The sequence below is a fragment of the Piliocolobus tephrosceles genome, chromosome 20 (assembly GCF_002776525.5).
Source record: "Piliocolobus tephrosceles isolate RC106 chromosome 20, ASM277652v3, whole genome shotgun sequence".
Classification (NCBI taxonomy): Eukaryota; Metazoa; Chordata; class Mammalia; order Primates; family Cercopithecidae; genus Piliocolobus; species Piliocolobus tephrosceles.
Window position 1 is genome coordinate 2,051,350 of NC_045453.1, and position 144,179 is coordinate 2,195,528.

The 144,179-nt window shown below is 45.0% G+C and overlaps 2 protein-coding genes and 1 long non-coding RNA gene across 10 annotated transcripts in view; 1 reads left to right on the plus strand and 2 right to left on the minus strand.

Annotated features, from left to right (window-relative positions):
* Window positions 1–59,917: 59,917 nt before the first annotated feature.
* LOC111548240 lies at window positions 59,918–120,965 on the minus strand. Its single transcript, XR_003309644.1, has 4 exons — window positions 120,523–120,965; window positions 116,559–116,628; window positions 101,528–102,265; window positions 59,918–60,499 (listed from the first exon to the last, which is right to left on the minus strand). It is a non-coding gene; the product is annotated as an uncharacterized LOC111548240 (long non-coding RNA).
* Window positions 73,049–89,044, plus strand: PDYN (prodynorphin). 5 transcript variants are annotated; one of them, XM_023220604.2, is made up of 4 exons: window positions 74,065–74,126; window positions 75,200–75,259; window positions 84,691–84,838; window positions 86,850–89,044. In XM_023220604.2, exons 3-4 carry the CDS (start codon window positions 84,710–84,712, stop codon window positions 87,483–87,485), a joined length of 765 nt encoding a protein of 254 aa, XP_023076372.1. In that variant the 5' UTR covers window positions 74,065–74,126; window positions 75,200–75,259; window positions 84,691–84,709; the 3' UTR covers window positions 87,486–89,044. The 5 variants fall into 5 exon arrangements, with proteins under 5 accessions (XP_023076373.1, XP_023076372.1, XP_023076371.1 ...); XM_023220605.2 differs by lacking the exons at window positions 74,065–74,126; window positions 75,200–75,259 and adding an exon at window positions 73,049–73,894; XM_023220603.2 differs by lacking the exon at window positions 74,065–74,126 and having other exon boundaries at window positions 75,037–75,259.
* Window positions 120,966–128,370: 7,405 nt separating the features above from the next.
* The window catches only part of SIRPA (signal regulatory protein alpha), a 46,243-nt gene continuing 30,434 nt past the window's right edge, over window positions 128,371–144,179 (minus strand). For 3 of the 4 annotated variants that reach the window (XM_023220318.3, XM_023220320.2, XM_023220319.2), the window contains exons 6-9: window positions 143,309–143,422; window positions 140,301–140,325; window positions 133,348–133,399; window positions 128,371–130,810 (exon numbers count right to left, since the gene is read on the minus strand). In XM_023220318.3, the coding sequence (XP_023076086.2) occupies window positions 130,562–130,810; window positions 133,348–133,399; window positions 140,301–140,325; window positions 143,309–143,422 (440 nt within the window). In that variant the 3' untranslated portion in view covers window positions 128,371–130,561. The remainder of the gene's footprint in view (window positions 130,811–133,347; window positions 133,400–140,300; window positions 140,326–143,308; window positions 143,423–144,179) is intronic. The other variant, XM_023220321.3, reaches the window with a different exon arrangement.

The following is a 144,179-nucleotide window of genomic DNA, read 5'->3' on the forward strand; positions in this document are numbered from 1 at the left end:
GACAATTTCTTGTTCTGTTGTCCAGGCTGGAGTGCAGTGGTAAGATCTCAGCTCACTGCAACCCCCGGCTCCCAGGTTCAAGCAATTCTCCTGCCTCGGCCTCCCAAGTAGCTGGGATTACAGGTGCCCGCCACCATGCCAGGCTAATTTTTTTTGTATTTTTAGTAGAGACAGGGTTTCACCATGTTGGCCAGGCTGGTCTTGAACTCCTAACCTCGTGATCCACCCACCTCAGCCTCCCAAAGTGCTGGGATTACAGGCGTGAGCCACCACGCCCGGCCAAGGATTATTTGATCTTGGCCAAAATTGATCTTTTCAAATAACCAATTTTTTGTTTTGTTTATTTTCCCTATTGACTTCCTGTTTTTAATTTCATTGTTTTGTGTTTTTTTAAAAAAATTATTTCTTTTCTTCTGCTTACTTAGGTTTAATTTGCTTTTTTTAAAAATTTCCTAAGATAGAAGCTTAGATTATTGATGTTAGTTATTTCTTTTTTTCTTTCTTTTTTAGAGACAGCGTCTTGCTCTGTCACCGAGTCTGCAATGTAGTGGTACAATCTCGGCTCACTGCAACCTCTGCCTCCTGGGTTCAAGCGATTCTACTGCCTCAGTCTTCTGAGTAGCTGAAACTACAGGTATGTGTCATCACACCTAGCTAATTTTTGTATTTTTAATAGAGACGAGGTTTTGCCATGTTGGCCATGCTGGTCTCGAGCTCCTGACCTCAAGTGATCCACCCGCCTCAGCCTCCCAAAGTGCTGGGATTACAGGCGTGTGCCGCTGTGCCCGGCCTCTTTTCCCTAATGCATGTATTTGATGCTATTAATTTCCCTCTAAGTATTGCTTTTGCTGCATTTCACAAATTTTGATAAATTATATTTTCATTTTTACTTATATCAAAATAGTATTATATTTCTCTCAAGATTTCTTCTTTGACCTGTTATTCAGAAAAGTGTTGTTTACTCTCCAAGTAGTTTGAAAATTTCTAGCTGTCTTTCTGTTATTGATTTCTTGTTTAATTTCATTGCGGCCTAAGAGTAGACATTGTATGACTTCCATTCCTTCTATTCTATTTTTTTTTTTTTTAAACAGAGTTTTGCTCTTGTTGCCCAGGTTCTCATGCAATGGCACGATCTCAGTTCACCATAACCTCTGCCTCTCAGGTTCAAGAGATTCTCCTGCCTCAGCCTCCCAAGTAGCTAGAATTACAGGCATGCACCACCATACCCAGCTAATTTTGTATTTTTAGTAGAGATGGGGTTCCTCCATGTTGGCCAGGCTGGTCTTGAACTCGTGACCTCAAGTGATTTGCCTGCCTCGGCCTCACAAAGTGCTGGCATTACAGGCGTGAGCCACTGAGCCCGGCCGACTTCTATTCTTTTAAATGTGTTTAGGTGTGTTTTATGGACCAGAATGTAGTCTATCATAGTGATATTCATCTGAAATTGAGAAGAATGGGTATTCTATTGTTGTTAGATGAAGTAGTCTGTATTTGTTAATTATTTCTTGTTGATAAATGGTGCTATTGAGTTCAACTATATCCTTACTGATTTTTTTGCCTGCTGAATTTGTCCATTTCTGATAGAGGAGTATTGAAGTCTCTACATATAATAGTGGATTCATCCATTTCTCCTTGCTTTTTTTTTTTTTTTTTTTTTTGAGATAGCATCTCTCTCTGTCAACCACGATGAGTGCAGTGGCGCATACACAACTCACTGCAGCCTCAAACTCTGGGGCTCAAGCGATTCTCCCTCTTCAGCCACCTGAGTAGCTGGGACCACATGCATGAGCCACCATGCTGGGCTACTTTTTTATTTTTTGTGGAGATGGGATTTCATTACATTTCCCAGTCTGGTCTTAAACTCCTGGACTCAAGTGATCCACCTGCCTTGGCCTCCCAAAGTGCTGGGATTGCAGGCATGAGCCGCTGTGCCTGGCCTCTCCTTGCATTTCTGTCAGTTTTTGCCTCGTGTATTTTGATGCTCTGTTGTTAAGTGCGTAGACATTAAAGATTGTTATATCTTCTTGGAGACATAATTGTTATGTCTATTCTTGGAGAATTGACCATTTTATCATTATGTAATGCTCTTCTTTTTCCTGATAATTTTCTTGCTCTGAAGTCTGCTCTGTTTTTGTTTGTCTGTTTGTTTGTTTGTTTTGAGATGGAGTCTTGCTCTGTTGTCCAGGCTGGAGTGCAGTGGCACAATCTCGGTTCACTGCAACCTCTGCCTGCTGGGTTCAATCGATTCTCCTGCCTCAGCCTCCAGAGTAGATGGGACTACAGGCACGTGCCACCATGCCTAGCTAATTTTTGTATTCTTAGTAGAGACAGGGTTTCACCATGTTGGCCAGGATGGTCTCGATCTCTTAACCTTGTAATCCTCCCGCCTCGGCCTCCCAAAGTACTGGGATTATAGGTGTGAGCCACCGCACCCGGCCTCTATTTGAAATTAGTATAGATGCTTCAGCTTTCTTTTCATTGGCGTTGTCATGGCATATTGTTCTCTACCCCTTTACTTTTAATCTATATGTGTCTTTATATTTAAAGAGGATTTTTTTTGTAGACAATTTATGACCCAAATACTTGGGTCTTTTTTTTTTTTTTTTTTTTTTTTTGAGATAGAGTCTTGCCCTGTCACTCAGGCTAGAGTGCAGTGGCACAATCTCGGCTCACTGCAACCTCCACCTCCCGGGTTCAAGTGGTTCTCTTGCCTCAGCCTCCCAAGTAGCTGGGATTACAGGTGCCCGCCACAATGCCTGGCTAATTTTTGTATTTTTAGTAGTGACAGGGTTTCACTATGTTGGCCAGGCTGGTCTGGAATTCCTGACCTCATGATCCACCCACCTCAGCCTCCCAAAGTGCTGGGATTACAGGCATGAGCCACCGCACCTAGCCAGGTCTTATTTTTCAATCCACTCTGATAATCTGTCTTTTAATTGATGTATTTAGATCACTGACATTTACATGATTATTGATATAGTTGGATTCATATCTACAATATTTGCTACAGTTTTCTATTCATTGCCGTTTTTCTTTGTTCCTATTTTTGTCTCACTCTTTTTGTGCCTTTTGCAGTTTTAATTGAGCACTTTATATTATTCTATTGTGTCTCCAATATCATTTGGATATTTGCCCCCATCAAATTTCATTTTGAAATGTAATCCCCGGTGTTGAACGTGGGGCCTAGAGGGAGGTGATTGGATCATGGGGGTGGATTTCTCATGAGTGGTTTAGCACCATTCCCCTTGGTGCTGTTCTCACCATAGTGAATGATTTCTCATGAGATCTGGTTGTTTAAAAGGGGCATCGCCCTCCGCTTGCTCCCGTTTTCGCCATCTGATGTGCCTGCTCCCACTTTGCCTTCTGCCTTGAGTAAAAGCTTCTTGAGGGCCTCACCAGACATCCAGCAGGTGTTGGTGGCATGTTTGTACAGCCTGTAGAACTGACAGCCAATAAACCTGTTTTCTTTATAAATTACCCAGCCTCCAGCATTTCTTTACAGCAATGCAATGAATGGTCTAATATACTCTCCTTTCTGGGTATATCGTACTTCTATTTTTTATACTTTTGTTAGTGGCTGCCCTGGAACTCACTTACTCTCTCACCCTCTCTATACATATATATAATGTGTATACAGCTATATATAACACATATGCATTCTAGTGGTTGCCCTAGAATTGTGTCTATATATAAAATACATATGCAATGAATACAAGTCACTTTCATATAACACTATACCACTTCACAGGTAGTGCAAGTACCTCATAATAACAAAGTATTCCTAATTCCTCCTTCCCATCTCTTATGTCATCGCTGTCACTCATTTTATTTATACACAAGTGTGTGTGTATATATACACACACACACATAATCATACATAATTGAATACATCTTTGCTATTATTTTTAACCAACTGTCATCTGTTAGATCAATTAAGAATAAGAGAAATAAAAGTTATATTTTACCTTCACTTATTCCTCGTTCAATGTTCTTTTCTTTACGTAGATCTGAGTGTCTGACCTATATAGTTTTTCTTCTTTCTGAAGAAATTTGCTTAACATTTCTTGCAAGGCAGGTCTACTGGCAACAGATTCCTTCCATCTTTGCTTTTCTGAAAAAGTCTTTATTTTTCATTTTGATGGATACTTCCACAGAGCACAGAATTCTCGGTTGCTTTTTTCTGTTTTCTTCTCTCAACACTTTAAATATGTGACTCTACTATCTTCTTGCCTGCATGGCTTCTGAAGAGAAGACACAAGCAATTTTTTTCCTTGCTTCTCTGTAAGTAAGCTGTTTTCTTCCTCCAGCTTCTTTCAAAATTTTTTCTTTATCTTTGATTTTCTGCAGTTCAAATATGATATGGTTCAAATGTCTTTTTTTTTTTTTTTTTTTTTTTTGTTGTTAGTTTTTTGGCAGTTATTTTGCTTGATGTTCTCTGAGCTTCCTGGGTCTGTGGTTTGATGTCTGCCATTATTTGTGGGGGAATTATCAATGATTATTGCATCAAATATTTCTTCTGTTCCTTTCTCTCTGTATTTCTCTTCTGGTATTCCCTATATGCACATGTTATACCTTTTGTAATTGTCCCACAGTTCTTGGATATTCTTGTCTTTGCTTTGTTTTGTTTTCGGTCTTTTTTTTATTTTCAGTTTTAGAAGTTTCTACTGACGTATCTTCAAAGTCAGAAATTCTTTCTTTAGCCACATCCAATCTACTACTGAGCCCACCAGAGACGTTCTTTATTTCTGTTACAGTGTTTTTAATCTCTAGTATTTCTTTTTAACTTTGTCTTGGACCTTCCATCTCTCTGCTCACATGCTCTGTGTGTTCTCTTGCATGTTGTCTATTTTTCTCATTAGAGCCCTTGGCATATTAATCACAGTGGTCTTAAATTTCCAACATCCCTCCCTGCTATATCTAAATCCAGTTCTGGTGCTTCGTCTCTCTGCAAATTGTTTTTGCCTTTTAGTATGCCTTATAATTTTATGTCGAAAGCCAAGCATGATATACTGCATAAAAAGAACTTCAATAGATAGGTCTTTAGCGTTGTGGTAAAAGGTGTAGGGTGAGGGGAAACATTCTGTAGTCCTATGATTAGGTCTCAGTCTTTTAGTGAGTCTGTGTCTATGAGCTATGAACTTCACATGTGCTTCTTAGTCCCCTCTGCCCCCTTAAGTGGGACAAGATGGCTAGAATTGGGGAAGTTGGGTATTTCCCTTCCCCTAGGTTGGTTTGGTTCTGTTAAAACTCCAATAGGTCAGACTCTGGCAAAATAGTTTTTCCGGAGGGCAGACTTGTTCACGAACAGAATGCTCTGGTGTATTTCATAATGGTTCCTTTCCCCACTCCACCTGCAAGAAGCCTTTATTTTTCTTTAATATTCACTGTGAGAACCCCATAGAGCTCCTGAAGGTAAAAAGGTAAGAAGTATGGGGGCCTCCCTATGACTGGATCCTTCTGACATTTTTATCTGTCAGACTTTTCCTCACTGAGCCTCCAGTGGTTTGTCAATGGCAGGTCAGGTTTTCCTATCTTGTACTGAATCCTGCACAACTTTCTACTGGAGGATTTTTGCCCTGGTAAATTGTGATTCTATGTGATTCTGTGTATCTGCCTGTCTTTCTCCAATTTAGAGGGCAGCAGTTTGTCCTGTGATCTCAGTTCTCTGACAAATCTAAGAAGAGTTGTTGATTTTTCAGTTTGTTCAGTTTTTGACTTGTTAGCATGAAATGGCAACTTCCAACATCTCACATGCTAAACTGGAAACTGGAAGTCTGTGATTAAAAAAAATTTTTTTCCATTGTAGTAAAATAGATAATTTACCACTTTAATCATCCTTAAGAGTTGAATTCAGTGGCAATAAATACATTCATATTGTTGTACAATCATCACCGCCATTCATCTCCAGGACTTTTCTATCATCCCAACCTGAAACTCTGGACCCATTAAACACTAACTCCCCATTAAGTAACTGTGAGCTTTTATATGATTGCTGATGCTGTCCCTACTATGCAGCAAGCAACTGCAGCTCTTCTACTAGAACACTGCGCATCGTTCTCAAGAACATGTGTGGGGTGGGGCATCATGACGTACTTTTGAAAAGGGAGCTAATGAGGTCAATGTGCGTGTTTTAGGGAAAAAAATCACTAATAGAGAGAAACTGTGGGTGGAGCATGGTAGTGACGCTCCTTCAAGTCAGAGCTAAGCAAGCTGCCCTGAAAATTGGTCCTAAATGGAAACATTTATCAAAGTAAATGTCTTGGCTCCACATTGACTTCATTTCACTGGTTTTGTTTTATTGTTTCATCTGCCCAGGAATGGAACCTTGAAACTTTTAGAGAGATGAATGGGAAGATTCCTTATACTAATCTCATTTCCAAATGTAATTGGTGTCTGAATTATGAAGCTCTCTGCTTCCAAAGGCTACTTTAACAGAACCATCTATCCTCCTCTTCATGTAAGAGGGCCAGGGTGCCCTTGCGATGCATGTTCGTTATTCCAGCAATGGAGAAGCAATGGAGCTGGTACAATCTTTCCAGAGGGCAATTTGGCAATATGTATCAAAATTTAAAATTTGCAGAACTTTCAGTTCAGCATTTCATTTCAAGGTAGGGGTGATGGCTGTGAGAAATGTGTCTTTACTTTTCAAAAACACACAGGGAAAGAGGGTCTTTTTTTACCCCAGACATATTCCTTACTATATGTAATGTCTGGCTCTTACAGCTGCCATCTTATGATTAAGACAAAGTCCACACACTGAAGCTGTCACAGTGAAAATATAAAAAGAATTGGGTCCTCTTTGGTGGCATATTTTTAAACCAGAGGTATAACTTTCACACAATAAAGTGCACACATCTTAAGTGTACAGCTTGGGGAAGATTTTATGTGTATACACTCTTGTAACCATGAGCCCGATCAAGATACAGCACACTTCTGGCTCTCCAAGGGCTGCCTCATGCCCCTTCCCAGGCCATTTCCAATCCTCAGTGTTCCAATGCCTTAACAACTTTTTGTTGTTGTTGTTTTTAATTGTGGTTATGAACACATAACATTAAATTTATACTCGAACATTTTTATGTGTACAGTTCAGTAGTGTTAATTATATTCACATCGTTGTGTAACAGATCTCCGGAATTTTTTCATTTTGTAAAACCCAAACTCTATGTCCATTAAACACTAATTCCTTTCCCACCTCCTCCTGGCCCCTGGCAATCACCATTCTATTTTCTGTTTCTATGATTTTGACTAATTCAGATGCCTCGTATGAGTGAAAACATACAGTATTTGTCATTTTGTGACTACTTTAGTTCACTGAGCAAAATATCCTTGAGGTTCGTCCATGTTACAGCATGCGGCAGGATATCCGTCTTTTTACATTTTTTAAATTTTACTTTAACTTTTGGAATACATGTGCAGAACATGCAGGTTTGTTACATAGATATACATGTGGCATGGTGGTTTGCTATACCTATCAACCTGTCATCTAGGTTTTAAGCCCCACCTGCATTAGGTATTTGTCTTAATGTTCTCCCTCCCCTTTCGCCCACCCCCCGACAGGCCCTGGTGTGTGATGTTTCCCTCCCTGTGTCCATGTGTTCTCATTGTTCAGCTCTCACTTATGAGTGAGAACATGCGGTGTTTGATTTTCTGTTCCTGTGTTAGTTTGCTGAGAATGATAGTTTCCAGATTCATCCATGTCCCTGCAAACGACATGAACTCATTCTTTTTTTATGGCTGCGTAGTATTCCCTGATATATATGTGCCACATTATCTTTATCCATTCTATCATTGATGGACGTTTGGGTTGGTTCCAAGTCTTTGCTATTGTGAATAGTGCTGCAATAAACATACATGTGCATGTGTCTTTATAGTAGAATGATTTATAATCCTTTGGGTATATACCCAGTAATGGGATTGCTGGGTCAAATGGTATTTCTGGTTCTAGATCCTCGATGAATCACCACACTGTCTTCCACAATGGTTGAACTAATTTACACTCCCACCAACAAGTCCTTCTTTTAAAAGACTGCGTACTATTCCCGTATATGCACAAATAACATTTTCTTTATCCATTCATCTGTCGTTGGAAATTTGGGTTGTGTCCACATCTTGGCTAATATGAATAATGCTGCAGTGAACATGGGAGTCCAAATATCTCTGAGATCCTGCTTTGAATTTTTTTGGATATAAACCTGGAAGTGTGATCACTGGGCCATATGGTAATTCTATTTTTAATTTTTTGAGGAACTTCCATACGGTTTTCCATAGCTGCTGCACCGTTTTATATGCCCCCCAACAGTGCACAAGCGTTCTTATTTCTCTGCATTCTTGCCAATACTTGTTGTTTTCTGTTCTTTTCATGATGGCCATCCTAACTGGTGTGAGATGATATCACATTGTGGTTTTGATTGGCATTTCTCAAAAGATTAGTGATGCTGAGCATCTTGTCATGTGCTTTTTGGCCATTTTCTTTGGGGAATTATCTATTCAAGTCCTTTGCCCATTTTAAATCCACTGTCCTAATTCCTGTCTCCATGGTTTTACTTGTTCTTGAACTTTATATGAATTGAATAATATAGTATAAACTCTTTTGCACTTGACTTCTTTTGCTCAACATGTTTTTGAGGTTCTTTAATGTAATTATGTAACACTGGTAGTATTTATTTACTTATTTATTTATTTTTGAGATAGGATCTGGTTCTGTCCCCTAGGCTGGAGTGCAGTGGCACGATCATAACTCACTGCAGCTTCAAACTCCCGAGCTCAAGCAATCCTCCTGCCTCAGCCTCCCACGTAGCTGGGACTATAGGTGCATACCACTATGCCCTGGTAATTAAAAAAAAATTTTTTTTATGGAGACAGGGTCTCTCTGTGTTGCCCAGGCTGATCTTCATAAAGACCTGGGATTACAGGCATGAGCCACCATGCCCAGGCTAGTTTATCTGTCTAAAAAGAGCACTGTGTAATGTTCCATTCATTTTTTCATATCGATTATTTTCTATGTTAACATAAATTTCTCCCAAACTACTGAATTTAGGTAGTACCTTTGTTGTAAATCAAGTGACCATACATGTTTGGGTCCACCTCTGGAGTCTAAATTCTATTCCATTGGTCTATTTGTCCCTCCTTGCACCAATATCACACTGCCTTAATTACTATAGCTTTACAGTAAGCATTAATATCTGGCAGTGTGTATCCTTCTTTAAGATTGCCTAGTTTGTTTCTAGGTCCATTGCATTTCTGCATAAATTTTAGAATTAGCTTGATAATTTCTATACTTTATAAGGTTTTGGTTGGAATTGCATTAAATCTATAAATCAATTTCAAGGAAACTAATTACCAATATTGAGTCTTCTAATCCATGGTATATCACTCCATTTATTTTGACTTCATCTTGATGACATTATTAAGCATTTGATTTAATTTAATCAATCCTGGAGTTACCTTACTTCGGTCTTCATATTATTACATAATGCATTTTACTAATTAAGACTTTTTAAAGTTATTTACAGCCATAAACATCTCAACTGATACAATAAACTTGTCCTCTAGTGTGATAGATGAAGCAGAAGGCTTCAGTTCGTGCTATTCACTGTATGACCATGGGTAAGTCACCTTGCCTCTCTGGGCCTATTTCCTTTCCATGAAAATCCCCTTTTCACAAACTGGTGAATGTCAATTCATCTCTTGTGTCTCAATTTAAGTATCACTTTTGTTAGAAAGGCTTCCCTGATTCTTCCAGAAAAATACAGATTTTCTTTTTCAATACATGCCTCTCAAAGCAATCATCACACTGTAACGCCATTGTTTGCCGATTGGTCTCCATCAATGCCTTGGATCAGTCAGGAACTTGTAGGAAACAGAAAGCACAGTTATGGGGTTCATTGTAGAGAGGATTAGACAGGATTAAGGGAACCCATACCGGACGATGAAGCGCCCAGGGCCTAGCCATAAGCAGAAGCCATTACTAGTCTTGGGCTTGAAGGATTAAGATGAAAGAATTATTACTGGAACTTAGTGATACCTATAGCCGTGGAACAGGACTGCCCAACAGGTGGACAGGTGGGGAGAGAAGAACAAATGCCTACAACCTCTCTTTTTTCTCCCCCTCTGATTTCCTTCCACTGCTCCCATAGGCTGAAACCAACCACAGGTCAGAGGGTGATGGAGCTTGGGTGATAGATAGATTGTATAAAGTTCTGTCTCCTGGAACAGACAGCAAGGCAGAGAGAGGCAGATATGGATACAGGAGAAGGAGTGGGTAATGCTTAGGGTACTTACCTTCAGTGTGAGCTTTTGAGGATAGACACCAAGTCTTTGAAAAGTAATGTTGCCACAGTGCTTTTTACACCTATTACAACAATAAACAGTAGAGAAAATAAAAGACTGCCTATCAGCCCCAGAAATGACCATAGCTAACTATCTGTTATGTAATATTTCAGATTTGTATATATACACACTGAATATATGGGTCTGTGGAAGATCACAATTCAAAAAATGACCACAGCAATATTTCTGGTCTCATGTGCTTTTCTAGACATTGCCATTCCCCATCACAAGATAAGTATGTTTTCCCTCCTCTTGAAACTGGGGAGGGCTTTGTGATTGCCTTGGCAGATAAAATGTGTCACACATGATACTTCATGACTTCCAAGTCATAAAGACACTATGGCTTCCACCTGGAAGTCTCTTTCTTGGGATGCTCACCCTGGGAACTCAGCCACCATGTTGTGAGGAAGCAAGTGTTCTGGCTGATTTCCCAGCTGAGATCCCAGCTGACAGCATCAATTGTCAGAATGAGCTTCTGGATGATTCCATCTTTCAGTGTTCAAGCCACCTCAGCTGATGCTAGTTGGAACAGAGGCAATCTATTCCCCTAAAGCCCTATCCACATTGAAGATATGCAAGCAAAATAAGTGTAGTTGTTTTCTTAAGTCACTGAGGTTTTGAGTAATTTGTTACATAGTCATAATAACCAGCAAAGAGGCAATATGAGGGGGTTAAGCTCTCAGACTCTGCAGCCAGACTGCATGGGTTTGAATGTGGTCTCTGAAACTTATTCCCTGTGCAATATTTGGCAAGTTGTTCAAGTTCTTATTTTAAGTTCAGGGGTACATGTGTAGGATGTTCAGTTTTGTTACATAGGTAAATGTGTGCCATGGTGGTTTACCACACAGATTGTCCTATCACGCGAGTATTAAATCCAGCATCTGTTAGTCATTCTTCCCCATGCTCTTCCATCCCCCACCTCCCTAGCCCCCAGGTGCCCGGTGTGTATTGTTCCTCCACCATGTGTGTCCGTGTGTTCCCATCAATCAGCTCCCACTTATAGGTGAGAAAACGTGGTATTTGGTTTTCTGTTTCTGTGTTAGTTGGCTGAGAATAATGGCTTCCAACTCCAACCATGTCCCTGCAAAGGACATTATCTTATTCTTTTTTATGGTTGCATAGTATTCCATTGTGTATATGTACCACGTTTCCTTTATCCAGTGTATCACTGATGGGCATTTAAGTTGATTCCATGATTTTTCTGTTGTAAACAGTGCTGCAATGAACATACATGTGTATGTATCTTTGTCATGCAATGATTTAGATTTGTTTGGGTATACACCCAGTAATGGGATTACTGGGTCAAATGGTATTTCTTCCTCTAGGTCCTTGAGGAATTGCCACACTGTCTTCCACAATGGTTGAACTAATTGACAGCTCCTACCGACAGGGTAAAAGTGTTCCTTTTTCTCCACAACCTTGCCAGCATCTGTTGTTTTTTTGGACTTTTTAATAATAGCCAGGCTATTTTTTTCCTTCTTTTTTTCTTTTTCCCTTTTTTTTTTATTTCTGAGATGCAATCTCACTCTGTTATCCAGGCTGCAGTGCAGTTGCACGATCTCGGCTCACTGCAACCTCTGTCTCTCAGGCTCAAGCAATCTTATCACTACAGCCTCCCAAGTAACTGGGACTACAGTCATGTACCACTATACTGGGATATTTTTTTTTTTTTTTTTTTTTTTGTATTTTGGTAAAGATGGGGTTTCACCATACTGCCTGGACTGGTCTGCAACTTCTGGACTCACATGATCTGCCCACCTGAGCTTCCCAAGGTGTTGGGATTACAGGCATGAGTCACCATGCCTGGCCAGTAATAGCCATTCTGATTGGCATGAGATGGTACCTCACTGTGGTTTTGATTTGGACTTCTCTAATGATCAGTGATATCAGCTTTTTTTCATATGTTTGTTGACTGCATGTATGTCTTCTTTTGAGACATGTCTGTTCATGTCCTTAAGTTGTTCAAATTCTAATCCTCACTTTCTTCATCTGTAAAATGGGACTGACATTAAAAATCTCACAGAGTGGGATTAGTGTATGAAACACTCGGCCTAATGCTCGGCACGTATTAAATGACTCTTTTTGATGATTGATTCCCTGAAAGCCCACCAGGAAAAACTGTTGATCGAACAAAGCTAAGCATATTCAGTTAACTGTAGTAAGGGAGAACAACACCTTAAGAAGTTCTTCCAGTATTTCAAAATGAAGAAATTACGGAAAGGACACTTACAGGGTTTAGGCTGCTCTGGGTAATTTTTAGGTAAGTAATATAGACAGGCTGGGCTTGGGCAGAATTTATGACATAATTGCTTTGAATTGGTGAGCCCAGAGAGGAAAGAGCCTTGAAGTAATTCTTGATGAGCAAATTATCTATTTTGATAAGTAAGATTTTAGTTGGTTCGGTCTTATCTTCCAAGAGCAGGCATTTCCTGGAGCAAATAGCTAAATTACTATTACTTGGCCCCAGTATTGCTTAAGGCAGGGGCAGAAAAATGTGTTGCTCACGGTTCTCATTATTATATGTATCTTTTCATGGAAAGAAAGATCATAGCCCACCCATTGTATTAAAACTTACCTTTTCATCTAACTAAATGTCTTGAGCACCTTTCCTTATCAACACATGTCAATTAATTGTATCCTTTTCAATAGCTTCCCGGTATTAACTTGCATAGGTGCATGATGATTTGTTTGCCTTTTCCCGTATCAGCAGGTACCTGGTGTGTATCTGAAGTGAGCTGGGGCACTCAGACCCCTAGTACAGTGCCTGGCACAGAGTAGGCACCCAGAAAGGGTTTGTTATTTCAAACAGAGTGGACATGACATGTGTAAGATGCCATATACATGTAATGTACGGGTGGAGGGTTGAGATCCTCCGATTTCTGCATCTTATCCCATCCCAGTTTGTCTCCTGTACTAGGAACCGTGTCATGGATGTGCATGGCCTGGGAAAGATCCAGAAGTCCCTGTGAATCTGGGATGGGGGAGATTGCTGAGGGATTTGAAAACCAGGGAGCCAAGGGAACTGTGGGGTGACCAGCTGAGGCAAGGCTGGATGGAGGATGCAGCTGGGGCTCAGGTGCCCAGGAGAGTGGTGGTGGCAAGAACAGACTGTGAGTTTCAGCGGGTGTGGGCTTTAGCAGCTGGTGCCATCAGGACACCCCTGGCTAGGTAAAGCAAGGGGCATCTCGTGAAACCAGCCAGTAGTCAAAGGACTGTACAAGGGCCACCTCTCCCCATTGTCATGAGAACATTTCCCTACATCCAGATGTCATCTTGAGGAGAAGGAAGCAGAGGAGAAAACATTTGAAGAAAAATAAAGCAGTCCGTGTAGAGATTTTAACCTGATAATCAGATGCAATATTTATGAAAAAGGGGATGAGATGCAATGAGGCATGGGTTTTCAACCTGGTGTGACATCACACTAGCAGGGGGCATTTGGAAATAGGTGGGGCATTTTCCACCCACTACAGAAAAGTGGAAAGAATCATGGAACAAATACATGTATATCTATCACATGAATTTCTCAGTTATGTGGGGGATTTGGCTGTAATCGTTTTATCTATTTTTTTCTGAAGCAGTTTAAAGCAAATTACAACTATTGTGACATTTCAACCCCTGAATGCATCTCTGAAAAATAAGAACATTTTTCTGCATCATGTGGAGATGCTCTTGGTTGACACTAGGAGTGCTACTGACATTTAAGTGGGCAGAGGGCAGAGAGGCTAAATGTCCTGCAATGTGTGATTTACTTCAAGATAGGAAGAATTGTCAGGCCTAAAGCTCTAATAGCACCATCTTGTAGAAAGCCTGTTCTACAGAGGAATGAACTTGTGTGGGAGTGTGTGGGTGTAGGTGGAAGGGGTGCTGTCACATATTTATTCATTGTATATATATGTGTGTGTGTGTTTATTATAAAAGTAACACAAAAACTGGTAAGATGTAGAGACATACCAGAAAAGTCTAAAGAAGCAATAGGATAAAATCACCTGTCATACCATCATCCTCTGAGAGTCAACCACTGTTAACGTTTTGGCACATTTCCTTCTAGTTCCTATCTTTTTACATAGTTGCAATCATGCTAAATATATATACAGCTTCCCATCTTAGAAAGGCATACTTTTTTTTTTTTTTTGAGACAGAGTCTCACTTTGTCACCCAGACTGGAGTGCAGTGGCCGGATCTCAGCTCACTGCAAGCTGCACCTCCCGAGTTTATGCCATTCTCCTGCCTCAGCCTCCCAAGTAGCTGGGACTACAGGCGCCCGCCACCTCCCCCGGCTAGTTTTTTGTATTTTAAGTAGAGACGGGGTTTCACCATGTTAGCCAGTATGGTCTCGATCTCCTGACCTCGTGATCTGCCCGTCTCGGCCTCCCAAAGTGCTGGGATTACAAGCTTGAGCCACCGCACCCAGCCAAAAGGCATACTTTTAATTGCTTATTTAAAGTTCCTTTTTCTCTGCCCACTCACCACAACTAATCGGGTAGGGAGCTGAAGTGCAAGAGGAGATGTGTTTCTAAAACAAAAAATAATGCCACGTTTTCCAGAAATGCATTTGATTTGTTGCCTGTTAATTTGTTTTCACCCTACCTGCTTGTGACCTCAGTTAATCTTCAGAATTACTTTATGATGTAGAGATTATCTTTCTTGTTTCCCAGATGAGATACCTAAGGGACAGTGAGTTTAGGAAGCCCACCCAACTCTGTGCTCTTCTTCATTCTGACCTGTAGCCCCTGAATACACTGTCTCCTCCCTGACCAGTTCCAGGAACTGAGAAGCCAGGATATGGGAGTGCAGAGGGAGTGCTTAACTCAGGGATCTTGGGAGATGGGAGATTCTGATTATCTTCTACTGAATCTTAAATGAAAAGTAGGACTTACCTCAGTTGTGAGGAGTCACTTCTCCATTCCCCATTTGATCACCTGCTTCTAGGTTGGAACATAGTTTGGGGAAGAAGAACTTACTGGTCTGTGTCTGAGCATAGTTATCTGGGGCCAGTACCTGGAGTGAGAATGCAAACTATCTGTGGTAGATTAAAGATGTCTGCAAATTCTTCGACACTGTTTTCATTCAAGAAGAGGGGTCTGTGTTTCTCCCCTTTAATCTGAGCAGACTCAGTGAATGTTGACTAATAAAACATTGCAGAAGTGAAGTTGTACCCATTTTCTGGCCCAGAATTTAAGAGGCTGGAGTCTTCCAGATTGTGTTTCTTGGAACGCTTGCTATTAGAACTTGGCTGCCATGTTGTAAGGAAGCCCAAGCAGCCCTGCAGGGAGGCCCATGCAGAGATAATGGAGGCCACTGGTACATAGCCCCAGTCAAGCTCTTAGCCATTAGCTAGCACTCACCCATGTGAGTGAGCCAGCTTGAAAGCAAATCCTCCAGCCCCACTCACACCTCCCCAGCTGACGTTGCATGAAACAGAGATGAGCCAACCCTGCTAAGCCCTGCCCAAATTGCAGATTTATGAGCAAAGTTAATGACTGTTGTTATTTTAAGCCACTGAGCTTTGGAATGGCTTGTGATGCAGCATTAGATACCAGAATGCCATCATTTTCTGAGCTGAGCCTCTAGGCCAAATTATATGTCAAACCTTCCACACATACTATCTCCTTTAATCCTCATACTCCACTCTAAGGTAATAAAACCAAAAACTAACATTTATTGAGTGCTTACAGTATGCCTGGTGCAGTTCAAAATCCTTTTTCTATGTCAACTCATGTAATTGTCCCAATTGCCCTGTTTCACAAGTACTCTTATTCTTCTTTTACAGATGTGGAAACAGGCACAGAGAAATTGGAGAACTTGCTCAAATTTACACAGTAAGTGGCAGAGTCAAGGACTCCTTGTCTGATTTGAAAGCCAGCAATCCTAAATGCTCCATTGTGCTGCTTCAGGCAGAGCAGGTCATTGTCCCTAGTTTTCAGATGAGAAGGCTGAGTATCAGAGAGGTGGACTGACTTTCTCTAGGTGGCACAGCTAATGAGCAACTTTGGGGCACTCATTCTCTGGGCAGCTTAGGACTTCCTCCATGGAAGCTGCCATGGCCCTGATGGAGGTGACTGTTCTTTTGGGTCTGTCTCTGTATAGCTATGGCTGGTTCTCGATCTCTAATGGTGTCCCTGAGCTTGCTTACTTTCCCTGCAACTGTGGCTCCTTTCCTAGTGACCTTTGGCTGTCCCCACACATTCAATTCCATCCTCAAAGCACAGGACTTTTCTAATTAAGAAAGTTCTTCAGAAGAATGTGCCCCAGGCTCAGAAGGACTTTCCAAATACCTTTCCAACATTCCAAGGACAGTTAGTGCTTTGAACTCCAGGCAGTCCTCCCTGCCTTTCCTGCCCCATCTGCCAACTCTGCCTTGCAGATGAGGGCTGGAGGCAAGTAGGACAGGATATAAGGGATAAAACTGAACATGAGCTTGCCAATCACACAGACCTGTGGCTTAAGGCAATTATTTAAACACCCAGAACTCTACTTACTCACCTGTAAAATGGGATTATGAATAGTCTCTTCTTCATAGGGTTGTTGAATAAAATAATGTGTGTGTTTCTCAGAGTTCCTCTAAGACTCGTTGCTCCAGATGCTGGGAGGGTGTCAGCTGCAGAGAGTCTTCTCATCCAAGGTTTTAATCTCCCCATGGTGGCTCGTATCCGAAGACTGACTGACATAGGAGCATAAGGGCGTGGCCATCATGGCCCAATTTGGGACAAGATTGAAGGGCCATTCTAGCTTCAGAGCTGTCCGTGGGTTTGGCCAGTGCTGTTATTGGACCTGCATCATAGCTTGACTTCTTCTTCTGCCCAATTCTATTTTGGTTCACTCTCTGCCATCAAGTGTTGATCCAAGGGCCTTTTAAAATAAGTGCCCTGCACACTAAACTCTGTCTCAGCTGTGACAGCACATACTCAGTGCCTGGCAAGTAGTACTTATGCTCTAGAGTTATGAATACCATTGTATCTGTATGGAGGAATGCTTTGAAATAGTATGCTAGCACACGCCTATCCTTAACTCCATTTTCAGTGACATCACATTAGTATCTTGAAATCAGCCATACATGGGAATCACCAGATGCTACAATCAGGGCCTCCAGTCACCCTGGTGAACCTGGTTGTTAAACATTTACCAGCACAGCATTGGAACTTAGTCATGTGGCCACACCTAACTGAAAGGGAGGTTGGGAAATGTAGTCTAGCTGCATCTCCAGAGGAAAGGAAAATGGATGTGGTGAATAGCTAGCCAAAAATACCAGGACCTATTTCTGGAACTGGGGCAATTCCAAACACCACAGACTTTCCACATGTAGGATTGAATGGAAGGGATGTTGAGGAGTCAGCCACAATGTCCATCACACATTTATTCCCAGAGCCCAGTCAGGACCTGGCCTGAGGCCTGCACTTCATGAAGGTTGAATAATCTCCTCTGCACGGGTACCCAGATTTGGATATCCCAGGAGCCCTGGAGAGAAAGGTTAGCAGTCACAGATTGGACCTCCCAAGGCAGAAAGACAAAAGTGGGCACAACGTTCATTTCTTTTGGGCTTAGCTAAACCAGTTTGACAGAACAAAGGGCCCTGCCTTGCCACTTGTCTTTGCAAACCTAGAGGCAGAGATTCAAAATTAACTCCCCCAAGGATGGTGCTTAAGATGCCAAAATTAATTCCTCAAAAGCCGGTGCTACAACATGCCTGTGGGGCATATGTGGGCAGAAGAGGCCAAAGCCTCAGGCAGTTTGAAATAAGACTTTCTCCCACCCACCTGAGCTATCTTGGAGGGACACCAATTAAGCAGGCAGAGAAGCAGTAGAAGACATGTCAGTTCCTGGCCACAGCTTCTCCCCAAGCTGATCTGGGTCATGTCTGACAAGGGACGATGCTGATCAAGGCATTTGGCACCTGACCTCCGAACTAAGCACAGTTGGGCAGTGTGTCAGAATCAGCCCTGGCCACTCAGTGCACAGCAGAGGCTAAGAGTAAGGGCTCTGCGGTCACATAGACATGGCTCTGATGTGCTGCGTGACCTGGCAAAAGTTGCTGAAACTCCTTGAGCCTCTTTTCCTCAAAGATGGCTAGTATCTCAGGTGTGGGTAACATCGAGTACAGTACTTGGCACAGAGTAAATGATGCGATTGTTAAAATAAAAAGAAAAAGGAATACTCATATCAAGGACTTACTGACATATAGTTCTCTCTCTACACTACCTCCTTTAGTTTTCACAGCTACTCAGGGCCTCCAAGGTATGAACAGTAACCCCTGGAATTTGCAATGCGGCAGTATAGCAGCAACCCTGTAAGGTAGGAATTCTCTTCCTTATTTTATAGAGGAGGGAACTTCAGTGTCACAGACACTTTCAGGTCCTCACTCATATCTTCCTGCCTCAACCAACTTACTGAACACTAAGAACTAGCACCTGCATTTCTTTGCCCAACAGTTTCCTCTTGCTGTTGACCCAGCAGGCTGGAAGAATTTATAACCCCTTCACCAGCAGCTTTCAAACATTGACTGATGGGAGTTTGTGCATTGATACCCTAGCTCCCTTGACCTTCGGGGGTAACCCTGAGGTGTGTGTTCTATACCATCTCCCAGAAATCCCCAGTGGGGTTGAGCCCCAGTTGCCCACGGCGGCAGCTGCCTTAATCACATTCCCTCTGTTGGCTCTTTCCTTCTGTCCCTCACCTCTCTATTCTCCTGTCAGTTTTCCCTTCACTTCTTGAATAAACTACTTGCACTTGAATTTTTATCTTAGGGTATGAAGGACCCCAAATTAAGACATGAGACTTAGAGAGGTCAGGAGATTTGGCCCAGGTTGCTCAGTTCTGGCAGAGTGGTTCACTCTGGTTATCAGGAACTCTGTGTGGGGTCAGGCGCAGTGGCTCACACCTGTAATCCTAGCACTTTGGGAGGCCAACGTGGGTGGATCACCTGAGGTCAGGAGTTCGAGACCAGCCTGGTCAACGTGGTGAAACCCTATCTCTACTAAAAATACAAAAATTAGCCAGGTGTGGTGGTGGGTGCCTATAATCCCAGCTACTTGAGAGGCTGAGGCAGGAGAATCACTTGAACCCAGCGGGCAGAGGTTGCAGTGAGCTGAGATCACACCACTGCACTCCAGCCTGGGTGAAAGAGCAAAATTCCATCTAAAAAAAAAAAGAACCCTGTGGGCTGGGCACGGCGGCTCATGCCTATAATCCCAGTCCTTTGGGAGGTGAGGTAGGAGAATTACTTGAGCCCAGGAGTTTGAGACCAGCCTGGGCAACAAAGCAACACCCTGTCTGTACAAAAAATAAAAAATAAAAAACATAGCGTGGTGGCATGTGCCTGCAGTCCCAGCTACTCAGGAGGCTGAGGCAGGAGGATCACTTGAGCCTAAGAGGTTGAGGCTGCAGTGAACTATGATGGTGCCATTGCACTGCACTCTAGTCTGGGTGACAAAGGGAGACCTTGTCTCAAAAAAGAACCTTGCATGCTTAGGTCTAGAGACAGAGGTGGAGCTGGTTTGGAAGACGTTCTCTACCTTATTTCCTGGGGGTCTGGGGGAGAAGTTCCTTTAGTTCCCAGCTACCCAGGGGCACCTGATCAGCTGGTTTTTTGTTTGTTTTGGCGGAGAGGGTGCTTTTGTCCTCCCCTCCCCACCGCACCCCCTGTTCCCCGCCACTTTAAAGTATAACTTAAGGAATACAGGAATCGTAGAGTATAAGGAGGAGGCACTGCCCTTAGGGCTGAGATAGCGTGCCCAAGAAAGAGGTGCTCTTCCCCTATAGGCTGAGATCCAGACCTTGTTGGAGAGGGCAAGGCTGTGGCAGAGATGTGGCTGACCTGCAGTGCCACCAGGACTTTGGGGAATCTGTCCTCTGGGATATGGGTGAAGCCACCCATGAAGAAATGCCATGCCTTAGTGCTCACTGCAAAGCTGTCTGAGAGGTTGCCTGAGGAGGTACTCACAGGGAGGTACCTTGGCAGTGGCACTCTGCTGCAAAGTTGTCCAAGAGGTGTGGGAGAAAGCTGATGGCCACTGCATGCTATAGGGCACTGGAGAAGTCATATGCTGCTGAGGCCAAGTGCTGGAAAAGCCATGTAGGCCACTGGTGCTGGGTCCTGCAAGAGCCTCGTACACCACAGGAGGCAAGCACTGGAGAAGCTGTGTATGCTATGGGGGAGCAGCACTAGGGAAGCCACCTGCACTGGAGGAGCTGCACTAGTAAAGCCACACCCAGTGCTGGAAAAGCATGCAGTGCTTCAGAAACCTGCCTGGAGGAGTACGTAGGAGCCAGGAAGAGGATTTCTTCCTCCTCCAGTGTCCCACAGCATTCCTTACTGACAAAGCTCTAGAAGGAGATATATTTACAGAGCCCAAGCCCAGCTCCATTATTATAGAGAGAGAATGAAGGGTAACGTTAGAGCTTGGAGGCAATATGTTGATAACTGATTGCGTCTACCTTTTGGTTACTCTGTTAGTTTTCTTTCTATGTAACAAATTACCATAAACTTGGAGGCTGCAAGCAAAACACGTTACTATAAAGCTACCAGTAATCAGAACAGTGGGGTATTGTCATAAGGATAGACATATATGTTGATGGAATAGAATTGAGACTCCAGAAATAAGCCTATACATCTATAGTGAATTGATTTTTTGACATGATGCCAAAACTATTCAGTGAGAAAAGAGTAACAAACAGTCTTTTCAACAAATGGTGCTGGGACAACTAGATATCCACAGGCAAAAAAGTTGCTTTGGATTCTCACTTCACACTATATACAAAAATTAACTCAAAATGTATGAAAGACCTAAATATGTGAGCTCAAACTATAAAACTGTTAGAAGGAAACACAGGCATACCTCTCTGTGACCTTGAATTAGACAACGGTTTCTCAAATGTGGTATCGAAAGCACAAGATGCAAAATTAAAAATGGATACATTGAACTTTATCAAAATTAAAAACTGTTGTGCATCCAAGGATACTATTAAGAAAGTGAAATGACAACCAACAGAATGAGGGAACATACTTACAAATCATGTAGTTGATAAAAGCCTGGTATCAGAATATAGAAATAAACCTTGGCCGGGCACAGTGGCTCACACCTGTGGTCCCAGCACTTTGGGAGGCTGACGTAGGTGGATCACCTGAGGTCAGGAGTTCAAGACCAGCCTGACCAACATAGTAAAACCCCATCTTTACTAAAAATACAAAATTAGCCGGGCATGGTGGCACGTGGCTGTAATCCCAGCAACTTGGGAAGCTGAGGCAGGAGAATTGCTTGAATCCAGGAGGTAAAGGTTGCAGGGAGCCGAGATTGCGCCATTGCACTCCAGACTGGGCAACAAGAGTGAAACTCTGTCTCAAAAACAACAACAGCAACAACAACAACAAAAACCAACTAACCAAACAAAAAAAAAACCTTTTACCACTCAACAATAAAGAAACAAATAACTCAATTTAAAAATGGGCAAAGTCAGTTGTTAAACATCATTAGACAGGGAGATTTTCAAATTTCAAAATTACAATGAGATATCACTTTGCATTCACTAGGGTGGTTGCAATGAAAAACACAGATGACAAGTGCTGAGCATGTGGAGAAATTGGAACCCTCACATATTGTTGGTGGAAATGTAAAATGATGCAGCCAGTTTGGAAAACTATCTGTCAGTTCCCCAAAATGTTAAACAGAGAGTTGTCGTGTGATCTAGCAATTACACTCCCGGGTATATACCCAAGAGAATTAAAAACATGTATCCACAGAAAAATTTGTACATGAGTGGTCAAATGATTGAATGTTCCATCAAAAAGTGGAAGCAACCTAAATGTTCATCAATTGATGAATGAATAAACAAAATGTGGCATGCTCATACAGTGGCCTATTATTCAGTCATTAACATGAGTGAAATGCTAACACGTGCTGCAACATGGATAAACCTTGAAAACCTCATGTTAAGTGAAGGAAACCAGCCACAACAGCCCATGTATGGCATGATTCCATTTATATAAAATGTCCAGCATAGTCAAATCTATACAGACAAAAAGTAAATTAGTGGTTACCGGGAGAAGGGTGCAGGGAAAAATTGAGAGGTATGGTGTTGTTTGGTGGGAAGTGATGAAAATATTCTGGGATTAAATAGTGTGATAGTTGCACATCATTGTGAATATACTAAAAACCACTGAATTGTACATTTAAAAACAAACAAAAAAATCCAAGCCAAACCGAAACGAAAAACCAAGCGTACACATATGACCTTAGTTTTCATGGGTTAGGAGTCTGGGCTTGGCTTAGCTGGGTTTCTTGCTCAGGCTCTCATCAGGTTGCAGTCTGGGTGTCTTCTAGGTTGTGGTCCTTTCTGGAGCTTGGAATCCTCTTCCAAGCTCATGTAGTTGGGAGCAGAATTCAGTTCCCTGTGGTTGTAGATCTGAGGTCCCCATTTTCTTGCGGGTTTTTGACTGGGGATCACTCTCAGGTCCTAGAGGTCACTCGCAGTACCTTGCCACGTGGCCCTTTCACAGGTCTCATAACCCTCCGACCATGACATGGCAGCTTCTTAAAAGCCAGCACAGGACCCTCTGGCTTAAATCTGCTAAAATGCAGACTTATATCACATAATGTAATCATGGGGGTTACATCTTATCACCTTTGTTGTTTTCTACTGGCTAGAAGTAAGTCACAGGTTTTGCCTAAATTTAAGGGGGAATTGATGATATACAAAGCCCTTACTTATTGGGGATTGCCTTAGCATGTGTCACCACAGCTACTCGGCTTACATGTGCACCCTCTACACACATTTAGAGTCCTGTATAATAAAACAGTTCATCTTCCCATCTAACAAGATATAGTTATCCTCCTTACATTAGTAAGCAGTTCTTACCTTCTCCCCAAAATGAGTTACTGCACCATCCTGACAGTCATTATATCCATTGCTGGATATATTAATTGCCTTTCAATCTGTTATAGTACCACTGAATATTCTGTTATCTAAAGGCTAAATTATAAAATTTAGCTTCAAAAATTTGTAAAATATAGAACAAAAATAAGAAGAAAAAGAATAAAGCAGTTAGCACATTCTTACAACAAGCAAAGAGAACATATGCAGAGCTGCTACAGGCGTTGATTCTGTAATAGGTCATGAGGGCATAGTTGATATCCATGGCTTCCTTCTTCCATTACCCCCCACCCTTAAAAAAAAAAAAAAAAACAGACAGAGCCTTGCTCTGTTTCCCAGGCTGGAGTGCACAGTGGTGCAATCACAGCTACTGCAGCCTCGACCTCCCAGACTCAAGCGATCTTTCACCTCAGCATCCCAAGTAGCTAGGACTACAAGCATGTGCCACCATACCAGCTAATTTTTTATTTTTTGTAGAGATTGGGCCTCACCATGTTGCCCAGACTGGTCTCAAACTCCTGAGCTCAAGCAATGCACTCACCTCAGCCTCCTAAAATGCTGGGATTGCGAGTGTGAATCACCACGCCCAGCCTCCACTACCCAATTTGTGTTTCCTTTGCTCTCCAACAGAGCCTCAGTTAGTTGGGATTCCTTATTTGATGGGGCAATCCAAACCTTCCTTCTCAAATGGCCTGAGCCCTCAATTATTCTGCCTTTTTTGAAGTTGCTATAGTTTTATCTTAATGTTTACTATTGGGCATGGACACACTAAGAGGCGATCCATAGAATCCACTGCATTCCAGGCGTAGATCTTCTTGTCCCCACTTTGTGGCAGCAATCCAATTTTCTCTTGTTAATCAGGATCAATCATTCCAACCCACAGAGTAACCCCCTTTTCTGCTTATTGATTCAGTGGTGTAAAGAGTCCCCAAATGACCAAGTGACAGCCTCACCTTCCAATTCAATGGAATCGTTTTTGCGTTCTCTGATTGAAGTATTTCCACCCTGGGAAATAATCAAAGCTAGTATTTCTCATTGTCTTAGTCAAGTGAGTGTCTGCTGGGCCTTCTTATGAAGAAAATTGGCAGGTGAGTGGGCAGGTTGCACATGATACATACAGGCAAACCTTCTGGTCTCTCTAAGCCTTTGAATTTCCTCCTCTGTGTAATTTTAGGGAAGTTCTGGCACCTCAATATCATTAAATGTAAGTCACCGTTGAGCCCAAGTTTTAGTCAACAACCAAGTAAGCAGCTAGAGACGCTTCCAGGAACATGAGGTCCATACAAGGTGGAGCGATCCTCCTTAAAAGTATGACGTTCTCATGCTCTCCCCCAAATCCAGTCACTAGTAAGTTCACTTGCATCAGTGAATTTGCTCAGTATAGTGTTATAATCTACCCTTCTTGGTCTAACACCTTTCAACTCCATACTCACACGTTACCCAGGTTAATGCTGATATGCATTAACAAATTTATGTAATTCTTTTGGTGTTTAAGCTATTTTCTCCAAGGTCATAATGTGTACCTGTCTCCCTGGAGCCTGCTGTTATTTGACCCTAGTTATGGGTCTAGGGGCAACAAAAGGTGGTTGTGGTGAGTTTGGAAAAGAATGACCATACCTTTTCAAGGCATTTGCCTCAGATGGGGTTGTCACAGGGCTATCAAGCAAAGAAATGCTAGTGTCCTAATACACCAGAGGGCAAGCTACTTCCACTGGTAAGAGAAGCTCACGGTGATTTTGGGATTCAAGATTATCAGCTTCATCTAGGTCCAACCAGATGTCCCTGTTTCCAGTTTTAGGATTCCATTTTTTTCCAATCAACTTTCATTTGAGCAACTTAGTAAGCTTGTGAATCTGGCTGACACTATAATTCGGCAATCTGCACATTTAAATTTCTGTTATCTTTTTCAGCAGTATCAGCCTTGTATCTTTAAGAAATAAAATATTCATTTAACCTCTCTGGTTTTCAGGTCATGATTTGAGCTGAGTTTGGCATTTTCTCCCTGTAAGCATTCAAGTCCACTCAAAAGAATATATTCCACACTGCAATCATTATAGTCATCATTACTGCTGTAACAATCAAGTGGAGCATCCTCCTGGGCTCCCTGGGCACTTGCTTCGGTTGGTTGTAGCTTGTTTAATTGGCACTGCATGCAGTGAATTGCTAGCATCCCATTTCCCATTGGTAAGGAGCTCATTACTGTGCTCAAGCCCAAGGGCATGACCAAACCAGTGCCCAAGTCCCATCTTTACAGATCTATTTCCTAAGACTACTCCTATGTCAGCCAGAGTCTACTCAGGAGATAAAAACCACACAGTAATTTGAACAGAGAAAGTTTAATATAAACATTACTAACTATAGGAGAGTATTAGAGTAATAAGGGATTGGCTGGTAAGAAGTGAAGAACTGCAAAGAATGCAGGAATAGCAGGTATAAGGAGTACCCACTACCCTTAGGATTGAGATGGAGTGCTCAAGGAAGATCCCCTAGCTCCAGACTGTTATCCAGACCTTGTTGGAGAAGGCATGGCTATGACTCGCTGACTAGTGGAGCAGTGTCCAAGCTACCGCCCCAGCGGGACTTGCTGAAATCTGCCTTCCTGTATCCCAATGAGGAGCATCCATGCAGAGATGCTGTGCCTTGAAACTTGCTGGAAAGCTGCCCAAAGGGGTTCCACCAGAGGCAGTTCACATGGAGGTACCTCATCTGTGGCATTCCACTCTGAGGTTACCTAAGTTGGTTATGGGGAAATCTGCTTGCCTTTGGGTGCTGCTGGCTGCTGCCCCCTGTAGGAACTGGTGCCTGCCCTTTAGGAGTTGGAAGTTGAAGCCAAGACTGGAGTCAGGTGCTGCAGAAGCCAGGCACTGGAGAAGCTGCTGTGCTACTGGAGCTGGGACCTGCAAAAGCAGTCTGCACTTCCAGAACAAGGTGATACGTAAACCACAAAAACCTGCAGAGAGAAATGCACTGGGAAAAGCAAGAGAAACACCTTTCTCCTTCAGTGTCTCTTCTGTGTCCCCTAATGTCAAAGCTTAACATTATGCTGTCTGGCAAAGGAAAAATCTTCACAAGGCCCACCTCTATTATTGCAGACCAGGCAATAAAGGGAGAATTTGGAGCTGAGAAGCAGTAAATTTATAATTGGCACATGGAACAAACATTGTAAGTTATCTAACACTGCATTGTCCAATATAACAGTCCAGTAGCCACATGTGGCTACTCCAATTTACATTAATTAAAATTAAGTAAGAATGTAAAATTCCAGTCCTCAGCCATACCAGCCACATTTCAAGTGCTCAATAACCACATGTGGGTAGTGGTGGCTACAGTAGAACACTGCAGCTGTAGGACATTTCCTCCATTGAAGAAATTTCTATTGAACAGCTCTAACAACCCTTGGCCATCTCTTTGCTTTGGCTGCTAGAAAGCTTGGACATAAATTTCATCTTCAGAGTTAAGGATAAGGTACATTTCTAGCAAACTGTAAGTCTGTATTCTTACCCTGGCCTCCTCTTACTTCATCTTCATCTCAATTTCGTAATCTATTTATTTTATCCTGCTCTTTTCCTTTCAGTAAACTTTTAAAATTTACATACATTGCAGGATTAGGATGGCTAAAATAAACATCCTTCAAGTAGAATACCCTTATTTTTAAAGCCGGATGAGTCCTTAGAGATCAACTTGTTCATTTTTCAAATGAAGAAGTCAAAGCCTAGAAAGTGAAAATAAGTCACCCAAACTCACAGAGTCAGAACCAGGATGATGACTCAGGTCTTATGACTCCCATTCTAGGTCTCACTGCACAGAATTCAATCTCTGTCTCCAAGATTTGAAGGTGACATCACCGGAGGAAGTAATTAGACCTGAAATTTAACCCGTGATTCATGGCTCTCCTCTGAGGTCCTAAAGTCGGGGCTCAAAGCCTCAGATGAGAAGGAAAATTCAAGCAGATTCAGGGAGGGGTCATGGCAATCCCCTAAAAGCCTGCCAGAGTCACTTGCCACCTTTACCTTGGTCTCCTTATTCATGGATGGGGGCTGGTTGACTCTCTGCAGCCATCACCTGAGATCCTGTTCATACCTCAGGCATGTCTTAATTCCAGTCTGTCCTGCTGTAATATGAATTTCTGTTCCACTGGGTCTCCAGTGGTTCCCCTGTCCACTCGCCTGACTATTGTCCCTGTCTCCTTCCCCTTCTGAAATTATAAGGCCACAGCATGCTTTGATTGGCAGAAGTTGCAGATATCTATTGGGAAGTTGTCTAGGATACAAATGGCTCATATAACTGACAGAGAAAGCAACTGAGAGTGAGCCTACTAGGTGCCAGCCCTATGCTGCATGGCATTTTGTGTATTATGCTTACCTTCTAAATAGCTCTTGGATCTGCCTACTTCTCTATCCTCACTGCCACATCCTGGTACAGACACATCATCTCATCTCTTATCTGCAAAGCTCTTCTAATTGTTCTCCAACCAAATCAGTTCTCCTCTCTGCAGCAAAGGTGTTTTTTTTTTTAAAAAAGTGCAATTCATATAGAGTAAAATTCACCTTTTTTGAGGTATAGTTCTATGAATTTTGACAAGCACATGCAGTCACATAACCACCGTCACAATCAAAATCTAGAACAATTCCAAGATTTTAAAAATTAGAATTTTAAAATTAAAAAATAAATAGTATAGTTCTGTCACCCAGAGAAGTTTCCCTGAGGCTCCTTGCAGGCAACTCCTTCCTCCACCCCCAGCCCCTTGCAAGCATTGTTCTGTTTCCTATCCATATAGTTTTGGCTTTTAAAAGATACCATATAAATAAAGTAACATAGTAGGATTCTTTCGAGTCTGACTTCTTTCATGCAGCTTAATTCTTACGTGATTCATCTGTGTTGTTGTGTGTTTCAGTAGTTTGTCCCTTTTTGTGGCTCAATAGTAGTATTTCATTGAATAGATGTATATAGTTTGTTTATCCCTTCACCAGTCAATGGACATCTGAATTGTTTCCAGATTTCTGGTGATTCTCTACAAAGCTGCTATTTAATACAAACATTTACCTCCAGTTTGTGCTTGTGTGTGAATGGAACTGAAATGCTGGTTCAGTTGCTTACCGCTTGCAGAGTCCAATTTACAGTGAGGTCTTGTATAAAGTGATTTTTTGTTCCAAAGCTAGCTTAGGGGAAGAAATACAGGCTTCCTGCTTTAAGGGTACCACTTACTTTTAGAGCAGAAAGTGAGCACTTTTAAAGAGGGCCTAACATGAACAGCTTGAGGAGGGGTAGGGGAAATAAGCAGGTAGGTGGTCTTCTGTTAGCTTAGTGCCTTATCTACCAGGCTGTCGAGCTGGTGACTGCTGGTGTTTTGTGCGCAGGCATACCTTGGGTTGTGATTGACTGTTATCTCTCGAGGTAACCTCCTAGCGGGTGAGAGTTCCTTTCTGGAGCTCCTAAGAACATAGTTGTAGATGCACTTGCCTTGTAGGGAGTGTCTGGTGAAGGGGAAGGAAGGCTGTATTTTCATTTCTAAACGGCTAAGTAGGAAGTGGGGAAAAGGAGAAAAGAAGAGAGAGAGAAAAAATTATTAAATTATCTCTTAGAAAAATGAGGGTACTCAGTTACATGAACATACATTTAAATTTCAGTTGAGTGAATGCTTAGAAGTGGGATTGCTGGTTTGAGGGTATTTCTAACTTTGTAGAAAACTGCCAAACTATTCATCAAAGTAGCTGTGCCATTTTGTGTTTCCATCAGCAGCATATGAGAATTTCAGTTGCTCCATATCCTCACCAACACTTTATATGGTTGATTCTTTTTAAAAATAGGAATGTTCTTTTTTTTTTAAATTTTGAGACAGAGTCTTGCTCTGTCACCCAGACTGGAGTGCAGTGGTGTGATCTTGGCTCACTGCAGACTCTGCCTCCCAGGTTCAAGCGATTTCCTGCCTCAGCCTATTGAGTAGCTGGGACTACAGGCACTCACCACCACACCTGGCTAATTTTTGTATTTTTAGTACAGATGGGGTTTCGCCATGTTGGCCAGACTTGTCTCAAACTCCCGACCTCAGATGATCCACCCACCTCAGCCTCCCAAAGTTCTGGGATTACAGGTGTGAGCCACTGCACCCGTCCCAGGAATGTTTTTTTAACAAATCAAATTTAGTGATGCCACTCCCCTATTGAAAATCCTCTGATTGTTTCTTATTGCTCAAAATTCTCAAGGTGGCCTTGAAGATTCAGCAATTGTCAGCCGGGTGTAGTGGCTCAGGCTTGTAATCCCAACATTTGGGGAAGCTGAGGCAGGCGAATCACTTGAGGTCTGGAGTTTCAGACCAGCCTGGCCAACATGGCAAAACCCCGTCTCCACTAAAAATACAAATATTAGCCAGACATGGTAGTATATGCCTGTAATTCCAGCTACTCAGGTGGCTGAGGCACTAGAATCCCTTGAACCTGGGTAGCGGAGGTTGCAGTGAGCCATACTGGAGCACTGGACTCCAGCCTGGGCAATAGAGCATGACTCTGTTTCAAAAAAAGAAAAAAAAAAAAAAAAAAAATCCTGCAATTGCCGATACTTCTTTCCATCTTTTGTATGTGCTATTGCTTCTGACTGAGTATCACCCCTGACCTTCCAACTCTGCCTACTGAATTCTTGCTCTCGACCATCATGCCTTCACCCTTCCTTAACCTCCCATTTTAGGTGGGTCCCTCTTAGGTTACCATGTATCTATCACAATTGTACCATAATTAATTTTATAATGAGATATTGAATATGTATCTGCCTCATTACAGCGTCAGCTCTACCATGGCAGGGAGCATGTCTTGTTCACTACTGTACCTTCAGGGCCAGAATAGAGCCTGCACCGGCAGCCACTTAATAACGTTCTCCTGGGCAAGAGATTTCATTTAGTTGTCTTAACAACCCTGAATGGAACTATGATTGTTTTCATTTTACAGAAAGTCTCAGGGAGGTGAAGTAAATTGCCTCTGTTGCTCTGCCAAAGCCAAGATTTAAGTCCTGGTCATCCCTACCTGTTCTCCCTCCCTTAGTCACCAGCTCCGAAGCCCCCTGCCCCCACGTTTACAGACGGCTGGGCCAGTTGTTGATTCTGCTGGGGCCTGCCTCTCATCCTAGGGACATTTTCCTAAGGTCTTCTGAGAAGATAAAACAGAGATGGGATGGGATATTCAGTTTGTCATATCCCCTATTTCATTGACTCCTAACAACAGCCTTGTATTTTTACCCCATTTTACAGTGGAAAAAGTGAGGCACAGGTAAAGAAAAAGATCCATCGTATGTCTCACAGCCAGTGCTGCCGTCTTTCTTCCTCTGAGGGAAATGGCCCATGAGGAATGGTTTAGGAGGTATGGAGGGGCGCCTCTGGCATCACATTACCCAGAGGGCTCGTTAAAATGCAGATTTATGGCTCTCACCCCCAGAGATTCTAATTCAGTGGGGCTGGATGGGATCTGAGAATATGCATTTCTAGTAAGTTCCCTGGTGAACCTGTGGACCACAATTTGAGAACTACTACCTTATGGTATGCTTACTTCTTCAGGTCAGTGGGGCCTCTCACTGCCCCTAAAGTCCTAATAATAATAGCAGCCAACATCTTATTGAACATTTACTCTGTGCTTGATGCTGTTCTAATGATGTCACACACAACGCCTCACTCAAACGCACAATATCCCCATTTTCCAGATGGGGAAACTGAAGCACTGAGATGTTAAATAGTTTGCCCAAGGTTGCAGCTCCCATAAGGATTGGAGCTGGACTTTGAACCCAGGCAGTCTGGCTTTAAAATCCACACCTACAAATACCACACTATATTGCCCACTGCTCACAAGACTGCCTGCCCTTCCATCAACACTGACAGGAGCAGTCCAACCTGAACACTTTTCAGGACAGGGCTGGAGGTCGTGTTCCCCATTTTGTTTATAATTAGTCTCCCCTCTCCCCAGTTTAGTTCTCAGGCCACATTTAAATGGAATGCAAACCTTCCCCTGTGTCTCCAGCAAGTGGCAGTTGACACTTTTGCTGGTGTTTCAAGAGCCAACCTTCAGCATCATGCTACTTGTTGTCAACCCCTCAGCTACACACAGTCAGTGATTATACACTGTCAGGGGCTTATAAATAGCTTCCCCCTTGGAGTTGTGGCTCTGGAAGGCAAAGGTGTCTTGAAGAGGATTCTGCAGAGACAAACTGATGATGACACCTGAGGGCTGGGAGAACGAAAGCTTTATATTGAACAGTGGCCAAAAATAACTCTTTTATATTGGGAGGAAAAGCCATCGAAAATTCATGGTAGTGAAAAAAAAAATGCAGATGTCAACTTTCCTGAGGCTAAGTGGCTAAAAGTGGTACATTTAGCCACACAGTCCCAGAGAACATCAGAGGGAAGCTATAATATCAGAGCTGGAGAGATTCTTAAGGATGTGTGAGCCCAGTCTCTTCTTATTTCACCTAAGAAAGCTGAGGCCCAGCGAGGGTCAGGTCCTGCTTAAGATCACACAGCAGATCTTGGCCTCCCATTTAGTGAATGGGATCCAGAGCCTGGAAGGAGGGTTGCAGGCTATCTGGGCAAAGGCAGGCTTGCAGAAGAGGCCAAAGGGGGGCTTACAAAAGACACCAGCCTTGTCTTCCTCTGTCCAGCTTCCAGAGTCATCAGAGAGGATACTTCTAATAGCACACACTTTATCAGATTATTCCTGATTCAAAGATTTTGATGGCTTCCCACTAGGCAGAATGAATCCAAACCCTTGTGGAATGGACAAAGTTCAAGCTGACATAGGGCAGTACAGCTTGGTAGTTAAGAGCATGGAGCATGGAGTCAGAGACCTGGGCTCATGTCGTGGCTTTGTCTGTGTGACATTCAGCAAGGTACAGAATCTTTTGGAGGATCAGTGTCCTCAGCTGCAAAATGGGTTCACAGTAGCAACTATTCTCAGATAGTTGAGAGAATTAGATGAGATAATACAGGTAAAGGGACTTGGCAGCATTCTCGACTCACAATATTGTTATTAATTGTTCTATATGTGGCACTCAAGGGCCTCCATGATTTGCTCCCAGCCTACCTGTCCAGCCTTGTCTTTATTTCTGCCCCATTCTTACATGTCTTGGTGCCAGGCTCTCTGTTCTTTCTGCCTTGAAAGCCCTTTCTTCTGTTGGCATTTAAGACTTGGCTCAGGTGTCTTCTTCCCTGGGAAATATTTCCTGATTCCTGATTTGTATTATGAACTGCTGGGAAGAAGAAGGTCAATCACTGCTATTTGGCACAGACGTTAAGAGCAGTTTGAGTTTCCAGCAGTTTGAGTCTGAGCACTGAATCTGCCAACTACTTGCCAAGCAGCTTGGAGACTTGCCTCCTTAAGCTCCAGTTCCCTTATGGGTATAATAATAATGACCTTGAGATTTTTCTGAGGATTGTAGGAGATGACCTCTGTAAAGAGCTTAGCACAGGCTCTGTCACATAAGTACTGATTATAGTACTTATTGAATAGTATTAAGTAGCTGTTATTTTAACAAGGGATAACTGGGCTCTTAAGTACCTGACTATATGTGGCTGCTTCTTCATTCCCACTTTACTTTGGTCTACTGTCCATCCAATTTTGTGCCTTTGACCATCTACCTACCATCCAACCATCACCCCACCATCCACTCATCTCTCAACTATCCATCCACCTACAATTCATCCACCAACCATTCATTATACATCTATCCACCGTCCATCCATTCATCTACTATCCACCTATCCACCCACTCTCCTACTGCTCATTCACCATCAGTTAGTTTCTCCACTGTTTCTTCACCAAACATCATCTACTCATCCTTCCATCTGCTCCACCAGTATGGAGTGGACACCTATTATACTTCAGAATTTGTAGAGATTTAGAAATAAATCAATGAAGGCAACAGGATATCATTGAAAGATTGGGAGTTTGATGTCAGGCAGACCTGGATTCTAGACGAGGCCAGCTCTGTGACTCTCTAACATTACTTCGCTGTGAGAATGTGGCAAGACACTTCTCAAACCACATGTGTCTTTTAACACATTTTCCTATTCTAAACACTTAAACATTTGTATAGCTATTCACCTGAGCATCTCCTTGGGCTTCATTCTATGCTGATGCCCAGCCACAGAGATGAACTTGTTGCTGTCCTTGCCTTGAGGATCTCACCCACATGCCTCTACTGTGTGTCTAACTATTGGAGTCACCTCAAACATACCTTACAGAGGACTCTTTTCTAACTGCTGTGATTTTTGTTTTGTTTACCACTGCATTTTGTCTCTTTCCTCAAGTTAGTTGTGATAGCCTTGAGAGCAGGGACAATTTTCTTTGGATCTGCCTCGATCTAGCACTGTGTCTAGCTGTGTCTAGCGCTGTGCTTCTACCTAGCAGCTCTTCGTAATTGTCTACATTTCACCCCTGGACTGTCTATAATAATAATAAAGCTGATACTTATGGAGCACTTACTATGAGTCAGGTCTTGCACTGCATTCATTATTTTATCCCAGTCTTACCACAACACTATGCAGTAGGTCCTTTTTACCCCCATTTTACAGATGAGGGAACTGAAGCCTAGAGATGCAGAGTCACTGGTTACAAAGCTGCTCATTGACAGAGCCAAGAGGGAATGCAGGCAGTCTGATGCCAGAGACTGCTCTCCTCTGTGAACTGAACCACCCTCTGCTATTAGAGAGATGGATGTGACTGTATTCATCCTATTTGCGTCAAAGGATGGCTCTAAACACAATAAAATGAAATAACTGGAGAGTGCTTAAAAAAGGAAGAGGAAGAAGTTAGGAGTTGAAAGCAACAGCACTGTCATTAAACCTTGGGGATTTCCAGAAGTTATTTAATGGTGCCAGTTCCCTGACATTATCATCCAGTACTATCTCCCCTCTATTAATGGCCCCCGGGGGAATGGTGTTGACGGGAAACCAGTGATAATTGGAAGAAAATTGCTCCTCCAGGTGTTTCAGAGTGAACCTTAAATCTCTGCCCTTGCAGATAAAGCAAGTTTCTGAGAAGTTCAATTTTGGTGCCTCATTTGAAGGTGACAGAGAGGTGTGAAAGCATTAATCCTTTTGGAGTACTTTTGGGATTTGGAGTCCTGGGGAGCTGGATCTGCATATTGTCTGTCTCCCCTTTCTAGGCCCATGGATTCCCTGGGACCAGGGCTGGGCTTCGTCTACTTGTGTATTTCTTGTTCATCGTGGGTATTCCAGATTGTGCTGACAAATATCTCCCAGAGATGACTCTGTCTGAGATGATGCTTATCCTTAAAGTAACCACTAAGGCCAGGCAAAAAGAGAACTTTGTCCAGGTCTGGGTAAGTGGCTACCACTGTGGTGGTGAACCACATTTAATGCGTTCCATACACAGAGAAGGGGGTTCTATTTCCCTAGGGAGGTAGGGAAAGGGGCTCTGAACCACAGGTGTCTACAGTCAGGCATCCAAAGTCAACAGTCAGAGCAAGACCTCATTCTGCTCCAAGCAGTAGCAGACAGCACAAATTGTGACCACCTTGTCTTGCACTGACAAGATAACCACAGAGCTCATTAGCTGGGTGATGACTTTTGCTGCCAAATGAAGAGAAACTGAAGACAATGGAATTATGCATCCATTAAAGAGAGGGAGGCAGATGATAATGACAGTTAACATTTACTAGGAACTATGATACGCACTTTGCAAGCATTATCTCATTTAAGTCAACAGCCTCATGAGGTAGGTTCTATTATTATCTCCCTTTGACAGAGGAGGAAATGACACTTGAAGAAGTTGAGTCACCTGCCCAAGTGGTTTGGGTGGAGCACATTCCAGAGGCCAACTCTCTTCTTTCCTAGCTTTTCATTTTTTAAAAAAAATCTCAAATCTACAGAAAAATTCAAAACAAGTTCAATGAATACCCATACATCCTTCACCTAGATTCACCAGTCCTTCAACATTTTGTCACATTTGCACCATACTCAGGAAATTCAAGGTTAATACGATACATTCGCTACATTCTATATTTGAATCCACATTCTATATTCAAATTTTCCCAATTGTCTCCCAAATGTCCTTTTCAGCTAGTTTCTTTCCCATCTAGGATTCAACCCAGGACCATGCCCTACAATGAGATGTCATGTCTCTGTAGTTGCCTTCAACCTAGGACAGTTCCCTAGCCTTTTCCCAGTGACCCCCGTCCCCATAACACTAACATATTTGAAGAGTCAAGGAGAATATCTCCTGCTTTGGATCCATCTGATTGCTTCTTCCTGGTTAGATTCAGGACATGCATTTTTGGTGGCAATGCCTCCGAAATGATGTCATGTCCTTATTAGTGCCTCACACAGAAAGGCATGTCGTATCAGTTTGTCCCTTGTCCCTCACTGGTGATGCTAAATTCAATCCCTTGGCTAAGCAGTGGTTATCAGATCCGGACCCTCACACCTCTGTAAATAAATAACCCTTAGGATGACACTTGGAGATAGTGTGAAAATCCTATTCTTCAGACATATAACTCCACCGCACCTAATGACTGATGTGGATAGATATGGATGTGCCCATAGCACATAATTAAATTTAAAAAGCAAGTGGCAGAACCGTGTGTGCAGTTACAACCTTCCTTCCTTTTGAGCTACTGTACATATTAATAAACACGTAGGAGAAAGGTATTGGTTGAGAAAGACCTGATCTGTAATAGCTGGGCTGTTTGCTCAGGGTAAGCCCCAGCTGTGAGTATCTCTGGGTCTTCTCTCCTGAACGGCTCATTTTCCCCTAAGTGGAATCTTCCCGACTGGTGGAGTAAAAGCCTGAGTCTGTCACAGTAGAGAGGAGAATGAGGCCTCAGCCTTTAAGCGATACCTTTCGCATAACTCAGCCCTTTCCCTGTTTTGGGATGGAACACCTCAAGGCCAGAACCTCTTGCTTCAACTGTACCTTTTTTTAAGAGGCATATCACCTTGCCAGTTCCTCAACTTTGTGGGGATCCATAGCATAAATTAGATGCATTTTTCTGGTTCTATACTGCCTGCATAGGTTTCAGCTTTCTTAGATCTGCTAAGTCAGCTTCCATTGGTCCATTTGCTGCATAGCATCACTAAGGTTTCATTGCTATTGTCTTCTCCCCCTTCTCCTTATCTTGTGGGTCATCTCTTTGATCTCTGAAATTATAGTGAGAGTGTGGAGGGGCACAGAGGTAACTATGTGTTTCACTGGTTATGCTTAACTATTAATCTATAGCATAGACAGTTTTACATGGTTTCAGTTTTAAAAATGAACCTATCTTTTGTAAAACAAATTAAAATGCGATTAAAAACATTTTTGTTTTGTTTTTAAACATGCCACATCTAAGAGGCATAAAGCCTTATGATTGCATATGAGAGAAATTTGCCACAAATTGGTTTAAGGAAAGGAGGAAATTTATTGGTTCACGTAACTGAGGCATCCACAGAGACGCCTTGGGAACGCCACGGACACCAATAATGTCCTTAGGAATCTCTCTTTCCATCCTTGACTCTCTCTTCCCCATCTTTGGTTTTTTATACAGGCCTTCTCCATTGCTCTCCATCTGCACATTTACACCTGCAAAATGGGGCTGTCAGGAAAAATGAGTGATGGAAAGAGCTGAGAATTAATGCACTCAGCAAACAGAGAAGATTTCTGAAATCCTAACCAGTAATAAGCATAATTGCTCTTCAGAAACCTACCCAAAGCCCCCGCCTCCAAGAGCAGGCACACAATGAGGCAGAGGAGAATTTTCAGCTTTGCATTAGGAGCTGCCTGAGCTGAGAAAATGGAAACGTGTCTGGGTAAATGAGTCAGTCATCAGCCTTGGTACAAGCTGATCTCTACCCATGGCCCAGGTAGCTGTATCTCACTCCAGAGCTTCCCCAGGTCTCCGTGTTCTCAAGACTGAGTGCTAGGGGTGCTGGAGGGTGAGGTCTTAAGGTCGCAACTGCCTTATATTCCATGATGACAATGTGTGTGTGTGTGTGTGTGTGTGTGTATGTGTGTGTGTGTGACTGACCTCTCCAATCCTTATATGCTGAGCTCTGTTTCCTGGGTTGAAGGATGAGGATATGGTCTTTTTGTGCAACAGACATTGAGATAATGGGAGACTGTGATGCAGTCAGTGAGCAGCAGGGAAACAGTGGGAGAGAAGGCGGGGGGCAAGAAGATGAACTGCACGTTTAGGACAAGTTCTTGTTGCCAGGGCAGCATCCCTTAGAAGTTCTTAGGACCTTGGATAAATTGTCTTATTTCTGCCAGCCTCAGTTTTCTCATCTACCAAATGGAACAGCATTAGCACCCTACCTTATTTATAGGTGTTAAAAGCCAGAGAGAACATTTTGTTTTCTCTTTTTTTCCCTGTGTTTGGAAAACATACTTTGATAAGCTTGTGGAGGGTGAGAGACATGCACCCACCCCTTTCAGAGAATAAAACCACCAAAGGTGATTCCCATGCTGCTGTGCAGATGGTGAGGGGGAATGTCTGTTGCTCCTGAGAGGGAGGGAGGCAACGGGGAAGAATGAAGTTGGTCAGACAGTGTTGTAAGCCTCTTGCCTACTTACTGCAGTTCCCAAGAGTTTAATCAAGTTGACAAAACTCACAAAATGCTCGGTGGGAGTGGAGTTCCTGGACAGATAAGGGAAGAGGCTGAGTAGATCGGGAGGTAACAGAGACATTCCTGCAAAGGGCACAGTAAAGAAAATCCCTTTGCAGAAATCATGGGGAGGACTTTATAGCCATAAAGCTAAGGTTAAGCAATGCTCTCCATCTGCAACAGGAAACCTTAATGGATGGCATCCAAGGAAGTTAAACACAATGATGAGTGGATGGGAATGGACACAATGCTTGATACAGTAGATGCTCTATAAGTGGCAACTACTATTATTTAAATAATCACTATAATTAGAACACTTGTTACTGTTGTCTCTCAGGACTGGGGCTGTAAGCCTTGAGCCAGTTCACTCTAACCAGTGTTTTGCTTCTCTATTAGGAAATACAATTTGTACAGAAGGAACTGAAATTCATTGAGCCTCACTAGCAATAAAAGAAAAGTGGTCGAGCACGGTGGCTCATGCTTGTAATCCTAGCATTTTGGGAGGCCAAGGCAGGCAGATCACGAGGTCAGGAGATTGAGACCATCCTGGCTAACATGGTGAAACCCCATCTCTACTAAATATACAGAAAATTAGCCCAGAGTGGTAGCATGCACCTGTAGTCCCAGCTACTCGGGAGGCTGAGGCAGGAGAATCGCTTGAACCCAGGAGGCAGAAGTGGCAGGGAGCCAAGATCATGCCACTGCATTCTAGCCTGGGTGACAGAGTGAGACTTAGTCTCAAAAAAAAAAAAAAAAAAAGCAAATCAAAACCACATAATATGATTTAGTTTGTTTGGCACATATTTTGTTTTTCAAGTGTTAGTACCTAGTATAGATATGGACAAGGGGAGATCAGCAATCTTAAATCACGTAGGTGGGAGTATAAATTGTTACAACTTTTCTTGAAGACAGCTTGACAAACAGCATTATGAGCATTAAAAACACGCATGTCTTTTGACTTTAAAATTCCATGTCTAGAAATAATATGTAGTGGATGTTGGCAAAGGTTTAGTTGAAAGGCATACTGTGCTGATTGTTGCAGTGAAAAACTGGAACTAGCTAACTGTTCAACAGTAGGTATTTAATTAAATGAATAATGATACATCCACACATAGGACTAAAAAGCAATCATTCTAAATGATATTGTTGGAAGCATATCTACTTGCCTAAATATAAAGTTAATTGAAAAAAAGCAAGGAACAAAACTCTGTGTATGGATATGAGCTTTTCATCCCTTCAAGATATTCTTGGGCAAGCCATGTCATGAGTGTACCCCCCGGGCTCATGCCTCAAGCTAGGTCAATGAACGATCCTAGGATGATGATAAACCTCTCAGGAGGGAAGCACCTCTCTTTCCTCAGGCATAAGTTCTAAAGACCATGTATGCTAAGAGCTGTTGGATCCCTCTTTGCCACCATGTGGGAGAACCTGCTTCAGATGAAACAAACCAAGGGAAAGCAAAGCCAAGAGGGAGAGTGGGACAGATCCATGATGATATTATTGAGCTCCTGGATCCACCTGTTCCTGAAGACAGCCTCTTGAGATTTTCAGTTCTATGAGCCAATATATTTCCTTTATTGCTTACATTAGTTTGAATTGGGTTTCTCTCACTTTCGAGTAAAAGAGTCTCCACTAAAACTATTTCAGCTTTATAAAAATCAACGACAAAGCAGTATCCAGAAAAGCATATACGAAGATGTTGATTGTGATGATCTCTGGGTGGGCAGGGTTGCATTGTTGCTTATTGTCTTCTTTTTGCTGGAATCTTGGGGTATTTCAAAATAGGCCTGCAAGTTGATCTTTGATGCTCCTTCCAGCAAAAGATGGGGTGTCCGTTCTCTCCCACTGAGTCTGGAATGACCTTAGTGACTAAATGTCCACGGGAGTGCTGTAAAAGTGATGCTATGTGACTTCGAATGCTAGGACATCAAAGGCCAGGAGGCTTTAGCTAGTTATTTTGTTGTACAAGCCTTGGAGCCTTGAGCTTCCTTGCAAGGAGTCTGAGGTAGCCATGCCATAAGCAAGCCCAGGCCACATGGACAGGTCATATGTGGGTATTACAGCCGATGGCCCAGGCTGAGGTCCTGGATGACTGCCAGCAACAATAGCCAGACATGTGAGTGAGGACATCTCCAGATGATCCTGCCCCCAGCAATCAAGTCAACCCCAGCCTTTGGTCATCTTAGTTGAGTTTCCCTGGCGGAGCAAATACATTCCATTGCCCACCCTCCTCATTCCCTTTCCAAATTCTTGACTCACAGAATGTGGGAGCATAATAAAATTGTTATTTTAAGCTGCTGCCAAATTTTGGAATGGTTTTGTTACACAAAAATAGATAGTTGAAACATAGATTTATTTTTATTTTTCTGTAATGAACAAGAGTTGTTTCATATTTTTAAAACTAGCAAAAATTACTCTTAAAGTTTTCAGACATAAAAAAATTTCACAGCACCATCTGGGAAGATTTACTTGGTCCTTTAGGTAGTGGGGGTGAGGGTGACAGACATTGCTCCACTTCCCATTCCATAGCTCATTGAAGGTCCAAACTGAATGAGTCAACATCCTAGAGTCGTTGTGACCCCTGATATGCTGAATTACTGAATTCTCAGAAGCAACTCTCTCATCTAATAGGTTCAAAATAATTTCTGCCTAATTGCAAATGTTGACAACTCTTGAAAAACAATTTGGCAGCGTGTTGTACATGAGCTAGGATGCTTATATTTGAAAGTAAAAGCAAAAATGCCACTTAAAATGACTTATCCAAGAAAAGGAATTTATTGACTCACATAATTAAAAAGCTGAGGATGAATCCAGCAGCAATGTGACCATGATGTCTCCCTTTAAGTATTTCTCTCCTGTGTTCCCTCAGTGCAGAGGGGGCTAATCCTCAGTGAGCAGTAGGATCTCCCTTTGTGGCCACCAAATTGTAATCACTGGCACCAGGGCTCTATGTCTTCTGGCTCCATTCAGAACAGTGTGTTTTCCTGATAGTAAAAAACAAAGCAAAACAAAAATTAAAACCACTACTGGGTATATATCCAAACAAGATTAAATTAATATGCCAAAGGGATACCTACCTGCACTCACACATCCACTGCAGCATTATTCGCAATAGCCAAGATATGGAATCAACCTGTGTCCAGCAATGAATGAATGGATAAAGAAAATGTAGTATGTACACACGATAGAATAGCATGCAGCTTTCAAAAAGAAAGAAATCTTGTTATTTTTGACAACATGGATGAATTTGGAAGATACGCTAAGTGAAATAAGCCAGACACAGAAAGTCTAATACTATGTGATCTCACTTACATGTGGAGTCTAAAAAAGTTGAATTCACAGAGAGAAGAATGGTGGTTAGCAGGGACTGACAGTAGGAAATGGAAGATGCTGGTCAAAGGATACAAAGTTTCAATTAGATAGGAGAAGTAGGTTCAAGAGATCTATTGTACAACATGGCGTCCATAGTTAATAACAATGTACTGTATTCTTGAAAACTGCTAAGAGAGTAGATATTGTGTTCTCACGAACACTTAGCGTAAAAAAATGATGAGTACTGTATATGAGGTAATATGTATGTTGCATAGCTTGATTTAGCCATTCTGCAGTGTACAGTCATCCCTCCCTGTCTTCAGGGTATTGGTTCCAGGATTCCTGAGAACACCATAGTCTAGGGTTGCTCAAATCCTTTATATAAAATGACAGTATAGTCAGTCTTCCATATCTGCAGGCTCTGTGGATCCACAGATTCAACCAACTACAGATAAAAAATATTCAAAAAAAGAACAGTCAATAACAATACAACAATAAAAAGTGATACAAATAAAAATACAGTATAACAACTATTTTTCATAGCATTTACATTTGTATTAGGTATTATAAGTAATCCAGAGATGATTTAAAGTATATGGGAGGATGTTCATAAATCATATGCAAATACTGCACCATTTTATATAAGGGACTTGAGCAACCTTGGATTTTGGTATCTGAAGTGGGTCCTGGAACCAGTAACCAGAGAATACTGAGGGACAACTATATTTGCATATTACTTATGATGGCAGTGGCAACCCATCTGGGGTGGCCACTGCCATGACACCAGCTGCAGGGTGGGAGGCGTGGCTGGGGCTGCACACTGCATGGAGCTGGTGGGAGCCAGGAACAGGTGGGAGCCCTGCTCCCATCCAAGTTAAAGGGGTGGGAGCTCTGCCCTCCCAGGCACAGCTGCAGCTGCCCAGACATGGCTGTGGACCCAGGAATCTCTGCATTCTCTGGGCCTGGGAACCCCTCCTACCCCCACAGGCTCAGAAGTGCCTGCTCCCACTGCCTGGCCTCTTCCTGCTTCTGGTGCCCACTCCAATTTTGGAGCAAAGTTGTGGCCAAGTCTGGGCACTGTCACGACCTGGCCAGGTGTGTATGTGCTTGGGAGCAGCACTGACACACCAGCCTCCTGCTGCCTCAGCCCCCTCTGGGCTTTGAGTGCTGACAAGTATGGAAGGGAGGCAGAGGGGCAGTTAGGGCAGCTCAACACAGGTCTGCAGGCACCCCTTGGCATGAACAGCCTGGGCACTATGGGCACTGTGCATGGCATGCTAATAGTGGCAGGAGGTGGACAGGCTCCTGAGTGGAAAGGGGTGGGTCCCTGGTGTAACCCCACCTTCAGCCTAGGGACAGCCTGAGGCCTGGGGACTGGGCTGCCAGTTCTGCAGACCAGAGTAAGAACTTATGGCCCTTTTCCTGGGCCACCCAGGTCCGGCCATGGACCAATCAGCATGCACTTCCTCTCCTCTGAAGCCCATAAAAACCCCAGACTCAGCCAGCTTTGGGCAGATGCCAGGGTGACCTGCCTGCGGAGAGGAGCTACCCACTGCAGGTCTCCTGTCTGCTGACAGCTGAGCAGATGTCGGGATGACCTGCCTGCGGAGAGGAGCTATCCACTGTGGGCTCCTCTGAGCTGTTAGGTCACTCAGTAAAGCACCTCTTCACCTTGCTCACGTGGTCAGCAGATGGGCCAGGCAAAGCCCCATGGAAGTCACAGGAATTTGGGGACAGCTATGGAGTGGGAGATCCCAGGCTCTTTGAGGGAATAACAGGCAGCTCCCAAAGGTGCCAGACTCTCTTTCCTGGCAGAATCAAGGGCAGGATTTTGGTTCTGCTGGGAAAGAGTCTGGCATCTTTAGGTACGGCCTATTATTCAGTTTGGCTCAGGTAATGTGAGGGGGAGTGGTGAGTGACAAGGTGGGAGACATTGCTGGCCAGATCTTTTAGGGCCTGGTAAACTTTATTAAAGCCCTCGGACTTAATCCTAAGGGCAAGGAGAAGCCAATGAACCTGACTGGGAAAGTGGACTGATCAGAAAAATCCTGCTGGCTGCTGTGTGGAGAACACATGGCAGACCCGGTCTTGATCTTAGGGCACTGCCACTTACAAGTCAGAGCACTTGGGTGAGTGGCTTTCCTCCCTGAGCATCAGCATGCTCATGTGTACAATGGCAATGATACTATTTACCCACTGTGGGTGGATGGGCGGATGCAATGTGATAGGGCGCATGAGATTGGACAGGGTCATGTTTAAGAAGACTGAGCATGGGGCTAGACTGCTTGGTTTGAATCTTGGCTCTGCCTTTGACCAGCTGTCTGACCTTAGGCAAGTTGTCTGACCTCTTTCTGTATCAATTTTCCCTTCCACGGAATGGGGATATACCAAGTTCCCATCTGATAGGATTACTATGAAACTTAATATTAGCCACATGCTCAGAAGAATGACCAGAGAAGTGTTTATTAAATAAGCAAAGCGCTGAGAGTAGCTGAAAGGGCATTGGAGAGGACTTGATTTGCCCAAAGTCAGATAGCAGGTAGATGGTATCAGAAGCTGACCTGAGCTAAAGCCTTTCCCCTGTACAATGCCTTTTAAGTTAGATTGTTCATCTTTTTACTACTGTTTCTAATTTTTTCTTTAACTTGGGATAAGAACATAGATTCAAACCATAAAAACTACACAACACTGCTTCTCATATATATGAAATACCTGGCAGGTAACAATAATTAATGATCAAAGAAGCAATTTCCCCTCTGTCTTCGAGGCACCGGCCCAGAGGATCATCACAGTTTCGAAAAGGATGCCAAAAGGGTGCTAAAGAAACCCTGGGGTGGACTTGTAACCATCTGGACCCAGGTTGGTATTCTGAGTTCAAAGCCTGGTTCCACCAATTAGGAGGGGTGTGACCTTGGACAAATCATTTAACCTCTTTGTGTAATACTTTTTCATCTGAGAAAATGGGGGGGGGGGGGGTGGGGAATAATATCACTCTCCAAGGGTTGTTGTGAGGATTAAGTGGGTTAATACCTACAAGTGCTTTTTGTACCTGGCACGTCCTAAACACTGAAAAAGATTAGCTATGATGATTCTTGAGTGTTTCCTCTGTGCCAGGCTTCACATTTGCTGTCTTATTCCAGGCTCACAAAACTCTAGGAGGTAGATACTATCTATATATCTATATAATATCTGTATCTATTACCCATGGAGGTGAGAGCTTGGGCTCGGGGACCTTGAATAACTTGGCAAGGTCACACAGCAAGTTTGTGGTGAAGCTGGGAGTTGAATCCCCACCTATTTGATTTTAAAGTCTAAATCCTTAACCACCCACTATCCTTCCGTGTGTCAGTCAGCAACCCCACCAGACTTTGAATAACATGGGGGCGAAAAGCATGTTATTAATTTTCGTACCCTTCACCACCCCACTAACACTTCTAAGTGCTTGCCCCAGAGTAAGCATCAGGAAATGTTTGCTGAATGAATTGTTGATCTTTCCTTCCACTCCAGGCACCCCCAAGTCCTTCAAGGACTTCCCTCTCTGTAGCCTTGAACCAGCTTTTACTGAGCATAAAAGGAGGTGTTATAAAAAAAAAGTCTTTCTCTCCAAGGATACAATTAATCAGAAAGCTTCAGTTGCGCACATACCTCTGTCTGTATAAATACATGTATTTGTATCTATATAAATAGTAGCACTCACAGAGGTTGCTAGCTCAGTGATGTAGTTGAATGGGAAACTGACAGCGTGATTCATGCTCAGGTCAAATTTAACTCTAACCTGTTTGTGCAAGACAGATTTACTTCAAGAGCCCTTTCTGTTGCATAATTGCTATGGGCCCACCTTCTCTCCAGGAGAGGATATTTCCACATCAGCCCACAATCTCCTGCTGCTGCATACCCAAGTCAGATTTGGAGTCTCTTGGCCACTTTCCCAGCAGTGTGGGCCCAGGTAAGATCCAACCAGGCTGTCTTTGTCAGCACAGGAAGGAGTAATAAAAACTGCAGCAGGGGGCTGCCAGCCAGGAAACTTGGGAATATGAGATAGAGAAACCTCTGGCATAGGTGATCTAGAGAAAGCCGTTAACCCATCCATCTATCCATTTATCCTTCTACCCATACATAGCATCTATCTATTCATCTATAGCGTCCATCTATCCATGTGTTTAGCTGTTTGTCCATCCATCCATTATGGACATCCATCTGTCCATCCATCCATTATGGACATCCATCTGCCCATCCATCCATTATATCCACCCATCCATCACATTCATTTCTCCATTCATCAGGCATGCATAAGATACCTGCTGAGCAGCCACTAGCCACCAGCACTGTGCTGAACACTGGGGTTATAGTGAACAAGTCAAACAGAGCCCTTGCATTTATGGAGCTTACATTCTAGCATGAGTTCAGTCAATAGACACATAATCACACCAGTAACTTATTAATCAGAGGCTCCAAGAAGTGCTACAGAAAAGAGTGCCATGTCGCCTGGGCGCGGCAGCTCACGCCTGTAATCCCAGCTCTTTGGGAGCCTGAGGCGGGCATATCACGAGGTCAGGAGATCAAGACCATCCTGGCTAACACGGTGAAGCACCATCTCTATTAAAAATACAAAAAATTAGCCAGGCATGGTGGCGGGCACCTGTAGTCCAAGCTACTTGGGAGGCTGAGACAGGAGAATGGCGTGAACCCCAGAGGCGGAGCTTGCAGTGAGCTGAGATTGCGCCACTGCACTCCAGCCTGGGAGACAGAGCAAGACTCCATCTCAAACAAACAAACAAACAAACAAAATAAAAGAAAAAAAGAAAAGAAAAGAGTTCCATGGGGTTAAGAGACCCTGTACCTAGGGAACTTGGCCTAGTCTTGGGGCCAGGAAAGGCTTCTGAGAGTTATGGCTAAGAAGGAACCATCCATCCAACCAGGAGCTGGGTGGAGCTTTCAGGGCAGAGAAGAGAGCCTGCGGGCAACTTTGAGGCTGGGAAGACCTCGGTGTGAGCAAGAAGCAAAGTGGCTTTAATGCAATAAGGAGGAGAGAGAGAGGAGACTGGATTGGGAAGGCACTGGGAGGCGAGATCACCCAGGACTTTGGAGGCTGTGGAAGGATTTGGTGTCTGGAAGGATTCTAACTTCCTTGTGGTTCCATTTTCTCTGATGGAGTGGGAGCTTTATGTCTTCAACGGGAAGGTGGTAAATCATGGTGAAGTACACAGTTGAGCTAAACTCTGAGCTCCTCCATTCTACAGATGTCCAGGCTTAGTGAGGCAACCAATTTAACTTCTCTGACTCTCAGATTTTTTCACCTATAAAATGATGATAATCCTTTCTTCCTTTAGTCCTTCATTTAATATTCATAGAGCACCTACTATATGTTGGGTGCTGTTCTGGGCACTGGTGGAATTCCAATGACCAAAATAGATTAAATGAACTGAGTTGTGATAAGGACTAAATGAGATAATGCATATAAAGCATTTGGTAACATGCCTAGCTCATTGTAAGGGCTTATTAGATGGGAGCTGTTTTGATTATTATTTTAAAAATTAAGGAAAACTTTTCTAATATTGTTCAATATACCAGGAGCCCCAAGAAAATAGCAGGTGGCATTTCCCTTCTCCAATCCTAGCATCCCTATTCACATATTCTACCAACACAGGAATCTGGTACACATTCTTCATTCATCTCTCTTCCTTACATCTGACAGCCAATCATTTACCAAGTTCTGCCTATCTTGCCTCCTAAATATCTCAAATGTACCCACTCGTCTGTAGCTCCCATTCACTGACATAGTTTGGAGTTGTTAATCTTATGCCTGTCTAGCAGAAATTGTTAATTGCTTAGTCAAAATATATGCATTCCCTTCTTCCTTACTAAAAGAATCATGATTCTGGGTATCTGCAATGTTCATATCTTCAGGTTAAATACTCATATTCCCAGACTCTTTTGCACTTAGGAGTGATCATTCTGGTCAGAGAGTTAGAAGCAAAGTCTCCTGGAAGAGACTTTACCCAAGAGTTACTATTTCCTAATATTGCTCCAAAAAATTTACTAAGGAGATAGGACAACGAAATGCAATGTAGGATCCTGGATTGGATTCTAGGCCAGAAAAAAGACATCAGTGGGAGATTTGGCAATATTTTAATAAGATCTGTAGTTTAGTTAATGATATTTTGTCAGTGTTGATTTCCTGGTTCTAATAATTTTACTATGGTCATGTAAATTGTTAACATTCGGGGAAGTGATGAAAGGCATACTGAATTCTTTGTACTACGTTTTCAACTTTCTGTAATTCTTCAACTATTCTAAGTTATTTCAAAATAAAAACTTTTTCAAAAGATCCTTTTAAGCTTAAGGAAAAAAATTATAAAACACAAGAGATTGGCATAGTTTTTAATTATATTTTTATTCTAGAGAGTATATATTTTAATTATAGTTTTATTCTAGAGAGTATTCCTCTAGAATATTTTTATTCTAGACGAGTCATTCCCTGTTAAGAGATATGATGATATTAGCACCCTTGTGATTATTTTTATTCTCTCTTCCCCAACTTGTCAATTTCTGTTAATTGTTATTATTATTACTATTAGACAGTAGATATAGATACTCTTGCTCTGTCACCCAGGCTGGAGTGCAGTGGTGTGTGATCATGGCTCACTGCAGCCTTGACCTCCTGGGCTCAAGTGATCCTCTTACCTCAGCCTTCCAAATAGGTGGCTGGGACCACAGGTGCACGCCACCACACCCAGCTTTTTCTCTTCATCTTTTTTCTTGTAGAGACAAGGTCTCACTATGTTGTCCAAGCTGGTAGTTATTATTATATCGTCAACATTTTTTGGCAATTATAATTATTACTGGAGCTGTTTAATCTTAATTACATATTTAAGTACATTCAGTGCACACCACCAGGCCTTTTGTTTCCTGAAATCTTTGTTTTGACTTATCTCTTTATTGTCTGAATTTCCTAAATAGGAACTTTTTGTTCAAGAATGGCTCATTGCTGCTATGTTCCCTGAGCTCATACATGCTTGAGGATGTCTCTGATTTGCTATTATATACAAACGAAAACTTGGCTAGATACACAATTCTGGGATTTGCGTTCAGAACTTTGTAAACATTCCTCTACCATTTTCTGTCATTGGGTTTTAAAAAAATTTACATAGTGTGACGTTGACTTGTTGGTATACTATTTTATAAATTTTAATATATCAGATAGTCACATAAGCATAACAAGAATCAGAATACAAAATGGTACCATGATCCTCTGAACACTTTTTATGCTACCCCTTCAGAGACAAACCTTCCCTAATCCCTAGTCCTTGGAAACCAGTAATCTATTCTCTGCCCCTATAGTTTTGCCATATTGATGTCATATAAATGAATTTATACAGTATGCAACCTTTTAATGCTGATATGTTTTGTTCAGCATAATGACTCTGAAATACATCCATACTGTTGTGTGTATCAGCAGTTTGTTCTATTTTAGTGCACTGTGTCGATAATCCACAATTTGCTCATCAATTATTAAAGGACAGAGTGACTGTACCATTTTCCTTCCTACCAGCAATATATGAGAGTTCCAGTTACTTTCCATCCTCATCAGAACATGACATTAGATTTTCCCTTCTTGATTTTAGTCATTCTAATAGGCGTGTGATGGTTTCATCTTGGCTTTAATTGGCGTTTCCATAACCGCTTATGATGTTGAACATTTCTTCATGTGCTTATTTGTTAACTCATGTATCTTCTTTGGTAAAGCGGCTACTTAAATTTTTTTCCTTCTTCTTGATTTTTGAGAGTTCTTTAAATATTCTGAAGACAAGTCGTTTGTAAAATATGTGGCTTGCAAATATTTTGTCCCCACAGGTAGCTTGTGTTTTCACTCTGTTAGCAGAGCAAACATTTTAAATTTTGATAAAGCCCAATTTATAAAAAAATTTTAATGGATTATGCTTTTGGTGTCATATCTATGAACTCTGTGCCTAACCAAAGGACATGAAGATTTCTCTTGTTTTTAGATATTTTGTCTCAAATGTTCCATCTATGATAATTTTGAGTTAATTTTATGTAAGGCATGATGTATAAGTTGAGGTTCAGCTTTTTTTTGCCATAGATGTTCAATTGTTCCAACACTATTTGTTGAAGAGACTTTTTTCCATCGAATTGCTTTTGCAACTTTGTCAAAAAACAGTTGACCATGTTTATGTGTCTCTTTCTGTAGTCTCTGTTCTGTCCCACTGTTATTTGTCTTTTTGTTAATACCTCATTGATTTTATTACTGTACCTTTGTAGCAAATGTTAAAATTGGGTAATGTAAGCCCTCTAACATTATTTTAATCATCAAAATTATTTAGGCTCTTCTAATTCCTTTGCTTATACATATAAATTTTAGAATCAGTTTGTCTACATCTACTGAAAAATTCCTGCTGTGATTATGATTGGAATTGCATTAGTTTGGGAGAATTGACATGTTAACTATGTTGAGTCTTTCAATCAATGAGTCTGGTATGTCTCTGTTTGTTTAGGTCTTTTATCAGTGTTTTGTAGTTTTCAGCATACAGATTCCATATATGTTTTATTAGTTTTATACCAAAATATTTTACAATTTGGGGGTTTGTTGTAAATGGTACTGTTTTTAAATTTTCCATTTCTAATTGTTCATAGATGGTATACAAAAATATGATTAATTTTTATGCATTAACCTTGTATTCTGTGACCTTGCCAAACTTACCTATTAGTTGCTTTTATGTTTTTATATACCTTGGAATTTCCGATTGTCTGGAACAATCATATTGTCTGGGAATAGGGACAGTTTTACTTCTTACTTTCCTATCTGTATGCCTTTTATTTCTTTTCTTGACTTATTGTAGTGGCTAAGACCTGCAGTACAATGTGGAATAGGAGTGGTGATGGTGGACCTCCTTGCCTGGGTCCCAATCTCAGAGGAAAAGCTCCCTCTGGCACCATTAAGCATTATGTTAGTTGTAGGCTTTTTGTAGATGCCCTTTATTAGGTTAAGGAAGCTGCCTTTTAATCCTAGTTTGCTGAGAGACATTAAAAAAAAAGAATGAATATTGAGTGTGGTTAAATGCATTTTCTGCATCAATTAATATGATTATTTGGTTTCCTTCCTTACTGTGTTAATGTGTTAGATTACGTTGATTTTCAAGTGTTGAACTGTCATTGGACTCCCAAGATAAACTTCACTTGGCCAAAACATACATATATATATATATATATATTTGTGTGTATGTATGCAAGTGTGGGTGTGTGCATGTGTGTGTGTGTGATTTGCATATCCATATATACACAGTTTTGTATCACTTACCAATGAGGATACGTTCTGAGAAATGTGTTGTCAGGTGATTTCATCACTGTGTGAACATCATAGAGTGTACTTAAATATATCTTGGTAGTATAGCCTACTGTACACTGCTATGTATGGTACAGTTTATTGCTCCGAGGCCACAAACCTGTATAATAGGTTACTGTAATGAATGCTGCAGGCAGTTTTAACACAATGGTGTTTGTGTATCTAAATATTTCTAAACATAAAAAAGGTACTGTAAAAATATAGTATAAGAGGTAAAAAAAAAAAAAAAGTACACCTGTATAGGGCACTTCTCATGAATGGAGTTTGCGGGACTATAAGTTGCTCTGGGTGAGTCAGTGAGTGTTGAGTGAATGTGAATGACATTACTGCACATGACTGTGAACTTTATAAACACTATATACTTAGGCTACAAAATTTATAAAAATCATTTTTCTTTCTTCCATAATAAATTAACCCTTAGCTTACTGTAACTTTATAGACTTTTTGTTTTTATTTATTTTTTATTTTTGAGATGGACTTTCACTCTTGTTGCCCAGGCTGGAGTGCAATGGTGCGATCTCGGCTCACTGCAACCTCAGCCTCCTGGGTTTAAGCGATTCTCCCGCCTCAGCCTCAGGAGTAGCTGGGATTACAGGCATGTGCCACCACGCGTGGCTAATTTTTTGCATTTTTAGTAGAGACAGGGTTTCTCCATGTTGGTCAGGCTGGTCTCGAACTCCCTATCTCAGGTGATCCGTCTGCCTCACCCTCCCAAAGATTACAGGCATGAGCCACTGCGTCTGGACTATAGCCTTTTTAATTTAAAAAATGTTTTGACTCTTTTGAAAGAACAGCCTAAAACACATTGCACATTTGCACAAAAATATTTTATTTCTTTATATTTTTATTCTATTCACTTTTTAAAAATTTTTATTTTTTAAAACTTTTTTGATAAAAATTAAAACATAGCACCTATATTAGCCTAGGGCTACACATGGTCATGATCATCAGCATCACCGTCTTTCACTTCCACATCTTGTCGCAGGGGGAGGTGTTCAGGGGCAATAACACACGTGAAGCTGCCATCTCCTACGATAACAGTGCCTTCTTCTATAATACTTCCTGAAAGATTTGCCTGAGGCTGTTTTCAAGTTAACTTTTTTAAAAAAAAATTATTTTATTTAATTTTTATTGTATTTATTTATTTTTGAGATGGAGTCTTGCTCTGTTGCCCTGGCTGGAGTGCAGTGGTGCAATCTCAGCTCACTGCAAGCTCCGCCTTCTGGGTTCACGCCATTCTGCTGCCTCAGCCTCCCGAGTAGCTGGGACTACAGACGCCTGCCACCACGCCCGGCTCATTTTTTGTATTTTTAGTAGAGAGGGGGTTTCACTTTGTTGGGCAGGATGGTCTCAATCTCCTGACCTTGTGATTCGCCCGCCTTGGCCTCCCAAAGTGCTGGGATTACAGGCATGAGCCACCACGACTGGCCTAAAGTTAATTTTTTAAAAATAAGTAGTAGTGCACTTTAAAATAAGGATTAAAGATATAGCATAATAAACACATAAACCAATAACACAGTCTTTTATTATCATTGCCACATCTTATGTACTGTACATAATTGTATTCCTATACTTTAATATGATTGGCAGTGCTGTAGGCTTGTTTATGACAGCATCCACACAAACATGCTAGTAAGGTGTTTCACTATGACATTAGGATGGCTATAACATCACTAGGTATTAGGAACTTTTCGTCTCTATAATCTTATGAGACCACCGTTGTATACTTGGTCCATTATTGACCAAAAAGTTGTTACATGATGGATGACTGTACATGATTTGCTGATATTTTGTTGAAACCATATGTATGAGTTTGGAGTTATACTGTTGAATGTTTTTAACTATTAACATTAATTTGATTTTGTAATGGACATGGGAATATTTAGGTCATCTATTTCTTCTTGGGTGAGTCTTGATAGTTTGTGGCTTTCAAGAAATTGGCCCATTTCAGCTAAGTTGTCCCATTGCAGCTAAGTTGTCAAATTTAAGTGGATAGAGTTGTTCATAGTATTTTTTATTATCCACTTGTGTCTGTGCGGTCTGTAGTAATATTCCAATACTTTTACTCTAGAGATTGGTAATTTGTGTCTTCTCTCCATTTTTCTTAGTCTGGCTAGAGGTTTATCAATTTTATTGATCTTTTCACAGAAACAGCTTTTGGTTTGATTGATTTTCTCTATTATTTTTCTGTTTTCAATTTCATTGATTTCTGGCCTTATCTTTATTATTTCCTTTCTTCTAATTGCTTTGGGTTTATTTTGCTCCTTTTTCTAGTTCTTTAAAGTGGAATCTTAGATTGTTGATTTGACACTTTCCTTCTTTTCAAATATAATTACTTAATGATATATGTTTTTCTTCTGAACACTGCTTTAGCAGCATCCCACAAACTTTGAGATGTATTTTCATCTGCTTTCAGTTAAAAATTTTGTAATTTCCCTCAAGACTTCCACACTGACATTGATTATTTAGAAAGGTCTTTTTAAAAAATTTCTAAGTGTTAGGGGAATTTTCCAGATAACTTTCCTATGTTAATTTTTAATTTAAGTCCATTGTGTTCAGAGACATTCTTAGGATGATTTAAACTCTTTTAAACTGTTAGCGTTTGTTTTATGGCACAGAATATGATCTATTTTGGTGACTGTTCCTTCAACATTTGAAAAGAATGTGAATTCTCCTGTTCTTGAATGGAGTATTCTGCAAATGTCAATTAGATGAGTTTACTGATGGTGTTGTTTGGTTCTTCTCTGTTCTTGCTGATTCTCTGTGTACTTGTCCTATCAGCTCCTGAGTGAGTAGTGTTCACTTCTTCAACTCTAATTGTGGGCTTGTTCATTTCTCTTTTCAGTTCTAGCAGTTTTTGCATCACATATTTTGAAACTCTGTTGTTAGATACATACATCTTTAAGAGTGTTATGACTTCTTTCTGATTGATGCTTTTTCATTATTTAAAACCCTCTTCATCTCTGGTAATTTTCTCTTCTCTGAAGTCTACTTTGTCTGATATTAACAGAGCTACTCCAGTGACTTTCCTTTTTATTAATATTTCCATTGTATATTATTTTTCATCCTTTTACTTTTAAACGCCTATGTCCTTATATTAAAAATGGAATTCTTGTAGACACTTATAGTTGAATCTTGTTTTTTTTTTTTTTGGTCCAAATCTGGCAATCTCTGTCCTTTACCTGGTGTGTGGTGTGTTTAGACAATTTTCCTTTACTGTAATTATTGACACATTTGAATTTAGGTCTACTATTTTATGGGTTGGTTTTTTTTTTTTTTTTTTTGGTTTTCAACTCTGTTTTTCTTTGCTGTATTTTCTCTTTCCTGGCTTCTTTTGGAGTATTTGAATACTTTTTAGTATTTCATTAAAATTTTTCTATTGTTATTTTACTATATCTATTTGTATATAGTTCTTAATGGTTGCTCTAGGGATTATAATATACATACATGCCTTTACAGTTTATTAGAATCAGTGTTTTACCACTTCTGGTCTTACATGTAACCTTATCATAAATGGATCCCTGGGCCCTCCTATTATGTTGTATTTCTCACACATACTACATCTGTATGTAACCCAACCAAACAATGTTATAACTTTTTGCTTTCAACTGCTCGCCTTTCCTTCCTTCCTTTCTTCCTTCCTTCCTTCCTTCCTTCCTTCCTTCCTTCCTTCCTTCCTTCCTTCCTTCCTTCCTTCCTTCCTTTTCTCTCTCTCCCTCTTTCTTTCTTTTTTTGAGACAGAGTCTCGCTCTGTTGCCAAACTGGGGGGCAGTGCCATGATCTTGGCTCACTGCAACCTCCGCCTCCTGGGTTCAAGAGATTCTTGAGCCTCAGCCTCCTGAGTAGCTGGGATTACAGGCATGCACCACCACACCTGGCTAATTTTTGTATTTTATTTTTAGTAGAGACAGAGTTTCTCCATGTTGCCAGGCTGATCTCTAACTCCTGGCCTCAAACCATCTGCCTGCCTTGGCCTCCCAAAGTGCTGGGATTGCAGGCGTAAGCCACTGTGTCGGTCTGTTTTAAAGTTAAGAGGAGACAGACAATCTATTTATCCAGATATTAACCATTCTTATTGCTCCTTCTTCAGTGCTCATGTTCCAAGTTTCCTTCTGGTATTATCTCCTTTCCTTCTGAAGAGCTTCTAATAGTTCTTTTAGAACAGGTATTCTGGTGACAAAATCTTAGTTTGCCTTCATGCTTTTATTTTGTTGTCACTCCTGAGGGATATTTTTGCTGGCTCTAGCATTCTGGGTTGACAATCCTTTTATCTCTTTAAAATGTTGTTATACCTTCTCTTGGCCTCTGTGATTCCTAATGAGAAATCTGCAGTCATTTGGATAATTGTTTCTCTGTATGTCATACATTATTTTCTCTGGCTGCTTTTGAGATGATTTATTTTTTAGACTGAGCTTCTTGCTCTGTTGCCCTGGCTAGGCATGATCATAGCTCACTGTAGTCTTGACCTCCTGGGCTCAAATGATCTTCCCCTCTCAGCCTCCCAAGTAGCTAGGGCTACAGGCATACGTCACCACGCTGAGCTAATTTTTAACTTTTCTATAGAAGCAGAGTATCCCCATATTACCCAGTCTGGGCTCAAACTCCTGGCCTCAAGTGATTCTCCTGCCTCAGCCTCCCAAAGTGCTGGGATTACAGGCATGAGCCACTGTATCCAGCCAAGATTTTTTTTATTTGTCTTAAACATTCAGCAATTTTTATTATAATATGCTTGAGCATGGATTTCTTAATTTATTCTGTTTAGGATTTGCTTATTTTCTTGAATCAAGTTTATGTGTTACACAAACTATGGGAATTTTCCAGCCATTATATTTTTAATACTTCTTTTTTCTGTACCACATGCTTTTCTCTCTCCTTCTGGGACACCAGTAACATGAAAGTAGGCCTTTCTGTGTTGCCCTGTAGGTTCCTGAGGCTCTCTTCAATTTTTCAATTTTTTTTGATTGGATAATTTCCATTAATCTGTTTTCAAGTTCACTGACTCCCCTCTGTTATTTTCATTGTTCTGTTGAGTTTATCAAGTAGTCACATTTTAAAATTTTGGTTATTTTATTTCTCAATTCTCAAATTTAATTTGGTTATTTTGTATAGCTTCTATGTTTCTACTGAGACTTCTCAGCTTTTCATTCATTTCAACAGTGTTTGCTTTCTTGGATTATAATACCTTAAAGTCTTTGTCTAATCATTTCGATATCTAGACCCTCTTGCCATTGGCATCTGTTGTGTTTTTTACCTGAAATTGTTACAGTTTTTCTTGATTCTTTATATGTGGAGTACTTTTTGTATTGTATCCTGGCCATTGGAATATCATGGTATGAGAGTCTGGGTCTCATATTTGTATAAATCCTATATAGAATACTGATTGTTATTATTATTTTTAGCCAGGAAATTGACCCACTTAGTTTTGGGCTATAAGTTTTGATCCACTTTCTGTGGGCTCTAGTTTCATTATCAGTTTAGTTTTCAACAGATTTCTAGTGCTAGTCAGATGTATTCTGCATATATTTATTGTCCATTGGCCAGCCTGGGATCTTGGTGGTGGTCTGTTCTCTAGTTCAGTTCTCAAAGTCTTTGGTGTATGTTTAGGATTGGATGCATATATGCTTATTTCAGAGATAAGACCAGGAATACATAGACTACTTTATTAGATCCCTTTCTTCGGCTGCCTTCTGAGGGTAAATGGCAGAGAGAAAGATAGAGAGAGAGAGCACCATACATCAGCAGGTGAGCACCCAGAGCTGAGGATGATGGGAATCCCTAGCCAGTCTAGGGGATATTGTTTGAGCCCATGGTCAATCTGTACTTGGTCTCCAGACTTCTCAATCACTTGTGCCAATAATTTTTTTATTTCCTAAACTAGGTGAGATCAAGTCTAGTAAAAGAGTTTTGAGTGATATGTATGTCTCTTGTGAGTATGGAAGCAATGGTGGCGAATGAGATTGTGGAACAAGAATGTGTCAAGAGAGAAGAAAAGAGAAGCCCGTTTTAAAAGACAGGTAGGAAGAGGAGCCGTGGAAGAGAATGAGAGGAGTACTTAGAGACACAGGTGAGTTCTTTGTCACGAAAGCCCCAGAAAGAGAATGAGTCAAGAAATACAGAGTAATTAACAGCGTAAAATACTTGTAGGGAATCAGTCAAGATAAGAACTGAGAAGGGCCCTTGGGATCTATCAACATGAGGCTGTTGAAAAAACAGTTGTAGTTATCACACTAGAAGAGTCCTTTGAAATCATACTCTACACCCTCTTCTGCAGATGAGGCAAGTGAGATAATGAGCTACTTAGTTTTTTAGTTTTGTTTTTCTAGGTGGCAAATAGAGAATTACAATAAGTAGAGGTCAAGGCTCTAAGGGTATTTAAAGGTCACCTGCTCTGATTCCTTATCCAGTACTTGAGTCTCCTGTACAACAGCTCTCTGAAGCCTGTGCTTAAATGCATCTACTGGGAGAGAACTCAGTTTCCAGTTCTAATGAGAGCCCTTAGTGTCTGATTCTTTACACCGTGTTCTCTTATACCACAGGGCAGGCACATGCCAGGAGATTGTTTGCATCCTGAGCTGATCCCAGAGGAAGCTGATTGGATTTGAGAACTCAGGAGATTCGGTCAGGTTTTGAGTTTTAAGAAGACTCTTGGCCAAAATGAAACCCTCTCCTCATAACTCTGGCCACTCCCTAAATAAAGACAAATCCTTAGGGAATTCCAGGACCAGGCTGTTCCAGGACCAGCATAGCATTTCCACATGGGTGTTCACAGGCACCTCCAGCCCGAAACACGAAAAGGTGAGCGCATCACCTTCCACTGCCAAAACCTGTTTTTATTCTTGAGACTCTGACTCCTCTTTCATCCAGGCGCTCAAGACAGAACTCTGGTGGTCTCCTTGACTCCTCTCTCCTCTATTCCTCATTTTAAAACGAATCATTGTTATTCTTCCCAGGCATCCCTGGAACTTGCCAATTTCTTCTTACTCCATCGTGCCTCTCAGGTACAGGCCACCATTACCTCCTGTGTGGACAATGATCAGCCTTCCAACTGGTTTCCTGCTTCCAGTGTCTTCCTGTATAACCTGTTTTCTACATTGAAGCCTGTGACCTCCATGCTCAAAATCCTTCAGTGCCTTCCCATCGCTCTCAGGATAAAATACAAGCTCCCTAACATGACCAAGAATTTGTCCTTAATTCTAGGGCCTCTGCCTGCTCTGTAGCCTCATCCTGTGCCACTCTTTCTCACTCACTTTTTGCACTTCCTTGACAAAGCCATGCTATTTTTCTCCTTTAGTGCTTTTCGCTATTCCCATTCCTGGAGCTCCTTTTTGTCACCTTCTCTGATACTGCCTATGCATTCTTAAGATCTTTGTTTGGATATCACCTTTTCAATAAAGCTTTCCTCAACTACCCCCTCTCCCCCACCATCCTAGGGAGGATGGTTGCCATCCCTGTCCTCTCACAGGTCATTGGGATGCCTGTGTTATGTAACTTTTACTGTTCTCTAGTTATCTGCTTTGAATCTTTCTCCCCATTTGACTCTAAGGCCCAGGAGAACAGGGGATATGTCTGCCTTCATTCTCCCGGTATTTTTACTGCCTGGCACAGTGCCTAGCACACAGAGTGTGTTAAGTGTGTACAATTCTATGGTTTAATTATTTGTTTAATGCTTTTGGTGTTGTTGGCACCACTTGGATGAAAAGAAGCTGAGCTCAGATGAATTAGTACACCAAAATTCTTGCTGCACCTTACAGAGTTCAGATAGACATCCTCTATATTCTCTGCTGTCCCAGGGAGTACTGAGTGTAACAACTGAGATGGAAGCTATTGCGGCCTCTCCAGAAGACCAACCCTCAAAAGTGTACCCCAGGAGGTCTCATTTCAATACCAAAATCTTCTCCCTGGAATACCAGTAAGCCCTATGGTGACATCAAAGCCAACCAGGTCTCTGATTAATTTGAGCTAATTACTGTTAGTAAAGGTGATTCCAGCCCAAACATAAAGCTTTGGTGGCCTAATCATCCATTCACTCTTTATTCAGCAAATATTTAATGAGCACCTACTCTGTGCCATTCTCTGTGCTAGGTGCTGAGAACACAAGACAGACAGGGGCCCCTGTCTGTTAGTTAACATGATGGTGGTCAGGTAGAGCATGGGGCAAGGGAGGGCTGTTAGTTAAATAATTATATAGTGATTGTGATTAGTGCTATGATGTAAAAGTATTGGGTTCTCTAACAGCATATAAAGGGGGTCCTGATGTAGGTCTGGAGAATTGGAAAGGATTTCCCTGAAGCAGTGGCCTAGGTATACATAATTTTTGCCAGGCCATGAAATGAGCAAGAAGTGTTCCAGGCAGAGGGAGCAGCAGAGCAAAGGGACTTGCAGTTGGGAAGGAGCATGATGCCTTTTAGTTGCTGAAGGAAGGCACATGGCAAAGCATTTGAGAGATGAGATGGGCAGAAAGAAGCTAGGGAAGAAATCAGGCCCAGAGCATGCCAGGCCTTGTAGGCCATGGTAAGAATGTATAGATTTTATCTAAGAATGATGAAAAGCTCTCACCAAGAACTGTTTGATCCTCTGAGGGAACGGGAGTAGTAGCTGCTGTCAAGTACTTGGCATTTAATTATTGTAATACCCATGCATGGTAGGTGTGGTAGTTTTCAAACTTGGCTGTAAATTGGCACTCCTCCCACTTAGAGATAGGGTCTATGTCCCCTCCTCTTAATCTGAGTGGGCTTGTGATGGTTTTGACCAACAGAGTGCAAAGGAGGTGACATTATGTGACTTGCAAAGCTAGGTCATAAAAGGTCATGCGACTTCCGCCTGTTCACTGGAACACTAGCTTTTAGAATCCTGCTGGAGAGGCCACAGGTAAGTCATTGTTCCAGCTGAACCCAGCCTTTGAGGCAACCCTGCCTGGGACTATGTGAAAAAGCCTCATGTTATTCCAACCCCCAGCCATTTGAGTTTCCTCGTCTGAGACCCCAGACATCATGCTGCAGACAAAAGCCATACCTGTTATGTCCTGTCTAAATTTCTGATCTAAGACTCTGTGAGCACAATCGAGTGATTGCTTTGTTATTCCACAAAGTGTTAATGTGGTTTAATCTGCAAGGATAGAGAGCTGAGACAGTTGATATATTATTAGTATTCTCCCATCTTACAAATGAGGAAGCTGAGTTTCAGAAAGATGAAGCAACTCGATCCAGGCCTTGCAGACAGTCAATGGTAGAGCCACGATTGAATCAAGGACTGGTTAATTGCAGAGCCTGCTCCCGTCTGATGGTCCCAGGTGACTCCTATACTGAGTAAGGCTCCCTGACAAACATTTCCCAAGCTCCCCCATTGCTGCTCTTCAATCTGGAGACCCACTTTGGTCAATCTAGATTTCAATGACTAGGATTTGGTTACAGAAACAGCCTTCATGACACATTTGATTTGCATTCTTTTCAAAGAATTGAAAGACATTCACTCTGCAATCGCTTCTTTTCTGACTTTATTTTCCCCTCCACACCCACAGGCTACAGATATTTTTGCCAAGCCTAACGAATCTGCTCCTCTCCCTATATTGCCCCCAGTGCACCAATGCCCACTAGTCTCCTATTAAGTCCCAATCAGGGTTGTGAGAGGGCTGATTCAGCTCCCTCTCCCCACCCCCTGGGAAGAGTTAGGGATGAGCAAGTCACTTATTGGAGTAATTCTGGGAGCTGAGGCAGAGCCATGGCTGGAAGCCACCCACTAACAAGAAACCCAGGACATCAATCAGCCAAACTGATTTTTCCGCTGCTGCAGCCATTTAAACAGTTATCTTTGCTCGAGGCTTTATCCAAAGTTACTCAATCAGTGGGTTCCTGGGCGATAAGTCACCGCAGCCTCACTGCACTGTCTCTGTGTCCTAGGGCTGCCTCTTTACTCACTTCTCGAGAGGGGTTGAAGTTCATTTGTTGCACTCTAAAAAGAAGAGCGCCTGCACTGCTTGCGCACATATTCTGGTTATAGCGGGAAGATGAAAAAGAATATTGAGGTCTGCTGGGATATCAATACACTTCTCATTTGACGCCCTGCGGAGGCAAGGGAAGGATGTTTTAAATTCATTTTGTAGCGCCCCCTGCTGGTCGCGTTGTCCAGCTGCAACAGATGCAAGATCCAAGCCTTCGAGGAAGCAGCTTACAAACCATTTGTGGAGTGGGGAGAGGACCCATTAGCCACACAATCTCCTTTTCCATTTTACATATGGAGAAGTTGAGGCCAGAAAGAAAAACATGATTCCCTCAAGGTTGAATAGTGAGTCAGTGCTATTGTTAGAATCAGCCTCTCCCAAGCTAGCGCCTTTTCTAGGCTCCGAGAGTGCCCAGCGCATAGTTAAGTGGCTCTGCTTGACAGCACAGCATGAAATTGGGAGGTCCTGGATTCAAACCTGAGCTCTGCCACATAATAGCTGTCATGAGAAGGGAGTTCTCAGAGACTCCGTTTTCTCATCTATGAAATAGGGGTAAAATTAATCGGGGTAAAATTAAAATGGGTAAAATAGGATTTTGTGAGGATTCATTCATCCACACATTTATTAAAAACCTATTGAGTGTCTACTGTGGGCCATGCATCATGCTGGGTACTTGCGGTATAATGATGAATAGAACATTGCAGTACCTGTTTTTTGCTTTTCTGTTTGTTTTTAGGGTGTCAGTCTAATGAGAGTGTTAGATAATATATGCAAATACACAGCATAAATTCATTTGAGAAGGGCAACATTTTCCCTTTGATTCTCCACTTTCCAAATATCAGGAGGCTTAGGGCCTTGCCCCAGCTGTATCAATTTAGGAATATTGATGACTCGAAGAGATTAAGTTATTTAAAGGTCAAGACCACATAAATCTCTGTATTCTTCAGTATGCCTGCCCCCAGGATGTGCTCAATAAACATTTGTTTGGTTGCATCAGAGTCCCACGTTCTGGCTTCCTCGCCTCCCCGGCGGCAAGCCAATCGCTGTCCGTGGTGCTGATAACCAAATTCCTGCTCCCGAGCATGAGGTGGCGCAGGTGCTGAGGCAGAAAATGGAGCCCAGGGGAAGTGAATAAAGAGAGGAAGAATGAGCCAGCTTTTCACTGACTATTAGTGACATCTTCATTCTGCCGTCTCTTGGAATCCAAAGCTGGTATTTCGTTTTCCAGATGTCCCCACTTGGCATTTCTTGCTAACTGGAAACACTGGGCAGATAGGTGATGCAGGATGATCATCTCTACAATGGTGGGAGGGAGTGGGTACTGGGAGTCCATAGCCTCATAAAGTCCTATTTTAAAGTGTTCTGAAAAAGTGGTGGATTCTTTCTCCAGATTCTTCCTGGGCAAGGAAAAGGCAGCAGTCATCGATGCCTTCTCCAGCTGCTTTCATCCATGTCTGTCACCCAAGAATGTAGGCAGCTCTGAGTCAGAACTGGCTGTGGAAGTTCTGACTCAGATACTCAGATATATATGGTAGAGTCATATATGTGGTATACAGTAGCCCAAGAGAGATAGGTCTGGGATTAACAGGCTGAAGCTGAGTGAGTGTTTCATTTTGACCCATATTTAATGTGATACTATTTTTACTTATTCATGCATTCTGTAAATATTTATTGAGTGCTTCCCATGGCCTGGAGCTGTTATAGGAGCTACAGCTATACAGTCAAGTACAAGAAAGACAAGATTTCTGGCTTCCTGAAACTTACATTCTAGTGGATGCGAGGAAGAATAAACAAGTACACAAATGTGTAGAATAATTCCAAGCAAGAGGATAGATGATGATAAATAAGGTGCCTTTTAGACAAGGTGATCATGGGAGACCTCTTTGAGGAGGTGTCATTTGAGCACAGATGTGAATGAATTGAGAGAATAAGACATGTAAATATTAGGGGAGGGCAGCTTTCTAACTAGAAGCAACAACAAGAGCAAACACCCTGAGATGGGAACAATATGGCATATCCAAGGACCAGAAAGGGAGCCAGTGTGAGTGGAGTAGATTAGACATTAGGGAACACGAAGACCAGATCCTGTAGGTCTTGAGGAGGACAAAGCAGGGTGTCTGGAATATGAGAAACACAAGATGACAGTTACTGATGTACCTGCTATCATTTATTGATCACTGAGTATGTAGTAGGCACTGTGCTAAGCATTTACATATATTAATTTCATACTTGCATCACCCCTATGAGGCAAGTGAAGTTATTCCTCTATTTCACTGATAAGAAAATTGAAGCTCAGAGAGATTAAGCAACTTGCCAAAGATCACACAGCTAGTCCAGGGCCGAGCCAGGCAGTCTGGCTCTGGAGCCCTTCATTGCTCCTAATCACTGTATTCTATTGATAAAAACATCATTACTCAGAGAGGTAAGTGGATTGTCTAGTTAGTTATACACAGCCCAGAAATGATGGATCGGACTTGAATCCTAGGATTCAGCCCTAGGGTATTTCCACTGCACCACACTGCCTCTTTCTGTGGTAAAGCAGAACAAAGGAGAGAGGCTGTTCTGTGACACCCCCACAGAGGCACGGAGCAATTTTAATGCTGCCAGCGAGCCCCATGGGGACTGTATTTAAATGATGATCTGCACTGTGCGGTTGTCTGATATTCCCTCCCACTCACCTTTCTCAAATGTGAAAACCATGTCACTCCATGCACCCTACCCCGGCATGTAAATTCTTTACCAAGGAAGCTGAACCTTTCTGTATGGATTTGGGGTGTTGAGAAAGCTCCCTCCTTAAATGCCATTGTTTCAGGGGCTTGTAAAGATGACTCAGAGAGAGAGAGAGAGAGAGAACGAGAGAAGCTGCAATGGAAAATTAATGATCTTATCTGAGATGGGACCCAGGCTGAAGGCTCAGCTTTAGGCTGATAAAGGTCCTTCAGCGAGGGCTCCAAGGAGTCCTGAGTTGTCACTGACCATTTGTTTAAAGAGAACTCAGAAGCAAGGCTCCCAGCTACTTCCGTTCCCTGCAACTTTTAATATTCCTGAGTGTGTCACACAACTGGGAGGGTATGGAGTGTGCGTGTTGAAGGATGTATTTGTATGAGTGCTGCTGTTGTTTCTCTGTGTGTGTGTTTGTCTGTGTGTATTTGGGTGAGGTTGTGCTTCTATAAGTTTGTGTGTGAATCTGAGTACTAGTGAGGGTCTGTGTATTTGACCATGCTTGTGTGTGTCTGTTCAAAACCAGGTGTATGTATGAGTGTTTGTTTGGTGTGAATCTGTGTATACTGGTCTGTGGGTACTTGTGGGTCTCTGGGTGAGGATCTCTATGAGGGGAGGAATCCTAGATGTTTAGTTAGAAATTGGCAAATGCAGGTAGGCTAGAATAATGGAAGTAGTTACAGTGCAGGTCTTTTGATGCTGCTAATGAGGTAGGAGAATAAAAAGCGGTGAGGTTAAACCACATATAAAACCTTTAAAAAGTTTTCACCTTCAATTCAGGGAGGATCAGTTACTGTTAATAGTAATAACACTTTATAGTTAACAATAGTATTGTGGAACCAGTCACATCGGCTCCCATTTCAAGAATACCTACTGTATGCTTCATTATATTTAGCATCTGCCATTCTCATGACGACTCTGTGCTTTTCTCTATGTCCATTTTACCAAGGAGGCAACTGGAGCTCAGAGAGGTTGAGTAACTTGCCCAGGGTCACACAGTTAGCAGGAGTGGAGCCCGGAGGAGAACTCAGGCATAATTGACACCAGAGGCTGAGTTTTTTCCTCTCTCCAGACTGCAATTCTTCACCTACACCAGCCACCACCCTCAGCTCCAGCCAGACTCCAGCCCTGGAACGTGAAGAAGAGGATGGCAGAGCAGGCACAACACAAAGGGAGAACAAGGTTCTAGGCCCTGCTTGCCCATGGAGTTGTGTGGCCTTAAGACAATAGTCTTCCCTCTGCACCTCCATTTCCTCATCACAGAAGTGAGAATCTGGATTCATTGGTCTCCCGCTCTGACAGGGCCACAGGGATGGGGTCTTTGTAGGTGGTCCCTATACCACCTGGGGATTGTTTACCTGAAAAAGGGCCTCTGTGTGGAGACAGAAGAGGAAATTCAAGATCTGTGTCCACCTGGCCTAGGGCACTCACTCCTTTCCTTCCCAGTTGAGGGGATACACCTGCTTGGGCCTCAGCCCCCATTCCCATCCACTCCCTCTCTTCCCCTTGGTGCACTTTCCTGTATTGCAGAGATAGGAGGTGAAAACTATTTTCCCCAGCCTCCCTTGCAGCTAAAGTTCTCGATGTTGATTATATTCTGCCAATTATCTAGGCTGTGTGAGATTTGACTCTGGAATTGAAACAGAGGCCATCTCTCTGCTGCTGTGGCTCTTTCCTCCAGCAGGCGCCATCACGGCAGCATGGGGGGGTTTGCAGCAGCATCTCAGAGTCTGGCCACCCCCATGGGTGTTGAGAGGCAGTTGTGATGATGTCATGGTGGCTCCCCAGCCCCAGCTTCCAGATTCCTGGACCCAAGGGTGACAGTAAGTTCTTGAACTCACTATTTGCAGGGGTGGTCTCCTGTGTGCCTGACTGTCTGATTGCATGGCTGGTTGGTCAGGTAGTATTCTGGGAGTCATTTACGGAGGCCCTGTTGACTCCTCCAGCACCTTCCCTCCTCTAGCACCTTTTAGAGTTCCTGATCCCCTATGTTAAACCAACTTTTGCTTTAAAAAGCCTGGATGATTTCTTTTGGCTGCACAGAACCATTTCTGATCACCATGGAGCACTTCTACTCAGCCTTCAAAACCCAGCCTTGGCCTCCAGCTCCAGGATGACTTCTCATATTGAACAAACTGGCTTGGGTACTTCTCTTGTATATCCATACCTGTATCTCAGCCCTGTCCAGGTGGTGCTGAAATTACTGGAAGTACTGTTTACTTGCTATCATCCCTGCCAGCCTGTGATTCCCAGAGGGTAGGAACTGGGTCATCTCAGTCATGCAGCTGAGTGTTTAGCAGAAAACCTGGCCTATAATACATACTCCAGGTGTTTCGTGGAATGAATACAGAAAAGGCCACAATTTGGCCGGGCGCGGTGGCTCAAGCCTGTAATCCCAGCACTTTGGGAGGTCAAGGCAGGCGGATCACGAGGTCAGGAGATCGAGACCATCCTGGCTAGCGCTGTGAAACCCTGTCTCTACTAAAAAAATGAAAAAAAAAAAAAGTTAGCCAGACATGGTGGCGGGCGCCTGTAGTCCCAGCTACTAGGGAGGCTGAGGCAGGAGAATGGCGTGAACCCCAGAGGCGGAGCTTGCAGTGAGCCGAGATTGCGCCAAAAAAAAAAAAAAAAAAAAAAAAAAAAATGGCCACACAATTTGTCAGCTCAATAGGATTTAGGAGAAACTGTGAGATTTATGACTGAGAAAAAGGCAATTTAACTCCCCCTTTGGCAGAAAGAAACTCATCTGGCATAGAGAGCTATTATTCGGAGTGAGGTACATTATGGGGCTCATGGGATGATCAGGAGCGGGTCTTAGATGAAGGGTCTTATTTCAGATCAAATACCCAGGATCTCTGGGCAGGTCTATCCTCTTGCTGATGCCCAGGCTGCTGCTGAGGAATTAGGAGCTGGTGGTGTTTGAGAGGTAGCTTGATGAGTGAAAAGAGCCCTGGCTTTTGAGGCAGACAGACTGGGGTTTATATCCCAGCTATAACACATTCGGTGTAATCTCAGACAAGTGACTGAGCCCTCAGTTCTGTTTCCTCATCTGCAAAGTGGAGCTAATGATATTTACCTCCTAGAGTTGTTGTGAGGGTTAAATGAGATAGTTTAGGAGATGTGTCTGGCACCTAGCAGAGACTTGATGTGTGGAGGCTATGATTAGATTTTAGTGATTTTTAGATTTTTAGATTTGAGATATAAAGTTTTTCTCTTTTTTTTTGCAGGGGGCTAAAAGCATTTCACATTATTACCCAGTGAAGTCTAGACCAGGCATCCAGTCCTGCCACTGACCTCTTGTTCGACTGGCAGCAGAGGTCAGATACATGTTCCAGACACGTGATCATAAATGTTAAGCCTATAGTCCGGACCTAGAACATAGTAGGTGCTCAGTAAACAGGTGTCCCTCCTTACCATGTGCTGGTCAAATTCTTGTTCAGGTCTTGGCCCCAGAAGGCTAGGAAGGACAGAGGAGCATCATGGGTGGATGTGATAAAGCAGAAAGGGGCACAGACTTTGGAGCTATACAGACCTTGATGTGAGTCCTGACTCTGTCCCTGTCCTGCTGTGCTACTTGGGAAGTCATTTCACCTCTCAGTGTCTCAGTTTCTTCATCTGCAAAGTAGAACTTACAGTGCCTGCCTAACTGGGTTACTGAGAGGTTACTAAAGATCATGTATCCCTGTTCTTAGTGTTCTGCCTGGCGCAGGGTGACTCTCGGTGGATAATAGCATGTATGCATTTGCTGCTTTTGGGTTTCAGCTTGCCTCTGTGAGGTAGTAGTGCAAAGCATGGTCTTTGCAGTCAGAGGAACTTGGGGTCTATTCCATTTATGAGCTTATGACCTCAGGCAACTGGCCACCTCTCTAAGTTCAGTTTCTTCCTCTGGCAGATGAAGGCGAAAATAGCACCTAACTTGTTGATTTGCTATGAGGATTAAATGAGATAATAATACATAGAGACAAACTAGCAGAGCGATGGGCACCAAGTAGACAGACAATGTCTATTAGCTCAGAGTGTGGAAGTTGTGCTGCCAGCTGAGGCAAAATAGGAAAGAAGGTGAAGTTTTGCCCACTGGGAGTGGGTAGTTTGGTGGATTCATAATGCTGTTGCAACCATTACCACTATCTACTACCAGAATGTTTTCATCACCCCAAGCAGAAACTCAGGCCATTTAAGCAATAACTCCCCACTTCCCCTCCGCCTACCTCTTGGTAAACTTTACTCTACTTTTTCTCTCTGAATTTTCCTGTTCTAGGTACCTCATAGAGGTAGAATCATACACTATTTGTCCTTTTGCATCTGGTTTATTTCGCTTAGCATAATGTTTTCAAGGTTTGCCCATGCTGTAGCATGATCCAAACTTTATTCCTTTTTATAACTAAATAATTATTTGTTGTATGTACATCTGCCACATGTCGTTTATCTATTTTTATGTTGATGAACACTCAGATTGTTTGTAACTTTTGCTGATTTGTGAATAATGCTGATATAGGCTGGGCATGGTGATCACACTTGCAATCCTAGCACTTTGGGAGACTGAAGTGGGAGGATCACTTGAGGCCAGGAGTTTGAGACCAGCCTGGGCAACATAATGAGATCCTGTCCCTAAAATAAATAAACAAATAAATAAATAAATAAATAAATAAATAAATAAATAAATAAGCTGGTTTACAGGGAAGTGTGATCACATCACTACACTCCAACCTGGGTGATAGAGTGAAACACTGTCTTTAAATTAATGGTGATGATGATGATGATAATGATGCTATAAACTTTGGTGTACAGGTGTCTGTTTGAGTCCTTATTTTCAGTTATTTTGGGTATATATGTAGGAATGAAATTGCTGGGTCATATGGTAATTCTATGGTTAACATTTTGAGGAACCATCAAAATTTTTTTCCCATAGCACTGTACCATTTTACATTCCAGTCATAACACATGAAGTTTTCAGTGTCTCCATTTCCTTGACATTGGCTCTTTGAGATGCATTAGGAGACCCATCTTTGTTTGGCAAACCCCTATTCATCCTTCAAAACCCACCTCAGAGTTTACCTACTCAGGGATCCCCAGACAGAGTACATCACTGCTGCCTCTGTATCTTGCATTGCTTTGCTTTTGCACCCACTCCATGGCGTTTTATGACAACAGATATCCCTTACTGGACTGTGAGCTTGTTGAGCATAGGAATCATGTTGGATTTGAATCTGAATCACTAGCACCAGAGCAACAAGAAATGCTCATGAGCCAGATTAAATGATTGAGTAACTTCCCTCCAGATCTCTGAGTTCTCTGTCCACGTGGAGAGCCATTGCCAACCTTTTCCAGCCTCGCGCTTCAGATAAAGTGCTATGTTGACCTGGCCCTTGGGTCCTGTGTGACTTCTCCATTTCCCATCTTTCACTCTGTGCTCCAGCCACACTGAAGCACTTGTTGTTCTCTTAGTCACTAACTCAACGAATGTGTACTGAGCACCCACAATGTGCCAGGCAAGACAAAAGGCCTACCTCCCTAGAGTTTACCCTCTACCAGCGGAAACAGGCAATAATCAGATAAACCAATACATATATTGCATCAGGGAGGGATAATTGCTGTGGAGACTGACAGAGGTAGGTGAGGGATGGAAAGGGACAGAACATAGATTTTGCAGAAGAGACCTGTTTCGGGAAGTGACGTTTAAGCCCAAAACCAGATGCAGTGATGGAAGGAATATAGGGAAAAGTGTGTTCCTCAGAGAAGACACAGCAAGCGCAAAGTCCCCGAAGCAGGAACGTGCTCGGTGTGTTTGAGGAGCAGCAGGGAGGCCAGGGCAGCTACAGGAAGTGGGGAGGACAGGAGGTCAGCAGAGAGCAGACCCTCCAAGTGAGGCGTGTGGACCTTTTTCCAAGTCAGATGAAAACCACTGGGTTGTTTTAAGCAGGGGTGAAGTACAATCTGAGTTGCTCTTTTTTTTTGAGACAAGGTTTCACTCCTTTCACTCAGGCTGGAGTGAAATGGCATGATCTCCACTCAACTGCAACCTCCACCTCCCAGGTGCAAGCGATTCTCCTGCCTCAACCTCCCAAGTAGCTGGGATCACAGGCACCCACCACCATCCCTGGCTAATTTTTGTATTTTTAGTAGAGACAGGATTTCACTATGTTGGCCAGGCTGGTCTTGAACTCCCAACCTCAGGTGATCCAACTGCTCGGCCTCCCAAAATGCTGGGATTACAGGTATGAGCCACATCACCCGGCCTGAGTTGCATTTAAAAGAATCTCTCAGGCCGGGTACGGTGGCTCAAGCCTGTAATCCCAGCACTTTGGGAGGCCGAGATGGGCGGATCACGAGGTCAGGAGATCGAGACCATCCTGGCTAACATGGTGAAACCCCGTCTCTACTAAAAAATACAAAAAACTAGCTGGGCGAGGTGGTGGGCGCCTGTAGTCCCAGCTACTAGGGAGGCTGAGGCAGGAGAATGGCTTAAACCCGGGAGGCGGAGCTTGCAGTGAGCCGAGATCCGGTCATGGGTGGGTAAGGGCAGAGGCAGGAGCCAGCCATCTAGGAGAGAAGTGACAGCGACCAGGGGTCCGGGCAATAGAGCCAGAGGCAGTGAAGATGTGCTGAGGAGGTGTCAGGGCAAGAGAAAGAGGGGAGTCAAGAGTGACTCCCCCACCATCCCACTCAACTCTTCTTGCTTCTAGGCCTTTGCCTGAGCTGTTCCTTCTGCCCGAGATGCCCTTTCCTGCCCTCTGCCTGGAAAACTCCCACCTGTGCCTCGGTCCTCAGTTTCATGCTCACTTTCTCCAGGAAGCCTTCTCCCAACTCCCCAGCTCTTCTGTTCCCACAGTATTCCAGGCCTCCTAGCCCCTACTTGCCATACTGCTGTGAGTGGCTGTTCCTATATCTGCCCCTCAACCTGGATGGTGAGGACAAAGAGGGCAAAGTTGTGTGTGGTATGTTAAGCCCTAAGGACTCAGCACAGAGAATGGTACATTGGGATGTTTCAATATAAAAGAATAAGGCGGGGCGGGGGGGAGAGAGAGAGAGAATGAGCACAGCTCCTGACTCCCTTTTGCAGCAGTGAGGCACAAACACGATGGCTTGGGCAGTGGGAGTCTCTCCCGCGCTTGCCCACCCAGCCCCGGTGTGGACATTCACGCTGTACACACTGTAGCATGAAAAGTGATTTGGGAGACTTGATGCTGACCAGAGGACTAGAACTTAATTCCACTGAAGTCCTCCTGAGTGATCCATGTTGCCTGCCGCCACTTTTCCAGGCTGACAGGGGAATAGAGAACGCACACAGAGCTCCGTGCATGAAGCAGAGCAGGGAGCAGAAGCCCAGACGCAGTGCAGCTCATGGCTGGGGTACAAGCCTGGAGTCGGATTGCCTGGGATCAGGCTGTGCTCTGCCACTTCCTAGCTACATGGCTTTGTGCGAGTGACTTAACTTCTCCCAGCCTCTATTTCCTTCTCTGTAAGGTGGGGGCAGGAATTGCATCTAATGGCAGAATGGTGGGGAGAATCAGGTGTTGATCCGTGTCAAGTGTTTACAATGGGGCCTGGTAGCAGACAGCCCTTCAGAAATGCTGGCTTTGTTTCGTAACTTTTCCATCTTCCACCCTGTGCTTCCTGAATCCTACCTAATGGAATGATTTGAGGACTGGTTGTTTTAAGTTATTTCCTTTTCTTTATTCTTTGCCTTTTGCCCACCTCGAGATCTGTAGTAGAGACTGGTTGCACAGGGAGGATGTGCAGGGAAGGGAGCATGCTAGAGCTTTGGAATGAGCCCTGACGTCTGTATAAAAGCTAGCAGCATCCTCCTGTCTTCAGAAGATGACTCAGGCACTCAGAGAGGTGAAGTATCCATCAGTTGTCACACAGTGAGGAAGCGGAAGCAGTGGCGTCGGGATCTAAGCCCAAGTGAACCTGGCTGAGCCATGGTACCCACTCCCCAGGCTGCTGCCCACAGGGCTGGCACCATGACTGGTGCATCACTGAGCCCAGGAGAGGGTGAGCTTTATGGCAAGGTTCTCCAGGACTAAGGAGGAAGGCTGCTCCTGGCCTTCTCCTATGTGTGTGTGTGTGTAAAGGAGGTTGTGGAAGGAAAGGAAAAGCAAATGCAGGAACTATTTGCTCTTGAGGCGACAGTAGACTCAGGGGGTGAAGGATATTAAACATCAATGGCTTAATGAGGATTATCCACGAGTGTCTCTACTCTCGCCGCCCCGACTTCCCTCTGGTGAATAACAGTCAGGAGAGGCCCCTGCTCCTCTGCTCTTCCAGTGCCTGCTGACAGCCAGCCACGGGAGCCATTGTACTCCCTCTCTAAGAGACTCTGTGTATTCGAAGGTTATTGCCAAGAGTTTATAGAGACAGAGATTAGGAGAAGGAGGAAATGAAAACTGAGGATAGAGAGTAGCTGGAGTGAGGCTTTGGCCTTGGGGATGAAGAAGACGCTCACTCTCGGGCTCCCAGATTCCCGGGGTGGCAACAAATAGACTCCACCCATGTCCTCTGGCCACCATGCAAGAAGCCAGCCTGAGATGTGGTCAAGTGCTTGTGGACCCTGTGCACTGGCTATCGCACACTGGGCAGGGGCTTCCCCTTAGGGCACCAGGAGTCGCTTGCACCTGCCAGTCAGACCCCTTGTGCTGCCTCGGGAAGAGGAGACAGGGAGGAGAAGGAAAGGGAGGCTGTGGGCCCAGAGGGCAGTGTGGTGGAGCTGCAGCGTTGTGACCTGAGGGATGGGTCTCTGTTCCTCCTCCCTCCCTGGGTGGCTGGGGCTCTCTGAACTTCTGCTGCCTTCTCCATCTGAGGACGCATTGTGAGATCTACACCACAGGTTTTCTTGTTGTGAGGATGTGATGGAACGTGCAAATGTCTGAGGCATAGCAGGTGCTCAGCAAACAGCCCCTTGTACTTTCCTCCTTATGTGAGAGTTTAATGAGCCAGGTGCAGGGAGAGGAGGATGCCCCGGAGAACCTGCTGCATCAGAGCTGGAGTGATGTGGTTTATCAGGAATGATGGGAGCAGAACACTTGCTCCGTACCGGCTGCTTTAAGTGCTATTGACACATCCTCCTTTCAGCCTCACAAGAGCTCAAGAGCCCAAGAGCCCCATGATACTGTTGTCCCCATTGTACGGATGAGCAATTAGAGGTTGAAGTTGTCAGCTTGTCTAAGGTCTCCCTGATGGTGAGTGGCAGACCTGAGTCAAATTCACATCTTAAATGTCATTAAGCACAGCCTGTATATGGAGAGGCTGAGTCCCAGAGAAGGAAACTGGCCCCACCCCTCAGTGTGGGCAGATTCAAACCTGGGGAGAGGCAAGGGAGGGGGCAGAAACTTGGAGGACATGTCAACCTGACTGTTTTCTAGCTAGATGACTTGCTGTGTGTCTTTAGGCAAGTTTCTCAGCTCTCAAACCTCTGTTTTCTCATCTGCAAGATGGGGATAATATTAACCAACTGACTAGGTCATGAGGATTAAATCTGACAACTCTAGCTAACTGCCTGGTACAGCCAGGTGCCCACAAAATGGGTGGCCCTGCCAGACTTCTGAAATAGTTGTGCCTCCCACCACAAACTGTCTGCTATTGACTGAGAAGAGAAGCATCTTCTCTTCCAAACTCAGAGACCCCTATGTTCTGGAAGATCTTTGTAGCAGTGAGGAGTGCTACCTTCAAGCTGCTGCTGGTCCAGGCCAAGGGTATATCTAGGTGGGTCCGTCTCTCACCGAGAGTGTGTGCTAAGGCACATTGCAGCCCATATTTTGAGGGGTTTTTCCTGCTATTCATTTTGTGTTGCCGCCAGAGAAAACTAAACTACAGCTCCTGGCTGTCGGGGAAGAGCTGTGCTTCTGCCAGGGCTAGTGTGCCTGGCACCAGCTCAGGCATGTACCAGAGCTGAATGCTGTTTGCAGGCAAATGTACACACAAAAAGATTCCAGCACACGCGTGCACCAGCCAACACAGAGTTGCCACGGCACACAACACCGGGCCACGCACGTGCCTGCTGACTCGGCTGTCATCTCCCCACTGTCTTCCATGATCAGAAGACTCTCTCAGCCTCTGTCTGTCTCCGTGTCTGTCTGTCTGTGGATCAGCGTGTTTTGAGTCTGACTGTCTTCCCGGTTGGTTTCCTTTTCTCTTGCTCTGTCCTTCTCTCCTTGTGTTTCTACCCATCTCCCTATCTCTGCCACTCTCTGTCTCTGTTTTTCTTTCTCTTTCTCCCCTCCTTTATAACACTCCCTAGGTCTGACATTGCCTCTTTCTCCATTTCTGATTCTCTCTGTTTTTCTGACTCTCTCTCTTTCTTTCTTTCTCTAACTCTTCTGTCTCTGTCCTTCCCTGTCTCCTTTTTCCTATGACACTCTCCTAGAAACGCATCAAATACTGAAGTGGCCGGATTTCAAGTGACAATCAGCAGTACACCCAGAATCCGCCCCCCTCCCCAACACGGCTGCCTTCCTCCTCCACATCCCTGTCACGAAGAGAAGCCTATTGTGTCGGGCCCAGGGAGTTCGAGTTGAAGGGCCTGGGGGTCTGCGCTCTGACTGCTCTCAGCCACTTCCCCATTGGCTCCCAGCAGCCTGTGCTCAGCAAGGGCTGAGCGACAGGGGAGGCTCTCGTCCATAAAAGAGGGGAAGAGGCACCAGAACTGCCATTCGAAGGGGCTTTGGTGGTGTTCACAGCTGCCTATTTAGCACCTCCTCCCAAGCCGGAGTCAGGGAGGCCCCTGAGCCTTGGACCGGCCACCTGCCACCTCCGACCTGCTCAGCCAGAAGCTGCCCAGGGACAAAGCAGAGCACAGGTAATATCCAGAGGGGGCACTGGAATTCTGTCTCTTGGTTTTATTTGCTTATTCCTGGTCCTCTGGACCTAGACGTGGTGGGAGCTCGGGCTGGGGATTTTAGGTTTGGGTCTGATTATCTAGCAAAGGAGCAAAGGTAGTTACGTTCAGGAGGCTAGTTCACAAAAGCCAGACCAGTGAGAGACTGCTCTTTGGAATCTCCCTTTCTGCACAGTCCTAGCTTAAACAGGTGGTAAGCTGTCTCCCAAGACGACCACACTATGGCTTTAGCTCCAGGGTCTCCTTCCCCTTGCAGTCTCCCACACGGCAGTTCCCATGCCATTCCCAGGATCTGGGGGGAATGGGGCACCCTGGGTGGGAGAAGTGAGAGGTTTCACTAATCAGGGTGATTTTAAAGGTCAACGAGTCTCACTGGACTTAGAGAACAAGGGCTTAGGGACATTAATGAGATCCAAGGCTCTGGCATTTATCACATAACATGTACATCAATATGCGGCCAGTTTCGGCCTTTTCATTCTTTTCGGATTGTGTTTAATTGCTGACAGTGTGCTGTTTTGAGTGGCTTCTTTCGATGGAATTTGATACAGGATGAAGTTTGGGGGTGTTTCGTTGGAAGGGAATGGGAAAAGGGAGTGACAACAAGCCAGGAGGCCCAGGCTTAGCAGGCGTTTTCTTGTCAATTTTACTTGGAAAGGACTTGTTGCTCCCCTATTAATTACAGCCAGAGGAGTCTAAGGCCAGGAGGAAGCTCAAAGGGAAAGCCATTTGCTCACTGGTCCAGAGATCCATATTCAGAAAAGTACTGAGTCTCAAAGTTTGATTCTAGCAAAAAGCTGATGAGCTTCGGGAAAAAAAAAAAAAAAAAAAAAAAGAAAGAAAGAAAGAAAAAAAAAAAGCCTGCTGACTACTCCAAGGTTGAAGAGTAAATTCTGCAACTGCTTACTTTTTTCTGGGGATCCAAGAATCCCTCCAAGCTCTACAAACATTACTTAATTAAGTCTCCAGGCTTCCCAGGGGAAACAAGCTCTTTCGATTATTGGATCTGATTTCAGTTCCCCTCCCACAGACTGAAAGTCTTCATTATCATCTTTCTTCCAAGGGTTGCTGAAATATACAAGGCTTGCCTTTCTAATTTGACAGGCATCCCAGTCCGGATCCATGGCAAAGCACTGCAGTGTGTCGATCCTTTTCCGTTCTTTCTCACCCCAGGCCTCACCCCCACCCTGCTGTGGCACCTTCCTTCTCTTTTCCCCTCCTCTCCTCCTCCTAGTCCCACCACACCTTGCCTTTGTTCTATTTTTGCAGGTCATTTATCTCCAGGCTTTGAGATCTGCGTGGGGGGAGCTGTTGCAGCAGCCCAAGCCGGTGAGTTAGCTGCCTGGGGGAGGTTTGCGTTCACTGACGGGATCTCAAGCCCACTGCTTTGCCCCAGCTGTGATAGGTGGCAGGCAAATCCTATGTCTCTGTCGGCAGCTGGGAGGGGGATGTCACACTGGTTCCCGAGGCTCTGTGGCAGAAGGCAGCACATTTTAAGGGAGCAGGCAAAGGGATCAGCTCTGGGGCTATTTGAGAAAGTTGCGATCTTAAAACACGTGGAAGGAGTTAAGGTTTCTTGAAGTAACTCCTGGGAGCCAGGAATTTTCCATCTGTCATCTACACGTGTGTCTCACAATACCTGAAACAGTGCTGGGCTGAAATCCCAGATCCTACCACTCACTTACTGTGTGACTTTGGAACAGTAGCAGTCCCTCCCTGAGTCTCACTTTCCTTACCTGTATGATGAGAATAATAATAATATTCACCTCCTAAGGTTATTGCAAGCCTCAATGGGATACAGCAATATGCCTGGCATTCAGTAGGTGCTCAATAAATACTGGTATGACTGCTCAGATTTTCACTGTTGCAAAGTGGTGAGGTTGGACCTTTCTCTCTATCGATTATCATATCGCTGATCATCCCACTCCATCATGCTGTGTGCTACGTCCAGGAAATATGATCTAACGTCTAAAATTTTCATCTGCGGGGCTGGTGCTCCTTTCCCCTCCCCATCCCAACAGAAGACTTTTTATTCCATCTGCTGCATCAGGATCATGAAGTCTCTTTTTGATCGATACTCCCTCACTCCCCCTCCCACTACCCACCTCCTTGGGTCATTCCTGCACAATTGTTGTATTTATTAGGTCTCTTCCATCATGGTAAGAGAGATCAATAGTTACTGGTTCGATTTCAATGCATGCCTGAGAAAGTGTGGTTACACAGCTGATTTCTCTCACCGTATTCACTCATCTCAGCCCGTGATTGTTGGCTAATCTTGCTGGGTCTGACAAAGTGATAAACCTGTTTCACTGAGACAGAGCTGGCCACTGTGGTAGGCAGTAAACATCGGCTGGAGACACCCAGGTAAGCCCAGGATCAGACGCTCGATATGGAGTGAGGTCTGTTAGTGCTTTGAAGCACAGCCTCATCAGCCCCTCCCAGGCTGGATCCAAACTGATGCTTCTGGCAGGAGGACAATGGCCCAGGTCCATGAGGCACATGGCTTAGCTCAGGGGGCTCCTCCCGGAGTCCATCCAGGTCATCCCACTGGCCAGAGCGGTTGGCCACAAGCTGCAGACATATGCACCGAGGCAATCTGTTGATGCATTGGCTTGAACTGCCATTTGGTCCCTGTCCTATTCCTGGACAATTTGATTTAACTTGACAATGGTTTACTGAGCAGTTATTATGTGGCAGGGTCTCTTGCCCACTGGTCCCTAGGAACAAAGGGCAGACTCAGAGAGCAGCAGGAGGGAGAGAATTGGTGTTTGTGATTCACACAATAGGTCAGCATCCTGAATCAAAATCTTCTTTCCCTCCCCACTCCTCTCTCTTATTTTGTTCACTTCCCTTCTCTCTTTTCCCTCTTCTTCCCCTCCTCCTCATCCCCTCTCCTTCTATTCCTGTTTGTCCTCTCCCCATCTATATGTCTCATCTTGGTTTTTTTTTTCCCCACATGGTCCTCCACCTCTCTCTGCTTTTTCCTGGTGTCTTGGTCTCTTTTTCTGTGTGTGCAGGTCTCACCTCTGCCATTCTTTTGGGCCCATGTCTTTTTCTCTGTGTCTCTAACTCTTTTTATGTCTCTCTCTCTCTGTGTCTCTTCATCTCCATATCTCTCTGGCTCATTCTCTTTTTGCCTTTCTCGCCATCCCTTAATTGCACCAGAAAACAAAAAGGGTGGCGGTTCCATGCAGCCTCGCTTTTGAAAAACATTCTTTTAAATATGCAGTGAGTGATCCCACCAGGACCATCGCCTGCAAGGCCGTCTTTCCCTCTAGTCTCTGCACAGCAAATGCAGCTGACCACCAAATGGGACCCTCATCCAATTCTGTGCTTGGATCTTTGCCAGGGCTAAAGGGTGGGTTTACTTTCTGTTCAGAACCCAGGCCTCCTTCTCATTGATCATTCGTCTTTTGTTATGACGCTAACACCTAACAAGCGGCACCACTGTTTCAAGTTCAGGGGCTCCCTTTGCCAACCTCCTGGAGACACACAAGGGTCTTTAGACTTTTGAGTGTGGGGTAAAAGTTCCTGAAATGGTTTCAACATCAGGAGTGTGAGAGTTTGGGAGGTTATCCGAAAGACACTTGATACATATTTAGGCCTCAGGATGGTTTGTGGCATGGAGTCAGCGGACTGACTTTGAAATCTTATTCTGCTGTTTCCTTGCTTCTTGGTCTTGGCCCAGTCTTTTAGACTCTCTGAGCCTCTGTTTTCCCCATCTGGAAATGGAACTCATAGTTCCCAACCCACTGGATTCTCTTCAAGAGAAGAGAGAAATAATTGAGATAAAGTGGATAGCAAAGAGCTTGTCCCTTCTCAGAGTTACACCCTAGATGGGGAATGCGATGGACTCAGAGTCCCAGCTCTGCCCTGCTCTGTGGCCGCGGAGAGGTTCTTTATCACTTGGTCCTCACCTTCCCATCCAGATCCCAAGCCTGTAATGTGAGCCCCTGCCCCGTAGCGTCCATAGGAGGCAGCTGGAGTGCACGGTGCTTGGTGCAGAGCAGCATCTCAGTCCTTGCTGGCTGTTAGGGTGGTTGTCATTGCTGGGTCATTGAAACAATGCCATCTCTTTAGTGGGAGTCATGGTTCGGGTGTGGGAGGCTGGAGTTCTGTTTCCATTTCCCTCCTGACTCATCATGTGACCTTAAACAAGTGACTTCATTTCTACCTTTTCCCATTTCCTCTTTCATCAAATAGGGATAATCATATGCACTAAAGTGCTCACAGAGATAATTGCGATGTTAAATCAAGCCATTATTATTCCGTGCTGGCTTTTTAAATAAAAATGCTTGCGGCTCCTCTGAGCCCTCAGCTGACTACAATATAGAAATATCATCGAGGAGCCAAGAGGTCAAAAAGATCGTTCCCTTTCAAGGAACTCTGGGCCCTGGGTGAAGAGAGGGTCTGCTTTGTGCTGGCCCTTTAAGCGGTGCTGTCTCAGTGCAGGAAGATGATACACCCCATTCACAGATGAGAAGACTGAGGCTTGTGAGGCTTGTGGAGGAGGTGGTACCAAATGACCGCAGAGCCCATGCGGAAAAGAGGGAAAGCCCTCTCAAGGGAAAGGAAAATCCCAAGGCAAGCCTCCCCAGGTCCTCTCAGTATTTGCCAGGAGAGCAGCCCAGGCAACTAGAAAGGGCTCAGGGCTGAAGAACGGGGCCAGTTGCTTCCTGCCTTTTCCATCGGGAAACCCACCTGACCTCCTGGTAAGAGATCCATCCACTAGCAAGACATAAAAAATGTTTTATTATTTGAGAATATGTTCACATGCCTGAGGACTCAAGAAAGTTAGCTTAAAACTATTAGAATCATAAAATGTTTATAAAACCAGTGAAAGTACGGTCAGCAAACCTTGTCTGTAAAGGACCAAAGAGTAAATATTTTGGGCTTTCTGGGCCCTACAGTCCCTGTTTCAACAATTAACACGGCTTTTGCAGCATGAAAACAACCACAGACATAGATGCAAACAAAGGGGCATGGGTGTTGCATTAGCCAAGGTTCTCCAGGGAGGCAGAACCAACAAGGTGTGCCTATCCACAGAAAGAGATTTACGGAAGGAATTGACTGATGCAATTAGGGAGGCTGGTGAGTCTGAAACAACCCCTCCTGTTAGGGGAGAATCACTCCACTGCCCCAACAGCCCCTCTTTCCCCTACTGGGCTGTTACAAAGCACCTGAGGTAGCAGCTGAGGTAAAGCTTTACAAACTGCCAAGTGCAAAGGACTGCTTTGTGCGGCCTCAGGGTCCTCGGCCAAGTCTGTGAAAGAAGACCATGCAGGCCCTCCATCAGGGTCAGACGCTGACATCACACCTCCCGCTTACCGCGGGGGCTTGCTTCCCACTTCTCATCCGGATGATCGACAAAGTTCCTTTCCTCCTTGGCCCATCCCTAAGCAGACATGATAGGCAGGCAGGGCTCTCTCTTATGTATGACTTCCCAGCTCCATTCCTTGGCAAATCCCCATCAGAAAGGTCGAAATGCTTCCCCCGGGGCCCATCTGACATTGTTTAGCAAAGTATTTATCCTATAAAAGGAAGGAAATAGGATCACCTATGAAATTGTGAGGGCGAATGTGTCTCTACTAGAGTCGCCTTTTAACCCAGAGGGATCTGGACAGGAGCCCAACTCCCCCATTCATGAATCCAGGTGAACTTGGATGAGCAAGTTGCCCTTTCTCAGCCTCAGTCTGCCCCTCTGTAAAATGGGTATTAAAAAAACATGCACCTCTGGGGTTGCTGTGAGGATTGGCACTAATATGTACAAAGCAGTAATGCACAACCTGGCTCCCAGTAGGCTCCTGGGAATTGGTGACTGTTGCTGGGTTGACAGGATCATGGATGAAGGGCACTCAGCCCAGACTAACCGAGCAGGCCCTCCGTCCAAGGCAGTGAGTCATGCAGCAGCATTTTTCATTTCTGCAGTGTGCCAAGCTCTTTATGATCTCTCCTTTTTGTCCTCTTCTTTTCCTATCTCCTACAGCTCCAGTAAGACGAGACTGGAGCCTTCATACTCCACTCTCCAAAGCACCTACTATGTGCCAGGTACTTCAAGCACATGCCAGGTGCTTCACATGTGATCATTGATTTAATTCCTATGCCCATGCTCTGAAGCATTATTATTAGCCCCATTTTGTAGCTGAGAAAACTGAGGCACAGTAAAGCTAAGTCATTTTCCTAAAGTGGTGGTAAGTGGTGGGCTGAGACCTGAGCCCACGTTACTGACCATTTGCTGATCCTGCTTCGGGGTCAGGAAAGCATTTGTGGTCCCACCTCTTCCTTCTCACCAGCTGTGTCCTCACCACCCCATGCTGCTTCTCCAAGTTAGAGTGGGTAATTCAGGGGCTGCAGACTCACACGTCTGTCAGGTACTCGGCAGTGAGGGAAGCCCCGGGTGGTTCTGTGGGTGGTGATGGGCAGTATGGCTCTTCCTCTGTGACTGTTGCCATATTGAAATACAGGCTCAATGTCCCCAGGCCTTTTGTTTTTTCAAGACAAATTGAAAATTGAGATTTTTTTTAAAATGTAAAATTTCCTAATTTTAAAATATTGCCTGTTTATTTTCATAACTAATTGGTGTGCAGCTCCTGCTTATTCTAGCCCTATATGAAGTACTGGGACACCATTCATTCATTCATTGATTCATTCATCAATCACTCAAACTTCCTTAGTCTTCCAGTCACATTTAGATCAAATGCAAACTCTCCCTTGGCCTATGAGAGCTGGCATTATCCGTCCTCTGCCCACCTCTTTGCTTTTCAACCCCAGTCTCTCCCCTTAAGTCCCTTCATCCACCCTGGACTCTTTGTCATCCTCAAGCACAATACACTCGCACTTCAACGACCCGCCAACCCACCCATAAGGGACTCAGACGGGTAAGTGGTCATTTTGTGATGGAGCCAGCATAGGAGGCTGTGGGATCTCAAAGGAGGGAACTAATCTAGACACACTTCCTGGAAGAGGCAACTGAGACTGAGTTTTGAATAATGAATAAGAATTAGCAAGGTCAAAGCGTGATGGGAGTGGATGAGTGGGGTGACAGAGATGTTCCTGGCAGAGGAAACCCTGTGTGCAAAGGCTTGGAGGGTGGGGTGCATGGAGCATTTGTTTTGAAATTGCAGGTGGTTTGGTCAAGCCCAGGACAGGCAGAACTCACATCCAATCTGTCTGGGTGCTGTATACTTGCTGGGATACCTTGGACAAACAATGTGATCTTTCTGTGTCTCAATTTTCTCATCCATGAATGGGGAGAATATTAGTCCCAGCCTTATGGAGTTGTCATAAGGACCCCCTTCCAATAAGACACACACAGTTCTGAGCAGAGGGGCAGGCACGCAGGGAGCACTAGCAAATGTCAGCTGTCGGTATTAGGAGAGCCTGGGGGTGCTAGTGATGGGGACAGGCTTCCTCTGGAAGCCAGAGGACACAGGGCAGAGGTGCAGTCAGATCTGCATTTCAGAAGGGTCCTCCAGCTGCTGCGTGCAAAGTGTCTATGAGGGAAAGATTGGAGGCTACTCCAGAACCAGGTGGAGGTTGAAATGGACCCTGGAGGGAGAAGCTGGAGGCTGGAGATGAGGGGACTGAAGGGGCCTGGGAAGTATACAGCAGTTACGAAGGTACCTCTGGAGCCAGACAGCCTGGTATGAATCCCAACTTTGCCACTTACTCACTGTAGAATCTTGGCAGGCTCTAGAATCTTAACTCAGTTTCCTCATCTGTAAAGTGGGCATGACAATAGCACCGATGCTGTAGAGTTTCTGTGAATATGTGTGAGTTAATCCATGAGAATTGCTCAGAACATCGTGAGTACTTAATTACCATCAGATCAACCAGAATTATCAATAAATATAAAGTTAATGGATGAAAGACAAGGATGCCAACACTATTTTTGCCTGAGACAAAGAGATCTTAAAGTGAGTCCCCTACCTTAGCAGCTAAGCTGTGTGGGAAGCCTTCAGCCAGGAGTTAGATGGTGTGGTAGGCACCCCCTCCCCAGTAGGTTAATTCACTGCTGATCTTCTAACAGGCCAGCCCGCCATCTCTGATATCAGAGAAAACATGAGCTGCCTGCTCTGTCCGGCTCACTCGTGGGGAAACGTAATCCGCTCCACAGCTGATAGAGCGTGAGAGAAACTCAAGGGGAAGAGAAAGACACAGGATGGACACAAGTCCGCTTCCCTGACTTTTCCACTGAGCCTGCCTGGTTCAGGGGAGCAGACCTTGCCAGCCTCAAGCAAGGCACGTGGGCCTGAGCTTGTGCCTTGAATTGCTGTGAGACCTCAGGAGATTTACTAAGCCTCTCTGAGCACCAGTTTTCTTGTCTATAAAGTGGGGGATTTGTATATAAAGTCCCTTGGATCTCACGGAGGGTGCAGCTGTTAATGAATTGAAATTGCTCTAGAAATTGTAGTCATTAAGTGTAGGGGGTCAAGCAGAACAGGCCTTGCACCCCAGCCTCACTATCGAGGTAGGACATGGGCAATTCACCAGACCAGAAGTGGCCACTTCCCTGAAGGAATAAATGAGGTGATGAATTGAAAAACGTAGCGCAGTAGGGGTTTGAGAAATGGCGACTGGGATCACTATGAAGCATGCTCCAGTGGGAGAGCCTACTACACGCTTTAACGTGGAGACCCTGCTTTGGCCACAGCGTGGGGTTCTGGGGCCCAGGGGGTGAAAGCTTTGAAACACCCTGAACACCTGAGCAAATGAGGTATTTGCAGGGATGGGGAAGTTGGAGGAAAAGAGGACAGCCATTTCTGAGAGTAGATTGTTGGTGTCAGGTTACAAACCATGCTGGGCCAAGTGTGAAGCCCCTGACCAGGGTGGGGTGGGTGTCTTAGGGGAACTAGGCACTTCCAGTAGAAAGAACTGTACTGTGCCCTCATAAATCAAATATAAAGGCCCTGAGTCTTGATATCTGATTTATAAAGGGCTGGACTATGAAACAGACAACCTTTTTTTTTTTTTTTTTGAGACGGAGTCTCACTGTGTTGCCCAGTCTGGGATGCAGTGGCATGATCTCTGCTCACTGCAACCTCTACCTCCTGGGTTCAAGTGATTCTCCTGCCTCCGTCTCCTGAGTAGATGGGGCTACAGGTGCGTGTCACTCTTCCCAGCTAATTTTTGTATTTTTAAAGGAGATGGGGTTTCACTATGTTGGCCAGGCTGGTCTGGAACTCCTGACCTCAAGTGATCCGCCTGTCTCAGCCTCCCAAAGTGCTGGGTTTACAGGTGTGAGCCACCATGCCTAGCAAAACAGACAACTTTTAACAGAGTATTTATGAAGCATTAATTCATCTGCCAGGAATTTATTGAGGACCTGTGATGTGCTGACCAGGGTTTTAGGAGCTAGTATGCAGCAGAGAATAAGACAGGGTCTGTGCCCTCAAGGAGCTGACATTCTATTGGGGAGGTGATAACCACAACGTACACACCACCACCAACCAAACATCAAATACATAGGAGACTGTGAGGTGGGAGTGTTCCGATGCAAACAAAGGGTGATGTAAGAGAAAGACCAAAGAAGCCTCATTAGACACATAGTGATCAGTAAACGCCTCTCTGCCAGTATGACAACTAATTTAATGACAAAGAAGGAGCTAGTGATGTAGAAGTCTGAGGTCAAAATACTGCAGCAGAAGAACAGCAAGTGCAAAGGCCCTGAGGTAGGAGCAAGCTTGGCATATTTGAGGAGCAGAGTGACCACGTCAGAGAAAAAGACAAGACGTGGAACCAAAGCCTGAAGACTCACATAGACTATTTTCATGGAAGAGGCACACACGGCTGGGGGAATAGAAAGGAGGAGCATCTCATCTAGCCTAGGCAATCAGGGAGAGCTGCCTGGAGGAAGTAATATCTAATCCAGGACCTAAATGACAGGTAACAGGAGAGGAGATGAAGGGTTCTCCGGGCAGAGGGAACAGCATGTGCAAAGGCCTGGGGGTGGGTCAGAGCCTGATGCATTCATTAAGGGGATTGCAAGAAGCTGATGTGGTTAAAGCCCAGAGCTGAAGTGTGGGACTGCAGGAATAGAACTGAGGGTACCCTGACATTTAGGCAGAAGGGCCAGGCCTAGCCCTACCCAATGGGTCTGTTCACAGAATTGATACTGCCAGGAAGAGCATTTCAGAATGGGAAGGAGGAATCAAAGAAGGAACTGGAGGCAGGCGGGGAGGCCAGCAGGGAGAGGGAGTGAAGGTGGAGCCGTGGCTTAGATCAGTGACAGTACCAGAGTGGGAGAGAAAAATTCTGGAGCCCTCACAAAGCTGAGAGGACTGATGTGGGACAGCCTGGGACACAGGGACAAAGACCTCGGAGAACTCAGAAAAGCATTTAACTAAGTATCTTCTGGCTTGGCAGGTGGCCAAAGTGGGTTTTGAAGTCTGAAAGACCCAGAGCAAGTCGTGGCTTGTCCACTTCCTAGCTGTGTACAACCACTTCCCTGCTCTGAGCCTCAACTTCCCCATCTGTTGAATGAAACTGGCACACAGCCCACATTGAAGAAGTATTGTGCAGATTGGAAGTTAATGTACAGGAAAGCTCTGGGTATACAGTAGGCACTCATTCCCTTCCTTGACCCTTGGCTTTGGGCCTCCACTTTACTTCCCTGGGCCTGTTTTCTTGACTGTAGAATGGGAATCAGAATGCTTTGCAGTGCTGTGGGCAGGAGTTAAAGAGATGAATGTGTGGGCTCAGAACACAACCTGCAGAGGGGTGATCACGGATTTCATTATCTCCTCTTTCTTCCTCCCCAGCAGGAATTGCTGAGACAGGATGACCTGGCAGGGGCTGGTGCTGGCTGCCTGCCTCCTCGTGTTCCCCTCTGCCACAGCAGACTGCCTGTCGCGGTGCTCCTTGTGTGCGGTAAAGACCCAGGATGGGCCCAAACCCATCAACCCCCTGGTAGGTTTCAGGCAAGGTTCTTCAGTGCCCAGGTCCTAGGGCCTGGGTGAGGGAGCCCAGAGAGGGGATGCTGCAGGCCTTGGCAGCTGTGTGCTGTCCTGTAGATCCATCCCACCTGTGCAGGGTGGCGAGCGTCCTGCCCTGTAGATGGCCTGGACACCAGAGGCTGCTGTTTTCCGTCTCCTATCCCCACTCCAGACCTCACCACCGTGGGTTCACTCAGGCCAGGACAAGAAAGTCAGGTGTCCAGGAAGAGTGATGCCTGGCAACAGGGAGTGTCATTGCTGAGGTGGTGCTGACTTTGGCAGTCAGCAGCTCTAGATTGACTTTTTAGAGTTTCTTATTCCCGGGCTGATGAGCACCTCCAAATCTAGACAGTTCCATGAGAGGAGCTGTCTCCACCACCCCTAAATGCAAAGATCTGGCTGACAGAATCAAAGCTTTGACCCCTCTCCTGGGCCTTAGCCCCTCTTGGGCCCACCTTGTTGGCTTTGCTTTGAGTGAAGCTCCCCGACGTGTCTCTTCCATGACAGCAGAAAGGCTGGAATAGAGGTACCAAGGGCATGGGGACAGAACACAGACTCTGATTCTGCCCCTTTCTAGCTCCATGACCTTGGAACCCCCTCTCTAAGCCTAGGTTTCTTCATCTGCAAAATGGAGGTGATTCCATGAGATAGTGAAAGAAGTTATTTATTTATTTACTTTTTCCGAGACAGGGTCTCACTCAGTAGCTCAGACTTGAGTGCAGTGGCGCGATGTCGGCTCACTGAAATCTCTGCCTCCCGAATTCAAATGATTCTCCTGCCTCAGCCTCCTGAGTAGCTGGGACTATGGGCACCCACTACCACACCTGGCTAATTTTTGTATTTTTAGTAGAGACAGGGGTTCACCATGTTGGTCAGGCTGGTCTTAGACTCTTGACCTCAAGTGATTTGCCCACCTTGGCCTCCCAAAGTGCTGGGATTACAGGCGTGCGCTATCATACCTGGCCAGAAGTTATTTATTTATTTATTTATTTATTTATTTATTTATTTATTTATTTATGTTTGTTTGAGACAGAGTCTTGCTCTGTTGCCCAGGCTGGAGTGCAGTGGCACTATCACAGCTCACTGCAACCTCCGCCTCCTAGGTTCAAGTGATTTTCGTACATCAGCTTCCCGAGTAGCTGAGACTACAGGTGCACACCACCACACCCAGCTAATTTTTGTATTTTTAGTAGATATGGGGTTTTGCCATATCCACCAGGCTGGTCTCAAACTCCTGGTCTCAAGTGATCCGCCCGCCTTCGTCTCCCAAAGTGCTGGGATTACAGGTGTAAGCCACTGTACCTGGCAAAATAAGTTATTTAATACATAATTCTAGTCACTGAGAGACGCACACGATGGGCCATGCCCAATCTCAAAGAGCACCGTGTTTAAGCATGAAGACTCATGGCATTGGATGGCCTGGGTTCAAGTTTCAGTATTCTTTGCTGTTGTCATCGTCATTATGATTGAATGCTCCCAATGGCCCTATGACATGATGCCATTGCCCCCCACCCCAAGCCTGATGAACCCTCCTGTGTCCTCTCCTGTGTGTTCTCTGCCATTCTGCGCTTCTCTGTCCTACTTTACCAAGAGTTAGCAGCGTCCTTCACACCTGCAGAAGCCTGGGAGAGAATTTGTATTTTTAATGGAGGTGGGGTTTCCTATCTGGGAGTCAGACGTGGAAGGGGAAGGGTGAGAGCACCCAGAACACTCTGGGAAGATCTTACTTCCAATTCTGGCAATTGCCACCCGCAGCCATGTGTCCTGGGTCTAAAGCCATTTCACCTCTCCAAGTCTGTCTTCTCTTTCTCACAGGCACAAAGTCCCCTACCTTTATGCACCACCAGGTGTATGAACATGGGTAGCCCAGGGCTTAGCAGTGGTGCTCATTTTTATTTTGTCAGACACTGGACAGGGGAGCCTGGGGCAGAGCAGTGCGTGTGTTTTGATCATTTGCCACTGTGGTCTTTTTGGGTCTTTTGCAGATTTGCTCCCTGCAATGCCAGGCTGCCCTGCTGCCCTCTGATGAATGGGAGAGATGCCAGAGCTTTCTGTCTTTTTTCACCCCCTCCACCCTTGGGCTTAATGACAAGGGGGACTTGGGGAGCAAGTCGGTTGGGGAAGGGCCCTACAGTGAGCTGGCCAAGCTCTCTGGGTCCTTCCTGAAGGAGCTGGAGAAAAGCAAGTTTCTCCCAAGTATCTCAACAAAGGAGAACACTCTGAGCAAGACCCTGGAGGAGAAGCTCAGGGGTCTCTCTGGAGGGTTTGGGGAGGGAGCAGAGTCTGAGCTGATGAGGGATGCCCAGCTGAACAATGGCGCCATGGAGACTGGCACACTCAATTTCGCTGAGGAGGACCCCAAGGAGCAGGTCAAACGCTATGGGGGCTTTTTGCGCAAATACCCTAAGAGGAGCTCAGAGGTGGCTGGGGAGGGGGATGGTGATAGCATGGGCCATGAAGACCTGTACAAACGCTATGGGGGCTTCTTGCGGCGCATTCGTCCCAAGCTCAAGTGGGACAACCAGAAGCGCTATGGCGGTTTTCTCCGGCGCCAGTTCAAGGTGGTGACACGGTCTCAGGAAGATCCGAATGCTTACTCTGGAGAGCTTTTTGATGCATAAGCACCTCTCATCATGGAGTAGAGTCAGGAGCATCCCCTGACACCTTTTCAGGTTGGAGTGCACTCATTCATCCTCCTGTATGTGCCCCTTCCCCATGCTCAGCTCAGCACTGTGTACAAAATATCCAGGCCCAGCCTATCTCTCTTCTGCCTGGGAGTACGGGATTTCTCTGGGGTCTGTGATGGGGAAGGGTGGATGTCCCTTCCCCACAACAGGCTTAGTGCTTGGCTCAGATGCCTAAACTCTAAAACTACCAGCAGCAGCAGCAGCAGCAGCAGCAGCAGCAGCTTGTGATCTCAGTCCTTCCAACCTGTTCACATGACTCCTCAATTCCAGGGAACCACAGCGACGTGTTCTTTGTACCTGTAGGTCTAGGATCTCCAAACTTAACCAATCACATGCCCCTCTCAGAAGAAATGTGAGCATGCTCCCTCATGCAGATCGTATATGCATCATAAACAAAGAGTGGAGCTTTAACATAAGATAAATAATCATACACAGAAATCCTGACATTATATTCCCAAATCTCAAAAGATCTCCTGTGCACCCCACTTTGGAGACGATGCTTTAGGTACAAAGCTTAAACATTGCCTTATATTGGATCAGGAACCCTTACAGCAGAGGGTCCACTCTTCTAGTCGGTTTAATGTTTAGTCAGTGTACTCTGAGTCTTCATTGTTCAGAAAAGCACCTCTTGAAGAACTGACTTCCTGAACTCCCAGTCATGTTGGTACTCCTTACAGAAGGGAGTGAAAACCCCTTTAGGAAATGATTGAGAGCAGCCTCTTGAATGCTTAAATGATCAAGGAGGGAGCAAGGCAAACCAATTTGTTCTGTGCAACAAACTCAAAATGTGGACCAGTTCCCTCAGCCCTCATTAAACTAATTAAACTGATCGGTATCATGCTTCTACTCCATGGTGAACTGAAGCAGAGTCAAGTTGATGAAGTTAAGCACGACCATGTTCTTGAGCAGCTGAATTGGCTGCCAAGAGTCCAAGCCATCTGGCCCAACATATGCACTGGGCATTGGGTAAGGGACTCCAGAAGCAGCAGCTAGAAAGAGAAAAAGGCTCTCTTCAGTCCCCATGATGCTTCTTTCCTCTTAATGTCTCAAAATAAAACCAGAAAGAGGAATAAAATGATTAAGTGCTTGAGGCCAAATGAGTTCCCTTGATTCAAATAACCCTGATTCATAGACAGAGACCTCCCGATGTCTTGGTTTCAATCAAAGCCCCCTCTCTCTGTCTCTCTCTCTCCTTTGCTCTCTCATTCCCAGGCACTCTTTTTTGGTTTGTGGGTCCAGGAGGTGGGGCTGGACAGGAGAGGAAACAGGCTTGAGTTTGGATAATTTGTATAAGATGCTGCTGAACACATCTCTTCATGTGCAGTCCCCAGGTATCTGATGATGTTCTGAAATGGATAGATTGTTTTAGAGTTATTTTGTGTGCTTTAAAAAAATCCCATTTATGCAATTTACTTGGAATTTGCTTAGCCTTTAATAGGCCTGTGTAATTTCCTGCTCCTCCAGTACAATAAATAAAAGAAAGATGTTGATGACTTGGTGGGTGTGTGTGTATGTGCACGTGCACATGTGTGTGAGCCTCAGTCCTCAGAGAGAAAAAAATTGCAGAAAAGAGTGCTGGAAATAAAGAAGAGTTACACACACACACACACACACACACACACACACACCCAGGTTGGAAAACCAAGTGTGAGATAACAGAAAGAGCAAAAACTGTGGAGTGTCACGGCTTTAAATTGGAACATTGGATCTGTGCGACCTAGAGTAAGCCATTTGGTTTCTCTGAGCCTTAGTTCCTGCCTCCATAAAATAAGGACTAATAGTGCCAATTTTGTAGAGTCGCTGTGAGGATTAGATGAGCTCATATATGCAAAGATCCTGGTACACAGTAGGTGCTCAGTAAGTGAGTTTTCTTTCCTACATTGTCTTAAGGGACGGTGACAAAGCTTGAGCCTTGAGCACCACAACGGGGAGAGGTGCTGCAGAGGGAGTCTGCATCCCACATAATTCCCATGGGCTGTTTTCTATGCTGGATGACCAGGACAGGAGATAGACACATGTTCCTAGACAAGGATGAGTGAATTAAGGATGGAGGATGCTCTAGCCCTTGGGTGGCATAATGTCCTTTACTAAAATGACATTTTGCATTAAATGTTGTCAATGAGATGTCTTTAAATAGGATGAATGTGGGATGTAATGGCTACAGACCTCATGGGTTCCATTTGGACATTGGCTTTCTGAGTGACTTCATAGAAAATGCAGAGTGAGGAAGCTCTCATTCATTCTCTCGTTCATTTAACAAACTCTTAATTAAAGGTCTACTGTGTTTGGCAGGCCTTTTGCTAGGTGGTGGAAGTACAGAAAAATGAAATGGACAAGATCTCTTCCATTATGGAACTAACAGTCTAGTAGGGGAGACAGACACAGAGACAAAAATATAAGTCAAACATTTCAAATAATGGTAATTGTTGGGAAATAGTTGGGATGTGGAGATAAAGGATAACAAGGGTAGAGGAGAAACCTCCCTAGGGTATTTAGGAAATCCTTCTCTGAGGACTGTGTCATTCTTCATATTCATAGGCTTATCAAGATGGAAGGAACCTAAGGCTTGGGTTCATCTTATCCATCCACCTACCCTGTGCCAAAATTGACACATTGATAGGAAACTTTAATCTGCTTGAATACTCTTGTTGACTTGGATTCCACAACATATTCCTATTTCTCAATGATTCAGTGTTGGAAAGTTCCATCTTCATGTTAGGTTGAAGTTCAGGTTTCTGTTATTTTTACCCACTGAGTCCCGATCCTGTTGTCACTAGCCTGGGAGATTCTCCAGGGAAGAACTGTCTGCCACTTGAAAACAAATGGGTCCTAACTCTCTCAAATGGGTTAAACAAAGAAACTACAACAACAAAACCCAAGTAATTTGTTGGATCACATAAATTTAAAAATCCAGGGATATTTAGCTTCAGATAGAGTTTGATCAAGGGACTCAATAAGGACATCATGATCTCTGCATCCCTAGGCTCTCTTCTCCTCTGTGTTGGGTTCATTCTAAGGTTCTGTGTGCTTTTAAGATGACTGGCAGAAGCTCTGGATTATACCTGCATGCTATTTTCACTGCAATCTCAATCAAAGTTTCATGACATCTCATTGGCTTTAATTGGGTCATGTGTCCCATCCTGAGCTCATGCCAATCACTGTGGACAGATGGATATGATGCTCTGTTTGGTCAGAACTGAATCACATGGACACCACTGGAGCCAGGGATGGATTCGACCCCACTCGAAATAGTGGGGAAGGAAGTGGGTTGTTCTCAAGAGGAAAATGGAGCATGGATCCCAGTAGGAGAGCAAACGAATGCTAGACCTCCTAGGGTATGGAGTTGGAATATGTTGTGGAATCCAAGTCAACAAAAGTGTTCAAGCAGATTAAAGTTTATTATCAATACATCAATTTTGACACAGCATAGGTGGATGCCAATGAGTAAGGCGAACTGGTGGGGGTTGGGGCCCACTGGAGAGTATATGCTGTGGCAAATGTGGCCTTAGAGTGGCAAAACCTTCTCTGATTTCCAAGAGATTGCAGAGATCTCAGTATGCATATGACATCTCAGTTTTTCAATCTCTAGGCAGGTAATTTTTTTAAAGTACTGAGTAAGACAAACAACATGTTTAGGATAAGACACATCACCCTCTCACATTATTTTCTGAGTTCTTTCTAAATATTTTTTTATGAGAAATACTTTTTTTTTCATTTTTAGTAATTTTCCCCTTATGCTATGGACTGCAGAACACTGTTTTGGACTTTCTTTTCTGGACTGATTTCATTTGGTCAAGGAAGCACATCTGCATAGGATGGAAAAAGCATGGTAGGAGCCACAGAGAACTGGGTTCAGATTCTGCTTCCCTGGGTGACTCTGAACAAGCCCCTGAATGCCACTGTGCCTCAGTTTGCAGTCTGTCAAATGGAGAGAAAAATAGTGATTTCACTGGATTCAGTAATATATTCAGTAATATGAAGTGCACTTGATACATAAGAGTTTATGACTCCTAACTATCTCAAATGGGTTAAACAAATAAACAACAACAATAAAATCCCAAGTAATTTGTTGGTTCACATAAATGAAATACCGAGGCATATTTAGCTTCAGGTAGAGTTTGATCAAGGGACTCAATAAGGACATCACAATCTCTGCATCCCTAGGCTCTCTTCTCCTCTGTGTTGGGTTCATTCTAAGGCTCCATGTGCTTTTAAGATGACTGGCAGAAGCTTTGGTTTATACCCGCATGCTATTTTTGCATTGTTGCTCCCTCTTAAAGGTGTGTGCCTCTGATTGTGGTATTTCTGATGTCACCTGAGTGAGGCACACACCTGTTGAAGGGACCAAATTATGCTGGTGGTAAGAAAAGCGTGAAATTAAATTTTTTTAATAGAGCTGTAACATACGTGCTATAAAAGTGTGCTTATCTTAAGTGTGGCACTCAAAGGAGTCTTGCGTTTGCATACACCTGTGTAGTCACCACTCAGATCACACTATAGAATATTTCCAGCACCCAGAGGGCTCAAGGAGATCATTTTAATAGGCTGTTTGTGGGGGATGTGGAGCAAGCCAGAGTTAGAATTGGAATAAAAACATTGAGGGCCTTGTGGATTACTGGTTCTTTGTCCATGCTACAAAGGCCACTGTGCAGTGATCACAGAGCAGGCATTGGTTAAGGGATGCCAACATCCCAGTAACCTTAAAAGAGCACGTTACTAATAAGCACACGGTTTCCACGACAACGCCGTACACCATCACTAGCGAGGAAAGTCTTGTCATAATGATCATGACAATCATTATGATCCCTCGGATTTAGATCCCCCCGCCCCCAGCCCCAGCTCCAAGCCCTTCACACAAATGAGCCTGGCCATGGGGCTTGTCTGTTAATTAAAGGCCACAAAGTGAAAACAACAAAAATCCCCACGACAGTGTCAGGAACAATGGTTCCCTAATAGATGTCATCTCGGCATTCTTGATTCATGTGCTGGCTCCATGTCGCCTCCCATTAGCTATGCAGATTTATAACAAAGATTTATAATCACCCCTCTAATATGTAAATCTGCATCTATGTTGCATTCCCCAAGATTTGGCTCATCTCTGTCTAACTTATACCAAGCCCCATTATTCTTTATTCCCAGGGCTCCCCACATCCTTCATCACCTTTGACAGGAAGTGTGCCTTCTGAAAACGCGCATCTGTCTCACTCTTAAACCCCAATTACACCTGGTGAGCCCCTACAGGCCTGTCCTCAGGTTTGGGAAATCAGAAAGGGTTTTCTGGTTATTGTAAGATCCATGCTCTGTCTGGACTTGAAGAAGGAGCACTGGAGTTAGAGTCTCACCTGGGAGTGTGAGGATGGTCCCAGCTCTGCTAACCAGTCACTGGAGGTGGGCTGTGGCCTCCCCCAAAGAGTTTTCTCTTTGGTAGAGAAAATGATGGTGAAATATGGTAAGGTCTTTTGTCCTTTCAGGAGCTGACACATAACACCTGCTCTGTACCTGTCAGTCAACTAAGCAACAAGGCCTGAGTTGCCTCATCCCAAAATGGGGATGATGGTTTCTGCCCTGATGAATAGAGGGAGGTCATGCGAGAAGACACAGTGATAGTGTCTGGCCCAAAGTTGTTGCATAGTCAGTGTTAATGCCCTCCCCTCCCATATTCCTCCAATCTTTGATAAACATTTACTAAGCCGCTGTTGTGTGCCCTGCGCTGGGCTAGCAGCAGGAGATTCAGCAGTGATTAAGCAAAATCTGTACTTCCTGGGGCTCACTTTCTAACAGGTGAGACCAGTTGCCTACAAATGAACCAGGGTCTCCAGCTTGCAGGCGCTTGCTTGTGCTGTGAAGGGAAATACAGCGTGAGGGATGCAAGTGACAGGGGCAGGGAGGCTATCACTCAGAGAGGGCACAAGGCTCTCTGGCAGGTGACATTTGACCAGAGATGTGCAGCAGGTAAGCCTGTGGGTGTCTGGGTGAAGGAGTGAGGGAAATAGCCTCCCAGGAACAGGGAACAGCAAATGCAAAGACCTCGAGAAGGATTTGTGGCTGTTTGTGTACAGAAGAGTCAGGAGCTACGGCAGCAAGTCAGAGCAGAGGGTGGGAAACAGGGTGCAGAAGTGGAAGAGCCCAGATGGTGGAGGGTGTCCCGCACCTTGCACTGTCCCGCTTTACACTGTCACCCTGTGTGACTGTGGAGCTGCTTTTTTACTCTCAAAGTATCCTGGTTTGGATAATGTATAGTATTGATGCCTCACTTATGGGCCATGGATATTGACTTTTGACCTATGGCGAGATGGAAGCCACTGGAGGATTTTCAGCACAGGAGGGGCCTGATCTGACCCAGATTTAAAGGGACTGTGCTGGTCGTTGTATAAAGAGCAGGCTGCAGGGAGCTCGAGGGAACGTTCTGCGTCCCTGTCAGCGAATGGCACTCTCCAAAGTGAACTTGAGAGACGGAGGTACCACGAGTGACATGGGAGCTTTTCTTTCTTGAGATCAAAGCCCCAGTCATAGTGTTCTCCCCTTAATATGCAGCCACAGGCATCAGGACTCAGATACTGCCAGTGGTAGTGGTGGATGGCATTTAAGAAACTAGTCTGCAGAAGCCAGCCTGGAGCCCTCCTCTCCCCATTCCCGTCTCAGCCTTGAAAAATGTAGCCTCGTAGTTTGAGTTTTTGGGGAGAAAAATCTCTGAATTGGGGCTTGCTTTACATAAAAGACAGATCATTGGAAAGTGTATACATCAAAGTTTGGCAAATCAAATTGTATTTTAATCCACTGGGGAATGTTGCTATTCAATGTCCTCACTGATTTTACAGATTGCAACAGTATCTCTTGTCCATTTAGGAACATCCGTAAAACCCAGAAAAGTATCAAGAAAGTTCCCATGCAATTGATCAACAGTCAGAGGTTCAGATAAGACCATTTACGGAGCCCCTGCCCAGGCCAAGGCACCGTGAGTATTAACGCATTAATGGGGATAAATTGGAGATGAGCGCATGACTTCTGTGCTCAAGGAGTTTGCAGTTCAGCAGGAAGACCTTGCAGAGCAAATAACTATGGAAAATAAAAAGAGTTACTTTGGGAAGACTAAACAGCAAAGGTTGCTGCAGGTGTCAGGAGCAGAGACCTGGCCTGGCAAGGGCTGAGGATTCCTGAGGAGGTGACCGAGACCTGCAGAGGGGCAGGACAGAGCTGGTGTGAGTGGGGGTGAGCGCAGGGAGGACGTTGGTAGCTGGGCAGAGACACTGCAGGGAGCTTGATCACACAAGACCTCTAGGCCGTGGCCATGATGTGTGGACTTTGTTTCAGGAACAAAAGAAGGACGTGGAGAAGTTCAAGAGAAGTGGCATGGTCAGGTGTGTCGAATAAGAGTTTTCTAGAACAAGCTGAGGTATACATATATATACATAAGTCTCCAACAAAGAAAACAAATATCAACCTTGATCTCACCTCTCAGAGTTAGCTATGATTAATATTTTAACATATATTCTCCCAGGGTGGTTTCTCTGTGTGTCTACGAACACTGGATGATATGCCTTTCTTGTTTAACATTATAATGTCTTAAGCACTTTTATGCATTCATTGTAAGTGTCAATTATAAATCTGCATAATCATAATAGTTCACAAACTGGATATACCATAGTTTACTTCAGCATTTCCTAATGAACATGATAGTTTGCCTAGAATGTTCTGAGGTTTTGCCTTTCCTACGGTGTCATTATTAATAGCACCTCATTCACTTTTGGAAGAGTTCTGGATGAAAAATTATGTGGCCACCCTTCCTATGGGAAAAACATTTGAGTTGCTTTCATTGCTATTACTATTATTATTGCATCATAAATAACTATGCGATAAATATATTTCAGCTTGAAAACCAAATAATCATGTCATTGCTCCAAAGACTCTTAGAATTCATGTCGTGTTTCTTAAACTTCAGACATGCAATCTGCCACAGCCAACACTATCTTTTAACATTTTTCTTTAATTCGACTTACTTTTTTAAAACCATGAATGAGCTGATTTAAGAAGGAAGCTTAATGTTATTACCATGAATGGAAAACCAGTATCATATTCCATTAATAGAAGTGGCATAACAATGAATTCAAGCAACAATTCAACGAACAATACCATGAGGAACCAGCTCTAAGCCGAAGTCTGGTAGGGACAGGACAAAAGGAAGCTTTGCAAGCATTAGAGGGGTGTTAAAGACTTACTAGTCTCAGAGCCTTTCTCTTTAGTAGAATTGGAAGACTTTAAAGAGCACTGAAAGCTTCCTCCCTCTGGGGTCCCAGGTGGCAGGTCTGGACCCAGCATCACCCGAGGGAGTTGTATGTGTTAACAGCTAAGGTCGCCTCAGATCAGGACAGCCTCTAGACAGCACAATAATGAGCTTGGAATTTACTCCTGCGTTTTAAGCGTGAGAGTGGCAGTTTTACCCCCTTACCACGTAACAAACGCTGCCCAGGCGCCAAGCCCTGGGCTATCAACTGATGCGTCGTGTCACTCTCTAGGAGCTGAAACAGGAATAAGCAAAGAAAATCCCACTGTAAGTGTGTATGCGTTAAGGGCTGTAAGAGCGTTAAGCGCTGTAAGAGCGTTAAGGGCTGTAAGAGTGTTAAGGGCTGTAAGAGCTTCAATTTTTTCAAAAAAATTAATAGGCCAGGCGCAGTGGTTCACGCCTGCAATCCCAGCACTTTGGGAGGCCGAGGTGGGCAGATCACTTGAAGTCAAGAGTTCGAAACCAGCCTGGCCAACATGGTGAAAACCCATCTCTACTAAAAGTACAAAAATGTAGCCAGGTGTGGTGGTAGGCACCTGTAATCCCAGCTATTCAGGAGGTTTAGGCACGAGAATTGCTAAATCTGAGAGGCGGAGGTTGCAGTGAGCCAAGACCATGCCACTGCACTCCAGCCTGGGCGACAAGAGTGAGACTCTGTCTCATAAAATAAAATAAAATAAAATAAAATAAAATAAAATAAAATAAAATAAAATAAAATAAAACAAAGCAAAACAAAACAATAGACAATGTTTTTGTTTTCTTCAAGAATGAATCACACTCTGTCACTCAGTCTGGAGTGCAGTGGCGCAATCTTGGCTCACTGCAACCTCCTCTTTCTGGGTTCAAGCGATTCTTCTACCTTAGCCTCCCAAGTAGTTGGGATTATAGGCACAGGCCACCACGCTTGGCTAATTTTTGTATTTTTAGTAGAGATGGGTTTCACCATGTTGGCCAGGCTGGTCTCGAACTCCTGACTTCAGGTGATCCAACCGCCTCAGCCTCCCAAAGTGCTGGGATTATAGGCGTGAGCCACTGTACCCGGCCCATTTTTTAGTTTTGTGTTTACAGAAAACTCGAATGAAAGTTCAGCCAATCCCCATACATCTCTTCACCTCCTCCCAACACCTGCAGTTTTCCTTGTTATTAACATCTTGCATTAGTGTGGAACATTTGTTACAATTGATGAGCCAATATTGATGCAGTTACTAGAGTTCACTCTTTGTACCGTATGATTCTGTGGGTTTTGAGAAAAACCCGTAATGACATGGATATACCATTACAGTAACACACAGAATAATATTAAAATACTAGTCCCACTAATATATAATATATAAATGTTTTATGTATAATATGTAATATAATATATACATAAAAGTCCCACTGTCCTAAAAACCTTCTGTGTTTTGCCTATTCATCCCTCCCTCTCAAACCCTTGGAAACCACTGATCTTTGTACTGTCATAGTTTTGCCTTTTCCACGATGTCTTATAGTTGGAGTCACACAGTATGTAGTATTTTCAGATTGGCTTCTTTCACTTAGCAATGTGCATTTAAGTTCCTCCATGTCTTTTTGTGGCTTGATAGCTCATTTCTTTTTAGCGCTGAATAATATTCTGTTGATGGATATTGCACAGTTCATCCATTCACCTACTGAAGGACATCTTGGTTGCTTCCAAGTTTTGGCAATTATGAATAAAGCTGCTACAAACATTCATGTGTGGGTTTTTGTGTGGACATAAGTTTTCAGCTAAGATCTATTTATTAAAGTTATAATTTCATTATGTTGTTTTTATTACTTTTGATGGGGTTGGCTGTTCTTCTGATGATATAGTCAGGGAAAACTTCTCTGGGGAGATGACATTTAAAATAAGACCTAGCCGGGCACAGTGGCTCATGCCTGTAATCTCAACACTTTGGGAGGCCGATGTGGGCGGATCACGAGGTCAGGAGATCGAGACCATCCTGGCTAACACGGTGAAACCCCGTCTCTACTAAAAGTACAAAAAATTAGCCAGGTGTGGTGGTAGCAGGCTCCCAGCTACTTGGGAGGCTGAGGCAAGAGAGCCGTTTGAACCCGGGGTGGGGAGGTTGCAGCAAGCCGAGATCACGTCACTGCACTACAGCCTGGGTGACAGAGCAAGACTCTGTCTCAAAATAAATAAAATAAAATAAAATAAGACCTGAAGAATGGGGAAGGAGTGGCCATGAAAGAGCTAAGGGGAGGACAACCCAGGCAGAGAGAAGAGCAAGAGCAAGGGCCCAGAGGTGGGAGCACTGCTGGCCTGCAGACCCTCGGAAGGTCAGTGAGGCTGGTGAGGACTGTAGGAGGTGAGAGGCGAGCAGGACCTAAGGCCACAGTGAGCATCTGCGATTTTGTTGCCAATGTTCAGGAAGCCATTCAGGGCCTTAGCAGGGAGTGAGGGGGCTGAGAACTGCAAGGTGTTTGTAGACAGAGTCTCAGAGACCTCCCAACAACCCTGTTAGGTTGGTAAACTGTCTCCATCCTGCAGATAAGAAAACAGAGGCTTGGGGCAGGGGAAGGCTCTCATTCTCTATCTAACTTGACTTAAGGGATGTTATAGCTCAGAAAGGGAGAGATGCAGAAACCAAAAGGAAGCCTCTAAGTATCTATCCGAGTTGCAGCCTGAGCAGACAGCAAGGGCAAGAAACAGCTTCAGAATTCAATTAAGCAATAAGGGGATTAGCAAAGGAAGCCAGCTTTGACCTCCTGGGCAGCAGGAGAGCAAGGCAGGGGTGTCAGGGGGATGGTGGAGGGGGGTAGGGAGAACTCTGGTCTCAGATCAGACAGAAGAATTAGGTAATGGTATGGCCAGAATCTAATTGCCCACAAGATACCAACCTCTTTAGAGGAAATGGAGTCCCTTGTTGTCATAGCAACCAATTAAAAAAAACAGGGCTCAGCACATCCATCAGCAGCAAGAGAGAATCACCCTGGCCACTGAGGTATCACATCAAAGCAAAAATCTCTGGTCCAGAGGTGCATGTGTGCATCAGGATTCCGTTCACCCAAGACCCAAAACCATCATGCCTTAAACAAGATCAAAGTTTCTTTCTCATGAAAAAGTCAGAGGTGGGCAGCACAGGGCTGGATTTTATTTAGCTTTCACTGCTTCAACAAACCGCCCTAAAACTTAGTGGCTGAAAACAACAATTTACACTTCATATTTTGCACACTGGTGAACTTCCCCTGGGGGTTTCTCCTGGGCTCCCTCCTGAAACTGCAGGCAACTGGAAGGTGGCCTGGGCAGAAGGGTCCTACATGGGCTTACTCCAGTGCCGGCAGCTGATGTTCCTGGCTGGAGACTCTCATCTTCTGGGAGGCGAGGCTGGCTTTCTCACACGGGAGTGTCAGGCTCCAAAAGTCACCCAATGTCAATTTTGCCACACGGAGGTGGGAGCGCAGTGCTGGGTTGATTCAGGGACACATCCAGATTCAAGGGAGGGAAACAAACTTTGTCTCTTGATGGGAAGAGGGCAAAGTCACATTGCCAAGAAGCACTGGGATGGCAGGGATCTTCCCAAACAATCTCTCACAGGTTGAAGTGGATGTTCTGTTCATGAAGTTGTCAGAATCCCAGAATTCTTCTAACCCATCACACCACCCACCCTAAAGAGGGACCCTGGACCTCCAGGTCCAAGACAGTGACTGGAATCCAACCATTCCACCTATGTTAGGCTGTTCTTACTTGCTACAAAGAAATACCTGATACTGGGTAATTTATAAAGAAAGCAGTTTAATTGGCTTACGGTTCTGCGGGCCGTACAGGAAGCATAGTGCTGGCATCTACTCGGCTTCTAGGGAGGCCTCAGGAAGCTTACAACCATGATGGAACGTGAAGGAGGAGCAGGCACATCACATAGTGAAAGCAGGAGCAAGAGACAGAAAGGGATCGGGGGAGGGGCCACACACACTTTTCAGTGACCAGACCTCATGTGAACTCAGTGAGAGCTCACTCACCACCAAGGGGATGGCCCAAGCCACTCACAAGGGATCCGCCCTTATGATCCAAACACCTCCCACCAGGCCCCATCTCCAACATTGGAGATTACAACTCAACATGAAATGTGGACGGGGCAAATATCCGAACTGTATCAACGCCTGTGGTCCAGGTGGCAAGATGGAGGAACAAATAAAAAAGAGGAGGAAAGGACATATACACCAGCTGTCTTTTCAGAAAGTTTTCTGGAAGTTGCTACATAACATTTCTGCTTATCTCACTGGCCAGATCTGAGTCACATGGCCACACTTAGATGCAAGGAGGCTGGCAAATGCCATCTTTATTCTAGGTGGCCAACTGGCCCATTTAGAGTCTGAGGTTCTATTTCTAAGGAGGCAGGGGAGCATGGATATTGGGGATCCAGCAGTTTCTGCCACAATATGAAACCTTTGCCCCTGAGGTAGTACAATGTACTGAAAGATGTCACCCCAATTACCTTAAAATGGAAAACTTTTCCATCACTGGGCAGATATCTTTTAACCTCACAAAGATTTAGAAGTTAAACTCATATTATTGTGTACTTGGTATTTAAAGTATTCATAACATTGAAGAGGGTTTTTTTTGCATATTACAGTATGAACAAATTAGCCTTGTGACTCCTATTTAAAATGTGTAATTGAGTTTAGACTTGCGATTCTTTCGTTGAGAAGCACACGAATCTTTTTTAACTAAATTTATAAATGACTCCAGAATATATAAGAGATCTTGAGACTCACTATTGTATAAGTTTTTAAATTAGATTTTCCAAAGTGATTTAAGTACTTTGGAAAGTTTTTCTTGTCAGGTCAGGCAATGAGAGTGTTTAAAAAAGGAAATTGAATATGTTAAATTAGTAAGTCCTGTGTAAAATGTTGAAGATAATTTAATTAAGCAAGTTTGCAAATGGGACGGATCGTTTAACCGAGTGAGTCGATTGACCATTAATCAAAAGCCCCTTGAAACTGACTGCATAGAAATCAAATAATAAGTTTTGTAAAGTGAATGACTAGGGTTTTTTTTTTTAAAGCTACTATATTACATTGAATATTAAGTAACAAGTACTTGCAAGAAACCTTTTCTGCATCCAAAAAATCCCTTCCACACTGACATTCCCGAGTTCACTCAGGAGCTAAGTTGGGGTTTAGGGATAACCCCCAAAGTCCTTGCTTGTCTGCTAACTACATGGTAACTGCCAGTCTGGGTAGGGAACATTAAGGGTATGGAATCGGCAGGACAAGGCACCTGACTGGATTGGGAGAGGGAAAGAGGAAAAGCATGGAGAATGAGCTTGGTGCAATTTGGGCACAGGTGTGTATGCAGAGAGCACTAGCAGGCCTTGGGAACACCTAAAGGAACCCCACGATATCATCTCATCAGCTTTCTCATCTCAACCTCCCAGGGTTACACATTGATCTTCACTGGAGATTTTCTTTTGGAGAAGGAGGTCCTAGCACAGTCTCATGAAAGAGTTGGGGCTGACACTGAGGAGCCCTGGGGAGCCCTGGAAGACAGAGCATCTCTGAGAGCTACCTCCATGCTCTCTGCCTAAGGGACGCATCCTCAACGTAACCACAATCCCAAAACAATCATTGCTGACATTTGGGGTGGATGCTATGGGAGCCACACCCTGGCCCCTGATTCTGGCTGTCGTACCCCTCCCCACTCCAGATCTGGGGGTGCAAAAGACCAGTCGCTCACCTCGTGGTAGTACAGTGCCCGGTCCAGAGCTCCCCTCGGAGCAGGCTGAAGCTAGTGCACAGCTGAGACCACTTTCTTGCTTGGCAACATGCTGCGGAATGCTCTGCTGGCTGCTAGGAAGACTGGTCTGAGGGTCAGGCTCCCTCCTTCACCCTCAGCTTCCTTCCCTTCTTGGACAGCCACCTCTGCAGGCCCTCAGTGTTTGTGGAGTGAATAACTTGGGTTACACAAAGCCCTGGCACATAGTAGGCCCTCACTGCAGTCCCCTTTGACTTCCCAAAGGTCCAGAGTTTTCAGAGAGATCCCGGGACGTCTCAAGCAACATCTTGTTCCTCGATAGTGACCTTGCTCTAGACTTCAGGGCTGCACCTGGACTTCAGGGAGTCTTAATGGGGCAGGAGATCCCTGGCCCCGCCTTCTGAGCCGGTGTGCGAAGATGCTGCATGCACAGGAGGTGGCGGCCGCGAGGCGGGTGGGCGGCAGCCGCATGTCTCTGATCTGGGAGCGCCCCCTCGTGGCGAGATGAGCAATGCACGTTGAGGGAGGATTTCCCTGCCGTCCAGGTGGTCTTAACGGTTCGAACTCAAGGAGACAAAAAGAAAGGCGCTCAGGGATCATCTAATATAAACGGGCGGTCGTTAGCATTAAGATGAGAAATCTTGGTGCTTCCTATTAAAATACGTTGTTGTGCAGTGCGGTTTTTCCTCTTAGCCTGCAAATGATTAAGCAATTTCCTCACTGCAAAGAAAGGGAAATATGGTTTGCCCCAGCTCTCATCAGAACCAGTGGAGAGTGAGCTCGGATAGTGGTGTTCAGAAATCTAAGCCTCACTCGAGTAGAAAGCACTTTTGCTTCCTCCACCTATCCCATGTTTTCTCCATTTAAAATTAAAAACGAAGATAAAAACAGGCCCGAAGTATTTTGTCTACCTAGCTCTGCCTGAAGCTCTGGGGGAAATTTTCAATGATGATGATGATAAAAGCAAAAATAGTAAACTATAAATGTTGAGAGCTCTCAACTAAGGTTGGAACGTCTGAGAGGAAGAGCTTTTCATGAGCCCAGAACTCTTAAAGAAAACGTTATTCGTGGCACTCGCTGAAGGTGGTGAGGCCAATTCAAGGGTCCCTGGCGATAGGTATAGGGACGGCTGCAATAGGGTCTCACGGTGGGGAGAAAGATGGGACTCGGTTCTGACTCCAACAGGGACAAGTGAGAATTTATAACCAAGGAGGAGGGCGGGGGTCCATGGATGGAAAATTACTAAGAGGAAACCTCAGGGATTTTCTGGCTAAACTAACGTGATAGGATTATTGCTGAAGGCAGGCCAAGCTGATCAGATATCCACTGTGGTCGGATACCAAGAGTGGGGATTTTTGCTAAACTGATTTAGCAGGATTCTTGCTCCAGCTGGAGTCTACAAGGACAGAGAGGTCGCCTAGGCAAGTGGAGGACTCAGAGGAGACAGACTAGTTTGTGTCAAAGGAGAGAGTCTTTGTCTCCTTTGACCAAGCTCTAGGAGGTGCTATGGGTGAAATTCAGCTGCTCAGATGTGCAAATGAGAAAGTGTGCTTCTGTGAGAGAAGAGACATGGTATGGGCTTTATCCAGAAGGAATTTCAGGTAGTACAAAAAGAGTTGGGGGACCAGAGTGAATGAACACTTGTTGAGCCCTTATTGTTGCCATGCGGCTCTTATTATTGTGTCAGAGGCACTGGAACAGGAGTGACTCCATCTTGAATAGGGGCTGGGTAAAATAAGGCTGAGACCTACTGGGCTGCATTCCCAGGAGATCAGACAATCTTAGTCACAGGATGAGATAGGAAGTTGGCAGGACTAGTATCACAAGATACAGGTCACAAGACCCTGCTGATAAAACAGGATGTGGGAAACAAAACAAAACAAAACACAAAACAAAAAACCACTGGCCAAAACCCACTGAAACCAAGATGGTGATGAAAGTGACCTCTGATCATCCTCACTGCTCGTTATGTACTAATTACAATGTATTAACATGCTAAAAGACACTCCCACCAGCTCCGTTACAATTTACAAATGTCATGGCAACGTCAGGAAGTTACCCTATATGGGCTAAAGCAGGAAGGAACCCTCAGTTCTGGAAATTGCCCACCCCTTTCCTGGAGCACTCTTTAGCATGTAATCAAGAAATAACTAAAAGTATACTCAGTTGAGCAGCTCACACCACTGCTCTGCTTATGCTTTACTTTCCTAATAAACTTGCTTCCACTTTACTCTATGAACTTCCCCTATATTCTTTCCTGTGTGAGGTCCAAGAACCCCCTCTTGAGGTCTGGATCACGACCCCTTTCTGGTAACAATGACATCTTTATCTTAGCCTTGACAAATAAAGGCAATTTTTCCATTTTACAGATAGAGAAAGAGGTTCAGAGAAGAAAGGGGCTGAGCTCAGAGTGACATCATTGAAAAGCAAAGGGCTAGGATTAGAAACCAGGCTCCTAATATCAACCTCAGTGTTTGCCACAGCACTGGGTCAATGGGTCTACCAACAGTCATTCATCCATTGATTTATTCATCAAATGTTTATTGAATACCTACTATGCACCAGATACAGTTACAAATACTGGGGATACAGCCACATCTACAACTGGCTAAAGAAATTAGGGCTACAAATATTGCTGGGTGGGAAGGCTCAGATTACCAATGATATTTCTTTACTAACTACTTTTATTTATCGGCTCATTCATCAATCCATTTATTTTTTTGTCTTATTTTATGCAAAGATTTTACTGACTCATTTATTCATCCATTCTCTCAGTCACTTATTTTCTTATTTACTTATTCATCCATCCACTCAAATATTGATTCACTTGCTCATTCATTCTTTTGATCATTTATTTATTTATTCACCTGCTCATTATTTGTTCATTCTCCTACTCCATCAATCATTTACTCATTCCTTCACTAATTCATACTCTCATGTGTCTGTAAATCTCTCCATCCATCCATCCTTCCTTCCTCCTATACATCCATCAATCCCTCATAAATCCATCCATTCCTCTGTCCACCCACGTCTCCCTGTCTTCTTTCTTTCCTTCCTTCTATTTCTCCCTCCCTCCTTCTTTACTACCTCCCTTCCTCCTTTCTTTCTTTCCATCTATTGGTTCCTCCAATCACTCCTCCATCAATCCCTCCCTTCTTCCCACCATACACCCCTACATTGCCTGTCCATTCTTTTAGGCCTCATGCTGACCCTGAAAATTAAGAGATAATACAACCCATTTCCAATTTCCAAGGCACGCACTGTCTAGTAGTGGTGAGTGACAAGAAGAAAGGGCACCATATCACTGTGATTAGAAATGTGACAAGAAGGTAGGGGAGGGGGGCACAGAGGAACCCTAAGTCACCCAAGGGCTGGGAAATCCAGGCTGAGTCCTAAAGGAAAAATTAGCCAAATTGAGCAGGATGGAGGCAGTAGGAGTTTCAGGCAGAGGGAATCACATATATACATGCTTGGAGGCAGAGTGGGCACAGAGTGCCTGGGGACAGGCAAGTGTGGCTAGAGTTTAGGAAGGGCAGGGAGGCAGTGGAGAGATCACACCACTACTCTCCCGGGCATTGCTTCCTGAGATTCTTAGCTTTGTGTATTGTGAGGATGGACACATTTGGTGCTCTGTCTATCCTAGTCCCCCTCTGGCCTCCTCCAGCAGCTTGAGAGGGCAGTCCCATAGGGTTGCAAGAAATCCAGGCTACCCATAGTGTTGCTGGTAACAGGGCCCACCTCTCTCCATCACTGTCAGGGCCAGTGGTAAAGGGAACGCTGCCCCGCAGCCCTCCCCTTTGTCTGTGGTGATGCCCTGGGCTGTGATACCCCTACAGAAACATCTTCTACATCTGCTCCAGCACAGCCCTCCCCAGCTTCCACGCCTCCCCCATGTCTGATAGGTTTCCAGGCCCTGCCCTTTCACCTCTTCATCACCTCCTCCTTGTCAGCCAGACAAATATTTACCTAACTCTGACCCCCATTATGCCAGCCTCTCCCTACCAGCCCTGTCTCTTACCTCTCTGCCTCTAGCGGCTTCCCCCAGACCCCACGTGCCCATTCCTCTGCCTCCAGAGTCACCTCTCTGAAGCTCTGATATCCTCATGCCATCCACCTGCATAAAATCCTTTAAGGACACCTTGTTCCAGGCCAGGGGGTCAAGTCCAAACTCCCTGGCCAGGCATTTGGGTTCTTCATCATCTGGCACATGCTATTTCTCCAGGCTTGCCTGGCTCTTACCTCCTCATGTGTCCTATCCATGAAGACCAGAGCCCCAGACATTCCCAACACATCTCACTTCTACTCACCTTTGCCACCTTGTAACTGTTGGACCTTTGCCTGTGGTGGCTTTCCCTGCCTTGTCACCTCAGAAGACTCTTGCTCATCCTTCAAAACCCGGTTGGGTGCATCCATCAGACGTTGTCAGGATTGCTATTTTACCAGTCATCACAGTTCATTGCATGTCTGTCTGTCTCCCTTCACTAGACCGCAAGCCACTGGGAGGCACAAGCCTTTTCACAGTCTTCACTGCTTTCTCAGTGTCTAAAACAGTGCCTGACACACAGAAGGTACTCACTCAATCAGCATTCTATGGACAAATGAATGAATGAACAAAATATCTCTATGGATGTCTGGGTTTAAATTAGGCCAGTAATGCTTCCTGGGTCCTCTGAGACTGTGTGTCCAGCCTGGCCGCTTATCCTGCCATGGGAGAAGCTCTGCAGACATTGGACAAAGTCTCACATGACATCAAGTGGGGAAAACAATCCGGGTGCTTGGCATTTAGGGCTGGTTTCCAAGCGTTTATCTTCACAGCGAGATCCTGTCTCTAATGTTGGCTGGCAGATCACTGTCCTGAGGGTGGGATGGACCACCCAGAGGTTACCCAGCTGCTCTGATTATGGTAGTCAGGTGAACTCTGGAATCAGAGCCAATGATCTCCGGGAGAAGGTGGTGGTGGATGAAGACTCATTCTGAGGTGCTCGCAGCTGATTTCTGAGGTTAACTCAGTGCTGCTCTGCATTGACATTACCACAGCACACACTGAGAAGTCTCCACTCACTACTCCTGGCACAAAGCTCCCTGCCTTCCCTTTTGGCCCGCAGAGAAGGGACCACGTGTCCAAGAGGCAATAAAAACAGCTGCCAGGCTGCCCACCCCCACCTCTGTCTAGGAGATGACCTTGGCAAGTTCCAATCTGATAATTTCTGCCTCTTTAATTGGGGTGTTTAGACCATTTACATTTAATGTGATAATTGATATGGCTGGGTTTAAATCCACCATGTTGCTATTTATTTTCTGTTTCTCCCATTTGTTATTTGTTCCTTTTTTGTTCTGCTTCCTTTTTAAATTAATACTTTTTATGATTCCATTTTATCTGCTTTGTTGGCTTATTAGCTATAATTGTTGAATTATTTTAGCAGTTGTTTAGAGTTTATAATACACATCTTTAACTTTTCACAATCTGCTTTCAAGTGATATTATACCACTTCACATATAGAATCAGAACCTTGCAACATTATACTCCCATTTCCTCCGGTTGACCTTTGTGTTATTATTGTTATACATAGTATTGCTTCATATATTATAAACTCAACAGTACACTGTTGTTATTTTTGCTTTAAATAGTCAAATTTATTTTTAGAGTGATTTTAAAGTAAGAGAAAAGAGTTTTATTTGCCCATAGTTGTCATCTCCAGTGCTCTTTATTCCTTTGTGTAGATTCCGACTCCCATCTGGTATTTTTGTGTGTGTGTGTGAAGGACTTATCAACACTTTTTTGTATGCTAGTGATGAATACTTTTTTTTTTGGACAGGGTCTCACTCTGTTACTCAGGCTGGAGTACAGTGGTGTGATCTTGGCTCACTGCAGCCTCGATCTCCCCAGGCTCAGGTGATTCTTCCCGTCTCAGCCTCTTGAGTAGCTGGGACTACAGGCATATGTCACCATGCCCAGCTAATTTTGTGTGTGTGTGTGTGTGTGTGTGTGTGTGTGTGTGTTTGGTAGAGATGGGGTTTTGCCATGTTGCCCAGCCTTTCATTTTCAAAAAGACATGTTTGCTGGATGTAGAATTCTAGGTCAACTTTCTTTTTCTCTGAGCATTTTAAAGATGCTACTCTATTTTCTTCTTACTTGCATTGTTTGTTTTGAGAAATCTGATGCCAGCCTTATGTTTGTTCATGTGTATATATAACTTGGGTTGTTTGTTTATTTTCTGGCCGCTTTTAAGATTTTTGGTTTATGTCTAGTTTTGAGTTATTTGATTATAAATGGCCCTTGGTGTCATTTGTTTAATGTTCTGAGATTCTCAAGTATAATCTTGTAAGGCAAAGTGGTATAATGTCAGTTGGAAGTAGAAGGTAGACTGTGATAAATTAATGTGCTTGGGGTTCATTGGGTTTCTCGTGTCTGTGAGTTTTGTTTACATCAAATTTGGCAATTTTTCAACCATTACTTCTCCTTCAAGCTGTCTTTTATATATATATAAAATATACAAACATATATATACACACATATGTATATATTTATCTGCTTATAAATATATCTGTCTGCTTATATACATATCTATGTATGAGTGTGTGTGTTGTGTGTTGTATGTATAGATATATTATACCAGAAGTTGTGCCACATTTCGCTGATGCTCTGCTCATTTTCTTTCAGTCTTTTTTTTTTCTCAATGGTTCATTTTGGATAGTTTCTCTTGCTATATATTTAAGTTCACTAATCTTTTTTATTTGAGTCTTTTTGCTGTCTTCCATGTCACAATTTAGTATACTCAGTCCTTCCTCTAGTTTCCTGAACCTACGAAATACAGCTATAATCATGGTTTTAATATCTTTATTTATCAGTTCTATCATTTGTGTCATTTCTGGGTCAGTTTCCAATGATCGAATTTTCCCCTCATTAATAGATTGAATTTCCTTGCTTCTTTGCATGCCTGGCAATTTTTTAATGGATACCAGACACTGAATTTACATCATCATGTGCTAGGTTTTTTTGTGTGTGTTTCTATAAATATGTTTGATCTTTTTTTCTGGGACACAGTTAAGTTCCTTGGAATTAGTTTAATCTTTGTTTTTGAACATTTTTAGATGGGGCCATATCAATGCTTAGTTCAGAGCAAATTTTGTCCAACTACTAAGGCAAAAACCTTGTGAATCCTCTGTCTAAAGCCCTGTGAGGTTTTCCACTCTAGCTCCTAAGAACAGAGACTATTCCCAGCCGTGTGTAGGTACCTGGGGTTGTTCCCTCTAATCTTTTCAGGTGGTTCTTTGCTGGCCTCAGGTAGGTTTCACACATGCACGTGTTCATTAGTACTCAGAAGACAGGAGGAGCTCTCTGCTGATCTCCAGAGCTCACCTGTGCTCTTGTACTGACTCCTCCTCACAAGCTCTCTTCTCAGTGATACTCTGCCCTGTGAACCCCAGACACCTTGGCCTCTGGATTAATGTGTTTGCATTGCTACAACAAAAATACCCAAGCCTGGGTAATTTATAAAGAACAGAAATTTATTTCTCATGGTTCTAGAGGCTGGGAAGTTCAAGATCAAGATGCCAGTGTTGGTGTCTGGCGAGAGCTGTTCTCTTCTCCCAAAATGATGCCTTGAATGCTGCGTCCTCCAGAGGGGAGAAATGCTGTGTCCTCATATGGCAGAAGGCAGAAGGGCAAAAGGATAGACTCCCTTTATAACAACATTAATCCATTCATGAGGGTAGAGTCCTCATGACCCAAACACCTTCCAAAAGGTCCCATCTCCCAACACTATTGCATTAGGGGTTAAGTTTCAACATTAATTAATTAATTTATTTTTTTTTGGAGATAAGGTTTTGTTCTGTTAACCAGGCTGGAGTGCAGTGGTGTAATCATGGCTCGTTGCAGCCTTAACCTCCTAGACTTCCTCTCACCTCAGCCTCCTGAGTAGCTGGGACTACAGGTGTGCAACACCATGCCTGGCTAATTAAAAAAAATTATTTTGTAGAGATGGGGTCTCATTTATCTTGAACTCCTGGCCTCAAGCAGTCCTCCTGCCTTGGCCTCCCAAAGTGTTGGGATTAAGGGCGTGAGCCACTACATCCAGCCTCAACATAAATTTTTACAGGGGACAAAAACATTCCAGCTGTAGCAGCCACCCAGCTCCATCTCTTCAACTCAGGAAGACCCCTGGGCTCTACCTGGACTCCCTGTCCTGTGCCATGGCCTGAAAACTCTCTCCAGATAGTAGTAAGCAGAGGCAATTGCTAGGCTTTCTTTGGTTTTCTCTCTCTCAGGGATCACAGTTGTGTGTTGCCTGATGTCCAACGTCTTGAAAACTGTTGATTCATATGTTTTCCCCAGATTTTTTTTGTTTTAGCCAAGAGGATAAACCCATTCTCTGTTATTCCACCTTGATCAGAAGAAGTCAGCGAATGAACCCACATCTCTTCTCAAGGAACCAATACATTTCCAGGTGTTTCAGTTGGGGGGCAACCAGGATGGAGAACTATTGGTCTAAGCTATCCTAATTCCTCTATTAATTTTTTTTCAAAAACACTGGATGCACCAAACAAGACCTTCTATATGCCATATTTGGCCCTTGGGCTGCAATTGTGAGATTCCTAGAAACAGGAAACCTTACCTGTTTCCAGGTATTTTTTGCCTGTTATTTTAACTAGTTTAAGCCTAAAAATAGATAGTCTTTGCATTTTACTGCCCAAAGCTAGGAGTTGAGAGAAACAGGATTTGAACTCAGGTCCTGTCTGACTTCAAAGATACTATCATTTCTTTCATGAGATTCCTACCCCATTGTTCTCATTTACACTGTTACATTTCACATTATTTTGTGTGTATTCCCCCACCCCACCACCCTGCACTTTGAGACTTCCTTGTCTTTGCATCCTCTAAGTTTAGCAGAGGGCCTGACCTGTGGGAGATGTTGAGGGAATTTTTGTGGAACAAATAACTTCTCTCCTTCTGTTTGCCCTCTTAATGTTTCACGCCTCCTCTAGTCCACACACGTCTGTTAAATGGGAGGTATGTTACCAGCAGCACAGGTGGGATTTAAATGAAGCACCTGTTACCTGTGAGATGATGCCCCTGCTCCTACAAGAGAGACACCAAGACACAGAGTTCATCCATTAGAGGAGAAAAGGGCTGGTTAACATTCTGTAAACACAAGCTTTGAGGGATTTTTAAAAATATTTAAAGTCCTGAAATATTGGAGCTGGGACATCCAACTTCAGTAGTCATCAAAGAAATTCAAATTAACAAACAAAATATTGGCATAATTTAAAAAAACAATAACATGGGATATTAATAAGAAGGTAAGGAAAAGACCTCATATGCTGCTGGTAGCATTATAAATCAGTATAATTTTTCTGGAAGGCCATTTAGCAAAACATATCAAAAGTTTTAAATATGCTCATGTAATTTTCCTCAGCAATTTCACATTTAGCACATTATATCCTAAGGAAATAAGCAGACAGGTGCACTGTGATTTATCCATGAGAATGCTCATTGCAGCACTGTTTAGTTGAAGACCGTGGACTAGATAAATACATCACTATGAAGGATAAGCCCACAGCCTTTGAAAGCAAATACGTTGAAGAATAATGACTTGAAAAATGTTTTTGAACAATTGTTAAGAAATCTTGATTAAACAATTATATGCATATTCATCATAATTAATACTTCCTTTGTGCTTTACTAATTTAATTAACTCATATAATCCTTATAATAATAATAATCTTATAAGGCAGGTACTGACTGTCCTTGTGGACTTAGAAGTTGCGTCTCGGAGAGGCAGCCTGACTTTCCTGTAAGCAGGTAGTGGGCGGCGTAGCTGGATTCCAACTACTGGTGCTTAGGAAATCTCAGAACACTGAGCCCAGTGCTTCCCAAGGTGTGGTCCGTGGACCAGCATCCCCACATCACCTGGAACTTGTTAGAAGTGCCATATCCCAGGCCTGGTCCCAAACCTTCTGATCAAAAGCTCTGGGGGTAGGGCCCAGCAATCTATGTTTGAGCAACCCTTCCAGGTGAATGCATGCTCAGTTTTGAGAGCCACTGTGCAATTGTAAGGGCCAAAGGGAACCTTCTCCTCTGTCCTCTGAAGGTTTGCTGAAAACGAACTATAATAGACATATTAGTAGAAGAAAAAGGTATAAGAAATTATATTTAACGAGGCCGGGCATGGTAGCTCATGCTTGTAATTCCAGTACTCTGGGAGGCCAAGGTGGGAGGATCACTTGAAGCCAAAAGTTTGAGACTACCCTGGGTAACAAAACAAGATCCTGTCTCTACAAAAATTTTTTTAAAAAAATTAGCCAGGCATGGTGATGTGCATCTGTAGTCCCAGCTACTTGGTAATCAGAGGCAGGAGGATCACTTGAACCCAGGAGTTTGGGGCTGCAGTGAGCTATGACTGTGCCACTGCGCTCCAGCCCAGGCAACAGAGGAACACCTTGTCTCTCAAAAACAATAATAATAATAAAATAAACTATTTAATGTGAGTAACACAGGGGAATTGCAGGAGAATGATTACCCAATAACCCAATGAGGTCCAGCTACTTATATACCCTTCTTCATCAGGGAAGGGGAAATGGGAGGCATAGAAGTAACTGATTTTTTAGGGGAAATGAAATGAGCCTAAAGAACAACGGCCTGAGGCAAAATTTGTCTGAGCTCTGGGGGAGGCGGTGGGAAGGTGAGGGGCAGAACTTCACTGTAACAAAGATTGTCTTACTATGCAGATAAAGCTTCCCAGGTAATCTCTAGGAGCTGCTCTCAGAAAAAATAGATGAAAGTCTGTCTGAACGTGGTGACTACATCTAGTCTCCTTTCCAGTGGTTAATCTTTCCTGGATATTTGATGAGATTCCTAGGGAGGGGGAGTTTTAAGAAATTACATTTCTCTTGGAAAGAAGCTTTCTTAGGCAGATAAGAAAATTCCAGAGAGAGCCCCTCCTGGTGCTGTGCGAAAGTAAGAGGATCAGAGAGACAGGGAGGTAGGGGAAGGTCAGAGAGAGACCTTGAAACCATTTCTTCAGTTCAGCACGTCAAAGTGCCAGATTCTGGGGTATTGTTTTCTGAGCCTGAACACAACCCTATTGCATCTTTTCTTGAAATTTTGAAAAAAAAGTATATGTATGTACAAAAATGTCTGATGGATTGGTTATTAAAATATTAGCAGTGTCACTTCTGGATGGTGGGGTTCTGGGTGAGAGAGAGAGATATATATAGTTTTACATATATATTGTTTTATAAACAATATATACATCTTGCTGGCAGCAGATGTAGAACCATGACCAGAGCCCCCATTTCTGGGTCTCCAGGAATGAGGAGGCTTGCAGCACCTCCATCTATTTATTAGATAACTATTCTTTGCTCTGTTCTCAGCATTGGAAATACATCATGGGACCAGACCCCTCATGAAGCTTACATTCTGGAACTTAAGAGCCTCCATCTCGCTGGTCTCTTGTTTCTTAAAGTGTGGACCCCAGGCAGCATCGTCAGCATCCCCTGGGAGCTGGCTGGGAATGCAGCATCTTAGCCACAAGCCCCACTGAGTCTGCATTTTCACAAGACCCCCGGTGATTCATTCACACCGGAGAAGCATATTGTTTTATATAATATATATAAATATATTGTTTTATAAACAATATACATATATATATTGTTTTATAATTCCAAAAGGTACATAATGAACTTCTGTGACCAAGGTAAAAGAAAAAAAATATATTTTCTTTAAAAAAAAAAAAAAGAAGAAGGGGCCAGGCAAGGAGGCTCACGCCTGTTATCCCAGTACTTTTTGGGAGGCCGAGGTGGGTGAATCACTTGAGGTAAGGAGTTCAAGACCAGTCTGGCCAACATGGTGAAACCCTGTCTCTATTAAAAATACAAAATTTAGCGAGGTGTGGTGGCACAGGCTTGTAATCCCAGCTGTTTGGGAGGCTGAGGTGGGAGGATAGCTTGAACTGGGGATGCAGAGATTACAGTGAGCTGAGATCCCACCACTGTACTCCAGCCTGGGAGACACAGTGAGGCTCCGTCTCAAAACAAAAAAAAAGGAACTCTGCTTCAAAACTCAGTGAGATGGTATATATTTTGGGTAGAAGGGAAGTAGAGAAGAAAATGATTCCCTAAATCATATAGCAACTCCAGCAGTGCTTCTCCGGTGTGAATGAATCACCGGGGGTCTTGTGAAAATGCAGACTCAGTGGGGCTTGTGGCTAAGATGCTGCATTCCCAGCCAGCTCCCAGAGGATGCTGACGATGCTGGCCTGGGGTCCATACTTTAAGAAACAAGAGACCAGCGAGATGGAGGCTCTTAAGTTCCAGAATGTAAGCTTCATGAGGAACCCGGTCCCATGATGTATTTCCAATGCTGAGAACAGAGCAAAGAATAGTTATCTAATAAAGAGATGGAGGTGCTGCAAGCCTCCTCATTCCTGGAGACCCAGAAATGGGGGCTCTGGTCATGGTTCTGCATCTGCTGCCAGCAATACCTTTGGCAAGCTGTGGCCTCCCTGTGATGACAAGTGTCATTGGGCAGGGTGACAACTCTGGGCCCTTCTTTTCTATGACCCAATATGCAAGAGCGGTTCAACCTGGGCCAGGGCTACCCGACACGTGAGCCTTGCACCAAACAAAAAGTACCAGACCTGGTAACACAGGTGTTCTGAGAAGCCCAAAGAAAGGAACTAGAGATGAAGAAATATCTAAGTTGAGGTTTCCGTAGAAACATTAACTCATCTGCATAGGCTGCGTGTTGCATTTGGATTACAGGTTAGGCTCGTAAGTCTGAAATAAATTATATACTCTTCATATTATTCAACACTGTACTGTATAATAATTTAAATTATACAGTTATAGGCCTCAGTCCAAGTTATAACAAATTATACCACAGTGTATAATTACCCTGCACTGCACCATATAATAATAAATTAGACACCTACAAACCTAAGTTGTGATTCCAGAAAGAGATAGGAGAATGAATGAGGGCTATTGATCCATTCCTCTGATCAGTCAGACAAGCCTGGAGCCTGAGAATGAAGAGTTTGATTCCTTATTCCTTCCTTCCTCCATCCCTTCTTTCCTTCCTTCCTTCCTTCCTTCCTTCCTTCCTTCCTTCCTTCCTTCCTTCCTTCCTTCCTTCCTTCCTTCCTTCTTTCCTCCCTCCCTCCCTCATGTTTGAGTGCCTCGCTGGTTTTTGGTACAGACCTGACCATGGAAGCCTGAGCTGACTGGAAGGAATCCCCATCCTTGTGAGTTCCCAGGCTGTGGGGTGAAGAGCATGTAAACTGAAAATGAAACACAGTGTAACAACAGCTGCTGTGGAAAGAGTAAATTAATCACAGCGGCCTTGGTATCAGGCGTCTACCAGGTAGCAGGCATCAGCACAGGTGTTAACTCCTCATGCCCTAGGGGTGGGTGTCATCATCTCCATTTGACAGGTGAAGTGAGCAGAGCTCACACAAAGTGTGACTCGCCAAAGGTCACGCAACTATTAGAGAAATGGTGGATGGGAATTTTCACCCAGGACTGTCTATCTGATGGTTAGATTTCTCTGAGGGTGCAACTCAGTCGAGTCAGCTTGGAAAACAAAAATCAAGTGTAATGAAAAGTAGCCCTGGCAAATCCTCAGAGACACTAGGTTGGGCACTGATATTTTGTCTCCTAGTGAGTCCAGCACAGTTAGGGTTCCCTGCAGCTCTGGAGCTTCCACAGAGGGTACTGGCTGGGGTAATATTAGATCATAATATAATCTAATGCCGGTGTGTATTAGGAGCTACTGTGAGCACTTCACAGGTGTTAAGCTCATTTTATCCTCTCAACAACCTTGTGAGGTTGGTACTTACGCCCACTTTACAGATGAGGAGCCCCGGGCACAGAGGAGTTAGCAGCCTGTTCAGGGTTATACAGCCAGGAAGCAGCAGAGCTGGAGTCTGAATTTAAGCTAGTCTGGTCTACCAAATCCCTCATTCTTTCCCACTATACTGCTAGGTTTTTTTTTTTTTTTTTTTTCCAGCTCATCTTAAAAGACTTGTCCTGGCCGGGCGCGGTGGCTCAAGCCTGTAATCCCAGCACTTTGGGAGGCCGAGATGGGCGGATCATGAGGTCAGGAGTTCGAGACCATCCTGGCTAACACGGTGAAATCCCGTCTCTACTAAAAAATACAAAAAGCTAGCCGGGCGAGGTGGCAGGCGCCTGTAGTCCCAGCTACTCGGGAGGCTGAGGCAGGAGAATGGCGTAAACCCGGGAGGCGGAGCTTGCAGTGAGCTGAGATCCGGCCACTGCACTCCAGCCCAGGCGACAGAGCGAGACTCCGTCTCAAAAAAAAAAAAAAGACTTGTCCTTAGGTAGCTGTAGGATGAGGGGTCTATGGAGACTGAGCCTCAGAGAGCAGATTCTGCCTCTATCTCATAACCATTTAGGGTGTGTGCCCATTGGGTCACATGGTTCTTACATAATTGCTTTCTCTCTTCTTGTTTTTCTGTATTTTTTTCTTTTTTCTTTTGTCTGAAGAACATGTTACACTTGCATAAGGTGTAATTTTATTGTAATCGAATTGTCAAAGAGGCCCAAAGAGACAGGCAAGTGAGAGCAACTGCCTCTCTTCCTGTAGTGTTCAGGGAAGGCTTCTGGGAGGAGGGGGCATTAAAGGCATAAAGGGTGGATAGGAGTTTAAACAGCACACAAGGGAGGGAGAGGCTCTCCTTCTCTAGGCAAGGAGAAGAGTGAAGGTATAGGTGAGCAGAGATTGTTTTGAGGGGGACTCTGAAGTCCTTCCAGGTGTCTGTGTGAGCTGGGCAGGAGGCGAGGTGGGGTGGCAGACAGGACCTTTCAATGCCTCGCTAGGGAAGCTGGGCTTTATGTTAAAAGCAGTGACCGTCAGTGTGTGGACAGTGGGCTCCTTGGGGATTTCCAAGCTCCACGTTGTAACCCAAGACAGGGAAACTGAGGCCCTGTAAGGTTTGTCAGCCTGTCCCATCCCACGCAGTTCCCCAAGACTCTTCCACGCCAACCAAGCACTTACCTAAATACCCTTATTCTCATGTCTGGCTGAAAGAAGCGGCTCAGTCGGGCAGGTCTCTCCGGAAGGGCATCTATTGGGGGACAGAGAAAATACAGGATATCTGTGCCAAGTTCCATTTGAACTTCAGACAAACAGCAAGTGATTTTTATATCTCAAATATTGCATGATATATGCTAAAAGTATTCATTATTTTTCTGAAATTCAAATGTGATTGGGGGTCCTATATTTTTATTTGTTAAAATATGTCTAGTCTAGATGGAGGGGAACAAGTCACTTCCCAAATAGAATTGAAACCCCTGTGCCTTAGTCAGCATCCTATAAGAGAATAGAGATGCCGAGCCTCTAGGAGTCACCTAGAACAAGGGATTCTACCTCTAGTGTGGACTTGGAAGGCCCACGGATCAGCTGGACCAGCAGTCGGAAGGAAGAGCTGCCACAGATAAAAGTAAGGACAAACAAGAACATGTGTCTGTCTGCCACCCCCACCCATGTCGCTGCAGCCGTGACCTGCAGGGGAACCCGCCGCCTTCCCTCCGAGAGGCTTTGTAACCATGGTTACAAAGGAAGGGCCCTGGGGAATATGGAATCTGCACCTCAGTTCTGCCCTGGTCTGTAACTTTGGGTAAGTTACTAATAGTAGTCAACTTCTCCATGCCTTGGTGTCCTCACACATTAAATGTATACAAAAATTCACACCTCCCTTAGAGAGTTGCGGAGAAGATCCAATGGGAATGAGCCCAGGCTGGCAGCTGACATTTCCTAAGCAGTCAATTAATAATAGTTACTAGCAGTGTCAAAGAGTTGCTATCCATTTATTTTGCTATAAAAAAAAAAAGTCACTTGTTTTAAAAGACAAGATAGACCGTGTACAATGGCTCACGCCTATAATCCCAGCACTTTGGGGAGCCAAGGTGGGTGGACCACTTGAGGTCAGGAGTTCGAGACCAGCCTGGCCAACATGGCAAAACCCCGTCTCTACTAAAAATACAAAAATTAGCCAGGTGTGCTGGTGTGCACCTGTAATCCCAGCTACTTGGGAGGCTGAGGTGGGAGAATCGCTTGAACTGGGGAGGCAGAGGTTGCTGTGAGCCGAGATCATGACACTGCACTCCAGCCTGGGTGACAGAGTGAGACTCTGTCTCAAAAAAACAAAACAAAAACAAAAGACAAGATATTAAGAAGCAGTATGTTTCAAAATCCTCTCTTGATTAAGTAACTCACCAGGTAAGTCTTGGAAAGATAACATAAACCACCTTCAAAAGCACCTCCAAATGCCAAAGTGAAAATCAGATACCGCGCACAAGCTAGTTACAAATCTCTGAAATCTTAGTGACTCTTCCCCCAAATAAATGGAATGAATAAGTGCTAAGTGATGGGAAAATAACAAAATTCTGCTTCAGCACTGTTGTAGATGCAGTGACTGCTGATTAAAAGAAAATACTTCCTTTAAAAAGGCCACTTACGAAAAGGAAACTCTGGTAGCAAAAGCTGGCATGGAATGGGGGTCAGGCAGCAGGTGGTGGCCACAAGCAGAGGGCATTGATCAGATGTGAGATGGGGAAGGCCACTGGGGCTCCAGAGGGGCTGAAGGGCAGAGGACCCAGAGGACAGTGGCTCCCTCCCTTCCCGCTGCTCAGAGAGTGATGGGGAGAAGGGTTTCCTGTAACCTCAGGGCTTGTTTTCACCGCTTGTTTTCATGGCCTTCTCAATGCCCTGGCTTGTTTTCAGGGCTGAACAGGGGGGGAAAAAAACAACAAAAAACCCAATTCCTTGTATTTGGAAGAATAGGGGTATACTGGCCCTCTTCAGGGTGCTGGAAGCCTCTCTCTGCCTCCTGCTGGAAAAAGAGGCCCCTGGGCAGTCTTTTTAGCCACTTAGCCTGGTTCTGAGGTTTTCTTCTTAACTTATAATTCCAGATTGCAGCAAGAAATACAAATGCATTGGAGACTGGGTCTGTGCCAGAGGTGGAGGGTTTGGGCAGAGTGTTCCCAGGAGCACAGCAGGAGGAGAAAGTTCCAGGGTAGAAACTGGAGCTCTTGCTTGCTGGACACAAGTGGAATGGAGGCAATGTGGCCATCTGGATGTGATAAAAACAAAACAAAACAAACAAAACAAAAAAACATTCACGCCTTTGATCCAAGCATCTCACATCTGGGGATATCTATGCAATAATGTTTAAGACAAAATTGTTTGCAAGTAGGGAAAAAAATAGAAACAGTCCAGCTCTCCATCAATAGGGAATTCGTTAATTAAATTATTATGGTGACATCTGTCAGTGGCAATTTGTTTCTTCTTTTCCTTCAACTCTGTCTTCCCCATCAGCTGGTCCCATGGGCTCTGCCACCGAGGCAAGTTCCGGGCTTGGAGGCTACATCCCTTGTCCCTGCCACCATTGCCTCTTGCCCGTGCCTCTGAATCCTGTAGCCTGACAAATTTCCTGGTTCCTCCATTGGTGCCTCTCTAATCCATTCCTACACAGCTGCAGGACCCCCGGGTTCAGGGACTTCACACGTCTCTTAGGATAAAATCCACAGACACTGTCTCATTGGGCCCTGGCCTGACTCTCCAACCTGTTTTCAAAAATGCTCATTCTCTACTTCCAGTTGAATCACACTTGAGCTTAGTCCAGCCTCCTAGCCTTTGCCCTGGCTGCTTCCTCTGCCTGGACTGCTCCATGCTCCTTCCTTCTCTTCCTTCCGGTGGCAGTAAAATGACATATCCCTGGGGACTTCACACACTGTCTGTAAATTGTTTTCCCTCTCCCAACCAGTGTTTCTCTAACACTTTGTCCATCTTTTCTTTTTTCTTTTTTTTTTTTTTTTGAGACAGAGTCTCACTCTGTCACCCAGGCTGGAGTGCAGTGGTGAGATCTTGGCTCACTGCAAACTGCCTCCCAGGTTTAAACAATGCTTGTGCCTCAGCCTCTGGAGTAGCTGGGATTACAGACATGTACCACCACATCCAGCTTTTTTGTGTGTGTGTTTTTAGCAGAGACGGATTTTCTCTACTAAAACCCTAGGCTGGTCTTGAATGCCTGGCCTCAAATGATCTGCCTGCCGCGGCCTCCCAAAGTGCTCGGATTGCAGGCATGAGCCACAGTGCCTGGCCCCATCTTATTTTCTTCATAGCACTCAGTGTTAGGTGAAATGCTCTCAATTATTTATTCATGCATTTGTCAATTATCCCTCCCACGAGAACTCAGAGCAAGGACTGAGTGTGTTGTGTGCCCTTGCCTGGTGTACAGGAGCTGCCCTCTCTACACATGTTTGGTCAATGAATGAATGAATGAATATAAGAATGTTATATAGAATGAGGTAGACCTGTATGTCTCACTTGGAAAGGTGAAAGAATGAGGTAGACCTGTATGTCTACTTGAAAGAATGAGGTAGACCTGTATGTCTCACTTGGAAGAATGAGGTAGACCTGTATGTCTCACTTGGAAAGGTGCCTTAAATGTATGGATGTAAATTCACTTATGAAAAACCAGAAATTAATCAAGTCTGTGGAATTAGAATAGTGATGAGTTTTTCAGGGCTCACTATCATCTGGGCACAGTTTTAACTACTTTTACATCTATTGTCTTGTCTCATTTGGTCTTCACAGCAACCTTCTGGGATAGGTACAGCTTTTGGCGCCGTTCTACAGAGGAGGACACTAACACAGAGAGGTTAAGAAACTTGCTTAAGGTCACACAGCCAGGAAATGGAGGAGCCAGGAAATGAATTTATAGGCTCTGACTTCCGAAAGAACATTCACTAAGTGGTGTAGAGTGTTTATTTCAGGGGATGGAAAGGGGCTGAGGTGAGATTCCGGAGGCCGTGGGACATTAGGGGAGAGGTCCAGACGCCAATTCTATTCCTGCAGTACTGTGTGATCTTGAGCAAGTCATCTGTTTCTCTGTGCTCACCTGGGAACCAGAGGAGATGGTGCAGGGCTACTGAGAGAAGTAAATTGGATAACATACCCACAGCTCCCAGCTCGGGGCCCTCCATCTGCCAACGATAGGAATGTTTGGTGGAGCAGGTCTGCCCTTCAAGGCCTGAAAGCCCCGTCCCGGTTCCTCGAGCCAGGGCCACAGAGAGGTGGGGAGAGGGCCGCAGGGCCTGGTTGCTTGGCTGGAGGCAGAGTCCTCCCTCAGGGCCTCGGCTCTCCCAGCTGTCGCACGCCCTGCTGCCTCCCCTGCTCTGGACCGCGACTGTATGGGCTGCACTGCTGCACCAGCGGAATGCGCAGGGGTCATTTTTGGAAGAGCTCAGCTCCAGGCGCAAGGTGCCAAGAGCAGGGCGGATGACTTCAAAGGACCTTTGCAGCCTGTCCTGAAAGATGAGCCCTTGCAACTAGCCCTGCCCCCGCAGAACACACAGCTTGAAAGGGAAATCGAGCTCGGAGCAGGTGGCTCAGGAATTTGGTGCACGCTGGGGAGGCAGCTCATTTGGGCACAAATACGTGAGGAAGGCGTGGCTTCCTCACACTCCGGGTTAGTATCGCGCATTTCGGTCCGGGGTAAACTCGCTTTCGGAGCTTTCATCGCTGGCCGCATTTCGCATTTATTTTTCTGATTATTTCATGATCCCTTTCCTCCCCAACAAGGGCCTGGGATTTGTAGGTTGCTATCTGTGTCTACAGTTCGACCTGCAGTAGAGGCTGAGTAAATATTTCCCCAGTGAATGAATGCATTTTCCTCTTCCACCAGTTACATCACGTTGGAAAGGCACCTGGATTTAATCCAGCCTCTAGTAATAACCAATTGGGAATCTTGGACTTCGCTGTTCAGCTATAGGCTCAAAATCTGCCTCCATTTGAACCCAGGCCCTGCCTCTTACTAACTGCGTCACTTTAGAAAGTTGCCAAACTTCTCTGTGTTTCAATGCCCTCATCTGGGCAATGGGGCACTCAGTGCCTATGTCACAGATTGGAGTGAGGGATAAAGGGCTTAACACATAGGAAGCACAACTAGGACGGCACATAGTAAGGTCTAGATAAATATTAACTCGTATTATTTTATTATTTATTTTAAAATCAACTTTATTAAAGTATTAACTTACAAACAATAAAATGTACTCATTTGTAAGTATACAGTTTGATGAGTTTTGACTGATACATATACCCATGTAAGCATCACCTCAATCAATATAGTATTTCCAGTTCCCCAAAAGTTCCATCTGTCCCTTTTAGTCAATTGCTTCCCTTTCACCAGCAACTGAGAGATGAGTTTTGCCGGTTCTCGAACTTTCCATGAGGCTGGGAATGGTGGTTCATGCCTCTAATCCCAGCACTTTGGGAGACGGAGGCAGGAGGATCACTTGAGCCCAGGAATTCAAGACCAGCCTGGGCAACACAGGGAGACCCAGTCTCTACAAAATTTTTTTAAAAGAATTAGCTGGACTTGTTGGCATGCATCTGTAGTCCCAGCTACTGGGCAGCTGAGGCAGGAAGATCACTTGAGCCCAGGAGTTTGAGACCAGTCTGGGCAACATAGGAAAACCTTGTCTCTACAAAAATAATAATAATAATAATAATAATAATAATAATAATAATAATAATAATAAATAAATTAAAAATTAACCAGGCATAATGCAGTGCACTAACACTTATTCCACACTCAAGAAATGCTCTTTCCTACCTCCTCTCCCTTCTTCCCCTTAAAGGGGTCCTTCCAAGGGTATTGGGAGGCAGGAATCTAAAGGTCAAGGGCACTGTGGAGTAGATGGGGGAGAAACCACTGAGTTTATAAAGCAGGTTGTTATTTTTTCATTCTTTGCCTCATGTCCTTTCCCCTACTTCCCTCTTTTGAGGATAATTAAAATGCAAGCTGGCACTCCCTTGGAGGAGACAGCTGAAGATTTAATTGCCCCAAGAAAAATTTTCCAGCAAAAGGTCCTGTGGTAATGGCAGCTCTCGGCCTGGCTGCCCAAGTGCCTTTGCATCTGGCACAAAACATTAGTGATAATGCATTAATCTGCATGTGCACAGGGTCCATTTACTGGCATGGGGGGAGCCATGGCAGAATCGAGCCGACAGCCTTAGTCAGGCTGCAGCCTTCTTGCCATTAAACTCTCACCCGACCTCATTCTAGAGACACGTCTGTGGCCCAGATCCATGCGACCGGCTGCCGCACCACCTGACCTTGCCCAGAGAGGGCCTGCGGGGGTAGAAGGCCCAGGTTGGTGGAAACGGCACCTTCTACCATGAGGGCTTGGCCTGTTGTCACTGAAGCAGAGCCAGGAGGACAAGTCTGTTGATAGGCTGAGCCCCGCCAGCTCCCAAAGTTGAGCCACTGACCAGCCACACTAGGGTTGTGCAATTTGAGAGTAGACAGATTTTTGCAATCTTTTATCCTGTTTTCTAAGTATAGCCCCAGTTTCTCTAGAAGAGGAACCAAAGGCTCAGACAAGGGTCATTGGCATCTTGCCTGTTGGGGATCGTGCGTCATTTTTTTAAAAAGGTGATTGCCCTGAACCCAGGATCATGATGAAAGGCAGAGAAACTCAGTGGGAAAAGTCAGGTGTACTGAGGTTTGCTTCTAGTTCCAAACCTACCAGCCAGGGACTCTCAGTTCTCCTAAGATGCCAAGCAGACTCCAACTTTTATGCTCTTCTTTCTCCCCTTTTCCTTTCTTCCCTCCCTCCCTCTCCGCCTTCCTTTCTTCCTTCCCACCCATCCACCCATCCATGCTCTCCTGCATCAATCCAGCCACTCATTCAACCTCCCTCCTTCCCATCCATCTCTCCTCTCGTCCTCCTTCTTCTCATCACTCCATGCATCCTCCCATTCCTCTAATATTTGTTGGATGCCTCCTATGGGCTTAGCATAAGAGTTACATTGACGAGTGAATCAACACCCTCCTTGCCCTGAGGCAGCAACTAGGGCAGTAGAGGAGAGGGATATTAATCAGGTAATCACAGGGCCAACGTATAGTTACAAATTGTGATGAGGGCTACAAAGAAGTGCTGGACATGGTTACTATGGAAGTGTTTGACAAGGGAACTTAGCCCAGCCTCTGAATTGCAGGACAAGCAGGAAAGATCCAGGGAGTGTTGCAGGCAGAGGGAGTAGCTCATGCAAGGGTCCTGTGGTTCATTTTAGAAACTGGCAGGAGGCTGGTGTTGCCAGTGCAGGGAGTGATGGAGAGAGTGGTGTGAATCGGGCTGGAGAGCTCAGCAGGGGCCAGTGCACACAGGGAAGGCTGGTCTCTGCCAGCCGCTGGCTCCTTGGAACTCCTTTGCACTGGCTCCTTTGCACTGGCTCCTTTGCACTCCTTTGCTCCTTACTTATTTTTTAGATCTCAGTTCAGGGATTTCCTCTTCAAGAAGTCTTTTCTGCCCTGTGCAGGCTGAATGAAGCCAGTATACTTTCCTTTAATAAGACAAAGTATCCCAAATTTGGAAATAAGGCAAAACAAGACAGTGCTTCATTTCGTTGCCACACTGGGGCATGGTTTACAAGCCCCATTGAAGGATTAGTTAGTTCTGTAGAAGAATATACCTGAGTTTGTCTTTCATATTTGACTAAGGCCCAGATTGGGGCTAATTTGCAGACTTTTGTCTGGCGGGGGTGCAAATGGCTTCTGTCTGGCAGAAAAAAATAGCTTCAAAGATATGGCCTTATTGCCTTGTAGAACATTAACCGGATTGATCTCTAACTTGAAAATGTTATTCTCACCTTCCTTTTTCAAAGCCTCTAAATGCCCATTTACTCTTGGAACCAACTCTTGCCCCCCTGCTGGCTCACTCATTAGTGTGTTAATTCTGCACTTGTATGTCATGTTTGTCACGCCCTTCTCAGCAGCACTCATCCCGGCACTGGGATTGCTAGTGGCTTGGGCTCCCTCATATATGAGCTCATATGGGTGTGGTCCATTTTTGGTCAACATTGTGTCCTCAGAATTTTGCACAGGGCCAGGTTCCAGTAGGAGCTTGAGAAATAATTACTGGTTGAAAGATCTTGAACTTATTAACTCTCCACCTCTCTGAGTCTCAATTTTCTTCTCTGTGAAATTGACATCCCATTTGTAAAGAATGTGAAGTTTCCATGAAATAAAAAATTTGAGTGAGTGTCCAGAGTCCAGTGTGGTACATGGTGGGCTTTAGTCTCCCTTATCTTAGGGGCTGAATCCCAAAGGTAGAATGTGAAGTTCTGGTTTCAGAGCTCATGTCTGGTCGAGAGGACACCGACCCACTGGAGGAATGACTCATGGTGGGGTTAGGGAAGTCAAAGGAGTTGCTATCTAGTATTTCTTGGGAGAGGAAGATCAACCTGGCCAGGGAGTCCAGTAGGGGCTGGGGAGGAGCAGGAAATGTTCTTAAACATGTCAGGTGGTGGTGTAAGGCAGAGGACTCCGAAACCCAAGCCAGGGTGTGGGACCCCATCCCCCAAAGGTTGGTAAGAGAGACCTATCTCGGGCTAATGAGAAAGAGAGGGACTTGATAAAATTATTTGTCAGAAGAGAAGACCCACCATTGCAGAGCTGCTGTAATAACCTGGCCTGACATGTGCGTGTGTGGGTGCCAGTGTGTGAATGTGAGTGTGTGTGTGTGCATATGTCGACCGCTGTCTGCACCACACTGCTGCAAAGAGTCTTAAATCTACTTTCTCATCGAATCCTCGCCAGAACCCTAGGAGGCGAAGGCTGCTACTATCCCTGTTTCACCGATGACAAAGCAGAGGCTCAGTGGTGAATCTGTTTGCCCAAGGTCACAGGGCAAGGACTCCGGGGTGAGGTTGTATCCAATTCCCATGGGTGGAGGAGGAGGAAAAGTGATGGAGGGAATTTCAGGAGATGGAGGGAATTTCAGGAGATGAAGTGATGACAGATAATGGCTTATCCTTGTAGGCATCCTTAATCTTTGTGCTGTTTGACATCTTTTCTTTCACTGTTTTGTGTGCTATTTTGATCACAGGGATGTTCATCTTTCAAATGAACTCAGCGACACTCCTTGGGCCTCTCACTGGGGCCAGGCCCTGGGCTGGCTTTGGGGACCAAAGATAAGGTGTTGACACTAATTTTGAAAAACAGATTGGGGCAGGCATCAAAGGTTGAGGGGGGCAGGGCAGGGGCATCCATCTTTTAAAAAATTCAAGGTATAACTTATATACAGGGAAATGCAGCCATCTTAAATGTGCAGCTGGGAGAGTTTTTACTTATGCAACCCCCAGATAACCACGACTCGGGAAGACGTAGAGCATGTGCCACCCCGGCTTCTCCTTGTCCTCCCTCCAAGGGCAGCCACTCTTCTGATCTCTGTTGCCAAGGTTTTGCCTGTTTTTGAACATCAGGAGCACGTCTTCTTAAAAGGCATCTTCAATGTCATGATCTTGTATTCAGAAAAGAAAGCAAGAACCTGGTCAGGCACAGTGAAGAGGGTGGTGAAGGGGGTGGTGTCGGGGATCCCAGCAGTGGTAGGCTCAAGGGTGCCTTGGCTGGCTGGTGAGCAGGCAGGTAGCCATACCACCCTGACGTTCTAACACTTTGGTGGTGAGATGATGTGGTGTTTCCTGGCTACTGACAGTGTCCAGGGTATCCTGAACATGATCTATGCCCCCCACTTTCTCTCCAGCAGCCCCAGTCCCCATTATATGCCCATTCAGTGCTGGACTGGACCATACCCACAGTGGCGTCGCTTTCTGGATGGTGACCTTGGAGCAAAATGCTTAATCTCTGTGTTTCCATTTCTTTCTTAAATGGGGGATAATCATAGTACTTAACTCATAGGTGTGTTAAGAGAATAAAGTGAATTAATTTTAATAAATACCTGCCCAGAGCTTAGGAGAGTGTCTAATATGTAGAATGTGCTTATGCCAAAATTCAGTAAACTTCCATCAAAACTTGGCTGTTGGAAATGTGCTAGAAGACGCATGGGTTTTTACGGTTGGGCATTCGAATCTTGGGGTTGGGGGTCGGTGGAGATTTTCCTGATTATCACGTAAAATGGGCAGAGGCTTCAGGCGGAAGGCAGAGGACTCTGGCCTGGTCCTCATGGAGGAAGGGAGTCTTAACAATCTCCTTTGCACCAGGAGGAACCCCAAGGAGGTGCCTGATAAATGCCAAATGCTTGACTGATTTCCTGGCGGGCTGGACAAGGGCCACTTAGCTCCCATCAACTTTCATTTTGCTTGCCAACCTCCAGCCCTGGAGATTTGGCTGCGGAGAGGCAGGGCCCAGGTGCTGCATAAAATACACCCCCCAAGTCTCCTTGCCCGGACACGCAGTCCATCGTCCCCCACCTTCCCAGAGAATGGAAGGCATTTCCCCACCCACTCGGCCTGGATTCATGCCTTGGACACCCCATTCCTGCAAGCAATGCACATATTTCATGGGTTGCTCCCGGAGGGAGGTGGAAAGCTGAACTCAGGCCACAGGCCAGGAAACTGCTGAGCTGTCTGTTACAGCCAAGGTCCTGGCCTGAGAGAAGGGTGACCTCTCTGAGCCCCGCAGGCAACTCCTTGTTTCAGGTGGTCTCTGATCACATGGACCAGGCCAAGGGTGTAGGGATGATCCCCAGTGGGCTTGTGGATCTGAGTTCAAGTCTCAACTTGACTAAAGACTCATTGCGTGAGACTGGTCATGTCACATGCACTTCCAGAACCTCATCTTTTGTTCTTTACAAAATGGGCACAACCAGAGCGATCTGATAGTCATGAGAATTAAATGAGGCAGTAAGTACAGTGTGGGGAAGAAGAGTCAGATTCCCTGGCTTCAAACTGCTCTGCCATGGGACATTGGAGAAATGACTTCTCCGTGTCTCAGTTTCCTCATCTGTAAAGCACAGAGAACAAGACTTCCTCCCTCATGTGGTAGTTGGGAGAATGAAATGGGTTATAACTGTGAAGCACTTGGCACCACGCTTGTCATAGCTGTTATTAGCTATCATAGTGGTTAATTTTGCAGTCAGTGCTCAATACATGATGTACTGATTATTAACCCAGTGGCTAAGCATCAGGCACTGCAGTCATCCAGTTGGAAATGGAGGCTCAGTAACATCGCTCATTAGCTCTGTGACCTTGTATAAGCTACACCCCCTCTCTGTGTCATCTATAAAATAGAGTCAGTAACATGATTGCCCTTGAGTCACAAGGTTTAAGAATTCATCAAAGTGTTGACACATAGTAACCACTAAATATTAACATATTTATGCCTTAACTTTATTACATAATTAGCACTAATATCATTAATGATCTAATGGAGGGAGAGAAAGGAAACTAACATTTATTGAGCACCCACTATAAACCAGCACTTGACATCAGTCATCTGGCAAGGATATTACAGGACAAGCATTAGATTTCTGCATTTGGTGGGGAAGGAAAGTGAGGCCCCAGGAGGGGGAGCCAGGTGTCCAAGATCCCATCAGTGGTAAGAGGCCATGAGACTCAGCTATGCAGGGTCAGGGCAGGAAGGAAAGACACAAGCCTCAGTGATGGCCTGCCCAGTGCCAAACATGGGCTCAATGCTCCCAACCTCCTTGAATCCGCACAGTCACCCTGGCAGGGACTATTCCTGCCCCACTGTGCAGACGTGGGGCCCAAGTCTCAAAGAGGTGCTGTTTGAATTCCCACAGCTACAAAGCAGCAGAGCCGAGATCCAAACTCAGCTGTCTGTATGGAATTTTATCTCAACCTTACACTGGCTCCTTCTGAGCCAGGGGAAACCAAAATCGTATGTCTCTAAAACCTAAGTGAGGAGCTCAAATGCTGTTGGTTGTTTCCAAACCCTGGGGTCCATTCAATCCTCTTCCAGGCCTTGGCAGGAGGGCGGGCAGCCCCCGAGGCGGCCCCAGGACACACTCACAAAGACAAGAATACTGAACACCGGAAGGACTCATTATTACCCAGAAATCTTTATTACAAAAATATTTTGCAAGCCAAAAAGTTTAAGTTGCAACTATATACAAAATGGGGCCTGTTTCCTTCCCAGCAGTCTTAAAATAAACTCCTGAAACCATGCTCCTTCCGCAGGGCTGGTTTGACCTCTTCCTTTTCCTGGGGTTCAATACACAAGGTATGTGGAATCTCCAGGTCGCCAGGCTAAAGCTAAAGCTATACATCTTCCTTGGCCTTATTCCCTTATTTCCCCCTCCAAGAATTAAAATAAAATAAAATGAAAATGGCACCAAGAGAACATTCTTTTAAAATACTGAATGTGTGTGTGCATGCGTGTGCACACGTATGTGCTATCTCTGGGTAGAAGAGAGGGAGACGAAGGTTTACAAGCCAATCTTTTGGAATTTGGAACTAGCCCGAGCCAGGTGGCTGGGCCACTGTGGCTCCCAGATGCCACATGGGAGCTCTGGCCAAAGCTGTCCACATGGTCTGTTGGCTCAGCTAATTCCTGGATGTCATCATTGAAATCACCAAGTGCCCAGGCCCCAGAGAGCTGGGTCTGTGCTGAGCTCCTGCAGTTCCACCTGTAGGACCTCCAGGAATGGGCAGGATGGCTCAGCTTCTCACTTTTACAGCCTGAGCCAGAAATCCCTTGGGCATCCCAAGGCCAGGAGTCACGAGCATTAACATCTCAACTCTGAAGAGTTATAGTGAAGACTGAATACTGGGTCACCCCTCTGGCTAACCTTCTGGGACAGAGTGGGAATCAGCCTGAGCTTCACAGCTGTACCACCCCCCTGGCTGTCTCCAGTTTATTCCAGTTTGATCCCAGTAGGATTTGAGCGCAGAAATGGAAGATTTCTTCTTCAAGGATCAGCTCGGAAAGCCAGGATGGGGGCGGACACTAAAGGGGTAGGATAGACGGCCAGGGCCACTACCCCTACCCTTTACTATGTGTTCCTAAAGTGCTTATGAGAGGTGGTGGGGAGGGGTGTCATCTTCACTATCCCCACTTTACGGATGAGCAGACTGAGGCGTTAGGTCTCCACAAGACTGCACTGTCAAGAAGCAGCCCTCAGCAGGCTGGACTTACCACGGCGGGGTCACAGAAGGCTGCACTACCAGCCGCGTGGCTCGGCTGAGAACTTGGCCAAGTCAGTCCCAGTCAGAAGGCTAAGTGTCTCCAGGGAGCAGCTGACCTGATCCTTCTTGCCCGTTCTTGGGGTTCTGGGACTTGGAGGAACTCAGTCTTTACTGTAAGAAAATCCCTCCAGGACAACAAACTGTTAAACCTCAGACTTCACAAGACCCAACCATGGACTTCAACACAGGACAGAGAGCCAAGATCACGTTGCTGTTGTTTTAAGAAAAAAACAAAACAAAACACCACAGATCAAGTTTTCTAACACCTCAGTTTCAAGATTGCACGTTTTACATTTCTCAGTAATTTACAGGCGTCCACAGCGAGATGTTGCTTAGTGCTAGCTGGAGGGGCAAGCTCAGGTCTAGAAGGGAGAGATGGGTCTGGGTGGAGCAACGCAGTTGGGCCCCAGGGAGTCTTGGAGAGACCCAAGGAAGCGGAGGGTTTTGTCTCCAGTCCTTTGGGAGGGGTCCTCTCCTCCTCCAGGACTCACGGCTCTTTAGCCTAGGGATGGGGGAGGCCAGGGCTGTTGGCAGCAACCTCACCAAGTCTGGATATGGGTTCCAGAGTTTTTTTTCCAGCTTTTCCATGGAAGGGGCAGTTTGATCTAAACGGGAAATCTTCCCCCCTTAAGCCCCAGTTGGGTGGTGGTGGTGGTGGTGGTCAGGGGGCCACCCTGGAAGCTCAGGCTTCGGAGCATGGGGGAGGCAGTCAAGGGTCTTCGAGACCCACGTGGTGATGGACGGAGGCACAAGAGTTCTTGGACCCCAGGCAGTTCTGGCCACTTCCCAGGTCGGTTCCCTGGCTGGTTTGGCACCATCAGCCTCCAGGTGTGTGGCAATGTGGGGGTAGGGGGCCGTGGCTGCCCAGGAAGTGCTGGAGAGCCAAGGAGGGGTGGGGAGAGAAGAGCCACCCTGGCCCCTGGGTCCCAGAGCCTGCACCGCCCCAGCCCTCTGGGAACTGGGTTGGCTGTGCTCATCACGGCGGCTCCCTGTGGGACAAGAAAGCACGTGGAGATGGGTGCTAGAGCAAACCACGGTCCCATTCACTTCCTCGGGACCTGGACGCTGGCATACTCTGAGAAGGATGGCTCGGGCTTGGGGGCCGGCTGCTTGGGGGTTCGGTTGAGGTGGACCATGTCCAGGTCAGCGTAGGTGAGGGTGTCCTCCGATGCGGGCTGCGGGCTGGTCTGAATGCTGGCATACTCTGTGTGGTTGTTGGGCTCCGCGGCCCGGGGAGCAGGCTTCTTCCCCTTGGGCAGGTTCAGGTCTGCATATGTGATATCATTTGTGTCCTGGATTTAAAATAACCCAAAGAGAAAGTCATGAGAAGGTCATTCTAGAGGCCTTGACCCACTCAAACTAAATACCAAGTCTGGATGCTTCTGTGTCCTCTCGGCCCACACTGGCTCAGCCATAAGTCATGTTCCCCTCATCTCTTGCCAACGTTACTTGCCTCCAGCCTTGCCCCTTCCCATCCGCCCTCCTCCTCACCCTGCCTGAAGGGTCTTTCTGACCCACGCAGTGTGGTCCCCTCACAACCCTGCCTCAGTGTCACCTCCTCCCACTCCTGCCAGCCTGAACCACCTGCAGTCTTCGCCCATTTCTCATGTTCCTCCCTCTGCCGAGGGTGTCTGTCCTGCTTCCCCTTGTAACAAATCCCAATCCACCCTGTAAATTTCAGATGAAGCATGGCTCATCCTAAGACCCTTCCTGGCCCTCCCCTCTCCTGGCAGGGTCCAGGTTCCTTCTTTGTGCTTCCTCAGCCCATGTTTGTTTTCCATCACAGGACCCACCACCCAGGACTGTGTCTGTCTGGAGGCCGGAGTAGGTGCTGATGGTGATGTGTGTGGGGACATTCATTAATGTATGCATTTATTCCACAAATATTCACTGGGCATTTGTTATGATTCAGAAACCAAGGCTGGCACAGAAGAAGTCTGATTCATACTGAATGAATAGGATGGCAATAATTTCAACTTCACTCAGGGCAAAGCTGGAGACAGGGAGACAGAGAACAGGGGCAGTACAAGAATGAGATCGCCAGTTAGCAAAGCGGGAAACGTTCTGGAGTCAGAAAGCCTGGGTTTGAATCCTGGTTCTGGCTCAGGGATTTTGAGCAATTCACTTAACCTCTCTGGGTCTCAGTTTCTCCACCTGTAAAGAGGGGATGATAACAGTGTCTACTGCCAGGGCTGCTGTGAGAATGGAATGAGATTATCCAAGTAAAGCATTTAGAAAAGAGCCTGGTACATACTGAGCATCTGTCTTCAATAAATGTTCGCAATCATTAACCACTTAGCAAACTTGGATACCTCCCATGTGCTAATCCTATCAACCTGCCACTGCCGCCTCAAAATCGCCCATCATGAATGATAAACTTTACTCCCTCTGTGACTGGCCCCTGCGTGATAGAACAGAATAAAGGTACCACCAACCGGCACACCTCCTAGTTGGTGCACGGTAATGGCCGATTTCAGTTCTCAGGGCTTACAAGCAGCACACAACCATACAGATCACCCATCCACTCTTACCACAACCTACTTGGGAAGGATTATCTATTCCACTTTACAGCTGAAGACACTGAGACCAAGGGAGGTTAAATAAAGTGGACAAAGTTGTCCAGCTGGCAAAGAACCAAAGTGTGTTGGACTCTGCGGCTGTGCTCTTAGCACACAGCTCCTGTCCCGAGCCCTGCGTGCTCTCATTTACTTCTGTCTGGGAAATCCACATGGATAGCATGCAACTCCCTCCCTGGCCAGGGCTAGCACCTCCTGGCACTGGAATCGCAGGCACTCTGCCAGCTGGGCCGTGACTGTCTGGCTGTCCAGTGCGCGGCACATAGTGGGTGCCCGGTAAGTCTCTGCTGATGTGAATTTCGTGCAGGTGTCCATGACCCGTTTTTCCACCATCATTTCCCCCCCCAGAAGATTCCAGGAGGAAGTCCAGAAGTAGAATGACAGGGGAGAAGGTCTCTCTCTCTCTCATGACTGGAAACGGTTTTGTTTTTCCTAATTACTACCCGAGCTCATGTCTGGGGCTGCCGGGGGACCCCATGGGTCACAAGGGCAGGGCCAAGGCATTTTGGTCTACAAATGCTGTGCCTTTCACCAGCCCGACAACAGATTACATCTAAAAGGATGACAACTGCCTTGGAAATGTCAAGGACAGCTGGCGCACTCTCGTTCCAGGTTCAGAGCAGGACCTGTCTTGTTACAAGATGCTGAGGAGCCCTCTGCCTTCAAGGTCTGACAGCGTCAGCCAGTGATAAGCAGGGCTAGGTTTCTCAGAAACCATGTTGCCCGCAAAATCATCTCAGCAATGTTGACCAGAAACCTCCAGCTTGAGCGAGTGTGCCCTTGCATGAGGTAATTAATGACATGGGGTCTTTCCATCAGCAAAGGTGGGAGAGGCCCTGGCAGGCTGGGCTGTGCAGTTACACCATAGAAAAGCCTGGCTGTGAAGAGGAGTGGGCATTGAGCTAGGAGTGGTGCTCCTGGTAGAGGGACGGGCCTGGGCAAATGCACAGAGGTGGGAAGGCACAATCCACACTAAGGGAGCTGCAGCCTGACTCCAGGGCACCATTTTCATAGGACGGATTGTGAATGGTGCCCCTGGGGAGTTGTGCAATGGGTAGCACTGAGTCAGGAGGCTGCAACAGCCACTGTTGGCTGCAGCAGAGAGAAGGAATATGCATAGGACATAGGGAAAGCTAGGAATGTAAGATCCTCCACCCTCCACCCCACAGGGAGTCTTAATTTAGAACCAGATCTGCAATTCCGGTCGATGTGAAGCAACCACGCCACGGAGTTTCCCAGGAAGGGCATCTCACCAAGGATTGTACCTGGGTTATTTCTCTGGCATTCTTCTCGGGCTCATGCAACCTAAAAAGGAAAGAGACACACAGATAAAAATACCCTCACTATCTAAAGTGCTCATGCAAATTGATAAGAATAACATTTAGGTTCCACTTTCTATATGGGTTGAGGACGTGGATGAAGGACTCATAACAGAAATACAACTGCACATCAAATGTTTGGACAAAGGGGTCAATCTCACTAAAAAGGAATTGTAAACAACACACTATCATTTTTTTTTAACCTACTCTATTGGCAAGGATATTTAAAAATTATAATACTTGGTGCTGGGGAAGCTATGGCGAAATGAACTGGAGCTTGCATGCGTCGCTGGTGGGAGAGGCAAACCAGTACAATCCTTTTGGGAAGCAGCTGGCAAAATCAAGAGCTTGGAAGATGTCCTCATCCTTTTGACTCATAATTGCACTTTTTTTGGGGGGAATTCAAAATATAGAAAAAGCTTTCAACACAAAGGCATTTGTCAAGGGCGGGATGGGGGAGGAGGTTTATATCTTAGGGTTCTGCCAATTGGGACTGGTTAGGGAAATTAGGATAAATCCACAGATAAAGATTTAAAAGGTTTATGAGGAGGTTTTTTTTAAAGTTACAAATGCTTACATTAAAATGATAAGTGAAAAAGGAAAATTCTCTGTGGGATTATCTCAATTATGAAAAATGTGTGGATAACACTGTAAGGAAACATAGCAAAATGCAAACTGCAGTGGTCTTTGCATGGTATTTTTTTTCTCCTTTTTAGTTTCCCATATTCTCCAAATGTTCTGTATTATAAACATCTATGTATCATCATTAAAGAAAGAAAAGAAAAAGACCAAGATGTTCAAGTTAATCAAAGAAGTTGTTCGTGCACTTGCTTCTATAATTGGAGGCCACGGCTTGACTCACTGGAGGGTCACGGTCAAGGTGATGAGCATACCAGAGCCACTGGCTTGGCAGAAGTTGTGTAAATTCTCAAGCCGGCAACCCCGGGGATGTTAGCATGGATAATGTCAGAAATGAGCAGTGGGGCTTGGCAGCAGGGTTATTAATGGATTTGGCATGAGTGCTTGGCTCCGAAAGCAGTTCTGAGACATGACAAGCCCCACGTGGCCACAGAAACAACCCTCCAGGAGCAGGGCCACGTCCGCTAGGGAAGATCACACAGATCTGTCCCCACCCTACTGGCCTCCAGCCTTCCTGGAGCTCCCCACTGGCTGGCTGGTTCAAGTCCAACTCATCACCCTGCTCAGAGTCCCACGTGGCCTGGCATGCTGCCTCCAGGCTAATTCACTGCCCTGTCCTCATGTACCCACTCATCTACCCACCAAATATTTCAGGGGGGTGCATTTGATGTTATGTACTTCATGCTTCAATAGCAGCATGAAGGACCCCCTTGATCATTTTTCTTCTTGGCTAACTTTCGTGTCTCCTTCAAGACTCAACTAGGGTGTCACCTTGTGATGGCTCTGCTGACAGTGCTGGGCTGGCTGGGCTGCCCCTCCGTGACAATCTCAGATCTCCTGTCTATCTGTGTATCTGGTTTCGATTGCTGACTGCCTGTCTGCCATGCTTCCTCACCACATGTGCTCAAAAACAGTGACTTGGAATGAATGCCAGTCAGGCTGCCCCAGGGTCTTTGCATGCTTTGTGCTGCTGCCTCTTCATCTGCTTCAATCCTTTTCTTCCTTCAGATGCTATTTTAAACAGTCTTGTCTTGGAGAAATCTTAACTGAACCCCCAAACTCCATTCTCAAAACACTGTGTTCTTCTCTTTCAAAGCAATTTCAGACTACAACCAATTACCCATTTCCCCATATTTGTCTCTCCCCTGGATTTTCCTATTTCAGTGAATAGCTCTACCATTGCTCATCTTGTGCTCAGGCTGGAGAAGTAGGAGTCAGCCCTGATTCTTCTCTCTCTTCCTTTACAGCCCTCATCTAATCCAACCTAGGGCTGCTCGGCTCCACCTCCAAAATATCCATCAAAGCCAGCCACCCCATCCTCTCCACCATCCTAACTCCCCTGATTCCTGAAGAACCTCCTCCTTGATCTCCCCACCTCTATTCCTGCTTCCCTGCCCTCCATTCTCCCTATCTCAAATGCATAAGTGATGTCATGTTACTCTTCTGCTCAGAATGCTCAAGCCCTTTAAAACCACTCCAAGGTGGTCAAGTGACACCAGCTCCAAGGCTGAGCCTGGCCGACTGCTCTAGGCTCCATCCCTCTCCTGCCTCCGCTCCAGCTCCTCTGGCCTCCTCTGCGCTCTGTGCATGCATCTGACTGCTGCTGTCTCAGGGTCTTGGCACTGGCTGTTCCCTCTGATTGGTGTAGTCTTGTCCCAGATATTCCCATGGCTGGAGCCTCCTCATCCTTCTAAATGTCACCTTGCAGATAAGCCCTCCCTGCTCCCCCAAGACCCTACCTCCTTGATCTGCTCTATCCCTTACCTGGCTTCATTGTATTTAGTCAGCAGCTGCACCACATCCTTTAACTTTCCAGCTTGTCTGGTAACCTGTCTCCTCAGCGGACCATCAGTTTCACACAGGGAGGAACTGGGCCAGTCTCATTCACTGGTGAAGCCCCAGCACCAAGAACTGGGCCGGCACATCATCAGCAGTCCATATGTATTTGTTGAATGAATGAATGAGTGAGTGAATGAATGAATGAATCTTTCTCACTGGCTCTTCAGTGCTATGAGACCAGGGGTGGGCCCTTTCTCCTCCCCTTTGCAACTCCCAGCTCAAGGCTTGGCACTGAGTTAGGCTCAGTCCAGATGAATAAATGAAAGACTCAGGGAAGCCCTAAATATTCCAAGAATAAATGCAGTGAATGTCTGACAAGTGAATAAATGGCTGATCGAATGAACCCTAGTGCCCAATTAAGGGAGCAGAGAGACACGTTTTTCTCTCGTCTGAGCTGGGGAAGATTACAGACAATGTTCTGTCTGTACATTCCTAACCCAGGGAGTTAGAGAGAGCCAATCCCTCCACCAGCCCTGCAACCTGAAGAACCCTCTGAGCTCAAAGTGGCAGCCTCCCCACTTGCAGCCTCCCTGAGGTGCTCGGCTGTTACTCACACCAACGTCCTCTGGAAAGTGTCTGATCGCAGCAAGCCAAAGCCAAAGCCGGCTGCGGCATGGGAAACCACCATTAGCACTCACTAGCTATTGCTTTGGTTTAGAGAGATGAAAGGGAGCAAGTGATCTCATGGCTCCCTTGGTAGGCTCACGCTGGAAAAATAAAAAACAGGCAGAAAACGGTTGGTTTCTCTGGGGAAGAAGAAATAGACAGCAAGAAGCATGGGAACAGTCATGAAGGCACCAGCTTTCGTGCAAGAGATGTCAAGGCTGAAGTCATCATTCTGGTGCTTCCTAGTCGCAGGACCTCGGGATGGTCATGACTTCTCTGGGCCTCAGTTTCCTCAACCATAGAATAGGGAACAATAAGAACCTGATAGAACAGGGGTTCTCAAAGTGTGGCTTGGGAAGAACAGCATCAGTACCACCTGAGAACTTGTGGAAATAGAGATTCTCCATCAGGGACTTTGAAGGTGGGGCCCAGTAAGCTGTGTTTTAACAAGTCTTTTGGGGATTCCGTAACACACTCAAGTTTGAAAACCACTGTTCTATAAAATTGGGATAGTGATAAATCATAGGGTTTCTGCAAGAATTAAAGTCACAATTGGGCTAATATACATAAAGGCATAGACAGTGCCAGGAGCACAATAAGTGCTCAATAAATGGTAGCTGCTAATGATGCCATTATTATTGACAATGTCCTATTCATCCAGAAACTCATTGTCTAATTGGGGAGGTAAGACAAGTAAAAAATAATGACAACAGGGCGGGGCGCAGGGGCTCACGCCTGTAATTCCAGCACTTTGGAAGGCCGAGGTGGGTGGATCACCTGAGGTCGGGAGTTCAAGATCAGCCTGACCAACAAGGAAAAATCCCGTCTCTATTAAAAATACAAAATTAGCTGGGTGTGTCGGTGCATGCCTATAATCCCAGCTACTCAGGAGGCTGAGGCAGGAGAATCATCTGAACCCAGGAAGCAGAGGTTGCAGTGAGCTGAGATTGTACCATTGCACTCCAGCCTGGGCAACAAGAGCAAAACTCTGTCTCAAAAAAAATAAATAAATAAATAAAATAAAATAATAACAACAACAAAAACAAAAAAGAGAGATCCTTCTAGATGGGGCTGTGTAGTCACTGGGAAGCAGTACTTTAGGGATTCAGAGAAGGCACAGTGGGAAGTGCTACAGTGGTTTAGGATGGCATTCATTCACTCATTCATTCATCCACTCACTCATTCATCCATTCATTCATTCACTCACTCATCCATTCATTCATTCACTCATTCATTCATTCATTCATTCACTCACTCATTCATTCATTCATTCATTCATTTGTTCATTTGTTCATTCAATAAACCTTTACTAAGCACCTATCCCATTCCAGGTATGGTGCCAAGTTTAGCAGTTATTTGCAGTGAACCTCAGGGACATGAGCCCTGGCTTCAAGGAGTGGGTTATGAAATGGGACAGGTGCAGAGACACCTTGAACACACCGGGGTGTCCATGCTGGGGCACCAGGAGGGTTCACAGGAAGCCCCCCAACTCTGGAGGATGTCACGCCCTAGCTGACCTCAGGAGGAGCAGGAGGTGACCAGGTGACAGGAGGGGTTCCACTCTAGCTACCATATTGCATAACTCCAGGAGGTGCCATTCACAGAGCCCATTGTGCCTGCCACCCCTGGAGCTGGGGGACCCTGGGTAGTGCATGAGCAGGGGCAGGGAGCACACCTCAGCAGACAGGGCAGTGTGCAAGGGGGAGGAGGAGAGTGAGGGCCCAGCCTGTGGGGGAGGGGAGGAGCACAGTGTGGTTGAGCCGTGAAATGTGAGGACAGGGGGTAGAAGGAAGTGAAACTGTTCAAGGCAACTGGACCACAAGGGGCCCAGGAGCCTCAGGGAGGCATCTGGACTTTATCTGCAGGGACAGGGAGAGCTTCAGGGACTGAAGGTTTTTTTTGGCAAATGATAGAAATGAGTCTTGCCCTTGAAAGAGTGTCCTAGGTGTGGGAGTGTGACAGGCATAAGCATGACAATAGGAAAACACATGTGCTGGGAAGGCAGTGGAGAGCCTAGTTTTGCTGGAGAGGTGGCTCTGCTTGTTCAGGGGAGGAGAAGGCCAGAAGGTTGGGCAGGGCTCAGACCAGGAGGGCCCCTGTGGAGATCAGAGCAAGAGGCAAGGCTTTATCCCAAGAGTACCTTGGGCTCACGCTGCTGGGCAGGAGCGGGGCACCCGATGCTTCCCAGAGCCTTCTCTGGCAGAAGAGCTGCTTTGCCTGGTATTTGCCCCATCACTCCACCCATCACCTGCACCCCCAACTCAGGATACAGCACTCTATTGCCCCTAACCTTGAGGTGGTCCTTAACCCTACAGTCACTCTATCAGCAAGTCCTCCTGGGTCAACCTTCAAAATATATCTAGAATCTGAGCATTTCTCAGCCTATCCCACCACTTTGGTCCAGTTCACCATCTTTTCCTGCCTGGACCAGGACCGCTACGGTCACCTACACACCCTCAGCTCCTGTAGCATGGGCTCCACATGTAGCCAGGTGACACTTTTAAAACAAAAGTCAGATCATGTCCATCCTGTGGTTCTTCATCCCACTGGGGATAAAATCCCGAGTCCTTCTAACACCCACAGGCCCCACTCCAGATCATCATTTCCTATTCTGTAATTCTGGAACCCAGAAAGCTCTAAACAATCGAAAGACTGGCACTATGCAGTTGCTGGCAAAACCTGGTCTGAACCAACACAAAGCTATTTATAGCTTTATTTATCACCCTTAGCACGGATGTCTACATGGTTCTATGCAGATAGGTTCACATGGCAGATTACGGTGTGCTGCCTCTGCTCTGCTGGGGATGAAGATCAGAGGCCTTCCAAAAAGCCGATAAAGGCTTCTCACAAAATGGTTCATAACAGCTCTTGCTACACGGGCATCTGTGAAGGACAACAAGATGCCGAGGACCTGCGTCTTCCTGACCTCATCTTCCTCCTCTCCTTCCTTCTGGCCTAGCACACATGCCTCCTCTCTGGCCCAGCATGCTCCTCTCCATCGTAGCTCACTAGTTTCAGGCACCCGCTTGCATCCCCTTTTCAGAGGCAGTCCCTTCCTCTGCCTAAGACAGCCCCCCACCATTCACCTCCATCCCCTTGCAGGGTAGGAGTTGTCGCCACCTGATATGACACCATGAATCACTTTATTTCTGCGTTTATGCCTGTTTCTCTCGCCGGCATCTGAGCCCCATGAAAGCCTGGGCTGATTCTTGTTTACTGCTGTATCACCAGCTGGTCCTGAGCAGGGCTGGCACACAGTAGGGACTCAAGTCACTAAAAATGTGAATCAACAAACTAAAGTGCCATTGGTGATGTAATGTCACCGCCTGAGCCTCTGACCAGGCTGTGAGCTTGCAGAGGGCACAGATTCTATCCGACTCATCCCAGCATTCCAGGGCCTCAGCACGCCAAGGTACTCAATAAATATTTACTAAACAAAGGAAGGAGTAAAGTATACAACTTGGATCTGGGAGGATGCATCCGGTGGCGTGTGCAGGATGTCTGTGAGGACAGAAAGCCCGGGAGGTCTCTGCCCCAGTCCACGTGGAATTAGACAAGGGTCTCGTCTGGGGAGAGCAGGCAAGAAATCAGCGCCTCTGTGCACCAAAAACCGAAAACCCCTCATTTGGGACAATAATTAAAAACAGCATGACCCAGTGCAAGGAGATTACAGAGGAGAGAAAGAGACATGTTGACCAACACATCGGTGAGGTCAGTGGACATGGATTATGCTTTACAGTCTGGGGGGCTGTGAAACAACCAAATAATAACTGCAAGAGGATCTGGACCAATGATGCACTTACCTTGTAGAGGAAGTGGAGCCCTGGGCTGAAAGACAAAAGAAACAAAAGCCCGTTGTTTAACTAGAAGCACACTTTTCTTATGTAACTATTTTCTGGCGAAAGGTTTGCCTCCAGGGACATGGAGAGGAAATACTGTAATCACATCCTTGGAACCACAGGAGACCCCCGTGCCCACCCAGTGGGCATCCTCTTCCACCAAGGAAGCCTGTGAGGGAGCAAGCTAGATGGTCCTGCTTTTCCACTTGCGGAAGCTGCCAGGGGTCCAAAAGCAGTCTTCAGCCTGGGAGGGGACAACCGCCCTACCTCTGTCTGGATCTCACCTCCGTTCAACCACAAACCTCAGTGGAGACCCTCCAGTAAGCCTAGTCCCATTCAGTGCCCTTCGTGGCTTGAAAACAGATTCTAGCAGGGCTGCAAATTGGGGATCAAGTATGAACCCCAGGTCTGCTACCATTCACTCACTGTGTGACCCTGGGTGGGTCACTTCCTCTCTCTGAGCTTCTATAACTTGCAGGGTTGGGCTGAGCATCCATTTATTTACATGCCACCACTTTCCAAAAAAAGGATCTTGGAAGGAAAGAAAGTGTCCATCTGGTTTAGAGGTTTTAAACCTGTGATATGGCGTAACCCACAGAGAAGCCTCCAGGGTTCAGCAGCCATTTGACTCCCATGTTGCTGTAAAATTGTAATTAAAAGCAACATGCACACCCAAATGCACTCTGCACCGCACTTTAATAGGCTGGAGGCTGCCACAGTGCAAGAATTCTTGCTGCCGGGTTAACGCTTGGTGCCTGGGCAAGTCCTGGATCTTCAGGTGAGGAGTACCTCAGTTGGAAGCTCTGCTCAGCACCGAACGTCTGAGTGGAGGCTGACAGGTTGCAAAGTGCTGGACACAAGTCATCTCTGGGAATCCAGTGACAGGACACCAGTCACCCCCCTTTTACACCAGAGACTAGGTGACTCCTCAGGGTCACACAGCTGGGAAGTGGTTGAGTTGAAATCAGGACACTTCACTGTGGGCATGGAGAGGCTGGGCAGACCCCTCCAGGGCCTAATGAGGGAGAAGGGGGGTCTAGTTATGGCGGAGGGAGGTAGCGTGCAGGGTGGTCCTAGACGTGGTCCTTGGGTTTAAATTCGGCCCCACCACCTCCTGGCTGTGAGGCCCTGAACAAGTTTTATAACTTTGCCACGCCTCAGTCTCCTCATCTGTAAAGTGGGGTTAGTAATGTCACCCGTGAGGTCTGTGGTGAAGACTGACTGTTACTACAGGGAAAGCCCTGTGAGCAGTGCCTGGCACATCGGAGTTGCTGGGGGATACTAGCCGTCCCTGTCACTGGAGCCTGTGTTTGAGAGCTACGCTCTGCACACAGACCTAACACTTGGGCTGGGTGCCCTTTACCAGAGCTGCAGCTCTGCAAACTCCATTCCTCCTCTGCAACACCTAAGCCCACAGTAATGAGTTCATACGTGTCAGGAGCCTGGCAAGCTGCCTGGGGCTGAGACTCAGAAAGGATAGCCAGGATTTCACTATCGGCCGCTACGAATGCTTCATCCCATGGGATGGGTTGTCACCTTTGGTGGGGAAGGGACCTGCTTCCCCACCCAAGGAGTCGTCCTCCCTGTGTGGGGCTCTCCAGGAACTCTAGGGAACCCATTGGGTAGGCGTCTTGGTGGGACATCTTGCAGATTCTGGAAGAGCAGGGCCTGACTCCAACCCTCCCAGACAGGAGCATGAGGCTTGGCCAGTATCTCAGAGCCAGCCCAGGAGGGAGGGAAACCTGGGAGGTAGAGGTGAAAGAGCTCCCGAAGGGATGTGTGATTAGTGTACAGTGTGCCCATCCAAGCTCAGCTGTGCCAGGCCACAGAAAGGCAGCTCGGGACAGCACTTGTCCCTTTGGAGGTGGTGGGTCACAACCAGCATTTTAAACAGAAATAAGAATATGACAAAAAAGAAAGTATCAGTTTTAATTTTATATACAAAGGGTGTGTGTATATGTTGGGTTGAGATGTGAAATGTATTTCTATCTCTGGTAATAAAAAAAGGTTGCAGAAATACCAGCTTAAAATTGTCTTCTACAAGAGTGGGAAAAAGAACATGTATTTATGGCGATCCTAGAATGTGTCAGACCCGTTATTTCACATGGGCTTATTTGGATCTTGTAACTTCTCCAAGACAGGCATTGCTAAACCCATTTTACAGATGGGGAAACTGAAGCTTCTAGCGGCCAAATTGCTTAGAGGATACAACCAGGGTCTGGAACCCTGGTTTGTCTGACTTCAAAGTCAGAGGCCCTGCCACAGCAACAACCAACCCTCCCAACAACCAACACACACACACAGACACAAGACACACATAACACATGCACACGAACAAGGGGAAGCTGTGCCCTGGGTTTGACCCTGTGCCCTCCTGCTGTGCAGTCAAAGATTATGCACCTTGCTCTGTGAGGGGGCTTTCTAGGGAGGTGGCTCATAGTTCCGGGCTCACATACAATATGGGTAATACTCAGGGCTAACATTTATTGAGCACTTGTGTGCCAGGTTACTTCCCTAACTGTTTCCATGCAATCACTTGTTAAGTCCTCCCAATCAAATGGTGGCGCTATTATCTCCATTCTCTCTGGCCTCCTGTCCAGGGGCTGGTCATGTAACTTAGATTTGTACCAGGAAAGCAGAAGTCTGCCGGGAGGCTCCTGGGAAAGACAATGTCCTCCCTGAGACAGGTAAGAAGAGTCCCTGCCTCCCCTCTTCCCAGGTTGGCAGCTCCCTTGCTCAGTAGTGGCCCCTTGAGGACATGGGGCCTGGGGCAGTGATGAGCATCTTGTAACCATGAGGAAGAAGCCAGACTCTAACGTGGTGAGGCCACTGCCCCAGCCCCAGCACCACTACCTCTGGACTTCTTGCTACTGGCAGAAGATGATGTCCTTAACCCAAAACACCTAATGGCGTCTCCCTCTGAGGACAGTCCAGGGACAAACCCTTAGGGAGGAAGAGGGGAATGCACCCACCTTTCTTCTGTCTGATTCGGACGAGGTAGAGGGCTGCCATCAGTAGGGCCACCAGCAAGGTGCACACCACGCCCACCACAATATAGATGTTCCGTTCATTAGTTCCAGTATTCTCTAGGGACCACATGGAATAGAGGCTTCACGTATGCAGATTAAAAACAGAGAAAACCAAACCCACCACAGCATTTCACCACTAAGCAGGTATCATTAGCTGAGAACATCTGGCTGGGCCTTCTCAGATGTCTCAAGTCACATGGGCACACTCACGGGTCTGTACACACTTGCCCACGAGGCTCATCCATGAACAGCACAAAAACCATGCTGAGGTGCCAGGGGGCAATATATTTGCCGCTGACAGCTACACAGGAACCCCTGCTGCAGGATACAGGCAGAAATCTCACTCCTGAGGAACAGAAACGTTCCTTCTCATCTGGAGTGAACCACAGAGCGGTCACGACGGTACCCCAAATCCACTGGAAACTGAATCAGCAGCTGGAAGAAGGGGCAGTGTGGCTACCAGGGTCCGCACAGCTCAGGGGCTCACCACTGATCTGTGCCCAGCACCTGGGCCGTCACATTGGGCTCAGGAGTTAGCACAGCGGCTCTGAAGCAGGACTCTTGAAATGACAATGGAGGCTTGGCTGCCCAGGGCACAGGTAAGGGGATCGTAGACTAGAACACAGTGGTTCATCAGGAGCAGGGCTCTAAGCCACAGAAAAGTGCTTTCAAATCAATGCCACTAAGTAGCTGTGTGACCCTGGGCAAGTCAGTTAAACCGCCCTCCAAACCCTGGCTGCTGCTTCTGTTACTGGGGCCAACGGTCATCTCTACCTCATTGGCTAAGTAAGGATTATATAACCAACCAACTAAC

Bases quoted from the DNA above. Each gene is read 5' to 3' on its own strand.
- PDYN (XM_023220605.2), top strand. From the start codon at position 84,710: ATGACCTGGCAGGGGCTGGTGCTGGCTGCCTGCCTCCTCGTGTTCCCC. The intron at 84,839-86,849 runs GTAGGTTTCAGG...GGTCTTTTGCAG, and splicing joins CCAAACCCATCAACCCCCTG to ATTTGCTCCCTGCAATGCCA.